Genomic DNA, 121,429 nt, shown 5'->3' with positions numbered 1-121,429 from the left:
TTGGGTATATTTTGGGCCCTTGCAGTCCCTAGATATTTGAGCTATGCAATTTATCATTACGGCGCATGTGCATTTTATAGATTCGTGTGTAAAGGTGACTAAATAAATTATTATTGATTTTCCGTCCATGTACGTGGGTGTAACAGGTTTGGTCGTAAGTTAATATGTGGGTAGTTTGTCTGGAAAATTCATCAAAGTGTAACCAAAGTTAATATTTATTGATGTTAAGATTTTGTATGAGCGATTATAATTGTACTGTCTTGCATAAATGTTGTTTCCTCCGTTGACGCGATCAGGTTTTGAGGGAAATAATAATTAAGGACACAATTACATCTCTTTGATGAGGAACGACTAAAGAATGAACATATTACGTAATAGAAAGAAAAAAAAGCCTTCCTGAATCTATTGTCAATAAAATTGTTTGTACAATGCGATGAATTTATGTCAGATATTTTAGGTGCATTTATTTATATTGTGTAAATACATAACACAGTTTTAAATATTCCCAGACTAAGGAATGTTCATATCTCATATTAAAACGTAAGTAAGATTTACCGTTATACAAAAAACATTGTGATAAGCCTACTTTCTAAATCCCGCTACATCCCGAGCCTTCCTTCCTTGTACATAATAAATCTTAAGGAGACCACTTCAATGAGCTAGTGGCTTTCAAACTTTTCTAATTGAGACGTAAGCTTATAATAAAAATATCCAATTTTTACATTTAATATTTACACAGGGAATGCTCTGAAGCTTGAATGCTTATTTGAAGTAATATATGCGGCTGAATTCTGTCATCGGATGTCGAGATAGAATGCAAAATTCAATCCTGTCCACGTCGACGCCTGGCGCATTTTAAGATACTATCCTCGCCGCGTACCTCCTTGTGGTACCAGCTGTCAGTACAGGTGTTTCAGAACCAATATGATTTAGGAGCATTTATAAAAAGAGTGTACCATTCCCTGACCGGCAACACACCCGCTAGCCACTAACGTTGCAGTGTTCGTAGGCAGCGGTTATTATTTTATTAAAGGAGACCTGATAGTTTGCCATACAGGAGTCGCATAAAAAGAATTGGTCTTCTGAGTTGAATACAACAGTATATGCTTCCTCATAAGCTAGTGGCAAAAAGAAACTATATTTTTAAGCATTTGAAATCGTTTAGCAATTAAAAAGCTTGTTTGTCACTTAAAAGTCGTTATCAGCTAAAGCGTGAAATAACTGATACATAAGTGAATTCAGAGGCGAACTCTTCTTTGATGGAAATAAATGTCACTGTTTTTGATTATTTTAATAAGGCTTTATATGGAGACTATTGTTCATTATTTAGTATATTTTTAGTGATTGTAATTTAAATTCAAGGATGATATTAATTAATATGATGGTTTGGTGAATAATTTTTCAATTAATTACTATTATTTATTCAATTTTTTTGAGTTTTTAGTTGTTTGCAATTTGATCCTGTGTCGATTTTACTCGAAATAGAGAAAGTTTCGTTCAATAGGTTCTATAAAATAAATATGTTCATTTAACCAACAAGTTTAAGAGGCGCTGTCTGACATTTTAATATGGCCTAATAATCAGAAAGAGTAAAAAACCATAGAGTGGACCGGTGGGCTTTGGCATTACACTAGATTGATGCTGGGCCCCTCCCCCTCCCTTCCTTTGAGTCCCTGATCCCTCAATGATGCCTTTGTTTTAACCATGTTATTTGATTGTAATCATTATATTGTCTTCGTCAAGCGGTAACATACTAATAATACCTTGTAACATTCTTGTACGTATTTGGAAACGAATACCTGTTGGTATTCGTTGTTATTGTAAGATTTTTGTATAGCGAAATTGTTTATGCACGACATCTCGTGGTAGCTGTTGATACTTTGATAACTCGTTATTTTTCAACGTTATTCAGAACCGGAGAAACTACAATTCAATGTGTATTTTTTTAATACATTGTTATTATGTTGTTACATGTCTTATATTTATTGTAGATTGATAAGATTGAGTCGGTATTAGTATTTAAAACTTGTTTAAATGTATAAGTATCATTGAAGTCTTATTCTTGACTTCAAGATGGAGTATTTTATTGATATATATTTTACAATATTCCAACTTACCGTAACTTTTTTTATCATGTTCTTGATGAGGTTTATGTTTTTATTTTGTTTTCGTTTTTATTTGTGGTTGCTTGTTTAATTTTTCCTAAGCCAGCAAGTGCTTATGTTCAAATGTAATTGATATGTATATGTGTAAAGTTTGTGATGTCATATTTTCTTGTATAATTCTATGCTTACACGTGGTTTAAGAACTTATACATAAATGAAAAAGTATATGTTAGAGGTGTATGATAGTATTATATGAATATGATTATGATGAGCTTCCAAGCAAATTCTGCAGATTCTTTGTTCACTAATTAAACGTAGTCATAACTTCTTTCATGTATATAATCATTATATTATTTAAAAATACCTAATAATCTTAACAATAAAGCGTATTCTTAAGTAAACATATAATAAGTGAATTACATTTTAATTCAATGGTAAAGAAGATTGAACGTGGATATTCTGTCAGTGACATGCACATGTCGCAGCCAATTAATCGCAGAGTTTATTGCCAGTTTTTCTCGTTCAGATTTGAGAACTGACAGTAAAAGTAAAATTAGAAGTATTTAGCATTCAATATGTATTTCTTTATTGACGTTCAAAAGTGTTCATTGTGCCACCAACCTAAATGAATAAATGATTTTGACTTTGACTTTGGCTAGCTTAATCAGAAGTTCGATCAACAGCTTAGCCTCTTAACTAAACAGCGCCGTTAACTAGCGGCCTGAGAGATATTGACCCAGTTGATCAAACACCTAATCAAATAACTTGGATCGATGACGTTTTACTACTTCCTTAGCATATTGACTGGTAATTTCAATTTAGTTCCAAATTCTGCCACTCTCAAACTCGAAACGAAATTCTTCAAACTGTCTATATGGCGTCGGTAAACCACAACTTTGATGATGTTTTCCAATGTTTAATGAAAAACAACAAATACAATGTAAGACCGTAGTGACAATAATAATGTGAATTTAGCTGTTACTGAATCAAGCAATTTAATTTTTAAAGAAGTAAGTGTTAAGTCAAATATTTATTTTTTTATTTTTGGCGCATGGTCACTCTGTCGTATGAATGGCCTAGGCTTTAGCCAGCCAGTTTATTAAATGTTTTAACAAACGCTACGGATTAATATCTTTCAGGCCGTGAGTTAAATGGTGCTGTTTATAGTATTGTCTTTTATTAACATAGCTTTTACACATTAAGAATACACTTTTTAAACGGATTGAAGCTATGTAGTATTATTATAAACTTATAATTATTTACATAATTTTAAATTTAACAAAAACCGACGTTTCGCGTGCTTTACAGCGTGCGTGGTCATGGTGACTGAAGGTGTTGAATGTCAAAAGTATCACAGCTGTAGCGAAAGTTGTGATATCTGTATTTATTTCCCCGGAGTTGATATCGACTAACAGATGACGGGTTTTTGCAGAAATGACTCACGGGGTCCTCTATTTTCGCGCATTGTTTTGGCGCTATTTAGTTAAAAGGCTGGTCCGTTAATTAAACTAGTTGACTGCGACACGCACACTGCATTGGATACCTTAATCCACAATCTATCTATACAATTAATAAAATACTAATTGTAACCTCTTGGTTTGTTGAAGGCTATAAAGTAACTAATATGCTATATAATCTCGCAAAGCTGATGATCAGTTAATAGATAATAATAAGCAGAGTTTCTTTAGTGGTTCGAAGTAGTAATATTACCTTATATTTTGTAAATATAAGATACATTTACAGTTAAAATATTGATATAATTTTTGGTTTATTAAATCACTTTCCCGCGGCCATTTCCCTGATCGCATTTTCACTAATTTCACCACAAGCGCCTGCGCCGTTGTCGTAAGTACAGGAAACTCACGCGCACGCAATATCTGACACATTGTTTATTGTTATGTAACATTTTATAATTTCTTGCATACTGTTATGAAGTAACTTATTTCCATATTTTTTCCTGGATTTAATGCGACTTATGTATTGTTATTAAATATCCACTCCATTGCATTAATTAAATGTTCGGTACTGGTCTAAATACTAGTCCTAAGTTCGCCATAGACGTAGCCAACGTGGGTCCAATTGGGGTGTTACGAGATCTATTCAAACTATAACTAAGGATAAATACTATTAACCGTGTAATATCATTTCAACTCACTATAACTGTAGATGCTCAAATAAAATCCTTTTTTAAGAGTTCAATACATTTTCATCTTATTTTACTTTCCCTTCTATAAACTTAGGTATTCATTGTTGTTTAAATATTAAATAAATCTTTATAGTATATTATTAAGACAGATAAACCTTTGTGGCTCGGTGGTTGAACGCTTGGTTGTAAACCAAACTTTAATTTAGTTTTAATTGTGTATAGTGTTCCCCGTTAAACCAATGTAGGTAAACTCAGCTGTCAATGAAAGACACATTAATAAGCTAGTTAGACCAATGAACTTAGCTTTTATGGTAAAAAGATTAAAAGTTATATTTTTATTATATTATTAGGCTTATTCAAGAACATACTTCAGATTCAAATCGCTAACACGTCACCCTGGAGTGGAGTTGAAGGCCTTGCCAAACGAGTACGCTGATGGCAGGTATCGCTTGGGCACTTTATTGCCAAAACTGTTCAAGTTCCTATTATATTTATTTTAAATAATATAACCTAATATAGTTAAGGTATATAAAGTATAGCTATAGCTAGCATAAATTAATATAACAAAAAACAATATAATAACAAATGACTAACCTTAAAATATAATAATAAAATATATTATTAAAAAGGGGACTCTTAAGTTTTTAGGCAAGGTTCCGAACCACTCTCAGCTCTCCCCTTTGAATAGCTAGACTAATTCTTTGTCTGAGGTAGCTGCCAGCTCTTCGGTCTCCTTTGATGTTGACTAACCTTTTTGCTATTTCCTTAAAAAGCCTTATAGCGCCAGGACCAATGGACCAAAGACCTCGACACCGAATGGGAGAAAATCCTATTCAAAGCCTAGTTCGCCTAGCCTAGCCGATGGGAAGGGGCCAGCCTGTCTAAATAGGTTGCATCCCATATCAGAACCCGGCCCATCTTCCTTGGAAACAAACCCACACCGTCTTTTGCCATCGTCCCTGGCAGTAGAATCTCTGGAATAGAGCGTATCGGCTCAAGTAGACTTGGCACGTTGACGGTGGCAAGGGACCAGTGTATGATATCATTCAGTGCGGCATGTCTCGAGAAGCGGCCTGCATTTTCTTGGCATGACAGTCCATGATTTACTAGCTTGTCGACATCACTGCCACAAGGAGATTTATGAGGAGCAAAGTTCCTAGTTAAATTTTCATTGTTTCTATTTTTGTGAAATTTGCGTGATAATAAATATATGAATAAAAGCTGGAGTGGAAAAAGGTGTAAAATAACAAACGTCTCAAATATACGTCTCGAGATATATACACGTCTCGAGTCTTTCCTCCAACTTCGATTTTGTTCCCTTTGAAGTAGAGACTCTTGAGCCGTGGGGTTCAAGTGCATAGGCGCTAATCAAAGATTTAAGTTGGTGCTTAGATAGTACTGGTGTCCCCAGGTGCTTTCCTCTCTTAACGAATCAGTAACGCAACACAGCGAGGAAATGCTGCCAACGTTAAAGGTCACTGCTACAGGGACCAAACTTTTTAATTTTTTTTATTATTTATTTAGGTTAGAAAATTGTAAATACTGTATATTTGAAGGTTATGTTTAGGTTTTAAAAAACGAAATGTTTTAAACAATATTGTTTAATGTAAAACAGAACCTAATGATGTTTTGTAAATCGTTTCCCACACGATGCAAGATAATTGTGTCCAATTTCCGAAACTCTTTATTACCATGAATTGGCTCCACAGACTATATAATAGAAGAGCCTTTGACGTGATAATTTACTAATATCAACCTTTTTTTGATTTTTTTTATATACATGTGTCTTTACTAACACATAATGGAGCATTACGATCTACCCTTACTTAAGCGTAATAAGTTATTTAAATCTTACCTTATTAACTGTATTGAAAATGAGAAAGATTCCAATAACACTGCTAACAGTATTTAAGAGGCGGCGCTCTATTCTTGTGTTCTATTGATATTATTATTTAATATTATCATATTAATGAGATCCTGATTTTGAAAATAAATAACATTTTTTATTGATTTTGAAAAATGTATTCATACACATACACTATGAAAAATATTATAGTTTTTAATAAGATATTTTGGTAACCTTTCTACTATTCAAGCAGAGTGTGTCTTTATCATTACTTCTGAGCCAATTAGACTTTGGGTTTTCCAAGATAAGAGCGTACCAATTGCAAGTAAAAAGGGTTGCATACATAACATTACATATATAACCCTTAAAGATACAATATTCACATTACATTGTCTATAATTTTGTGTTTTAAAAGGAATATTTCAAAGTAATAATTCATTTATTTCCTTTAAAATTTACAATGAATTGTTTGTTTCACTATTAGTAACTCATAAAAATTAGGTTAAGACTGTTAGTTAGTTAATAATTGTTATTACATTTAATCCCATCCCATGTTCCAATGTTCTCTGTTTTTGGTTTGGTGCAGCTACTTTCTGCCGGCTAAAACCAGATCACCATCTTCGTGGTCTTCTCCCGCTTTCCAAAATGGAGTCGTTTATTTTGATGTCATTCGATATTTGTGACCTCATCATGGATTCAACGTGGACTATGTTTGTTGCTATGGTAACGAAGTTGTCATATAAAAGAATGGGAAAATTTAGCGTTGTAAAAGCACTAGTTAGTTAGTTAGTTATGTACAAATTTATAACATAGAATCCATAATCTATAATTTTATCTTTGACTTGTCTATGTTTTTTTTTATCTATGGTACACCATGCTTCAGTGATGTCTCGCGGCAATAAAACTCAACACCGGGGTCATTAACATAGGCTAACAGGCTAAGATGTGTATATGGTTTAGCGACCACGTTGCATATGGGTACAATATCATTCTATTACTCCACTATGTCTTAAATAAAATACTATTTCCTCAGGCAAACTCGATTTTTAAAATTTTCTATAAATTTCTTACAATTTTTCTCGTCCTTTCATGGCGTCAAATTAACTTATTTAGTTAATCGAATTATTTTAATTGTGATTCTGTTATAACCCTTATGTATTACATGAATTTATTTTTAATTGTCACATAGCGCCACTACCAAGAAGTCGCATAATGTTAGTGAGGTCCACTTACGAGAAGAAGCCCCAAGTCGCAAGCATAACTAAGTGATGACAAGAAAAAAACATTTAAATTTTCATACATGGCTGTAGCAAAAAAAATTATCTTTTATTTTTAGGAACCAATTTTGGTTTCGGAAATTATTGCAGTAGAAGAAAGCTGTATTACTACTAATCATATCCATTTATTTCCAGGAGTATTTTATGGCTAATATAATTTTATATAGCCTATACATATTATTACACTCAATCTAAACCCATTACCTGTGTTATCTGAAACGGAACCGAGTGATATATTAGTTTTATTAACATAACATATATCATTTCGAATAACGATATAACGACAATGCTGGAAAGTGGAAGGATAATTAATGATTATAACGTTTAAATTTAAATAACATGTCATTTTAAAATTATAATTAATTACTGATTATAATAATGTTTATCAACTTCTAGCTCGTTTTAATGTATTATTAATATGGTTTGTGGACTCAGTTTCCGCACTTAGACTCTCAATAGATCTGTTGTGCGTAAAGTCCTGGCTAACTAAGCCAGCCTAACTCTTTCCAAAAGCACAGAAGCCTCCTGGGTACTTCGAAGGCTTCATGAAGCGACCTCACAGTTCCGAAGATTTCTGCACGTTGTTACGCTACAGCCTCGCATTCCAGGACTACGTGGGTGACTGATTCCTCTGCGCTAAAACAGCCTCGGCACAGGGGGCTGACAAAAAGATGTTTGTAAGGGGACAATGGCCCGTAACTGTCCCTATCATTGTTTTTAGATTGGTTCTGTTTAAGTTTAGAAGTTGTTTTGTAACTTGCGGGTTGATTGCTGGCAGAGCCATTTTGGTTGGTGTTGGAATTCCGCAAGTCTTTGGCGAACCCAGGTTCGCACCTGCGAGAAGGGCAAGGGAAGGAGCGGATACGGACCAGCAGGCATCATTTCCGAACCTCTCCTCGCAACCTCGTCGGCAGCATCATTGCCAAGAAATCCACTGTGTCCCTTAATCCACTACAGAGTAACTCTGTTTGTCAGGGTTTCAACTCTGTTTTTGAGCCATCGGTATATATGTGCAGCTCATTCAGGGTTGATCTATCACATTCCTCTTTTCTCATTTAGACATGGTATCTTCTATTGAGCATGTGTTGATTTGCGATCCTATCACATGGAGCGGCTGTTAGAGGTTGGTACTCTATCGCCTTGTTGAGAATCGCTGTGTATGGGCTGTAGTGATTTTTGCCCCATAGATCCAATACCATAAGCCTGACGGCAGCCAGTGCCGCCTCCTACTGTATGTTTAGGTCCAGGGGTACAACTTGCAGAGCTATCTCCGAAGCTGCAGTTGGCGTTGTTTTCATGCGACCACTAGCAGTGGTCAATGCAAGCCTTTGGAAGCGTCCAAGTTTCGTTACTGCCGTTTGGAGTTCTGTTCTCGGCCACCAAACCAGGGCTCCGTAAGCTAGCATTGGCTTGATTACGGCAGTGTATAGCCATATGGTAATCTTAGGCGATAAGCCCCATTTGACGCCTAGCATCTTTTTGCATTGATAAAAGGCGATCGTTGCTTTGTTTAGTTTGTATTCCAGGTGTTTATTCCAAAGCAATTTGCTGTCCAGAATCACACCTAAGTATTTGATGTTTTCCTTTAGTTTTAGTTCAGTGTTGAAGAGTTTTGGTAGTCTGTACCGTCCAAGGATTCTTCGATTAGTAAATAGGACCAGTTTTGTTTTTGATGGGTTGACAGATAGCTCGTGCTGACTGCACCATCTCTCAATTACTCTAAAAGCCTTTCTCATGAGGTCACATAAGGTGCTTTCAAAGTTCCTCAATACAAGGATTTCTATGTCATCCGCATACCCCACAGTGTAGAGATTGATAGCGTTGAGTTTTATAATGAGCTCATTTACCACTAGATTCTACAGAAGCGGCGAGAGGACGCCACCTTGTAGGCAACCACTACTGACAACACCTCGTGTAGTGATGTTCACGGTAGACTGTACAGCTCGCTGTTTTAACATATTGTTGATCCATTCTGTAAGGGTCGATGGTACTCCACATGTCTCAAGTCCTCTGGTTGGTTTTGTCAAAAGTGCCTTCGATGTCAATAAATGCACCTAGGGTTGACTGCTTTAGTTTCAGTGAGTTGCCAATGCGAGATACGCTACTCTCGATAACAATGTGTGTGATAACAAGCACGGGCGGTGACAGCAGGTAGGAAATCCTGCAGATATTCTAAGAGAAGTAAAGAACACGTGTGGACGTGGGGTTTTGGTGGGTAGGTAAAGCAGTGAGTCCCACATAACCCTTCACCACATAACCCTTCACCACATGGCAGCCGTACCATGTAAGCGTTTTGAAAGTTACTTATTGTGTTTCCTTAATAATTTCTTAGTGATTTCTTCCTAAAACCTATCATTTAAGTTTCGAAAGTAAACAATTATTTTGTTTGTGTTAAAAATTATGTTTGTTACATAGAATTTTAGAAAGGTTGGGAAAAACTGCACGAAACTGTTATAAAATAGAAATCCCTTATAAATCCGTATTTTATGATCACCAGTCCAAGGAAAATTACATAAGGTATTTGTTTCCGATGTGCACTACCGATGCGCTTACACAACTTCCGACCGGATATGACATGTAACATACGCGTAATATTGGATATATAACTAAGTTAGTATCTTTATTTGCAGTATGTAATTAGTATCAATTGCTTTTATTACGAAAACTATTTCTAAAAGGCAAGTGATTTTTAAATTTAATTTCCTAAATAGGTTTTTTAAAGGGTTTGATTATCGAAACTTACGCAGAAAATTAAACAACAGAAAGTTTCGGGGCTCATAACCTGGGCCATGTGACTGCTACCACTTCCGGGATAACTGCGTGTTGGTAGAAGGAAGAAATCATGGCTTCGCAACGTTAGGATGTGGATAGGTATTGCGGCTGCAGAAGTGTTGCTGCATCTGGCACAGGACAAGATTCGCTTCAAGAGACTAACAGCCACCCTCCTGTATTGGAGAAGCACTAAAAGAAGTTTTTAAATGTGTAATTTTTAAAAATGGAACGGAAAATTTTGTACGTCGCTTGGCTTTCCCTTATGCATTGTATTTTAAAAATGGAATAGATATTTTTCCGTCTATTTCTTGATCATTATTTCTGCAAAGAGTCATTATTTGTGGCTAATACACCTCGTTATATGGATTCAAGATGGTGGCTTTGATTTACCTTATGAACAAGCATTGCACACATTGTATTTCTATAATCAATTTTGTTATAATAAAAAAACACTGTCGTATCTGTGTCTTTATTAATTTAAAGGTTTTGAATATGAATATCGATGATACGTGTTTCGATTTCCTCAGTCGCAGATTGTCTATTACTAATACCACATGATCGCGAATTAGGGCTGCTATGAATTTACAGGGTTAGCTTTTATAGATTTTATGACTCTCTTAGTCGAAATTAAATGCTGGCAGCATTAAGAGGTGCTGCCACAGGGACCAACTTTTATAAAATTTGTTTTGTTTATTTTTAAATATTTCTCTCTCAAGCAAGTTTTTAGTAAGATGATAAATATGATAACATTTATACAGATGACAACGGTTCTCGAGGCTACGGTTGCCTGTTCGAGGTGTGGCGGCGCATCAGTAAATTTTCTTACATCTATTACCGACTTACACCTAGTACCTAGAACTAGAAATAAATGATAATATTGAATATGAAAATTCTAATGCAGCAGTTTTGAGCCCCGGTTGTACACTGGACTTTCAATAAACTTTCTGTATGCTCAATTAACACTCGATCGTACGCAACATATCGACGGCGTAGGTTAATCAAACACTTGTAGTACGATCACCTACTCGCCTATTATAAAAAAATAAATCGCCTTAACCTAAAAGCTTTATACAATTACTTAAAAGCACTTAAAACGTCTAGTACAGTTAATTTGAAATTGTAATTTTTGAGTGCTAGCCCTGCGCGCGCAGCGATAATGCGGATGCTCATACATCGCGTGACCACGAGCATGCGATCATATTTACCGAGTCTCATTCTTTATCACATTAATCATGTTTAGATTCCGTCTAATAAACTCAACGGCGTATGGGTCATTAAGTATCTTGTTAAAATTTTGATTATTTCCTTCAAAGAATGTTGATTAAGCCAATAACTTTTTTTCACTGTCTACTACCTTCTTCTTCTGGTGCCACGTTGCTAATGTAACTTGAAGTGCCTCTTGCGGTAGTGTAAAAAGTTCTTCGTTGGATGTGATGACGATCCACTCCCGTTCGTTTCGCAACCACGACTTCTGCCTTCTGCCAGCCCGTCTTTTGCCCATCACTTTCCGTATATTATTTCGAAGGTAACACCACATCTCAAAAGCTCCAAGGCATATTTGTGTCTTATTTAAGTCCATGCCTCACAGCCGTATAATGCTACTGGCCAGATGTAAAAGAGTCGAACCCACAGTTTGACATAGTCTACACATAGGATCACCTCCAAATCTTAGGTAAAAAAATAAGAATAGCCCTAACCTGGAAATTCGTGATTATTTCGAAATACCAACGTATTTGAGGAAATTTTTGCCGCGCACCACTGGCACCACTCTGTGGAACCAGCTGAAGTATTTCCGATCCAATTTGACTTAGGGTCCTTTCAGAAAAGAGCTTACCAATTCATAAGAACTATGCACTTGCGAGCCTTCTAGTAATGTGAGTGTACATGGGCGTTATCATATAACATCGGGTGAGCCTCCTGCTCGTTTGCCCCCTGATCTAAAAAAGCTATCAAGCAAGCTTTTACGAGTCCACACGGCCGGCGCAATTTAATTTTCAATAGCAATATTGTTCTCGATCTTGTAGTCAATTTCTATATAATTCACACACAGTCACAATCCTGTCGTTGTACAACAAATCATTCAAATCGGGATCCCTATTCTAAGAATTACAGACTATCAAAAAATTAAAATGATTAGTAATAATACCGAGTAGTTTTGGCCTAATGGCTTCATAGTCCGATTCTCATCCCTGAGGTCGTAGGTTCGATAACCGGCACGAATGGACTTTCTATGTGTGCATTTAAAATTCGCTCGAACGGTGAAGGAAAACATAGTGAGGGAACCGGCTGATTTTAGACTCAAAAAAGTGATCGGCGTGTCACGCATACGAGGCTGATCACCACCACCTGCTTGCCTTGACTAATGATCATAAAACAGATTCAGAAATCTGGCCCATACCTAAAAAGATAGTAAGTGATTTATTTGTTTATAAGGTACTGCCGGTTATTCTTTTGGTTACCGAGGCGTCATACGGGATAGCTCTACTATGAGTGTCAATAATAATATAACATAATAAGAATATAGCCCTTACATTCCAAATGTGATCATCAAATCTTTAATATATTTTCACTACAGTATATCACGGAGTTCGGTGCCTTATAAAAGGCCCCCTCTAACCCTTTCCACTGTTCTCTATCCTTTGCGAATCTTCTCCAATTGTAGCCTGATGTTAGTTTGAGTTCGTCCTCCCGTATTTTGCGTTATCGGCCTCTTCGTTTTCCGTCAATATTTTGCTCCACTTTTTATGGTAGCTCCGTACCATAGGACCAGTCCATCTCCATTTCATTTAGTATATCTTAGTGAGAATGTCTGTCACACCTGTTCTAGCTCTTAGTCAGTATTTCTTTGTTTGTCTAATTTTCTTATTTTCAGCATGCTTCCTTCTCGTTGCTCGTTGAATAATATCACATTACCGTGTAGTTAATAAATACTTATCTATATTTATAGATCGATTTTTGTTGATATAATTGATGTTCGAAGTATAGTAACTAAGTGAGTTATTATTTTTAATTATACTTTTGCTAAAAGGTAATTAAAACTTCAGTGATTGGAAATGTAAATTGGTCCCAACTAACAATGAATTGCGAACTAGGTTAATCAAAATTGAAAGGCTAACCTTTGGTTTCACATCCAGAGTTGTAATTATCGCTAATAAAAACCGTACTGGATTCTAACATTGCTTTTGGTTTAATGAATTAATTTTAATTTTAATGCTACGCGTCGAATTGATGACCTCCTCCGTCAGGCTTTTAAAGTCTATTAAAAAACAACTGAACTTTCGAAATTCCATCGCATAACTCTTCCTTTGTTCGCGATTCGGCTATGAAATTCACTTCCAGTCCCTATTCGCTTAGCTCCTTCTCTATCTTCCTTTAAATTTCTTCTGTACAAACATTACCTGTCCACATCTCATCCCTAACTTTCTTTCCAACTACTAACTGACGTGAGACTTATCTTAAATTATCGTGATTTATGTATCGTTTTTACTTGCCATTTTTAATGTTTCATCTTTTTAGTTTAGTTTGTTATTTTTTTGTTGGTCCTGTTTAATTTTTGTCTTAGTAACTGTGTATAACACGTATTTTTGCACTACTTGCCTATCTTATGTAATTTAATTTTTTTTTCTTTACTCACAGTGGTTGCCTGGCAGAGATCGTTCGAAAGCGATAAGGCCGCCAGTTGCCCTCCTTTTAATTTAATTATGTTTATTTTTTTATTTTCTGTAGTGTAAGGAAGTGTTGCTAAATAAATAAACGTATTTTTTTTATATAACGGAGCAAACGGGCAGGAGGCTCACTAGTTGTTATGTTATACCGCCTCCCAAATAATAGAAGGCGCGCACTTTTTAAGGATGGGTGCGCTCTATTCGTGAAGAATCTTAGGTCGAATCAGTTCGAATACGATATTGTGATTGATGAGGAAAGTTTAGATATATCACTTCAAGGTAGTCGCTTATTACACAATCCTCATAGTTGTACTCTGAAAAGCAAATGCAGCGATTTAATAATTAGCAGAATTAAATAGTCTTGCGTTTATACAATCATGGGGAATTATTGACGAGGACGTGTCAAGGTATCTAACGCATAGACGGCGCAAATTGCCTAAGAAATTAATAATTTTATGTCAAAAAAAACAATAGTAAATGCATCATCCATGCATCCCTACAAACCTGGATTTCTATAATTAGTGTTAACACTTGTACGGGACGGATTGTCCTATATACAAAGAAACTAGTGTTAAGTGTTTTGTCTTGAAGTAGATATAAATGTGTCTGCTTTGGGGACAATCTGTTTTATTAATTTAATAAATGTCTATTCAGACATAAATCATAGAATACCATAAAATTTATATAAAAATATAGATGGTATGGTATTTATGGTAGAAGTTAAAAAACTTCTCTTCTCATTTACTCGGTGATGATAAAATAAATTAAAATTCTACATGTAATAATAAAATTTAACACGTGGTTCAGATCTTTTATCGACCACGAATTAGCGCAAGCCTCTTAACCATTTTATTTATTTTTATAGAACAGGAGTCATCTGATGTTAAGTGATAGTGCCGCCCATACATACTCTCAATGCCAGAGGGCTCGCGAGTGCGTTGGCGGCCTGTTTGGTTAAACCAAAACCTTGGCGATTAAAAAAAGTTTATGCCAAGTAGAATCGTATTCAAAGATTTCCAATTCTCAATACTTATTTATTATTCTGAATGATTGATCAATTGAAGTAAACAATTAACACCGTGAAAGGTTTACTTGGATAACTGAGTGTACGTTAATTACGTTAATTAAATTACCTGAAATAAATTCATCTCAATAATTATACCCCAATGGGAAACTAACCAGATGGAAGAGATAGCTATTTGTTTTTCTTTTAATGTAGCAAAGTATTAACCTCATCTCTGAGGTCGTAGGTTTGATCACCGGTTCGTATAGTGAATGAAATCACGGAAAGCGATGACATGTGTCATACAGAAGGCTGATGACCTACTTGTCTATCAAATAAAAAAGATTAAAAAATCTGATGCAATCTGAGAACAAGACCGATTAATGTCCAGACTTCCTCTGCGAGCGGAACGGACCCATTACGGACATCTTTCTATTAAATTTTATTTTACAATAAGCTTATTGCAATACCACAGCCCTCTAATATTAGTTACTGTTTAGCGACTTCGAGGTTAGAATTTCGAGACATATCTTTATATAGAGCAGTGTTGGCCTAGTGGCTTCAGCGTGCGACTCTCATCCCTGAGGTCGTAGGTTCGATCCCCGGCTGTGCACCAATGGGCTTTCTTTCTGTCTATGTACGCATTTAACATTCGCATGTAAGGTAAACATAATGAAGTTATCGGCTTGCCTTAGACCCAAAAAGTCACCACACCCAAAAGGTGTGTCCGGCACTGGAGGCAGTCCACCTACTTGCCTATTGACAAATGATCATGTAACAGACACAGAAACCTGAGGCCCACACACATAAATCTAAAAAGGTCACTATCTTTTTATACATATGAAAATTAATCCCTTCGGTAATAAGAATAATATTTAAAATCAACGTGAATGAAGATTCGTTCAGGCGTGAAAATGAATGTTATAAATGTACATGCGTAACGCAAACAATTACTATACGAGTTTGTACATCAGTGCAGTTTAGTGTGGATCGCATACACAACATCGTTCCACGGGGAGGCAACAATGGATTGGTTGAAATTGGTTGGTATTGTGTTGTGTTGTGAATGTGTTAAGTGATAGTGAGTGTATCATGGATAAACCGTACTCAGAATCAATTTAATCATAACGACAACCTAAATACAAGCTTAAATCAGAGTTGCGTTATTTATGTATATATCCTTTATCTTAAACGCGAATTTCACTATTTTTATAACGAGTGATTGACAAAACATATTCAAACATTTAAGAAAGAAGGTCTTCAATTGATTTACATATTAATTCTGAGTCCGGCAGTATGCTTATTACCGAGGTCTGTCTCAAACGTCCGCTGAAATAACCATGAATTTCGATGATATGAATTTAATAGATACGTTTTGAAAAACCTTAGTTAGGCTTTATAAGGTTAAAACGTAGCTATGATATGTATGAATTGTCCAATGTATGCCCAAAAACTATATGAAAATAATAAATAAATCATTACATAAGTGCTAATACTGCGTAAAATCTCTAAAAACGGTTCAAATAAACCTATGCAAAGGGAAGAATTGTAAAATGCCTTCTCGCTACCAATTCAATATAATATGAATAACAGAATAGATTCGGTATAAAGAGAAAGAGAAATATTTTCTTAGAAGTACTTTGATGAATAATCAGTATAACAGAAAATTAAGTAATAGCTTTTAGACTGAGCGTGCTTTACACAAAGAAAATTATGGTAACTGTTTAATATTAAAAAAAATCGCTTACATTGTTTACGTTAGTTTATTCATAAATGCATAGATTGTCAAGTAGGCGTACTGGCGGTATCCCCTACACTCCATTTGTTCCTCATTTTTTGTAAAGCTCTCTTGAATACGTCCTATGAGTTTATGCAACAGTTTTAAAAGCTTATATATGCAGCATATACAAACCGTCCTTGACAATTGAACGTAACGTTTACAATATATTATTTTTTATATATTTATTTCGAAAACACATAACATTCAATTGGTTTTAATTGGTTTGATTAAATTCGAACCTCAATAAACATAATGACTTTTATCACATATATGTTAAGCATATGTTTTTGATTACGCGATTGTTCTACTGCGCTTAATATTAAATTATGTACAAGTCGAATTCCTATAATAGAAGCTTTAAGAGAACTTGAAAGCTTTAAGACCAACTTTGAGGAACAGGATAATAAGACGTAAAATCAAATAGTAACAGAATATTTATATGTAAAACTTAGACGTATGGTATTGAAAAGAAGCACAACCGATAACCTGTTCGACACAAAGTGTATGGAAACTTGATACATTTGTTTAAATTTGTGATACATAAGTCTACTTAATTGAAATAGGTTTCTATACAAAAATTATTGAGTCTAATTACACTGTTTTAATTAAAATAATCTTCTATTAGGAATACTTTAGTTATATGAATGTGATTTAGTTTTATTAATATGGTGTGTAACTTTGTGTGAATGTGACCTTATTTCGCACTGAAGTCAGTGTAGAGCACAGAACACAGTGAAATTGGCATTCCAGAAACATTAAAGATTTCTCCAATCAGTACTTTAAATTCGTTTGTCTTAGTTTTTCACGTTATGACAACAAACCTAATCCGCTGTTTTTTAATCCCTTCGAGTCATAACGCGACAGTCTTGTTTTTTTAGTGTTTTTAAACATAAATGTTGTATTGTGTATATGTTTATATTGTTTGTAAAACATGTAAAATATTTATAGAGGCAGAACTAGAAACAACTTTAAATTTACATGGAGTGTAATAAAAAACGTAGAATTTAATTTTATTTATACTCGCCTTTTACTATAAGATAGAACAATCATCAACTAAACTAGTTTGATTTTTAAAGTTCTTAGATTTTAATATTTATTTGTCAAATTACATTTCGATAAACTACAAAATTGTTTTTCACAATTTTTCGCAACGGATTAGGCTTTTTTCCAATTCAAGTCTCTGTCACACGTTATGGCAGAGAAACACGTCGTAAAGCTAGACTAGCACTGTATAATTGAAGGGCAAGTGTGCGTAAAAGCTCTATATATCTCTCTATACACTCTGGAGCAACTTATAATTATAATTTTTATTGATACTATCATTTTTGTTACAGTTCACTCTTCTTGTAGCTGTTGCATCTGTATCTATTCAGGCAGATGGACCTAAGTAAGTATTTATAAAATCGGCTTATTATTAACTAATGTATAAATATATGTGCTAGCGATATAGTCTTAAGGAATTATAATGCTGTGCGAACTTTTTTTCAAACGCAATGCGATTATAAATGTCATATATGTATACTATAGAAAGTGCATAAATTATTATAAAACATCTTGTATTATTATTTCAATATCAAATGTAACGGGGTGTATTACGACAGGGAAAGCCGCCTCGGTTCATTGACACTAGACGGAACAACTTACGAATATCACGCATGCGAAGGCAACGACCATTACCTTTTACATATTGTTTGTTCCGCATGTATACATATTATGTAACCGTCCATCACCTTGGTGTATGAAAATATTTTTGGTGTAACATAACACTAATTTTCTTTTGTTACAGAAAAAAAATTCGCATACATCTACCACAGAAAGTGAAGCATATACACCACCACAAAAAAATATACATAACGAACCACCCTGCGTCCTCACAATATGCCCCGGCCTACATGCCGAGCGCTGAGGGTACAGTGGCGGTGCCGACTAGCGCCTTGCCCGGAATCAACCACATCGTTCCACTTAACGGAATGGACCTGTACGAAGAACATCAGGGACGAGGGCCGAGTCTCTCAGCCGCCGCTTCACACCTCCTGCCTCTGTATCACGCTAGAGGCTTCTATGGACCAACACACACTGAAGTCGATGAACAAGAATATGATATATCTGCACCTGACCCAAATGAAAGCTTCGGGCCATCAGGATATTCAGCCCAACCCATTGCGTCAAGTCATCCTTCGAACCGAGTAAAAATTATAAAACTAAATGATCCACCGCGAAAGAAAGTAGTTAAGAAAAATAAACCAAAACGAATTCCTGGACGCCGCAGACCATCACCACATGGAACCCTTGCGGAAGCGGAACATCCCGTATCTACTTTCCACGAACAATTTTATTCCGATGTAGATGGTTCAGGAACCATCAGAAAACTTAAAAAACCACCTCGAGTGGAGAAAATAATCGACGGTGATACTGAACACATTCATATGTACACTGAAGAACATATACATAAATTATTATATGATCAAAACTCTAAATACCAGAATATTATTGGAGTCGATCCTTTAGCAGGTATGACAGGTATTACAAGACCAACTGCGATCCATCCTTTCAAAGCTGGACCGGCAATAATTGCTATTCCAACACATCCATTTGCTGGCTTATCTGCGATAGGTACAATGGCTACACCACATTTTGAATACGCTGCCTACAATCCACGTGAAGTCACGCATGATCACATATTCCATGACCATGGGGAAATACCTTCAGGAGTTGATATTACAAAAGAAGCTTTAAGTTTACCCAAAGGGTCGTACAATGGCCAAGGTATGAGAATAGGAAACATTAATAACATAAAAAATAAAATACCAAAGTTCAAGAAACCGATAAAAGCTCCTTCCTCGGATTTCTCTTACTATGAAGGTATGTATGGAGATAACAGATTAAAGAAAAACTTACGACCATCAGTGCCTTCATCAGCGTTTGGATCAACTGCTGAAGAAAATAACTTTAAGCAACTGTCTGATTACGGAATAAAAAAAGCTAATGCCAAACAAAGGAATTTGATATCATCTTTTTTTGGTAAAGCAGGAACGGATTTTAGAATACAACCATCAAGCATTTCTTCACCGTACAGTGTTTCATCTACAGTTGTACACGACTTTAAGCCCAATAATTTTGGAGGCGTTGCGTCTAAATCAGCAAATCTAAATAAATACAAAGACGCATTAGCTAATTTTAAAGAAAATTATGTGAATAACTTTGAATATGATACATTTGGATCTTCGTCATCAAATCTTTATACATCTGAAGATAAGAACGATAGCGGCAGTCTTACTTTAACGCCGCAAAACGATAGAAAGAAATCAATATCTAAACAGAATATTAAGTTTGGTGGAAAAGATCATGTTGCATATGTTGACCATTTAGGAAACGATCCGGCGATAAATGACGATACACCTACCGCTTTGGACAATCTCGATATATTTGACCAGACTCAATCAACAGATTTAGTCACACCCACAGATGTATCATTCCAATCTCCATCATCAATACAAGATTTTATTTCTATGTTAAGCTCTAAATCTTTAAAAGGAGAGTCTATCACATCACCAGAGGCTTCAAATGATAACTTTCAGTATCTGGAAGCCCCAAAATCTAGCACACCTCTCACAACATCTGTAACAACTTCACCAACCTCTACAAATCATCAAAGTATGGATCAATCAAACAAAATAAATCAAGCAAACAAAAATTCGAAGGAAAATTTTAGTGTAATGTCAGGTAATGATTTTAGAAAAGGATCTCAGAACTTAGCCGACCGTCAGCGCTCATATAGTGATCCCAATAGCCCAACAACGGCAAGAGGGAAACTTAAATACGGTGACAAAATCTAGTGAAATTACTATGGGACTATAAATTATTATTAGCTTTAGAATAGGTATATTGTATAAATTCGTGATCTTAGCCCTTATTATTGTTGCTTTAATCCAAAGTCTATTGTGATAATTTCATGAAACGATACGAGTTAGCTAAGATAACTTATTTATTGAGTAAAATACTCCTTCTGTAAATATTATATTAAAGCATAGCGGAATTCATGCATTTTAAACGAATTCTTAGAAGATGTAAGTAAATTTTTAAATTTAAATTTGGATTTTATTTAACGCCTGCTAAGAAACTTCAAGACAATTAGCGTTTATGGTGTAGTTGCATCTATAAGGCGCATTATAACGTTGTTTTTTTACTGACATTTATATTTTTTTGTACGTGATTACATACCCAAAATATTTACGTTGAGAGAAAGCGCTACAATGGCATGAGGCAAATGATTCGCAAGTCGTGCTACAAGTTCTCTAATTTCGGCGTGGTAGCGGTTGGCGTAAAGACTTAAAAAAATTAATACATTATTAATTTCGTTTAATTAGCAAAGTGATTTCATGACTGTTTTAACTGTCTGCAATAGCATAACCTGTTCACGTACTTCCGGGAGTTAAACTTTATAGATGTATAAGAAGCTTAAAGCCTTCACTTCGACGTTACATAACCGGCTAAGTAAGATCATGGTACTTACATTATGTAACGAGTCGTTGTCTTTAATTGTTACTGTCTTATACAATTCAGGTTGGGTCAAACGGCTGTTTAACTGACTTTCACGGTATATAAATTCCTTATACTATTGGTGAGATACCTATAAAGTATTGTTACATATCCTTAATTCGTCAATTATAGAATAAGGAATATGAGCCTATTAATAACAACGTATGTTTCTAACATTATGTGTATTTCAAAGGGACATTGAACTTTTAGAATCCCCCTGGAGAACCTTGTATCAAGCCGATAGACATATCACTATATGTATAGCGAAACATTTGAGTACTTGAACGTAATTGCACATTGCAAGTGCCCATCTCATTTCCTCACTTTCACATAATTACATAAAACGATGAAGCATCATTACATATTTTTTTTTTCTCACGCAGTGTGCTCCTTTCGTATAGGCAATTATATTAATTAGTTTTTCACGCTGGCTTAACGTACTGAATATTAATCTTCATATTAATATAATTTGCCATCCAATGACCAACAAGTATAACAAATAATTTCGCTTCATGTGTTCTTTGTGATTTTCAAACAATAATTTAACATACATTCGCCAATTGTCATACTTTTATTCGCTTAGCAAAGCACAAAAAACTGTTAGTGTAGAAAATAAAACGAAATTGTTAAAGAAAATATTTTTACTTCAAAACATAAACACAACAATAACTTAATATTAAATTATTTACACTATACTAAATTGTATTTTAATACTGGTTCGACCTCACCGCGTGATGGAGATGTGACTTAGTTGGAATGCGGTGGCGTTTATTTCTTATGATAGGGACCACCACCGTGTCCTGCGCTTATCGCATTTGTGTAGCTGTCCCCAAAACTGCCTGACCCATGACCACCCCCACTCACACTGTAACTATCGCCATGCCCTCCAAGTCCTCCATGACCTCCGCCTACGCTATAGCTGTCGCCACCGTGACTACCAGAGTAACTATCGTGGCCACCAGAATAACTGTCGTGGCTCCCAAAGTCACCAAGTCCTCCAGAGCCGTGGCTGGATAGAGCGAGGGTGTAACTGTCCTGGCTGGCATGACCTCCTGAATGACCACCACTGTGGTCAGCGTGTCCATGTCCGATGTCTAAGCCACCGTGGCCATGATCACCCCCAAATGCCCCGCCGAGCCCGACGCCGCCGCCATAACCAGCTTGGCCGCCAAAACCTCCATGACCATGGCCGGAACCTCCGAATCCTCCATGTCCTCCGATATCATTTCCACCTCCGTATCCACCTATGTCATGACTGCTACCAAATCCACCTCCGTGACCAGCTTCAAAACCACCACTATGGCCTCCAATATCTAATCCTCCTCCATGGCCGCCTAGGTCATGTCCCCCACCAAATCCACCCCCATGCCCTCCAATATCATGGCCTCCTCCAAATCCACCCCCATGCCCTCCAACATCATGGCCACCTCCAAATCCAGCTCCATGCCCTCCGATATCATGGCCACCTCCAAATCCACCCCCATGCCCTCCAACATCATGGCCACCTCCAAATCCAGCTCCATGTCCTCCGATATCATGGCCACCTCCAAATCCACCCCCATGGCCTCCGATATCATAGCCACCACCGAATCCACCCCCATGTCCTCCGATGTCATGGCCACCGCTAAATCCACCCCCATGGCTTCCCGAGTCATGTCCACCCCCAAAACTACCACCATGACCTCCTAGGTCATGTCCACCGCCAAATCCACCTCCATGACCTCCTAAATCATGTCCACCTCCAAATCCACCTCCATGACCACCTATGTCATGTCCACCGCCATGTCCTCCAACATCGTGACCACCTCCGAATCCACCGCCATGACCCCCTCCATGACCACCGAGATCATATCCATGGCCAGCATCACCACCAAATCCACCGCCGAAACCACCACCAAATCCCCCATGATCGTGCTCCCCTTTTAGGTGGTCAGCAAAGCCTCCGTGTAGATGTTCGGCAAATCCACCGCCACCACCGTACCCTCCATGGCCATGGTCATCGTGATGCTCCGTTGAATGATGATCATCGGGTATGTGTACCCTGATATGGACGCTGCGAAAAAAAAAAAAATTAAAATGGCTTCAAAACAAGTAAAGTGACAAACACATTTCAATTATTTGACATAAACGTATAGCTTCCTATCTTTCCTTGACAAAACTCGTTTGATGTATAGTTTCGGAACGTGATTTCTTAACCATGAATGCCAATTATCATAAAAATGCATCAAGTATCAATTTAAAGAAAAACCCTGAGAAATTAAAACAATAGAACGAAGCAAGGCCAGACGTAGAACCCAGTGAAATCGTAATGAGTATTTACAATAGAATTTCACTACGAGACTCGTGTGAACCGCAAAAGAAATTCAAATTACACTGACTAGAGACATTTGCGGTTAAACGAATGCAATTGATATACTAACTGACATTGAACTTATTCGCTGCCACAACACAAAAACACAACAACGAAAGTATTTTATAGAAACGTTATCATTTCGCGTTATAATGATGGATACTTAGGAATATGCCAACCCTAGGTGAAAATAAACTAAAGCTTTCTACTGTCTAATCGATGAATGTAGAAACTAAACGACCTGAGGCACAATGTAAAGTGTTGTAGAACCTTAAAGAAGACCTGTAGAATGCTTAAAGTTTTAATATTTATTGTAAATATAAACTAAGCAGTCGTATCGTAGTGTTCATATAGTAATTTATTATAGTATTTCTTTAAAGGTTTCGCTATCGAAACCCTTAAATCTATATTCAGAGGTGGTTTAAACTAATTTAAAGCTTAATGTAAAGAGGCAATACTCACTGTTCATGTCCTCCAAATGTCGCCGCGGTGAGGCCAATAGACGCCAGCAAAAAGGCGAACTAGAAAAAAAAAGTAAGATTGTATACAGCATTTTATAAACCATTCGGTTAGCTATCGATTAGACAAATTTAAATTATTGCAAATTACGGTGACTGTTAAATTAGATTCAAGAGTAGTCGTTTCATGAGTCCTCCTTATATGCAAAGCAGTATTAAAGCACTACACTAATGTTACAATTAAACATTCTATAGGTATTCGTTGTTTGTCCATTCTAATAAAAATAAATCTTTAATCAAGAGTTCTACAATACATATATTTCATCTATGTTTCTGGGCTTAAGCTATTAAACGAAAAGGAAAGCCGTCAGTTAGTCTTATAAGATAGTTGCCGGAATTATGTAAGTGCATTAAAGATTACAATCTAAAACAACATAACAACTATAAACGATTTCTTGACATACATATAACATAACACTCACTTTAAATGTTACTTTTGAATTAAAATTACGCTGATATTAAAGTTATTGACCCATATTTTAATTAACATTCACGGGGATTAAGTCTTCAATCTAATTATCCGCTAATATACACCTTACTTACGGTGCCTGTCAGCTACGGAATTTAATGTACAATAATATTTAACCTATTGTCGGACGTAATTATATTTTATTTAATTTAAAAATAGATTAATTATTAGTATTTTTCTCGCTTGACATCGACATTGAACATCGACCCCAATTAAGGGGTCGTGAAACCTACACAATACAACTTGTTAGTTTTCTTAACGTAAGATATTGCGTGGAGAATTAGATATCTCTATTATTTATTGCCAAGGGGAATGTCAAAGCTTAAGGCTATGTTACTGTTATAAACTTGACTTGGGATACCCCAAATTTGCCATGGACTTGGGGCTATCGATAAATCAAATAATTATTTTAACACTGCCAATTTTTATAACGAATATTTATAACGTGTTCTTTGATGACTCATTAAGAAATTTGAACACTATAATATATTTCACCATACGATGTCATGTTCTACTAGTAGAAGACGCCTTAGTTGAGACACTAATAGGTGACACTACTGTTGTATATGACATATTTTTCTTTAACAAATTACGCAATACTTCCGGTTAGGTCATCAATTTAACAATTAAAATGCAATTTATAATTTCGTTTTTAAACTAAAAAACAGTACAATATATGACATATTTAGATTAATTTAATTAATTACCAAAGCATGCTTTTATTGTAATAAAATTATATAATAACTAAAGAATTATCACCGCGACCAAAAAGCCCCGTATTTAAATCTATATAAAGCTTAAAGCTCAACACATTTCCACAATCACGTGCACTTTCACTGATCCAGTACTCACGGCGTAGTAGGAAGCCATGATGAGAGGTTCCTCGCCTGGTGAGATGCACTTTGTAAACAGCAACCGAGCTGAGCGCCTTTTATATTACAGTGAATGTACACCCCTCTCGATAAAATAAATCTGTTTGGTTTATAGGAAACGCTTAGAAAATCTTCAAAGGACTTTGCTCTAATTGTAGTCTTTAAATCATCAGACCGCGCTACCTGTATGTATAAGACGGTAATTTTTCTTATACAAACAGGTATTATTCTTTGGTATTTAATAGTTTTCAAGTATGAGGCAGTCATATAATGACAAAACAATATTTTCACGTTTGTGTTTGTTCAAAAATTGAAATTGAACAGTGTTGGCCCAGTGGCTGGAGCGTATCCCTCTCAGCCCCGGTTGTGCGTTCGAATCACAGCTGCTCACCATTTGACTATTCTTTATATGTAGACAATGAATAATTGGTCGTAGTTACAATTAAAAAATCATGTTTGCTTTAAAAAAACACAAAACAGATACAGAAATCCTTGACAAATAATGACCTTGGTGGCATTGTTTCTTTGTTTAAAACATAATGTCGTCTCTCGCCTACCTATAGGTTTTTCTAAAAACACACAACTTTACCAAACAAAAAACTTTACCAAACTCTTAGCCTTTCATCTATTGACAATGATAAACATTGACCACGTACATATACCAGCCACCATGTATATACTATAATTCTTTTAACCTGTGCCATTTCTAGTACGGTCAATTTCATTAATATTTACCTCCTGTATGTCAAAAATACAAAAATTTAAAATAGACTAGACTAGATCAAGTATATAACAAAATTACAGAAATAATTAGACAATAGTATAAGGTGTAATATGAAGTCAAAGTCGCTCATAAAAACAATTATTTTGTTAGTGATGGCTTAAAGATCCACATAAACGGAAATACTCATCAAAGAAACATTAGAAGGCAGAGTGTATACGTTTGTAAATAATCAGTTAAATGAAACAGACAGAAAAACTTTGTCCAGTTTATGTTACCATTACACTATTGTAAAATTATTTTTTTCTGATTTTGTATACAAAAATAAAATATGTTATAACTCAACAAATATGGCCTTGTTTTAAAGAACACGGTATAGTGACCATGTCATATTAACCGTCACACTGCTTCTCTTTACGTGGTGCGCGGCTACAAGCGCCTCATAACATCACCATTTATCAAAATAAAACAAATTACCTTCTAAGTAGCATTGAACTTAATCTCCAATACGATACGAAGTCGCTTCTTGAATTATTGATTTAGGAGAAATAATTTTATTTTAAGTCGTATATATTTAAAACGTTGCTATCTACCGTCAGTGCATATAGTATATCAGTCGTGAGTTAGGCTTAAGTTTGACATATGGAAGTCATACTTTATACCTTTATTACGATGGCTATTAAGATTCATTATGGTATTACTATTGTCACGAACCCCCGATGTAATAGCTCAAATATCACTTTTCAATATTCATATGTATATTGTGACGCCAGCCTTAATATAGCAAGAACATTTCCTACATTGAAGATCCATTATATTATATAACATTGGCCTTTCAATAAGTGCTAAGTTTCACAATGACAAGATTATTTTGTGCAGTAAATCCAAAGAGATTTGTTTGCCGTATTCCTAATTAGTAATCAAAAGTAGAGTGCCAGAATGAAAATGAACGAATTGTTTTCACTAGGGATTAATTTTAAGTCTTTGGTTTGGTATGCCTTTCCCATTGGCAATTCTTGGTTTCTCTTTTATAAAATTATGAAAGTACTATTCTAAGGGATTTAATTGTATTTGTTTCACTTATATAAATATAGATATATAAAGCCAAAATGTAACCAGAGTTTGTCTGGGTTTGTTTGAGTAAGACATGTTTAAAAAAAATCACACTGCTTGTCGATCGTTGCTAGTTTTTGACGTCTTTGACCATTCCATAAAGTATTAAGCTAAAACTAAAATTTCGTAATAATTTAAATATAGATGAAATTTTACTAAAACTAAGATTTTTTTTTTAATACTATCACACGACACACACATTCTCTAACTTTAATTGCGCATTACGTAAATGTACATTATTAAAAATAATTCACAAATTGAAAATGTTAAAATTGGAGAAATTTATATAATTAAATAACCACTTAGTACTTATGTAATGCGTGAACATTTCAAATCTTAAAAATATTTTTGTAGTTTTTAATGTATCTATAGTTTGTATAGGAATAACTGAAGTGTAAGCGATAGCTGTACATATTATCAATCCGAAATATGCAAATAGTGTTAAAGGCTGATAGCGTACAGTAAGTAAACTGCCCACTGATGTATTTCCGAACCAATTCGACTTAGGGTCCCTAGAAAAAACCGTACCACTTTTTAAAAGGCCGACACGCCCTCGCTATCCCTCTGGCATTTAGAGTGACCATGGGCGGCGGTATCATTTAACATCAGGTGTGCCTCCTGCCTGTTTGCCCCTGTCCTATAAAAAAACAGAAGAGGAAAAGGGAGAAAAAACGTGTGCGTGTTCACACGTAAGAAGTGAAACTTCTTTTGACCTTATTTTTCGAAAAATGATCTACTATATGCAACTTTACAGTAATTGATTAAATAAAGTTAAATTTGATATAGTTTAATTAAAAGCTTTTATTATCATAGACATGAATACAAATAATACAATTATTTCATTTTACATTATTACTACTATGATTTTTACAGAATTTCATTAATTGTAATAGAATTATTACTATCATAGTTATCATTATTATATATTTTTGTTATTAATGGCTTCGAATCTGTGACGCGTAACCGAAAAATGTGACGGTAAATCTTTTTCCAACACCGACAAAGAAGTTTCACTTAAAAAATTCTCATAGTAAATTTAAAAATGATGCATGTACAAATTCTAATCAATATGTTCGGTATTTTTAAGATGGGTTATTCATATTTAAATTCTGTTAGTAATTATATATTCTGCTGATAGGTCTCTATATAATTACTAAGAGAAACTTACACGGTGTCAGTGATATAACAATTGTTAAAAGGCCGGCGACACAGTCTCCTGGCAGTATGAGACACATGACACATCAGATGAACCTTCCGTTAGCCCCTGCTCTATACACAATATATGTACGCCTTTAAAGCCGATATTTAGGTTGCGAAATAAAAACATAATAATTATAAGATTACGTCGGAACCCACATTCTCTTTATTTATTTTGATAGTATCTTTCCGGTTTTACGCAATCAAGTCCGAGGCTTTGATCTTTCATATTTCTTCATATAAATGATAACCAAATTGTATTTCAGCGACATTTAGTCACTTAGATTGGAGGAAAAATGCTATTAAATAGTTGTAAATTACATTGTTTGGTAGATTTCCGCAAATGCAATTCAAAATTTTCCACTCACCGGCGATCTGTGCGTTAAACAAGGTGTGTAACAGGAACCGACACTGGGCAAGTTTCTAAAGCCCACATAACCTGCCTATTCTATATAATTCAATGTTACATAATGCTCAGTTAACAATAATTAAATAGGAACTGCAGGGAACCAAAATGTAAATGAATGACTTTCGGGTTAAAATGGCTTTGAAAATGAGATTTTTAAAAATAATAATTCCGAAAGAGGCTTCGGCTGTAAAAGAAATACTAAGCTATGGATCTCCAATTATTAGATATGATGACGTTGAAAACCGTTTGGGTTTAATTAAAGAAATTGATGTGCCAAACGTCATCGGAAATTTTAAAGTTGAGAGGTTATGTATTACTGTAATTTTTATTTTTGTTATTTTGCATCTGAACGTTTGTATATGTTATATATTAATCAGAACTGTGTTCTGTTAATTGGAAACATGGTTCTTATAATACAAATTTTGTAATTAATTACATAACTAAATATATAATTTAATAATGGAATAAGTTCATTGATTTAAAAATAATTATATCCTAAAATACATTATACCTGCTTTGAAAAAAATCTCAATATTCAAATATCGAACTACACCATCAAGTGTGAGCTTAAAATATAGCTAAGCATTCCTGTAGTCAACAAGGAAGCAGACCACAATGAAACATGCAGTGCTCAGCAGTCATTTGTTTTGCATATTGCACTTACTTTGCAATCAGATATTTAAGGTGCTCAACTCCATTTTTCTAAAATAAATTGTATATTTATAAGTTTTTACATAATAGTGTGTTTTGAACGCCCCTTTAACGACAATCCAATTAAGGGGTTTTTAACTGGAAAGGGAAGGAGAAATCTGAACTTCTGAGGTTCACCAAATCTTATAAATTGCGCGTTACGAAATAAATCATAAAGGCTGACCGCCTTGTAATAAGTGCAATAAGTGAAGAGTAATAATTGCAAATATGTACTTGTTACATCATCTGACAGCACCGTAAGATGTGCTATCAACTGAAATGGTAAGAATCAAGTATAATTTACGTTAAATTCGCGATTAATGTCTCGGAAATATCTTCTCTTTTAAACTGGTTTGGCCCGCAGCGATTCATTCATTGTGTTAAAATGCACGCGACATTACCTATACAATAATTATTTAAGTCGTACGTTTTACAAAAAGAAAAAGCCCTTCCAATAGATTTAATTTTCATCAGTCAATAAGACTAATGCAGTGTGCTTCAGCGTGTGACTCTCATCCCTGAGGTCGAAGGTGCGAACTGGCTTTCCACCAATGAACTTTCTGTCTATGTGCCCATTAAACACTCGCTCTAGCGGAAGCGGAATACATCGTAAGCAAACCGGAATGCCTTCGATCAAAAAAGTCGTTGGCGTATGTCAGGAGGCTGATAACCTTCTTGTCCATTAGAAAAAATAAATGAATACGAAACTATAGAAATTGTAGGGCTACTAATTTTTTAATAAGTCTAAGGGCATCATCTATTTTAACATTTGCATGCTTTGTTTCACCCGAATCACCTCGATGGCTGGAACAGTCCACTTCGCTAAACATTTCCTTCTGCGAAAGAGCGAGTTGTGGAATCGACTCCCAGTGGAGGTCTGCGAAGTTCGACCTCCAAATATTTATAAAAAGAGCGTAAGTGCGAGAGTGTTTTACGCCATAATAAACACATTTTATTTTTTTGTTCTGATGATGGAAGTCCAAGTACGTCGCAGATAAATATTTTAAAAAAAATATTAACTATGTAATTATATAAAGCTGATCACAGCTAACATCAAAACTTACCGCAATACAATGCGTCTATAGCCGATAAAAAAGAAAAATAACTGATATTGTCAATCTACATTGATAATGGTAGTGACAGGAAACAGCTGTAAATTATAACATTAAAATGATACACGTTTTTTTAAATTGGAAATATTAAATGAACTATTTGATCTCCGACAAGTGCTCGAAGCACACTAACGTGCCAAATCTATTCGCTGAAATTATCCTTAGAATATTACTCTTAATGGGAGTCATCGCTACTCACACAAGTTGTCAACGTCAGCCAATTTGTATAACTCCAGAGGAGCTTATAAGCGACTACAAAAAACCGCGCCGGGATTCCATAGTGCCACCATGGGTAATGTTATCTATAATAATATATCTACCGCTGGTCATATTATTCCTGCCAATCGTGCTGATAAGGAACTACGTTGAAAGTATACAGGCTCTCCTCGCGTGGACACTTGCAGTCATAATAAATGCATTCATCACTGAGATTCTAAAAATTATCATAAGCCGTCCTAGACCGGACTTTTTCTACCGCTGTTATCCGAATGGCATAGTCGCAGAATGCACTGGTGGTATGAAGGATATAGTCGACGGCAGGAAATCGTTTCCGAGCGGGCACAGCAGCTTTTCCTTCTGTTCGCTCGGTTTCCTAAGTATATGGCTATACGGGAGGTTTTTCGGTCGCTATTCAGGAAATTTCCAAAGTGCAATGTTTTGTTTAATGCCTGTATTTTTGGCTAGTTTTATAGGCTACAGTCGTTGTTGTGACAATCACCATCATTGGGAGGATGTGCTCGCCGGCGCAGTTATTGGTTTACTAACCGCATTCCAATGTTATAAATACTATTGTGTACCTGCTGGTGGAGTTAGGATGGAGCAAAGGAATGAATGATCGACCCGAGTCAAGGATGTAACTCAACGAAGATCAACAAATCAAAGATATCGTATTCGATAATGTAATTGTCTAAGTTTGAAAAATGAAACTTCTAATATTTTATCATGATCAATTTTATATATTTTCAGTATACCTTTTATTTCCCTATTTCATTTTTTAACTTATTCTAAATCCCATTGAGATAAAAACTTTTTCTATACCTTAAAGACAAAACATTCAGTGTTCTTAACAAATTGAACGCGTCGTGATTAAATGGCGTCTGGATACAATAGAACTGCTAGAATAAGTAAATTATAGATGGGATTTCACACTTGCAAATTATGAAGTATGAAATAATCGGTAATTATAGTGAGTACAATAGGATAGGTGACCAGCCATTCAGACGTTAGAATGGACTGTCACTAAAATTGTTATGATTCTCCCAAGATACGCAAAGAAGAGAAGAGAAGGAAGCAAATGTATTATAGTATGAATTAAAAAGAAGCAATTGGGAAGTATTGTATGCCACCAAAGCTAAGACGGCTTGTATAAAAAATCATGGTTACCAGTACAGCGGAGTCCGTAATGGATCCGTTCCGCTCGCAGTGGAAGGCGGACAGTATAGTTATGATAATTTAAGCAAAATTTTTATAATCATACATTTTGTGAGCATCGAAATTAATATCATTAACACAACAAATAAACATAACAAATAAAAAACATTGTTGTTTGTAAGACAATTTATTTTTTACAACAAATAAGTTTTGTTAATCTTCAACAATTATCCTTATTTTCATATCTGAAAAAGCATATTAACGGTTTCATAACTAAATGCATTAAAACACTTGGAAGACAGTGGAGGAACTCTATATATAAATAAAGGCGTACAAGCTTTGCCAGTCCCGGAAACAGGGGTTTGGTAAACAAGAGGCTGATAGGTAATATGACCGCATTGCCCGTTCGAGCGTTCATACGCAATATTTGTTTTGTCGGGACTCAAATCCAGAACTGACCGGCCATAGTTGAGGCGAAATTGTATTTCATCATGGTTTATACAGGCAAAATATTTTAAGTCTATAAATTCATACAAAAAATTATGTAAATATCTTTATATGTAAATAGTGTAAATATATAAAAAAACGTGTAAATTTTTACATTATACGTATAACACCAATAGATTCACTATAGCACCAGTGGAATAGATAGATATGGTTGCAAGAGTAACGTAGGAACGCAAGAGTACCGCAAAAAGCGATACATGTGAAATAAAACTGTACTCATCCAACATATTTGTCTATGCCACGATTGAACCCAGAACGTATTCCTAATAAGTACGTACATTAAAAGGTCCGCTGTCGTTAAATGAATGAAAAAAATCTGGATTCACTTAGCAAATAACATAACGGTATACCAAAAATATTGGGCTCATGAATCTTGTGGATATTTATTACGGACCCATTACGGACTCCGCTACAATCGATGATTTTCATACATGCCGTCTCCGCTTTGGAAGCACACGTATGAAAGTCATCGTTACGAGTGTAGTCCGTAATGAATCCGTTGCGCTCGCACTTGCAGGCGGACATTAAGTTTAGAGTAATTCGATTTTATTACCAATTTTTTTTCATTTTACGACAGTGGTTTTGCTTAACGTTAAAAATATCAAAAATATTTTTATTTTATTTATACGCATTATAAAGGCACAATTAATGTTAGTGGCTAGAAATGATGCAACGAAAAATTTATGTCGAATATTTTTTATAGTAAGTTAACATGCCGGTTATAACCATCACAACTCCGCCCTGTTGGACAGGGCAGCGTGTACACGCGGTTTTCACTGCTTAGGGCTGTTATTGCATTTGCGAGTCGTTACAAAAGTGTGAAAACTATTGAATACTTCATTCAATAGAGCAATATTTCCGGGTATAAATGAAAATTCGTGGCTTTGCCAAAGCCACTATTTTAAATTGGAATGTAACAGTTACGGAACATATATAAATGCTAAGAATTCCATTGCGTCAATAATTACGTGAATAATGACGAAGTAAAATGTATCAAAGCTAGTAAAGTGTGACTTTGAATCTCTAAGTGCTAGTCCAGACAAAATATATGATAAAGTAATTTTAGAAATGAACTGACTATATATATATATATGTGAAATCCAGTAATATATATATCGCACCTCGATTTCGAAACCGTTATTAAAGAAAAAGACTAAATTTGACAGGAGAAAGAATTTACGATTTTTTATTATTAATTATCACTTTATAGTAAGTAACTTATCAAGAGATATTTTGGCCTATTTTTATGGTAAGCATAAAATCTAATATTTTCTATGATTAAATTTTCATAGGAACTTTAATATTTACAGTAACACTATTGAAATCATTCATTTTTAATTATGTTAAGTTTAAAAACAATGTTAATACATTCGAAATAAAATTCTAGCTATTATTATTATTTTGAAGATAGTTTCTGCACCAATTAAATAAAAAAAAATTTAATATTAAATTCAACCCAAAAAGTTTTTCCCCTAGCATTATTATCGTATATTAATATGTCAAAATCTGCCCTAGCTAGACAAATAGTTTCGCTTTTTTTATAAACTTTCAAGTCAATTCCGTAAATGCTAGATGACAACTCGTGTAGCAATAGTTATATTTTAAACTTCAGTTTAGTTACGTTAAATTTCGCTTCATCTACTATCTACCATATACCAAAATGACATTGATAACTATATTTAGTAAAAATTTCGTTTAGTAACGGTTTCGAAATAAATGTGTTGTCAAAAACCGATTTTTTATTGGCCCCTTATTGTGACTAATCTAATAAATTTTCATATAAAAAATTTAACACAAGTTTAAAAATCTTAGTCATACACAAATATCACATACAGATTTAACACATTTTTGATAAAGTCGCTCAAAAAGTTTTCAGTTTATATAATTCCCAACAAGTTGTCTTGACTACGTTTAGTCAAGGAGAATTAGATTCAGAACTGTCAGGTATTTTAAACAGTTTATGGACAAATTAGTTTTATTATTTACAAAAAAAACTTGTTGAGAATGAATACCAACTGGTATATTTGTCTGGACTAGTATTTCTATGTTCATATAAAAACTAGACTAGCAAATTGTCATGAGGTGTCTAAGTAAATTCCTCGCAATACCCAATAATTATAAGTTGAAAATTAAATAAATTGTAAATACATGTATTAATCCGTTAAAAAACTTCATTCAATTGTTATTTTTCATTTTTTTTTAAATATTGAGTCTTACGAACAATTATATAATTATTATATTTGACACGATAACAATTCTGACATTGTTATCTTACACATTTCTAGCTGATATACTATAATTAAACATATATTCAGCTATAATAAAAATTAATGAAATAATTATGAAAATTTAATGATATTATAAAAAATTAATGATATTATAAAAAAATAATGATATTATAAAAATTTAATGATATAAGTAAATTTCATGATTTTGCTACCCATATATATATACGGATCACAGTTCATCTTTCACCTGCAAGCTCTTACAGAAGTTATACATATCATCTTGAGATCTATCTCCATCGTAAACTGACACTTCAGATGACTTGGCATACATTTTTAATGTTGGCAACGATTTAATGCCCCCAAAATCTGTAGCCTTCGGATTATCAGTCACGTCAATGGCCACTAGTTTTATTTTCGCATTCTCGCTTTTAAGTTTCGTTGCTAAGCGGCTAAACGACGGCTTGATCTCGTTACAGTGGCCGCACCCTGAAATTGTTATTACAATTAATAACTATTACAGTATATATAGCAGGAAGACTTATGAGACTGAAACAATGTTACCTATAAACAATTTTTTACTAAATTTGAGTTAATTTAGTAGACACGGAGTGCCTTAGAGCTAAGTATGGCTTTCATACGTAATTCTCGATTTTGAATATTAACGATAAAAAAAATTAGGCTTTTAATTATATATATAATTAAATACAGTTCCCATCACTGAAAGATTGTCCAATCCAATCCACTGTTTCGTTCTATCATTTATGGTCATTTTAAAAACATAACATCTCTTTTAGAAGTGTTTCTAAAATAGTTTTGTCGATACTTGGAGATATACACTAAAGTTGCGGAGAGTTTATTGCCAGTTCTTCTCTTCCGTTCTACGCCCTTGCTTTGAGAACTGTCAGTAAATGTAAGAAGCATTTAATGTATATTTATTTTTTTAGACGTTCATAAGTGTACATTGTGTTAGCTATATGAATGAATGATTTTTGAATTTGACCATATAGATAAAACTTACACTGAGCATGAAACATAACAAAACTGGGAACAGAGTCAGATAGGATCTCTTCGAAATTTGCATCACTCGCTTGCACCACATTTATTCCGAACCCGGTCACTGTATGACTCTTCCTGCCCTCCTCTTGCCTCTGACCATCTATCTGTGTATGTATGTGCTTTACGAAATCTTCACTCTGAAAAAAATAAATCACCACTGAAAAAGCATAGTGCAATTTAACTATACTAGAAATTCGTGCTGAATTATTTCACGACCGAGCGTTTTTCAAAGCAATTTTTGCTGCACACCACCGTTATGTGGATCCCACTGCTCACTGAAGTATTTCCGAACTAATTCGACTTAGGGCCCTTTAAGAAAAGAGCGTACCAATTCTTAAAAGGCCGGCAAAGCAGTTGCGAGCCCTCCGGCATTGAGTGTCCATGGGCGGCGGTATCACTTAACATAAGGTGAGCCTCCTGCTCGTTTACTCTCTGTTATAAAAAAAAAACAAAAAAATAATAAACAGAGACATTTGGACACATACGAAACGTGGAAGCCTTAATAGGTGACCAGACTAATTTATCCAATTCAAACAGTATTACAACTACTACAACTAAAATACGTACAAGACAAATAATAATCTCCCATATTAATGTTAGGGCCAAATAGACGACTAGTTTTCGATACCTTGTGGGTAAAAACTTAATGTAAAAAAATGCGTACGTACAATGTACACATGCCTTATTTAATTATTACTAATGTCAAAGCCCCAATAGACGATCATGTACCAGTATATAATCACTCCATGTATTTGTACATCTATATTCACACTTTATATGTTCAATAATAATATAAATTAATAAAATTCTACACGAATACATCAACCAATACATATTTTTTCTCGATCTCCCTCTCAATCTTTCTCACTATAGCTCTCTTCCACCACCCACTCCACGGCACTGTGCGTGATGCGACGTTCGCTCTATCTCACTCTCTCTCTCGTTCTTTTTCACGTCTCCCTACTCTCGCTCCATGGCTATTTGCTTCATGCTACGTTCACCCTTTCTCACTCTCTCTCAATCGGTCTCAATCGCTCCCTCCCTTTTCATCAACAATTTCAACATTCATGACACTAATATTAATATTATTGGGTTTCATCCGTAAAAAATTTATCCTCATGCGTACGTATTTCGGAAGGTCAAGATTATTCAGGTGGTGGACAAAATGACATTACTAAATGCCGTGAGACTGATCAATAATTATCGTGTTTCACATGTCCTTTTTAGTTTAGTTTTGTATATATAATTATTTGTATTATGTATTTTGTACTTCTCGCTTAGTTTATCTCATTTATATTTTTTTCGTTTAATTTTGTCAATTTTATGTTAATACAACGAAGTGTTACTAAATAAATAAATATTATGTATATTTCGTGATTTTAAGAGCTATTGCTTCTTGTATGTTGTGGGTATTGCGTATCGATATCTATTCAATGTGTTGATTTGTACTCATTTGTCTCTATCACAGTACAACTTATGAGTAGGAATTTCTAGAATCTCTTCTGGGATATTATTTCAGAGTGATTAAGATTACACTTAATTTCAAGTTTCCCGTGTATTCTAGTAATAAAGTTATATATTATAAGTATAACCCGACCATAACGATGTTTATAATTAAACAGAGAAAAGATCAGGAAGAAAGCGAGAACTTCAGGCTCCGGGTGGGGGGACATGGGGGACTCTTTAATATAAATAAAAACCATACCTTTCTCCCGCCACTATAATCTTCAACTCGCTCGTAATGATTGAAGTATTTAAATGTGGGATATCCCTTAACTTTGTAATTAGCACAAATGTCTTCCTCAACCACACAGTCAACGGCCCCAAAGAGAACCATCAGGTCATCCGCGAATGTGTCAGCGGCCTTTACGAACTCCGGTTTAGTCGATTTGCAGTGACCGCACCCTGGAAAACAATATTTTATACATTTCCTAAATAGCTTCCGAATTATATAAATTTCCTAGGATTTGTGTATACATCATTGTATAATTCCTAGATTTCATACATTTCCGGTAACATTTTATATATATTAATAACATATTAATAAACATAATCTAAGCTAACCTAGTAACAAAAATCAATATTTTTGGTTACTGTAATATAGCAACTACCAAAGATTGTGAAACAGGAAATAAAAAGGTTTATTATTATTATGTAAAATGTTTATATACTTACATGGAGCATAGAACATAACTATCGCGTGTGCCGCCTTCTTAAGCGAGCGTTTAAAGTTGTTTGATGAGAGGTGACGCACTGATGTCTCTTCTTCAGACCATGGCGTTTCTGGTGGTGTGGGGACTGGTTCTTGGGGGTTCTAAATATTTAAACAAACAAATATTTATATTTGAGAACTTTTTTACTAAAAACTTTCACATTTTATCCACTATTAAAAGGCCGGCAACGTGTCCATGTGCGACAGTCTCAACATCGAAACACCTACATGCTATCTGCTAGTTAAATTTCTATAACAATTATCTTTGACATTATAATGGATTGGTAGGTTGTCTAACTATCAAACACACATAACAAGGACTACATGGGCCCATTAAAAAATTAAAAAGCTATTTTTTTTTTTCAAAAAAATTTAAATAATTGGCATAAAGTTAAAACTATTGGCATAATATTTAAAAATACTGAATAAACATCATACCTTCATAAATTCAACAATTTTATCATCAGTGCGGAAGTTCACGTCATACTTGTATTCGCCGTTGTTAAAATACTTCATCGACGGATATCCCTTGACATTGAATCTTGACCCCAAACTCTGCTCTGACGTCACATCAACAACTGCGATCATACCAGCAATCTGGAATTTTTATAAGTATCAGTACTTCAGTCTGGAACCCAAAAGAAGATTTGGGTTCCAGACTGAAGTACCGGAGACACTAAGAAATGAAAAAAGATACATATATTCACAAACAAACTAAAAAAACTTCTTATACGTAAATGTTATTATAGCGTTAATGAGTACCTAGAAGATAAAAATATAGCTTAATTTCATGATTATTAATCCCTAAATATACAAAATTCAATAAATAAAAAAATGTTATTCTATGTAATTGGTACTAGCCGGGAGTGTGAAGTTTTATGTGCTATTTTTTATTGTGTTGCTATTAGCTATGTTATATAGGTTTCGTAATGCCTTCTTTTGCTGTGCCCTAACAGGGTCCATAATATTGTACCTAGCTTTAAGCCTCATAAACATCTTTTGTAAACGTTATGGAATGCAAATAAATACATGAATACAATACATGAAAAGATAAGACTCAAACCGGCCTGGAAATTGACGAACGAAAATTGAAGCTGGAAAGACCTGGAGGTGAGAAAAACGAAAGACAAATGGACTTGACGTGCTGTTCAGCAAACAATCATATCGTTTACTTTCTCACATCCCGGTAATAGGCTCCCTTGCCGGGGGGTAGAGATAAGCTGCAGAGACCTGGACAAAATTAAAAGCTGTAAACTAGCCAGTGTATTTTGTGATGTCGTCAGCTCTACTTCGTAGTCTCATAATGCATCATGCGGCGATGAGCCGACTTTTTTACTGAAGAACACTACAATAAGCAAATTGATAAAGTCTATGCTCACAGTGTGTCTAAAGACGCTGCTCAAGTGGTCGGAAAGGTACTACGTGGCCATCATTCTGCGTTTATGATGGTTTGGTGGGGCGTGTCTTATCAAGGAGTCACAAAACTAAATTTTTATGAAGAAGGAGTGAAAAACTTCAGCCAAAGTGTATCAAGATACAGTCTTGGATCATGTTGTGAAACGTCTCAGCAATATTTATTTTTTTTAAATGTACCGTGGACTTTCCCGCAGGAAACTGCACCTGGCACGGACTACCTTGAAACCAAAGTGCCGGACTTTATAAGTGGTGAAGACTGGCCCTCATCTAGCCTCAACCCTTTAGACTTCAAATTATGGTCTAGGTCTAGGACATGGCCTGCTCTAAGCGACACGGCGACATTGGGTCTCTTAAAAAATCTTTGGAGCGAGCAGTGACGAAATTTCCCTTTATTAAGGCCTGTATAAAAGCCAAAGGTCATTTCGAATAGAATATTTTTAATTTTCTGGTGAGACTTTAAACATATGTAGGTATACATTTTAATAATTACTTAATGAAGTAATGCCTTTTAATTTGTAACAGTACTTATGCCTGGACTAGGTATAATACAAGGCAAGGTTTAAAATCAGCAGAACTTACGAGATTATAATGGATTAAACCAGTGTTTCATTTGAGGGCAATTTGCTTGTTAAAGGAGGTCTATTCGAAAATTTATTATTTTTTTCATTATATTTTAATTTAAGTTTCTTAAGAGAGCATTTCGTAATCAAATGAATCAAACATAATATAATAATATATAGGGGGGGGGGGGGGGGTAATCCTAAGAATTTGCCAAGCTGTGGCATGGTACAAAATAGGTTGGGAAACACAGTTCAAATTCAGTTCAGGAAAATCCGGAGCTGGATATATTCGAGAGTGGAACCAACACCAACCTTGTAACATATATACGCTATAGCATTATGTATGACGTGGTAAACTTCAATAAATATATAAGACAACAAATATCACCGTGTTAAAATACCCGTTCTTAAAAATTAAATAAATGTTTTCACTCATACATATAAATACTTAAAACACTCACCTGTTGCGTCCTCATACTTTCTTCAGCTTTAATGAGATTCGGCTTCAAGTGCTTGCAATGACCACACCAAGGTGCGTAGAACACTACCAATGCGCTGTTGACATGTTTCAATGTCGAATCAAAGCTTTCCGCTGAAATATAATTTTAAACTCCAGCCTCACAGTAACCATACATCTATATTTATTTATAAATTATATATAATGTTTTTTGTGATTAAACATTAACCGCCTAATTAAAAAAAACTCTTATTAACAAGCACGGCTCTACCCAGTTTTGTCTTTTTATAACAGCGTAAACACAATTTGACAGTCTCTAGTATCTAGTAAGAGTATTTTACTTTGTCTAGAACATTGCGTTTCATGTTTTTACATTAATTATTAAACGCAATTCGCATTCGCTTTTTCTACGTAATTTTAATTCAATAATGTAACTATGGATTATAATACTATAATTGCATCAGAGTCATGAAAGAATAAAACTGAAAGAATTTGAGTCAGTCGAAGCCCCTGCCCCCCGAAGTCCACTTTATACGGATGACATTCCACTTGAGTTTTTAAGTTAACAATAATCCTTATATTCCACATACTTTTGTTTTCTCATCTCATTATTTTTAAATATGTGTGTGCCCTTTTCTGGCAAAGGCCTCCCCCAAATCCCATTCCTGTCTAAACTTGGCCACTTTCTGCCATGTACCTGGTTTCCTTAATTTTTGTCTATCCATTTTCTCAATTTTCTTCCTCTTTTATTTTAGCCGTTCTGTTCCTCTTCAACCATTTGCACTTAAGTTTATTTATTTATCTTGTAACATCGGCTACCTTATCTAATTATACTATATTTTGTATTGGATATTGACTCTAGGTATGCGCTAATATCATAAAAAATATTAATAAATTATTCCCGTGAACATAGGTTTCTAAGTTGTATGGCAAGGTTGACTAAACATGTGTCTATATACGATATATATTTACCAATGTACCCAACACGGCTATAGCAAATCTTTTTTACACAACTACAAGCTAGTAAGTATTAGTTAAAAGTTGAATTAAAAAAAATACCTAAATAATACCGTATTCGCTTTAGCATCGTTTAAAAAATAGCAATCTGAAGCCAGCAAGAATAATTGACATGACAGATGTTGGAATTATGAAAAATAATAAATGAGGTCTTATGAATAAAAAAAGAATACGACACAGCTTAGATTAGTATAGATTGATTCCATTAAATACTTTTTAGTACGTATATCGAATGAATAAAAAAAATTAAGTGTCTTATTTGCGAGCGTATTTGAGCTAAACTTTTTATTGTAATGAATCCGTATTTTTAAAAAAATAACCCGAACCGTCATGGACTGCGGCCGGTTATGTGAACCTATCCTATATACGAGTTTTAAGCTGATATATATATATATATATATATACATATTTCTTTTAAATCACACATCTTAATTTAAATGTGCCGAACCAGATCTTAAACTATTCGACAATTATACATTATGATAATGTAAATTTAAAAAAACGTGCTTATATTACCTGTCAAGTGTAGTAGTTCGGTATCCAAGTCCCAGGATTTTGGTGTTTCCTTCTTCATCTCCTGTACACTACTCGGGTCTCGAATGAACATCACTATCGCATCGCGCTTGTTATCCCCATTGTACACCGTACGATAACTGCCTTTTCTGTAAATTTTTCAATAGCCATATTCTAATTCATATTACAATCTTGTCTTTGTCAAACACGTCAAACTTCGTACAGAAGAAATAGTTTCACAGCTCTTGAAACTAGATTAAAGTTTGATTAACTTGGACTTTGGCAAAAGGTTACTATTAGTGACCTTAGGTCTCTAATGGAAGATCTGAAAGGCGTCACGTGAGAATGTCATCAATCCTATTCGCACTGCGAACATGGCTCACTACCGAACAATATTTATAGAAATCAGAATCGCCATGTAATTATTTAAAGAAAAAAGAAACAAACAAAAACAAATGAAAGAAATAAATAACTTTATTGTGTATAATAAAGTTATTTATTTAGTTATTTGTTTAGTAGATACAGTTAGCTAAAATAAAGTGCACACGACACTGGGATTCCCTGTGTTGTGAGTAGCCCGTCTCTTCCTATTGGCATGTAAACTGTATTTTACTTTAGGATTTCTACATAAAACAAATTTATAATTGATGACAAGATATTGTTTGAGATTTTTAGTAAATGTTAGTAAAAAGAATGTCTTCTACATTTGCCACACAATACAGGATATAAATTTGAAAAGCACACCTTCATATACAAACTAAAATGGTCACAACACATGTTAAATAACAAATAAAAGAAAATAAACAAAAAAATAAGTTTGGTAACACTACACATAAATACATTTACAGCTGTTCTAGAATAAATATTCCGAAAGTTAGATTGCACAGAATAAGGCTTAAATAAAAATAGCGAGAAACTGACTCATCTGAGATTCGCGGACGACATAGTTATCTTTGCCAATACGTCAGAAAAATTACAACAAATGCTCTTAGAACTAAATACAGCTGGTAAAGAAGATGGACTCTTAATGATCATAAAAAAAACATGACCAATGGTAGGGATTACAAAGTAATAAAAATAGATGAGAACACAATAGATTATGTATCAGAATATCTATATTTAGGCCAACTTATATCCAACCATCATTTAACAAAGATTGTTCACTCAAAGAAGTTATGAAAAAAATTAAGCGTAACCCAGAGAGCCTTGGAAAGAAGTATTATAATGAAAAGAATAATTGACAAAATAAGTAATAAGAATTTAAGAGATAAAACAGAGTGTGCTGATGTTACATATAAAACTGAAATGTAAATGGGCTGGACATACCATAAGAGGAGCAGATAAATGGAGCAAAAGTATAACACTATGGCAACCAAGAGTCCATAAATAAAACAGAGGTAGGCAATTTAAAAGGTGGGCCAATGAAATCATGGAAATGGCTGGAAAAACTAAGACCTGGACGAGATTGGTATACAATAAGGATAATTGGGGGTCAGTACTTTAAGAAAAACAATAATTACATATATTATGTATTTCTGATATAAGGCTATGAATAAATTAATTAATTAATTAACTATTTGGATTGTTTCTATATAGAATATCAATTTAGAACGTATCCGGGCAGTAGGAGGGGTTCATGACCCCCCTCTGGACCAGCTTTATCTAAAGCCACCAGTTGCACACAACATTGTACTATTTGTACATTGTATTGTATAAGTACAAATCAAACCAAAATTATAAATAATGCAATACTTACACAAAGTATAGCAGAGTGGGAAATCCTGTAATGTTGTATTCATAACGAAGTTTTGAATTCTGAGGTTTTGATACATCGATTGCTGCCAGCATTGCTTCTCCCTGTGAATAAATATGAATGTATTTCTGAACTAATTTTACAAAATTGTATGTTCATCATCAAACATTTATGTTTTGTTTGTAATGATACTCAAATACTACTGGATTAATTACATTCTTGCAGCATTAGAATAAAGTATTCCTGAGTGACAAAGTCTATAAAAAATATTTTATTTTTATTTTTATAAGAAGCCGAGAGAGAGAGTCTTTCTTATATTTTAGTCAGAAAAGCTACTTATAAAATTATTGTGCATTGTATATTTGAATTATTAAATAATAATAACAAAATTGAACATGAAAAAACATAAAAAAGTGGGGAGTGTGCCTCTTTAAACTCTGAGGTGCCTTAAACAAACTTGTTTGTACAACTAAACACAAGGAAATCAGCATGACTTGATTAAACAATTGATAACATGCGTGAGGCACTGAAGAAGATAATAATCTACTTGTCTATAAAAAAACGAAACATTCACATATTATATAATATTTGACAATGTCAAGATCAATCTTCAGCTTCAATCTGTTTAAAAAGTGTTTTCTTAATGTGTAAAAGCCATGTCAACAAAAGACAATACTAATGTTGGATTGGATTGGATAATTGGATTATTATTATGAAAGACCGCCAACTAAATCTTTTGACTATATATTAAACAACCATTTTACCTTTAAGTCTAAAGCTGCCATGGAGTATTCAGGTTTCAATGTTTTACAATACCCACACCAAGGAGCATAAAACATAATTATTGACTTCATTGAGGTTGCTGCACACTTTTTGAGAAAGCTAGATAGAGCCTGAAATAGAAATATATATTATAAAGTTATTCATTCATTGGTTTCTCTGTTACAAGTTACAATCACATAAAAAAGTATTAGCATCAACCCACAAATGTATAAAAATAGGCATAGTATATGTGTATGTGAAAGAAAGGCAAAGAAAAACTACTCTACCAAATCAACTCAAATAATAAATCATATAGGTAACTATTGAAGGTTTTAAATTCCAGTTCCCAAATCAATGGTGTAGAGCAGGCTAGAAGAGCTAGCAAGAAACTCTCTGCTACTCTTGTTCATTACAATAATTTTGGTTTACAGATGGTAAATAGAAGTAATGAAAATTAGACTGAAAGAAAAGCAACCATTACACCATAACCTCATTACCTCATTTTGTGCTTCATAGTGTAAAAAACAAGTATTGTGATAGTAACAATCAGTATTTCATTTCAGTATCCTTTAAATAAAGAAACTGATAACCATCAAATGAGAATTTAGGATCAAATTCACTTTTTGGTAATACAAACACTATTCCATTCCATGTTTCCAAAAAAAGCTTTTTTAGTAAATTTAAGTTTAATTACTTATAATGGTATGTTAATAAACTAGTAGTTTGTGCTTACCATAGAATTAGCTAAATGATAAATATGATTAGCTGAAGGATCTTCGTCCCATGGTGCATCTCCAGTAGGTTCCAATAAAAAATTTACTATAGAATTCACTGTTTCTGCTCTCTCATAATCCTTATTGAATTCCCCATCTTTAAAGTGCTTTATAAAGTAAGGACTGCTTTTATCAATCTTCAACTTTTTGCAAAGCTTTTTTCCTTCACTGTTAACATATTTAATTATTTGTCACTTTTATATGTAGGGTTGGTTTATGGGTACCAAATGGTGAATATAATTTAATTTGATAAATTTGTTGTATGTTCATATTTTCTACACATTACAAGAAGTTTTTTATTTATTTATGATAATTTAGTGAAAGTTTAACAATACATTATTGGTCCATGTGTTTAACTTACCTTCCAGCACAATTAATTGACACCAATGTAGCCTGCCCTTTCATTTTATCTGCTACTTCTCGGAATGTCTTTAAAATAGGCATAGCCTCTTTTTGAATATTTATGTATAAAACTAAAACATTCGTTTTTGTTTTCATTAATTTTTTGAACTCTTTAAGGTCTTCTACTTGAGTTATTGATGTTTGTTTCTTTACTTGAGTTGAATTATGTATGCATATTAACAATATTAATAGCTGAAATCGTAAATTAAGAAATTACTCATCAAACTAATTAGAATGACCAGTGAAAAGATAGTTTTTGTCAAGTTATTTTCCATTAAGGCTATTGCGGGTTATTACCGCTATTTTGAATTATCTGCCTATACGAAAGTAATGACAACGTGGGAGCATCATATTTAATTTAAAGTCCTTTCCGCAGCCTTTCACATTATTTTTTTGTATTTTTTCTATAGCAAGAACTTCAACAACATTAGAACATAGGAACTTCATGCTTTGTAAACATATCGCAGTAACTTACAGCCTACTACTTAATAGTTAATGTATCTATGAGATTCAACTACTTAAATTTTAAAACTTACCAAACACTCGGCAAAAGCTAAACGGCGCATTTTTTGTATATGTATTAACACAGCTGAACCTAAGTTTATTCTTTATAAGGTTCGTTTACAAAAAGTTCAATCTTATTTTAAAGCAAAAACGTAAAACTGTTATAACTAATTCAAATATACCTAGAAAAATACCGAATAATCGCGATTCGCGACTACTAACTTGAAAGTTGAAACTTCACCGGTCACCGTCACGTCCACAGACTTCACCACTAACCAAACACCTTGCGCAACCATAGATCTACCAATTCTTAAAAGGCCGATAGGTAACGCACTTGCAAGCCATCTGCAATGTGAGTGTCTATGGGCGGTAGTATCACTTAACGTCAGGTAAGCCTCCTGTTCGCTTGCCCCATGTTAAATAAAAAAATTAGACATTTAATTCAGCAGTTTTCCAGTTTGGGTTAGAACCCCAAGGAAAGCTGCCTGGAAAACACTTTTCAACAAATGTTGATGGTTGATACTTCTAACTTTTCAACTTTAGTAATACCATAATATCGTACGAGTTGATACTTTACATTTGTGAAAGTCAGATCATTTGGTCACATTGTAATCACAAGACGTAATAAAATCAATGTATCACTGTTTGTCATAATTTTGTCTCAATTATGGTAAATTACTTGTGTTATTGTAGGTAACACGATAATATAAAGAAACAATGATCTGTCATTAACGAAATAATAAAAATCTTAAACTGTATAATATACTGATAAAAGAGATCTTATGATTTTAGCGCAATTACATATTTTTTTATAGACAAGAATAAGAAAAGAAAAGAAGAATGAACACCATATTGTTAAATTACTTAACGAAGTATTCGGATTTACTGACTACTTAGATTAGACATAAGACGACAAATCTTAAGTTAAACAGCTTCTATTTATAGTATTGTCTTTTGTTAATATAGCTTTTACGCATTGAAAGAAAACACTTTTTTACCGGATTGAAGCTATGTATTATTATAAACTTATAATTATTTTACATAATAGTTTTTATTTAACTTTTAGTTTAAAGGTGATTTGGCTAACTCAAAAGCAATACTATATAAAATAACTAAATAAAAGTTTTTTTTGTGTATTAAATATAAAAAAATGGGCTAAATTGAGATGATTGGTAACTCTAACATTTAAAAAATTTATATATATATATATATCATCTTTCAGAACATTCCACGAATGATGACATAAATGAATATGCCAATTGTCAATATACAGTCCAGACTCCACACCTCAACTCACTAGCTAATAGCACTTTTCACTTTTGCCTTTCGTTACTAGTAAAATCAGTATTTTTTAAATAATAAATATCTTTGTAATAAGTATAAATCTATAAATAGTTATAAATTTTCGAAAAACCGGTTGGAAGTGGGTGTTAACCAATTTTATTGGCAATTCTTCATTAATACGGGAAGAAAACCTAAATTAAAAGATGCCACCTGTAAGTTAATATTTTAAATTTTAATTAATTTTAATGATTGCATAACAAATATTATTATGTTGTTTGGTATTAATTATATATTTTATACGGGATTTACCATTATCGTATATCTAATGTATAGCGCTTATAACATTCATTTGCGCATCGCTTATATTGCACAGTTTTCCGGAAATGCTATATTGATTTTCAGCTAAGCGTTGCTATGGTAATATACTACACATTTGATGCATGACCTTTCACCTTTGTTTTTTTTGTTTTCAGCCACCAAAAAAGGCTCCTACAAAAGGCGCCAAGCAGATATTGGTGGAAAATGAAGCTACAATCAGCTTCTATAGGAACATGGCAGGAGCTTCTGGGTTATTCTATAACTCTGTTATGTTTGGAATTTATCATGATGAAGTCCGATCCTGGTTAATGGTAATAAATTGGTGTTAAAAATTAATAAATATTTATTTAACAATGAGTTCAATGAAATTGGATATTGTTGTTTTATAAAAAAGAAACTGATACATGTGAACGATAATATTCATGTCATAACTACCTAATTATTTTGTGTAAAATACCCATAAACATCATTATTATTGCATTTGCATTGTCATGCATGTTGATTTTCATTATTGTTATAGCTATAATAAAGGAAAAAAATAATAATTGATAAGTCAAAAAAGGACATTTATTTTAATAACATTTATATTCTTCATTACAGTTTATGAATGTATTTGTGTTGGTTATTTACCTTGGGAGCTACCAATTGATGAGATACATAAGTCGGCCAACATATTCTGAACTTGGACATCTTATAGACCCAGGCCTGGATCTTAACATGGAAGGTGGAATGGGCGAGTAAGTATCATTTCCTTTTTTCTTTTATGTTGAGAGTTGTTTTCTCTTTTGTTACTGCAAAAATGTTGAAAATATAAAGTGCACTTGTATGTACCAAGTCCAGATACTTGTGGTCTATAACATGTCATGCCTTTGGGGTAAGTCAAAATGGGATTAGCCACAGTACTCGCATGGCGGAAACAATTCAATTTGCTAGGTTTTTGAGTCCACAAGTGCAACAGTTTTTTGGAAGGGTTACTAAAGCAACAATAACTTCTTTTAGGCATATCAAAGATATCGTGATTCTAACGGCAATAGCACACATCACAGCAGTGATGTCCAATTACTTCTGGCTCCTATTGTTTCTCATACCTGCTCGTGCATTTTGGCTTATATGGAAGAATTTGTTAGCCCCATGGTTTTTCCAAGAGGCACCTGAAGACACCGAGCAAGATGAAAAGAAAAGGAAAAAAATTGAGCGCAGGATGAGGCGCCATCAGTAAAAAAACCTCTATTCTCAAAATAACTTATGTCGTAGATTGAAATATTTTGATTATCTGCATCTATGTTTGTTAATTGCTCTAGAATATGGTTTGAAATCATTATTGTAATTTACTTGGTCAATACCAATGGTTAGTGTGTTACGATCTATTGTTCTAAATTATAGGTCAATTAAGGTGAACTTAAAATTTTGCAAAAAATTAAAACTAATATCACTTTTAAATCATAAAAAGTAGCGAAGGATAAAAAACACATTACTTATCTTTAAAGTCCAACTTACATGGGAAAATAGGCCATGTATGTTTTATAAATTTAATAAGTTAGACTTTCCTAAGGTGCTAAATATGTTGGTTAAATTTTGCATAGCATCAAAAAATTTGGCAGTTTTGGGTCTAGGTCAAGTAAATTAAGTATAGTTTAAGGGTTCCAGTTTTATATTTTCAAACCCTTTTTATATTTTTACTCTTGGTGTTGTTATATTTCTTACTCTCAGCTGTTTTTACTAGGTGTTCTTAAACATTATATGAATGTGATAGATGTACTATGGTGTAATAAATATCATTATAATTTTTTATTTGCAGATTTATTAAGAAAAGTGGTATTATTATTTAGTTTGTTATTATTTAAGTTTTATAAAGTTAACAACTAAAAAGGTTGGTATTATAGATAAATGTTTTTAAATCTCTGGATGTATTTTGTGTAATATAATAATCAACATATTGGATGTTTATGAAAGCATAATGTATATCAATTATATTAAATAAACTCTGACAGTCAATATTTTTTTTTCCACTGGCTCAGGTTCTCTAAAACTTCCAATAAAGATACAGATCCTGTGGTTTTTATATACAATATCGAAAAAATTCTTAACATTCAATATAAAATTTCTTAACAGTATTAACTGTAAATATTAATTTATATATTTTTATAAAAAAAAGTAGGGTGCGTGCACACCCAGCACCCGAAGGGTCCTCTGGGTTTGGAACCGGTCTAATTTAAAAATCATAAAACTTTGTTTAAATACGGAAATCCATGGTTACTAGTATAAATTTATTAGCCGCGTAGACAACGTCCGCTACTTGGATGGTTTGCTTGATCCCGACCTTTCATTTGCGGAGCAAGTTCTGACGGTTAGGGATGATACATTTAGGATATGAGGGTTTGTCCTGCGAAATTTTGTTGGTCCTTCGGATACTGTTACTAGGGTGCTATAGTCATCAATAGTAAGGTCAATTCTTGAAACCAGCTGAGTCATATGGTCCCCTTATGAAAGTTATTATAGGAATATGATTGCGAAAGGGTGCAGAAGTTCCTTAAATTTTTTTATAAAAGAAGGTACAATTTTTACTCCTACTAAGTTCTTGATGGGTGTTTTAGGGTACAATTCATAAGAATTTCGTAGGGATTTAGCTGTAATCAAATTTGGTTTAAGCGTGATTAAGAACGAAACGGAAAGCGCATACTTGCTGGGAGTGATCATAAGACTGTACGTTCCGGACGATTATTACCGCTGCAATAACCTTTTGCTGTGCGTTCGGCTCGCACTGTCCAGCGTCAACAAGCTCCCATTCCTTGGTTACTCTCGTTGCTTTATGGGTTTCTCAATTTGTGAACCGTATGGGGGAAATATACTGTGATTTAAAAATATACCTGAAAAAGATTAAAGGATAGCAGGAGGTTTACAGTCAATTGTGTAAATAGCTTAATTGCATTTGCATTTGTTATTTTCAGTTAGAATTTGGCTATGTATAAATAAATAAATGTCTAAACAACAAGGATTTTAGCGATACCTTCAGAAATAGCACAAGGAAAATACATCACAAACAAATAAACTTAGCAAACTCCGGCATCTGTTCTGAAATTTTCATGAACTGCTACCTCTAATTGGCTTTCTAACTCTGCCTCAACTTAACCGTTGCAACTTAAAAAGTTATCTTACATCTATATTATTAACAATGTAAGCATTGTGAATTATACAATGGGTATAAGTATTGAAATTAAATGTATAAGTACATTTACCGAATTGTAAATGTCGAAGTCATACAATTTATGAGTGTAGGTAACATGGTTTTGCATAAGTAAAAATAAGTAAATTACCGCATATCGTTTCGTTGCTTAATGGATCCTCATTTAGTGACCTATAAACTGAAACGTTTTGGTATGAATAAGCAATGCAGTTGTTGTCGATAGAAACGCAATATGGTACACATCAGTAATTATTAATTACTAATTATAGACTGGTTCGGTCACACGAGTTTAGACTCGCACTCGTTACAATTTATTCGTATTGATTTAACCACAACAATTATGCGATCGTAATTAAAATACTACTTATTAGATTTTTGAAAATTGATTGCTTCTAATTCCTAGCATCGCAAAAAACATGCCTTGGAAACTAATATGTATTTATCGTAATGGAAGTATTTTTTAAAATAAAATAATGCAGGTTGATAGTTAAAAAAAATATCCTATTTCACTGAATTACCTTACAATTAAATTCCAGCTTAATACGATTATCCCAAGTATTACACCCGTAATACACCATATAATATGTAATTTAATGTTTTTTCCTCACAGTGGTTGCCTGAAAAAGATCGCTCGAAAGCTATAAGGTCGCAATTTACTTTTATTCAATTATTTAAATTGAACTGTATTTCAATATTACTGAGACAAAGTGTAAATAAATAAAATTAAAAGAAAATACAATCTTTCTGCAAATTCGTTAATAAACGTACATGCGAACGTAAATGTACGAGACATTTCCCACGTTTCTTTGTTAATTCTGGCCGATGCATTGCTAGCCCCCCAAAATTAAACATAGTGGGTGGGCCATAGTTTGCGGTGACAAGATTGAAATACCTCACAGCGTTAATCGATGTACATTCATGACCCTGATGGTATAGTGTATGTAGTATGGGTACGCCATTGTAATATCATAATTGATATCAATTTATCGGTCGAAATGGAAATTATGTTTAATCAATTGTAGTCTGCTTCTGGTGGGTCCATATATCCATAGGTATATCGACACACTGGATGTAGAATGTTCTATACCTGAGCCGCTTTAGTAGAATTATTGCTTTGGTATGTTATGTGTGGTGTATATATTATAAATATAGAGACAAAATAAGTAAATTTTAAGTTAATATTACAGGATGTGGTATCCACACGTCCAGACTGTCTGTGAAACAACTATTCCTTTTTCAATAAACAAGTTCTTTTTAATGATTAATTAATGCCCTGAAACTTAAAACGAAGCTTATAAAACGTTATAAAAGTCACAAGTCTAAAATCATTTATTCATACAGGTAACACAATGTACACTTATGAACGTAAAAAAAAAGAAATATACATTAAATACTTCTAATTTTACATTTACCAGTTCTCAAATCAAGGGCGTAGAACGGAGAAGAACTGGCAAGAAACTCTCCGCCGCTCTTTTTAATCGCCAAGTTTTTATTGTGTTACAGAACGTTTGTAAGGAGCTGCAACCATTACACCATGTTTCACATGACATCTTAAGTAATTAATAATAATAAAATAAATTAAAGACAAAGATCTGTCCTCTATCATCAGTAGGAATGGTGAAATAGGAGCACGCACATACATTCTCGTGGGAACACACAAATACATAGGCGAAATAACTAACGTCACCACATACACGGATTCAAGTCCGACCAGTCACCAGTAGTACCCATAGTTCACGGGTATGATACATCCAGTCATCTGGCTACTCGCCATATTTTAGGGAGAGGACAAGCCGACGTATGGACGCGCAAATCTCGCATTTGCCTCCGAATGTATAGGATATTGCCCAATAGATATCAATATTAAAAATAACTTATTGTATGGACAAACAATGTCGTAAAAATATAACGTAGACCTAGTTTAGAATTGTGAATATCATAGTATATTTTATAAATCAACTTGTATTTTCAAACTCGAAACTATTTCCTCCTGCAGATGTGCTCTAGCGATTCGTGCAATCTATAATTTAAAATGTAGGGAATCTCTGAGAGATTTTTCATGGAAATTAATATATTTATGAAAATATTATGTATGTATACAAAAATAGTGAGTTTACTGGAATAGAATATACGCATAATACTCGGAACAAACGCAGGCTGCAATTTCCGTGTACTAGAATATCTAAAGTGAGTCATATTTTTTTGGGAAAAGGGATACTTTTCCTTAATAAAATCCCTTTTTATTATCCCATTTAATAAATTTAAGATATGTGTTAAAGAAAAGCTGTGTAAAGTGTAAAAAGGCTTACTACAAAGTTAACAATTATCTAGTTGATAAAAGGGCCTGGGACTAGTGCTAGACAGGCTGCTTCTAATTAATTTGCAATATTTGTTTTAAAAGAGTACCGAGAGTTTTTTACGCCGGCTTTTTCTCTTGGCCTACACTCGCTGTCTTCTTTGCCGATGAGTACGAATGTTTACCGATTCAAGTGAATGAAAATATCTTATATTCCATGATAAATATATTTTATTTTACTTTATATATAGTTATAAATCCAACGAATTATCGTTCAAACATGCTCTGAACCCGGATCTTTATTATAGCAATTTGGTGTTGATATACCACATACCAATCATTAAACGAATTAGCGCCTAGAGTTGACGATTATTCGTTACCCGTACATTTGTTTAGTCTGTGTACTCCATTGGTTCAATTGGTGGCTAGGATGTTATAGAATATACGTACAATGACATTATATTTTTTAATTAGACAGTCGTCATTGTTATAAAAAAAATATGAAATTTACAAAATGTCTATAAATTTAAATCCCTTGTAAGACCCATATGAAGCCATAGCGATTAATTTGATGTTTAAAAACCGACCCAACGGTGGTTTATTATCAATTCAATTCAATTACTAGTTGACTGTCCGACTTGACAAGCCTTTTGAGCAGTCCCTTTTTAGGAAAATGGAGATCTGACTCTCCCCTGCTGCCTTTGTACGAGAGGCTACTATTTAGGGGTCTTATAAATATCTATAAAACAAATAAAAGAAAAACGCTTTAATGTATAAAGCAAGCAAGCTCTTATGACAGGGACAGGGTCTCGCTTTATCACAAATGTTTAATTAAAACTGTGACAAAGTAGCTTTTGTTAATTTAATTAATTTTGCATAAAAATGATACCGGCCACTACCGAAGAGAAAATATGTTTTTTCTACGTTCTAAACTCACCTGTACCGGAATTCTATCCGTCAAGTATCAAGCAGGGATACTTTAATCATGCGTTCTTTGAAATTATTAAATAATAATTTGAAAAAAGGTCAACCAAAGAAATGGAGCGAGATTTGTTAGAAATGTAATCAGAACAGAATATTATTTATTGTGTGGATATTGCGAAAGTATATTTTCTCGTTTGACTCCAGCAACTGAAGCCCAGTAAGAAATATTGTTTAAAAATTGTATTCGTTTAAAATTCGAGTTGTGAAGTAGTGTTGTTTAAAATATATAAAGGGTTAAACAATTAAATTATTTTGATAAATAATTTACATCTTAATAGAATGAATGAAACAATGTATTCCACATTGTTTATAAGTATCACGTAAAGAGTCTAGTACATACTCACGCTTGCCCTAAGCCTATGAGGTATTAATTATAACGAACGCTTTATGCTCAAATAGTTATTCCAAATTTAGCATCCTTATATTCTGTACATATACCTCCTTCAACCCTTTTAATGCGTGCTCCATGTCCATACTTGCAATTTCTTTCCGTCGTGAGTCCTCCACTCTAGTTACAAAGATTACAGTATAGATACCCATTCATAAATAGAATATGTTATTTTCCTTATATTTATCGTCTTATTTCCGTACTACTAAGTAATAAATAATACAGCACTGTATTAATATATATAATACAGACTCTATAATATAAATAATACAGACTCGCGCGTTCATATATTTGTATAAATATTTGACATACGTTTTTATGCTCGTCAATACTTTGTCAAACGAGAGCCATCTTCAGTTGTTATTCTATAAAACAACTGGGGCTACCGACAATGTCCTAGTATTATCTATGCAGAGTAGACGGGCAATAATAAACGGTTCAATTATAAGTCTTTTCTAGAACTTTGATTTTATCTCTTTGAAATAGAGACGGGGGCGAGGGGTTCATAGGCGCTAAATAAAGGTGACCCCAGAGCTGGTTCTTCACTAAACGAATAAGTACAACGAGGAAATACTTCCAGCAGTAAAGGTATTTTTTAATTTGTTATATTAAATCACAAACATTTGTTACAATTTTTGACGTGACAACGTCTTATAATTCGATGAAACCGGCTGCACGCACGAAAAAACATGACTCATGCGGCATTACCTCGCTCTGAGATGTTCCATTTAAGGCTTGAAGTGTAAGCGAGAGCGCGGAACGAGCGACAAAGAGGCACAATTGGCCTCCGCGTTCGACAGCGTTCGACATCGGTCTCTCAAGTGAGCGATGAAAAAAAAATTATATAATTGTATTTATGAGTACAAATAAATGTAACTTGATCAATTCAATTGTGATTTCCATTTACCTACTTCTCTATATCCATACAAAATATATATCAAACAAATAAAATTAAAATTTTCTTTTGAAAAAGCAACCATTTCGTCAGTATTTTCTTATGACGTACTCACGTTCAACTATCGTCAGTAAACCGACTTTACAGACAACCGATTTTCTTACTGTAATTATTATTATATAATAATTAGGTTAAGAATATTGTAAATACTGTATATTTGTGTGTTACAAATAAATTTTGTTGTATCTCTGGGAATACGTATCCTTTTACATGACTCAGATTGTGTAACGAAACCTGACGGGCGCTTGAAACTCGTCTAGGATGAGAGTACGTAAGCCTTTTCAATTACTCTCTAAGTGCAAATGTAGCGGAGCTTACGTTCGTACGCCTTCATATACTAGTAAGGCTAGGTAATTTTCATATAGCAATATTGAGCGTTTGCACCACTTACTTTAGAGTTTGCGACCACTTGACATCGTCATCAGATTTCCGGCTACATCGTTGCTACGTTGAGAAGTGCTTGAGGTTGTATCGCCCCAATGCCGAAATCATTCTCTTTACCGAATGAGACTTGCGCGTCGACGTCAGCCATCCTGAGGGAAACGGAAACTGCTTCTAGATGCTTCGATTAGTCTTTTAGCCAATTCCGATGATCGATCAGACCTGACCAGGTATAGCGCGCCTGCATTCCCCTATTGGTAGCGGTGACGCATCGGGGGTGCGAGAGCGCATTTTTGCGGCTCCATCCCTCCAGTGGGCTATATAAGGTCTATATCGAAATTGGGTGTCAAAAAATCATCGGAAAAGATTTTTAGTGTAAAGGGATATTTTCTTTGTTTGGTTGAGTCCAGGCTATTTCCTAAAAGCCTATCTGAAATCATAAGTCTACGTCTGCCAGACTGGTACATGCCAGGGTAAAATATATTTTTATTCAAATATTAGGTCCTTACATATGAAATTGGCGAATTTCGTACTGGCCACTTTAATCACGATGTTCTCCTCTTTGGTAAGGAATTCAAAATTTAAATTTGTACAGCTATTTACTCATGTATTTGTGCTGCGATGACCGTCATTCATTTGTTTTTTTCTGTTTGCGTCACTCATTTTATAAAATGGAAAACTTAAAGTAACGCATTATTTACGTGTACGAGTTCCGCCGTGGCACTAGTGCTGCGGAAACGACTCGAAGGGTGAATGATGTGTATGGCGGTCATGTTGCAAAAGAAAACACAGTTCGTTTTTGGTTCCAACGTTTTCGTTCTGGAAATTTCGACCTGCAGAACAAGCCCCGTGGACGGCCTGAGACCCAAGTTGATAATGAAGTATTGAAGGCTATTGTGGAAGCGGATCCATCGCAAACCACGTCCGAGTTGGCTGCAGGCTGCGGTGTTAGTGATAAAACTGTTTTAATTCACTTGAAGCAAATTGGGAAGATTAAAAAGCTTGAAAGGTGGGTACCTCACGAATTGACTGAAGCAAACTGGCAAACGCGCGTCGACTGCTGCGTTACATTACTGAACCGGCATAATAATGAAGGTATTTTAAACTGAATCATTACCTGTGATGAAGAATGGATTCTTTACGATCATCGGAATCACTCAGCGCAATGGTTTGGTGGACTAGTGCCGGTATTGTTCATTGCAGTTTTCTCAAATCTGGCCAGACTATTACTGCTGATGTCTAATGTCAGCAATTGCAAACCATGATGGAAAAACTAGCGGCTAAACAACCTAGGCTGGTCAATCGCTCCACGCCACTGCTACCAAATTAGAAGAGCTTCAATTGGAATGTCTAACACATCCTCCGTACTCCCCGGACCTTACTCCAACAGATTACCATTTTTTTTCGAAATTTGGACAACTTCTTGCAAGGGAAAAAATTTAACTCTGATGGGGCAGTCCAAATCGCCTTCACAGATTTTATTGATTCCCGTCCGACCGGTTTTTTTAGTAAAGGGATTGATGAACTACCTATGAGATGGCAAAAGTGCATAGAAAACAATGGTTCATACTTTGATTAATTAAATATATTATATTTAAAAATATTCGACTTTTGTTCCTCCCATACAAAACGCCAATTTCATATGTAAGGACCTAATATATTACTCAGACCAACTGGATGATTGATTTGTCAAATTCAAATTGCGGCTACGCTACAATACAAATATGATAAAACTCGCCACCATACAGAAACCGAACAATAATATTATTTTTTATCTATAAAACACAATAGTAAGTTTGAAGTTATAAACAAAGTGTCATATAAGAGAATTTATAAGTCGAGCTATCTAAGTCAATGCGCTAAGTCGGTTTATCAAACGATTTACAGTATACCTGTCAGTCGTGTGCACTAGGGGCAGTTGAATTGATAGTGTCGAACACATACGTCAAGCTGCCATCTTCATATCCATGCTTCATTGTTTGTGTTATCTTGCATTATTGATAAGCATTTGGCTTCTAAACTAAGCGGGTAAGCCGTTAAGTACAAAATTCAGACTGTTAGGGGTTTAGGGTGGATGTAGGATTGTACGATGTAAATCTCGCATTTCAAGTACTGAAACAAAAGATTATATTGCCTTAAATTCGAAGGAATAGGTTTTTAAAGTCAAATATAAATCAATATTGTTGTATTCATACTGGCTCTTATGAACTAACGGAAAGATTTATCGTTGGGACATTGCTAAGTAATACTCCTGAATGTGAAAAACGGATTTGACATACAGGAATCATAATTAGCGCAAGTGAAAAAACCCCACTAATCGATCTAAATACGAAGTATGTAATGAAATTCCTGTTTTCTTACGAAGTCAAAACTGTATACCTAAGTATAATAAAATATTAAAATTTTAATGAAATGGAATATTGGATTTTCATTATGCATTAAAGTTTTTAAACCACCGGTGCACCTGTAACGACACCTGCATAGTTATGACGTCATACCCTGAAACACGCTCACGAAGTTATTCTGATCGTTGATATATAATAACATCTACACCTTAAAGGGAGTCTTCAGGGTTTAGACTGGTAGATTCTCTCTTTAGATGGAAAGTGCAGAACCTTGCCTGATTTATGTTCGACTCAAGCGTGAGCGTGGAGACGAGAAGATGCCTCCCTATAAAGAACAATAATATATCTGTATCCTGGGCACCTGCCCATGTCCCATTTAGGCGTGGATTTACGCTATATGTAGGTGTCCAAAAAGTACTCTTTGTTTTCATATACTAAAATGCCCATTAATAAATAAAAGTAGTATTATCACAATTTTTTATAGAACGGAAAACATATATGTTTTAGTTTCTAAAAATTTAATATTGGTTACGGAATTTTAATGTTTCAAATGGTATTGCTATAATTAAAACTGAAAACTAATTAGTTTTAGTCAACTTTCTGCGACTCAAATTGATTTTACACGAATACTCCTTCGAGTTAATGTTAATAATATAGCTGGCGTAACCGTAAATGGAATAAATACATTATTTAGGTGAGCTGAAAAATTTTTAGGCTGACAAATAGATGACGCTACTAGTATTAAATAAATATTATATTTTGTTAGCCATAACCTTCAGGCACGTGTATATATTTGACAACTGCCGTACTATTAGTTTGTAAGATATTATTTTGAGTGAAGAAACTTTTGTTTGTTTAAAAAAAAATGGAATTTCGTGTTTATAAATCACTGCTTTTCAGCGAAAAAATTCTATTGAAGCCAAGGCTTGGATTGGTAAACATTATTCGGACTCGAAGCAGGAGACAGCAGAGGAGCAGGACCAGGAGAAGTAGTTTGCTAAGTATAAACGAGACGTAATGAGCACCGAGGACGATGCACGGAGTGGACAAAGAGGCAGACCAATAAAACATCTAAAAACCTCATAAAATAATTTTGGATAACCAAAAAGTGAAGCGACCTGAGAATCCTGATATGCTCCAGATCTGAGTGACCGCCACCGATGTTTTCAGATCTCAAGACAATGCTCGCTGGACATACATTGTGCACTGATGAAGAGGTAATTGTCGATATTGTAGTCTTTGTTAAGACTAAGCTCTCAAAGGCAAATAATCACATCAAATTCTGTCGAAAGTGACGCCGCTTCGAGTCCCACAAAAAGCAAAATCTATAAAGTATGATTCTTTAATCATGTATCATTGATGGTGAAAAATGATTCAAGCTTTTTACTCGCTTGCAGGCCTATCTATTTATAAGGAGAGAAACGCGGTCTCGCGGTCTCTCTGGCTGTGCGTGTCCATGGGCGGCGGTTTGACTTAACATCAGTTGAGTCTCCAGCCCGCTTTTCCCTAGTTTAATTAAAAAATCAACGTAAGCTCTGATAAGTATATTATATATTCCATACAATGAATATGTTACTAGACATAAATACAATTCTTTAAAATATTACGTCCGTTATATTACGTCGCATAGTCCACGTCCCAACCAGTATTAAGTAAAATAAAATAAAAACACGTATTCGAATATTATTTCTGAAAGCTTTTAAATGAATACTGTAAAGTATATTTTAAGTAATCCGATAAAAATAATTCATCGGAAATTTTACGAAATTCTCGAAATAGTTCTTTGAATAAAATAAAATTGTATGTATGGTATTAAATGTTATTATTGTTACAACTGTGTGATCCTCGGTGTGACCATCTCGTAAAATAAACCGATTAATTGGGAGTTCACTCAACGTTATTAAATAAGTATGTGATAATTTTGCTGGAATTGTTTTTCATTATTTTACGTGATTTTTGTTATCTTAATTATAATTTTATTCGTTACATTTATTTATCAATTTGTTGCGTTTATTCCGTTTAAAATTATATTAATACGTGTAAGATTAACTTTTTTGTTTAAAAATAGATTAACAAATTTTATTTCTTAAATAAATTATATATATGTATGTGAATGTGGATAGGTGATAATTTATGACTATAAATTATTTATAGGAAAATTGGACATTGATGTTAAGTGAATCTATTGGTAATCATAATGCAAGGAAACCCTATCAAGAATAGGAGGTTTTCCGAAGACGTATTTGTTTGTAAATATGTTGTTACATATATTTTACGCTGGATATTATTACATTACAATAAATAAGTACCGCAATACAGCGAGAAAATGCTGCCAGCATTAAAGGCACACTGTCACAGGGACCAAACTTTTTAAATATTCTTTAATTTTTTATTTGTCAAGTTTCAATTTTTAGTTATATATATTAACATTACTATAAAGGTTAAGAGTTTTAGCTAGTTAGAAGAATATTTTAAGCATTTGTCCATCTTATCGTGATAACACATTGCTGCAATGAAAACAGTGAAATTTAACTTTAGTTCAAAAAACGGTACGTTAAAGGGTTTAACATTGATAAGAAATTAATAAAAACTTATATTTTTGCTTCATTTTTTTATATCGTTGTCGTAATTTTACGCGAACTGAAATCAATGCATGTGGTAACCCTACGGTCAGTCCGTGGAAGTCGCGGCTAAAGCTCACTCGCAGCATCATTCGCTTGCAACGGTTCGGACGCGGCGGTCTCCTCTTGCCTCACTATGAGGCCTCCAACTATCCTCAAGTACCTACTCCTGTTCAACATATTCCTATTATCCCTTTCGGAATGCCCGCAACGCTGCCAATGTGACCGAAACGCGGTACGGTGCCTGCACCAGGGTCTACAAGCGATTCCTAAGACACCGCAAGAAGCTCATACTTTGTAAGTAAACTTTTGAAAAGTTGCTTGGCGCGTTTTAAATTTAGAATTGCGAATTCAAATGCATTGCGAAAACCAGTATTACTACTGGATCGGTTTAACGATTAAAGTTTGGCGTTCATGTCGTTTCGAGATTTACATAAGTTATGTAAACATTAGCTCTTGCTCGCCTTGGTGTTGTTGATTGAAAAAAAATATTTGAATGACCAGGTATTATATTTAAAATGTTTGTTCAACTTATTTGCGGACAAACAGTCGTAAAGTGTTCTTAAAATTTAAATACTTCAATATAAGTAGTTCTTACAAGTTTTTTTTAAATAGAGAACAAACAATTCAATTTTTTTTAAATTAATTTGGTTCCAAAATTGTGAAATGTATAGGTTTATTTAAATTAATTTTACAACTTTTATTTTATCAAAAAACGCGAATAGTTTCACGATTCTAGCAAAATATCATTCGTTGTAATTAAAAAAACCAGAAGGACGAGGATATTGAACGCGCACTTTATTTTTGTGTAGTTCAGTTCGATTTTCAAAAAATATTTTCGTAACCCGTAATTTCGTAATAAAATAATTACCGTTCATAGTAATTCTCAAAGACATGATTTATTAATACATTTAAGAAATATTGATATTTAAAGCTGTTTAATACATTTGGAAGTACATAGGGTAATTTTTTAAAATATTATATTCAATAACTTCTAAAACTTTATCTTCACACGATTGCTATATTCTAAAATATACATTGCTCGAATCTAAGTTACTTCGAAACGTCGAGTTATATTACAATATTTTATTGTGGAATTAAAAATACGGGGAGGTTCTATTAAGAAAATAACATCTAAATAATAGTCCTATATATATACCTTAATAAAGTATCAAGCGACAAATTTTCAATAACGTTAGTTCAATTGCTATTATATATATATAAACTTATTTAATTTTGGTGACAATATTGTATAATTTCGTTCTATTTCTAACTTCTCTGTAAACTCTTAGTTCTTGCACAGGTTGCCTAAAAGCTTTGCTTATAGACAATAAAGCTCGTTGCAACTGAGCTTTTAGATTGAAAAATAATAATGAAATCAGTGGCGCTTCAACCTTATAGGTTTATGTATCTATATCATGATCATTTGTCTATAATCAGTAGGTGATTAGCCTCCTGTGCCTGACACACGACGTCGACTGTTTGGGTCTAAGGCCGGTTTTAAACATGGAATGTTAAAAGTGTACATAGATACGACCTCAGGGAAGAGGTCACTAGGCCAACGCTACTCTAACCTCTAAGCTGTGACATGAATCGAATTATATATATTATATATATATATATTAAATGAAAATGCAGAGAAATATATCTTCGTCATAATTTTACAATTACGAGCATTCTTCAAATTTGAGTGATTCGATATAGCTTCCTTCTATAATGAAACAACAGTATGACTGGAGAATATTTGCGCCAAGGACACCGGCATGTCAAAGTCAAAAACTTACGACGGGTGGTACCACTGATGACCTACTATAAAAATAGTTCTTATTTAGAGAGAGACAGAAAATATTAAGCATGCGTGATAAGAAATATAAAAAAAAATTGTCCAATTTATCTATTGAATTTTTTTTGTTATAAAAGTAAAGTCCTTCAATAAAAGAGTGTACCAATTGTTAAAACGCCGTCAGGGCAGTTGCGAGCCTTATGGCAGTGTGAGTGTCCATGGGCGGTGGTATCACTTAACAACAGGTGAACCTCCTGTAACATAAAAATAAAGATAGACCAATAGTAAAAGGATCCGAATTTAATACCTAATAGTAGATGGTTTTCTGTTGAAATACGACATCAGATGTCGGAAAAAGAGTAAAGAATAGCAAAAGTACATCTTTTGTTCGTTTTTGTAGCGAGCTTTTAGCTTAATGCTAAAGTCAAACTTAATTTAGTACTCATAAATAAGCCATCTTTCTGTTTATTCGAAGGACTGGGTTTCTGTATCCGGTTCATTGAATTCCCTTATACATATACAATTTATTTGACAAATAGAAAAATTCAGTCGTTTATTGTGCGTTTGCAATTTACACTCAACAATTCCAAATTCCATAGAAGCTTTAGTATTTATTTTAATATTTACAGAGATACATATTATCCTTACAGACTATGCCAATACGGTAATGTCCATATATAATTAAGTATGTAATACTAAACACATACTCAATATCGCTACATTTAATTCACACTGCGAACATATAAATACATATGTCGATATGTAGAATGCAGCTTTCAGTAAGTGCATCGTCTTTGTTAACGGCGGTCTGTGTAGCGGACTGGTTCTGGCCTTTGCCAAACAACTTGGTTTTCGCCGTAGCACATATCCCATAGGTACAAAGAAACCTTGTTCTTTAAGTACATTCGTTCTGCACACCACCCCCCGCAAGACTTTCAGTTTATAGTACGCCAACTGTAAGTCTCGTCTGGTTTTCAATTTCTTGTACATTAAAGGACTTAGCTTGATTTATTCTTAAATGAATTTTAGACGCCCCATTCAATTTTTAACACGCCATCAGCTAATCGGTCTGTATGGACTGACTTCGTAATAGGCACACTACTAATGAATTAAATGGTTTGTTTAGTATCTACTCGCTCACCGTACGCAACAAAAAAACGATTAAAAGACTTGTTCATGAACACACATTACACAGAGTTGGAGAAGCAACTGAGACCTAACACGTAGAATTTAAATAACATAACACACACTTACATGCAAACACAAAATCATTTGAATGAGTGATTTTATCACGCATATTATAAACGGGCAAAAAAAAAGGATGTGAAAAAAAATGTTTGAGAAATCTTACACATAATGTATTCATTTGGTGTTATTGAAATTAAAATAAATATCGTATATTATTAAGATTATAAGAATCTTTCCATTTTTATGATTTTAAAGCAAAAACCACTCTTACTCTTTTCAGTCAAACTTTTATAACGACTAATTAATATTAGCTGTCCCCACGAACTTTATTTCGCTTTAATATGATTTTTTACTCGGCTACCATTTTAGTAGCTACATAATATATTAAACATTTTATATGACACCCCTTAGAGACTGTTCGCTTTTCCCAATAAGTGCTAAATAAAAACTAAAGTTTTCTTATTTTCTCTCCCTAAAAACCTTCCTCGGTTCAAGGAATAAATATAAAATTTTACTCGAACCGCTCAAACCGTCTCCGAGTTTCATTATATTGAAACTCTTCTAAACAGAGGAAAGTTGCGCTTGATATTTATAACAGCCAATTATTTCCTTCCATTGTAATATCTATTTCAGGAATCTAGAAGCATTACAATACTTAGTATTCACCGCTCGATCCTTCGAGGAGTGTCTATGGGTATTACGAATAATAGTATTCGAGGCTATTAGTGATTGTATTGTGTGCAGTTTAAAATCTTCAGAATATGCAATTATTATATAATAGATTTATTTAAATAAGCTATATTTCTTTTATCCGCTTATGATTTTTTTTACTTTTGTGAGAGCCTAGCCGTGTGTTCACAATAGGCCCCGAGCGCATTTTTGTTATTGAAAATAAATATTTCGTCTGATTTTTGCTTTGAACTGGTGTTTGTTCGAGATTTTCGAATTTCTATTCATACAACGTGCATGATATACGATGTATCGTAAATAGTGTTCAAAATCCTTTTAAATCGACTTCAAAAAAGGAGGTTGTTAGTGATCCATATGTTAGGTTTGTTATGAATAAATTGTATTATTTTAATTTTGTATCATAAATTAGTAAATACTTCATAAACTTATAAACATAAATTTCTCGGAAATTAAAAATCATGTCAAAATTACTTTAATTAAAATTATGTACTTTTCAAGTCAGGAACACTTATCAGAGCTTTCGAGTTATAGTTTTAGAATTATATCCAAGCATTAATGGAAAAGAAAATATGTATCTTTATGACTGATAAATATCAACAACAGGTAATTAAAATCGATAAAAAATTCTAAATATAAACGTTTATTTTATATAATATTCTATGATCATGACAACATAGGTTAGTTTTATTGTATGCAAAATTAATTCGAGGATTGTAGAGATATTAGAGTACGTTTAATTGAGAGGCGCAGACGGATCGGTAACGAGTTTATATTGAATAATATTTGTTAAGGTGAAATGACTATAATTTAACAATGTTCCTATGGAAAAAGTCTTAAGACGAGATTTAACTTCACCTAAGCAAGTGCTAGTGAGCAGTGTTGGCCGAGTGGCTTCAGCGTGCAACTCTCATCCCTGAGGTTGTAGGTTCGATTCCCGGCTGTGCACACGTGGACTTTCTTTCTATGTGCGCATTTAACATTCGCTCGAACGGTGAAGGAAAACATCGTGAGGAAATCGGCTTGCCTTAGACCCAAAAAGTCGACTGCGTGCGTCAGTCACAGAAAGCTCACCACCAAGGATCAAGGATCACCTTCATGCCTATGAGATTAAAAATGATCAAACAGATACAGAAATCTGAGGCCCAGACCTAAAAAGGTTGTAGTGCCATTGATTTTTTAAGCATACGATTAAGTGCATACAATACAATACAAAAATGGACGCCGTATATGTATCTTTTATGATATATGTTTCATTTTACCTCAACGATAAAGACTAAGCTATCGAAAGCTATCTATTTAACGGAACCGTGGGGACTGCAAAAGAGTCAGCGTACTCGAGTTAGTTGGAAAAGACACTAAATTTTTAGTTTGGGGTCTTGATTGCTGAAGCAAAAATACAGGTCAATTTGACCGAGACAGAGAGTGAAGCTGAAACCGTCAATACATACTAAACATACACGAGAGTCATACACAATAAGTTTTTAGAAAAGGTACCCTTTTAAAATTCTGAAGTTTACCCAAAGAAAAACATATTGGCTGAACACACCTTAAATACAACTGGTAAACTTAAGTGAAAAATGGTGTTGCTGTCTTCAAATTTTTAACATCTAATTTAACCTATATTGTATTAATTACTCTGGTCTATCGCAGGCCTAAAAAACACAATTACCAATAAGCACCACATTAACATTTACCTTCGAAAATATTTCAGTAATTTCTTTGATCAAAGCGTGAAAAGCTCGCGAATATTTGCAACATTTAAAACAGATTATTTACGCTTGCAACATATTGTCTAATACAATTTAAAACTCGAGCGTGCATACCTTTAGTTTAAAAGTTCATTTCAACTATTTATTGTTCTAAACTGTTTCAGATTTTTGCTTTTTGTTAACAATTTATATTTGTTTGTCACGGTGACAAGCTTTATAAGCTCTTCTAACTACGCCGTGTGTCATAAACTTTTCTCAATATTACTCTTTTTCTAGTTCTCGTTGGAATTAAGCTTTGTATTTTATTTGTTAAAAGCAAGCAGATAATGAAATAGCGATGCATGGACAAAACTCAGAGTTTCCCTACGTATAACATTATTTGTAATGGGCGTTGGATAATTTAAATATGTATGTACTTCCATCGCAAATCTAACTTTAATGTGTGTATTTATTTGATAAGATAATATTATTGTGATATAAGTACTTTATTGAAAGAACTATAGGAAAATTAAGTTGCATTAAAGTTATTATTCTTGGTATATGCAGTTCGTTAGAGAATTCCTGTGTTTAGCCAATTATCGAGTCCTTGGAAAGGGGTATCAAATATACAAAGTTGCTGTTAGGAACTTAGCTGTGAAAGCAGTGATTTATTACAGTTTATTTTATATTCTGAAGGTGTCAAAGTTCTAACGCAGACAATTTTTCACTACCATAATAAAAAATATTTTTGAAATTATATATTATTGGTACATAATTTCGTTTAATAATTAAATACGATAAAGGTCACGTTAATTAATTACAGCCACGCATTAAAATTTAGAGTGTTTATTTAAATGCGGAGTTTATTCGAATTTACTCTACATTGCTTTGTGTGGTCTGCATTCACATGCCACAAACATTGGTATAAAATTTACCTTTTTGCTGAAACGTGGCTGGTTATGTGGTCTAGTTAACGTTATTTAGATTTCATATAGATATTTGAAAAAGCTGGAGGAGGAACTTCTTAAGAGGTTCCGATCAATGGTGCTGAAGGCAGTTAGGATATCTAGTAACAAGAAGAAATATAACTGATATTCCGAGTATTCAACATTTGTAAAAAAATTAAATAAACGGCCTTTATTATTAATATAAATGAAATTAAAAACAGTTCAGTCTCAAATGTTTTGAATTGGCTTTAAAGCGTATATTCCCACCAGCACTTTAAATTTGCTGACATATATGCGAACCGAACATTACCACGACTTTAGCTGGACTCGTAAGTCACAGTAAGCCAGTTCAACCAGCGAAAATAAAAAAAAGTTCCCTAGTGTTGTCTAATCTCGCGGCATCGCCACTCGCGAACACCTCGCCACAAAACGCTATAATTGTTATTGTCCTACTTATAAAATTATAAGAGAGGCATAAGTATATTTATAACTAAGTGTACGTACACAATATGTCAAAGCTGTTCATGAAATTCGCAGAATATCTTAGAAACGTGCTTGCTTGACACATTGCTATTCGATTTGCATTTCCATTTGTGGAGCGAGGATTGTAAAGTCTATTTCTCTATTTTAAATAAAATGCAGAGTGCAAAATAGGGGTTTTTAAATGGCGCTATTGTTTGTGTAACAAACGTAGGTTAAAAGTTGATATAACTTGAGTGGATTTTTAAAAGCTGACAGATGTGTATCGTTATTTATTCATCTCGTTATTTAAGCTTGATATACAATTTAACGTAATAAACCAATGTAACGTAGCAAAATATAGCAATGGAAACTTGGTGGTACAAACTTACAACTAAATGAAAAGGTGTAGAATTCTAAGATTAATTGCTGATCAAAATAAACAGCTCGTCCAGCTCTTGAACAAGCCGAAAACACCGTTTTCGCTCTAAAATCATTGCAATTATAAATATAAAATTTTGATACGCTGTAAAATGTCACACACTTGAACAATAGAACTCATGAGTTATTTATATAAAAATAACACAGATTTTACCTTTTTGTGATTTACAAATTGTGTTTATTTGTATTAAATTTTACATGGGTTTAAACTGTCATCTCTATGTTGTTCAATAATATATACAAGCAATTATTCTAATAGACCTAATCATCATACCTGAAAATTTCGTGTACTACTGATTACATTTTCGTTTAAGAAGATAGTATTAAGAAAAACCGTGGTGCTACATTGTCTTGATAGGTTTATACATATGCAGCGTCAGGCCCCGACATTGTAAAGATAACAAACACAAAGTTTACTCCCAATCACTTGATTTATTCCAATTCTAAATTCAGTCTCTTAATTCAATACGATTTTAATAAATAAATTCAACAGGTAAAGATTTCAAATGCTACTCAGTAGTTACGTAACGTGTGCACCGGGCAATGGTCGATGAACGACTCTCTGAGTTGTTTTTTTTTTGAAGAAGGAATCTCGCTGTTGGCCTTAAGGGCCTTTACAGCTCAGCTCGGGATGTTTTGGCGACCGTAGCTCGGCCAGAATGGCGTTTTATCCCGCGGCTAGCGCAAGGGCGTCTCCTGTGAGACTCGAACCTCGGCTTGGGCCGTCGCGGGGCGGTCAATCGCCTGAAGGGCAGGACGGAAGCTCACTGGAGTGAGCGAAGTGCGAAGTAAAGGTCCTCGCCTTCCCCGGTGAAGGCGGTTTTTTACCCTAATCTGTGATTGGCTATTTTTATTATTTTTGGCCGAGCGGGCGGCTTTTAATTTATCGTTTGCTACGGTAATTGGATCATCCGGATCCGTTAGTATGTGTCGGGGCCTCCTACGAGCCTTTTTTGTCGGGAAGTGGTCTCTGAGTTGTGCGCGCGCGCTGCTTTATATAGGTTCTGTAGTGGGAATCGAGTGACACATCGTACGATCGTTCGACTAATCGCCCGTTGTTGTTGAGTTGCACGTTGTTTTACAAAACATTGATAGTGGCGCCGTCATATATTTATTATATTTTTTCTTAATATCAAGGACAGCTTTCTGTTCCATTCCATTCAACGTATAAGCATTCCATTCAACGTATAAGCAAATGTTAAGGCCGATTAAACGTGGGATAAGCGAATGATCAATCTACCCCCACTGTATCAAATAAAAAGACGTAGAGCAATATTTCGCTGTTTTTGCCACGTTCACAAAGATTATATGGAATATTCTACGAACGCTTTAGTGTAAACGGTACTAGAGCATGCGAACAGCTGCTTAAAGCGTTCTTGCGTGTTCGGACGTGCTCGCTCCCCGGAGCGGTCTTTTCAAAGTATACTTGTGTTCGATATCATCGATTCATATATGGATTGGTCTCAATAAAATGCTTATTTATGGTACAACCTTATGGAAGTTTGAAGTACCAGATGTCTGTGGTATTTACACATTATAATCCTTCGCTGCATTAACTTTGTCACCCACGTCACGTCATGTCTGCCTTCTTTTCTTTTGAGTTTTTAAGACAGAATAATAAATGCAGCACTTTCAATTATAACATTGCTGCCTTTATGACCAACATAAAGAAGCATTACTAACCACAGAATTGACACGACTGAGCAATGAGCATTCGTTCAGATTATCTAAATGTCTATTGTGCAACAATTCTAGTTCTTGGTTCTCATTCTTGATTGCTGATATTTTGGTGTTTACGCTAAGAACGATCTTTCGTTAACACTTAAAGATAAAAAATGCTCTTGTTCCAGCGCTAGCTCTACGTTCGTTTGGTTTAAACGCTCCTTTAGATGCGGACATAGAAAAGTTAATTGGTGCAGACGTTATTAAAATCTCAGAGTTGAGCACTTACACGTATTTATGCAGCTGAACCATGAACCAAACCATGGAAATGTATCTCCCTTGATTTAATCATTAAGGGGCCGTTCAAGTAATACATAAGCAGATTTAGTGCAATTTATCCCCCCCTCCTCCTCCTTTGTCAGAAAAAGTAATCAAATCTCTCAAAAATAATAGTAGGAATCCTTGAAAATACATTTAGTTTTCAAACATAAACACTGTGTGGGTGATATGCGTAATAAAGTCAATAATTACTGTTGACATAATCACCAAATAAGAAAATCATAGACTTTTGAGGAATTGTTAACGTAATCGTCTAGATTTCTGCTTCTGTTTGCGATGTCATCTAAAGCATCAGTTACCTTGTAGATGTCTCGTTTCTGACTACCACTCGTGAAAGACTACAGATGATGTCCACTCAATTAGAACACGTCCGTCTTTCGTTTTACATTCTCACTTCCCTTATATTATTTATTTGAAAGGCACACTAAAATATATAACAGATGATATAGAGAAAATCTTACAATAAACCCAGTACATTCATACATCAATGTACATGACTTATACAGAGACAAATTACAAAATTATGAAAACACAGTATAACATAAAATAAATTACTATTATTTTATGCCAGAATAATAGCTTGTCTTCGCTCGCAAACATGAAGACTCGCATCTCGTCAAAGCCCCGTCCATATCAGATAATTTAATAATCCACCAGTATTGACGCTTTTAATATATGAAACATGTTCCTTTAACGATATTAGGTTGCCAAAGCAACCTCGCGTCAAAGTACTTTAAGTCCCATAGAGCGAATATATTTAATGCAATAATATCATTGTGAATCCGTTACGTCAAAAGTCTCAATAACGCTTTGATGCTTAAATTTACAGAGAATAATCCTGTATATGCATTATAAATGTACCACAAAGACATCTGACAAAATTATGCTGTTAGCAAAGAAAAATATTCTTTGAAATGAAAATCTGTAAAGACTTGCTTCATAATAATAATGCATTAAAATATGCTATTCGCATTTTGCTGAATAATTTAGTCTCATTATAATCCATTTGCCAATTACAATATGCAACACAGAAGTGGCAATAGGCGGGGCATATAGCAACATAAAAGACCAGGGGGAAGAAGGAAAAGATGGCGCCCCAAAAAAAGGTGGATAGAAGAAAATTATAGAAGCGGTAACGGGCGAATGGAGAATGAAAGCCAAGGATAGAGTCAGCTGGAAAAAGCTGGACGACGCCTTTACCCGCGAAGGAGTTCCGATCGACAGTACTGAATTTAGCTAAGATATAGGATATATAGGATAACTGGATAAACGAAATAATGTATAAAATCTAAGCTGTATATTATCTATTTTGTCATGATTGGAAATTAAACGGGCTTTATTATTATTTAATTACATATGGAGGTAAGATTTAGGTAGTATGGCTGGCTCTATAGTGAACATAAAAGAATCGTTTCAAAATCGAGTGATTAAAAACTTAAATAATTATATTAAGCAAGCGTTTTAACGTAGCTCATTAAGTGCCGCTAGAACTATTAAAGTACGTCGTTAAATTAAAGTAAGGAAATATAATATATAATAACTAAAGGAAAATACTAAAGTTCAAGATGCCAGAACTTTTAGAAGCTACTATTGGAGTTATGCCTAGTGTTTGCCTAGTGGCATTTAACGCTTGAATGGTGAAGGAAAACATCGCGAATCGGCTTGCTTAGAAACAAGTATGAGGCCCAGAACTAAAAAGGTTGTAGAGCCAATGGTTTTTTTATATTTATTTGCTCAAATATGTATATCTTCATTACCCAAATCGTTCAAGCATTTCACGACTTTCCGAAACAAATGAACAGCAATTAATGTATATTATTTTCGAAACAATTCGACCTAGGGTCTCTCAAGAAAAGAGCGTACCAATTCTTAAATGGCTGGCAACGCACTGCCTTTGGCTTTGAGAGTGTCCATGGGCGTATTACTTAATATCAGGTGAGCCTCCTGCCATTTACCTCCTGATCTATTTAAATAACATATATCTATATCAATAACATGTCTTATCATAGTTGCACCGTCTCAATTTTTCCACACTATAAGCGACCGACGTCTGCAACATTGTGCGGTAAACTTTCATTCATCTGAAATATACTCAAAGAAAGCTCATTCAAATTGCTCTTCCATACAAAAGCCAATTTCGTTCAAAACATGTGACATTTTCATAATCAAGTAAGCTAGTATGGACTCGCCTCGAATCGCCTTTGATTCCAGATTATTGGAAATTTCTAGACCAGCTAGAAAATGCTTTGAAAATTCTAAAGAATTAATTAACCTTACGAGTCGAATGAAAAAACGTTCGGAATTCAAAAAGAATTGTTTTCCAAACCAGTTAGATAGCTCTTTATTTGTCTTTAATTTATTATTTAATTATTTATAATTAGTAAAGTTTTTATTTTTGATTATAAAAAAAAACTTATGTGTATATGCTTCGGCTTCGGTGCTAAACGTTTTATTATTAGTATGGTTTTGTGTGTATACATTTATTAATTGTTTCTGCAAATAGAAAAATATCATGAGAAAACATGTTTAAGACACAAAAAACCGTTCCATTTAATTATGATTGGTTACCACTGTCACACTTTACGGCAGTGTGGGGCACACGCCCCACAAGGGAGCAATTTGATTGTTAAGGGGGTTATTCCAAAATGTATTAAAATTATTTCCGCTTACATTGTTTTTTGAAAATTTATTTACTGTGTTTCGTTAACAAAATCTAGTGATTTCTTCCTAAAACCTATCATTTATTTCATTTATTATTTATAGTGAACAATTTTTTAATAGTAAAATTTATGTATGTTACGTAGGAGCGTAAGAATTTTTGAAAGACTAAGGTGTGCCTTGGCTCTAAAAACTTTGGGAAAAACTGCATTAAAGTAAAAAAGGAGCCATACATACACAAATCTCGAAATATCAGAAAAGATCAGAAAAATTAAATTTACTCCCATAAAGTATCAATAACCCCTACAATTTGTCAGACACCGGAATAATCCCAAAACATTTACATGAAGCTATCAAATCGATAGAACTCACGAACGTCCATTTTTAGCATCCTTCAAGAAGCGGTAATTCGGCAATAATATCGCGCAAATTTCTACACGATAAAAAAAACATCACTTGGCTTAGGCTCGATCGAATCGAATCGAGACTATTCACCAATCACAATCGATTGAACTGCGCGAATGATTTTTGTATATATTCTCACTCCCACGATACTGAAACACTTCTTCATGATGAGTTAAAATTATAATTCCTGAAATAAAATGCTAATTGTACATTTTATTATAATATATAGTTTTCATTATATGACTCCGGAAGATTTTAATGCAATATTATTTGTATTTATAGCCGATTGTGTATATTTAAATTTTGACTCCCATAGAACAATGGTATCCCTTGTATAGAAGCGCAATATGAATACAAAAATCTTCGCATTAATATTTGTTAATGTGGTATAGGAATAGTTGAACTGTGGTCATCAGAACATTAGGGCTGCCCTTTTTTAATACATTTATACCATGGACTACAATCAGTCATGCATACAATCAGGCATACAATCATGGAATCAAACAGGAGTACAATCTTTAGGACTCACATCTTAAAATCTGTTTTGTGACGATGTTTGGCTCTAAAACATATCTCACGATGTGAAGTTAAGAACAATCCATTGGTGCATAGAAGTGATTCGAACGCACGACCACAGTACACGTATCCAGTATCAGTTTAGCTTATTTTTTGTTCCTGTTTAATTTCTTCTTTATAACATTATGTAATATGTATTTTTGCACTTCTTGCCTACCTTATGTAGTCTAGTAGTTGCCTGGAAGAGATCGCTTGAAAGCGATAGGCCGCCAGTTGCCCTCCTTTTCATTTAATTATGTTCAATTTTTATATTGTAATGTAACGAAGTGTTAATAAATAAATAAATACACGTTCAAACCACTAGGCTGACATTGTAAGTATACTTTATTCAACAAAGACGTAAACGACAAATGCGACTTCAATACAAGAAGTTCCTTTGGGAATTGTGTACCGCCGTATCGCGGGCTACTCGATTCCATATTACATAAATGTATAATCGTTTGAACTTGTGTTACTTGCTAGAAGAAAATAATATAAATGTTGCTTAGTTCGTAGGTTGGCTTGATAATAATGAAAAAAATCTGCAAAATTATTTTTTTAATAACATCCGAAAATTAAGCAATATTAAATAAATATATATTGATATTTATTTCCAACACACAAATATACTGTATTTATAATAGTTTTAACCATAGTAATGACATTAATTAATAATTTATAAAAAGAAAATTGAAACAAATTTTAAAAGACATGGAATGGAATGGAACAAAACCATATTCGGGGCCTAGAGGAGAGTTCCATGTAGATGGGAACGGACCAGCGTGTCTGACCAGGTTGCATCCTATAGCACCCGGCCCATCTTCCATGAAATCAAACTCATGCCGTCCGGTATCTTGCCATCGTCTCTTGCAATACCAGCCAAGTAGACTTTTCACTTTGACGTTTGTTTTGGACGTGCCAACCCTAGATTTACCACATTATCAGTGTGGCTATTGACTGACAATGAAACTCAGTCATTAAAATGTATGGTTGTTATTTATATTCAGAACTGATACAGCCATAAAACGCATATGGTATGGGGCTTAATATTAGAAATGATATTTGAATTTATAATGATCTACTATGTGCAAAATAATATGTTACACGCGTTGTAAATATATATAGTAAGTACCCAAATCTTGCCTTATTTAATCCAGGAGGGTAAAGATAGGTTCTTAAGACCAAATAATTGCAAGGGACCGATAAAAGATGGACCGTCGAAGCCACCCGCTTTGGCGACCTCAAGAAAAATATACGTGGAAGCTAAGAACAGATTCAAATGGAAAGTTCAGGAGAAGGCCTTTACCAGAGAAGTCCATCCGGGAGAACACGAAGAAACGGAAATAATAATGACTAACGTCGATTAAAAGTTAAATAAGAAGTATTTAATGAAGAGCGATTCGAATCGTCGACGACCAATCACTTTCCGTGCGGCTTGATCTCTTGGCGTTGCGTAGAGATGTTGGCTCTCTCTCTGTATCTTCTACCGCATTTACCATGGGGAGTGTTCAGAAGAGTTGTTCGGTCTAATACCCACAGCTGAGTTTCATTATCGGACGTCTAGGCAAAATACAAAATACCATCCGTATCACCTCGACGTCCGTCGTTCCACAACTGAGCGTTTCCTATTCTTGAAAAACCGGCAAAGCACTTGCGAGCCTAAACTGTATGAAATTCAAAAAATCAAAATACAAAATCATTTATTCATTTAGGTAACACTTGTACACTTATGTACGTCAAAATAAGAAATGTATATGAAATGCTTCTAATATTACATTTACTGCCAGTTTTCAAATCAAGGACGTAGAACATAGAGAAGAACTGGACAAAGAACGCTCCGGCACAATTTTTAATCGTCAAGTTTGTTGTTTTACACAAAGTTTATTAGCAGCCATTAGACCATGTTCCACATGACATCTTAAGGTTTTAATTTAATAATAATATTTATTATAATAATAATTATAAAGTGGTTTTATTATTATTATTAAGACCTAATAATAAGGCACACATTTGCTTAACAGGTAGATGATATGTAATTAATATTAAACTAAAGAATGTTGAATTTTAAGTTCATAAAAAAATATTGTAGATACGTATTAATTATAGGGAATTATTCTGCTTCCTGATGTTAAGTGATTGTTATTTTATTACTATGAGATTTGAGTCAATATATCATGTTGTTGTTTCAGTTAGTTGTAGTACATTATCCTTTGAAACTAAAAACTTGCCGATTTAAAGTGGCGAAGTTCTTCCTGTTCTTCTCGCTCGCTCCACGCGCCGCTGGTTACTGTTGGCTATGGTTTGTACAAACAACTACTGTGTTAATAGTTCTCTGACTGTTCACTTTAATGATGATTGGAACAATTTGGTCCTCATGAGCAACATATGCTGTGAATAGCTTCAGTAGAGCTTTTGGAAAGCACTACCCAGAGTTCGTAATTAGTTTGAGTGGATGAGCATCGACCTCAAGCCATTGAGATAGTATACCTGAACGGTTTATACGCAAACATACATGTTGACGTATTATGTTACGGCCTGTGACATAAAGGGAATAAGGGACACAATGACGTCTGTTTCATTGATTATATCTTTAAGTATTAAATTTAATTATTACCTAAAACAGTAGTGGCAATGGATTGGGCATATGCACAGATAAGATATGGGCTTTAAAGACAACTATGGAAAGGACCAAGGGGACGAGAAGAAGAGGGCACGTAATAAAAGGCGGATATAGAAGCGAATGGAAAAGCTGGAGGAGGCCCTTACCCGTGAAGGGGTTTCAATCAATGGAAGGAATCAATGGAAAGGTGTTAGACTATTAAGTAACAAGAGAAAAAAATGTATATAACAAATCTAAACGTTTATTAGTAATCATTACAATCAAATAAACAATTTTGGTATCGCAATACAGCGAGGAAATGCTACCAGCGCTAAAGGTAGTCTGCCGCTATGACCAAAGTTTTTATTTTCTTTTTATTAATTTATTTTAAATCTAAACTGTATATACAACATTTGTAATGTAAACGGACTTTAATGTTATTTTTTTTCCATAATAACAGCCTCCATTAGACGAACAATGATTATTTTAGGATATTTAGAATCCTTTAAACACATAAATATATGCAAAATTCTAATAATGTATATCGTCAATCATTGTAGATACAATATAGTAAATCTCCAATGATCGTGGTCCTGTGTTTGAGGTAATATAATAAGTACAGTAATTATGAGGTCGTAAGAAAGATAAATTCTTAAGGTAGAGGTGAGAAAAAGCAGCAACCCAAAACATGAACACTTAAAAATTTATATAAAATGTCTGCATTTTATCGCCACGTTTTCATGAACGCGCTTAGAAGTGATAGTTTCCGTAAAAAAAATGCAGTTTAGAAAAGATTTTAATATCATTATAGCGCTTAGCTATTTTATTTTTTCATTATGTATATGTAGATTTTTTTGTATTTATCAAATATATATTTGATTCGAGAAATGTATTAACATAGTGCTAATATTCTGCCAAAAGCCACAGGCATTACCTTATAATTAATTACAATAGCTCAGAGTTGACTGCTTTAATTGCTTCTGGTCGTGATTATTCGACAAAAGCTAATTGTTATAGTCAAGTTAATGAATAGATTAGTTTCGTAATTAATAGTGGCATTGTCCGATTTCAACAGAAGCTTCCATGTTTGATTTGAATATATTGCCAACAATAATCAGTACGCGGACCGACTACACAATGCATTTACATATATGATATTGAAAATGTATTAATGCAAAAGTTACAAGCAGCAATGGATAATATTAAATATGCAAATTTTCTATCGATGTTAAGCATTTGTAAACCCACTTATATTAGACTCGAACCGCTTGGACTTAAAATAAAATAGGTTCGTCAATCTATCAATGAGCTGTTAGCAAACTTATCTTATACTGTCTCTATATTTCATATTTTTCCTTCGTTATATTTTATAAGCAAGCAGGTGATAAACTGGCTGACTATGTAATTGTAATTGACAATATGACAATATGGAATTGTAATTTGATAATGAACACGAAAAAATTGTAAAATGGCGCAATATCGAAAGAAGTTTTTAAAATAATTCACTTCCGTTCCAAATTTAAAATTATTAGAAAGTGGAAAAAGAGAAAAGTTTTTATGTAACATTATTTATGGACAGATTACTTACTCTAGTCTTTTATCTATCCGTTATTTATATACATATAATATATTAGTAGAGATACATTTTATTAGGGGTTAAAATAAATTGACGCCCAGTTTTTTGTCTATTTCAATTAGTTTCTCTATTTTAGCGCAATTAAATAAAATTATTTACAGCTGTTTTTCCACTTTACTGCACTCAAATATCTATGAATAGATAGGTCGACTAGCTATTGGTCAAAGAAACGACATTTGGTGTCGTTTGTCCCAGGGCAGAGCCAGGGCACCAGCTGAATCCTGGACTGGACAGCCTGGCACTAAAGAATGCCGCCGGCAGCAGGCCCGCGACCCGATCACGATCACTGGCATCCCACTGGCTGTCGTTGGTCCTAAGCAAGATACGATCTGTAGGACTGTTATGATAGCAAAGCAGCGAGATGATTGTGACTAACAATGCCTGGCAGATGCAAATGTCTGTGACCCAAAATATATGTAGTTTACCTTCACCTAATTTCATATTCAAGCGGTTAAACAGGTTTAAATCAATGCCTGCCTTCATGAGGCCCTTAAAGTATTAAGAATCGTTTAGGGCTGCCATTTAATATTTTTCTTACAATCGCTTTAACTTTTGGCTTCACATACCCGATACTAGCTAGTATGAGGCGTATATACTATGAAATACCCTATGCCAAATCGAGGTAAATACAGGATACAGGCATTTATTTCACTTTAATTTCGTAGGATTTTTATTTTATTTTATCACGTTCCGCGCAAATTGTAGTAGTTGAGGCGTCTGTGGCGTATAATTTCTATAATTTGCATTTCAGTCATTTAAAGCTTATCCAACGCTTTAATTCTTAATTATAAAGCGAGAAATTCTCGGAGAACTTTTCATACGTCTGGTACTATGGGATTTTTCTGAACTTATTTTTACTATTGTGACTTTAGGATTAAACCTGGCATATGGGAGTCATAGTTCGGGCTCTCTCATATTCTCGTTTCCGAATCTCATTTGTAGTCAAGTAAGTGTAAGTTTGATTGTAAGTATAAATTAGTGTTGCATGTAATTTTCAAGGTATTAATAGAGAAACGTGAATGTCTTAGTGTAACAACTGAACAAATAGAAAACTAATTTTTTTTTTGTTACATACATAAAATGAAGATACAAATTATAAAATATTTTGGATGCTTCTGAATAAACGATAAACTCCACAACTATCGGACGGGTAATTGTATAATATATATATATATATATATATATATATATATATATATATATAACATACTATTTTGTAAACTGCGACTAAAATATAACGATCACTTTTGTCAATCTAATAGTCAAGTAGATGATCAACTTCTGTGTCTGACACACACAGTCGTCTTTTTGGGTCTACGGCAAGCCGGTTTCCTCACGATGTTTTCCTTCACCGTTCGAGCGAATGTTAAATTCGTACAGACAGAAAGTTCATCGGGAATGAACCAACGGCCTCAGGAGAGTCGCACGCTGAAGCACTAGGCCAACATTGTTCTTTTTACCGATAGAAAGCCACGTTATTTGTAAAATAAAAATACTTTTCGTGGTAGTCGGATTCGTTAAGTTGAAGTTGAAATTAAGTTGAAGAAAAAACGGTCGAACGCTAACAGATCGAGTTTTTGATAGAAGTCGCAGAGCTTGATAATGCCTACAAAAAAGTCGTCGAACTTTGAAATTACACAAAAAACCAGTTCTCCCCCGCGTTTATGTGTTCGGGATAAACTCAAAAACAGCACTAATAGTCTAAGTCTAAGTTTTCTCTAATATGTAGACAAAGTCAATGTCAAAAATCATTTATTCATATAGGTAACACAATGTACACTTATGAACGTCTAAAAAAAGAAATATACATGCTTCTAATTTTACATTTACTGCCAGTTCTCAAATCAAGGGCGTAGAACTGAAGAGAAGAACTGGCAATAAACTCTCCGCCACTATTTTTAATCGCAACGTTTTTTGTTTTACACAACGTCTGTAAGGAGCTGCAACCATTACATCATGTGCCACATGACATCTTAAGTAATAAATAATAATAAAATAAATTAAAAACAAAGATTTGTGTCAGATTGTCAAAGATGCTCTATCAGCAGGAGGCATAGTGAAATAGGAATTTCACCATGTGTCGCGTGAGAACAACACGCAAATACATAGTCGAAATAACTAACATCACCACATACACGAATTCAAGTACGACCACTCACCCACCACAAGTAGCTCCCGTTCACGAGTATCACGCATGGCCATCGGCCGTCGGCCCCCTCGCCATATACGAATGGACGCCGCCACAAATGTGAATTTGGCTTCATAAGAAAATAATAACAAATTTACGAAGAAGATTGTGTTGATGTTTCCGGGTTCCCAAAGATTTCCCGAAGTCGAGTCGGATTGTATGAAATAATATTAATTATATTCATCTAACTATTATTGGGTATATTATAGCGCTACGCTTTGATCTCTATTCCTTATAGCAGACTCACAGAAATGTTGTCTACTGTATTATAAAGTAAGTCTTGAAATTCAAGATTTCATTGGAAATTCAACAAATAAACGTAAAGCTATTATACGGGAAGTTCATAGCTTTAATATCAGTTGTAATCTCCACTTTGACAGAAAGCAGCTGTCGCCTCAAATATGGAATTGCGGTGAATATAGCATTGTCTTAAAGTATGCTTTTAACGGATATTTGAATATTCTAGGAAATGCATTCGTTATTATATGAAGATCATCATACAAAACTATTGGCGCTACAACCTTTTAGGTCTGGGTCTCAGATTTCTGTATCTGATACGTGATCATTTGTTTTTTATGGGCAGCCTTCGGTGCTTGACACATGTCGAAGTATTCCTTCACTGTACACAGAAGTCTCTAACAGGATGCATAGCCCGGGTTCAGAAATAAGGCCTCAGTGGTGAGAGTCGCAACCTCAACGCGCTAGGCACCTGGCCTTTATTTATCAATTGTAGGAATGTTTGGAAAATAATTGGTGAGTTTTTTTTAATGCCCACTGCATACTTGGGGCCAAGGTACTAGACCGTACTGATCATTCTTCATTCTGACAGTAGATGGACTAACCAACTATCGTGTCTGTGAAGTGAGCAGAGCACTCACCAGCAGAGCATAAAAAAATAGGGTTTTAGTAGCATACACAATAGTTATATTATACCTGATAGTTTTTAGAAAGAGTTTTGGACGTTTAATTCTAGATTTTTTTTAAATCATAAAATGTTCTACTATCAGCCTACCGTACAATTAATTATTTTACGAACTAGCGAACTGTGGAATCGACTCCCGGAGGGGGTCCTGTGAGATACAACTTCCAATTGTTTAAAAGAACATACTCCTCCGTCAAAGGCAACGCTACCACTAAAATGGACGTCCATGACTACCTCTTTTGGGCGTACCGTTTGCCGTTTTCGTTAGTCTTCCTATCCTAATGGATAGGAATCTTCTTATCTTAATAAACTCCGTGTATATTAAGCCAGAGTGTGGATCCATATGTTCTTCGATTGGGCATTACAAGCGTTGCCTCAAGCTTAGTTGGTAGTGACGATTCCAAACTACTAAATGATTTACGTGAAATGGGTTTTAAGATCAATTTTTCCTTTTCACATGACAATAAAGTGTTTTTACGCTGTGATTAAACAGAAATATAACTATGTTTTTATATAACAGGGGGAAAACGGGCAGGAGGCGCACCTGATGTTAAGTGATCCACCCATGTACACTGCCAGAAGCACTGTGTTGCCGGCCTTTTAATTTATGCTACTCATTTACTCACACATGTGTCAAATTCTCACAAGATTTAGTCCAACTTATTCTGCCCACGCACGGTTTCTAAACATAAGACTCCATTTAATATCAGTTCAACGAAACTATAAAAGCCTACACAAATTTTACGAGTTTAGAAATAGTTCGATTTAGTTATAATTCCATTATTTTCTTGAAATAACCGCGACCCAAAAGTACAAATGTTCAAATTGGAACAGTAGAGACTATTTCTTTACTATTTTCTTTGAAGATATGTAATATGTGCTTTGGTTGGTACAAAGATGTTTTTATTATTATGTTTTATCCATTCTGCATAAATTGAAAAGACAGCGGAGGAGTGGAACTTCTTGCCCCATTCAATCTTTCCTTAAGGAACATTGGTTCATTCAAGCCGCGCCTATAGGCACCTCCTAGATAGGAGTCCGATAAGCCGTATCTTATTTAACTTTAGGTGCTTTTGTGGCCGAACTGGAAAGACCCCGTTCTACCATATATATATTGATTTGATGTGTGCATGCTATGTGAAGAAAAGATGATGTAGGTACGTAAATAGAAATATGGCCAGATTAATTTTATTAAACAGATTGTTGGTTTCGCTACAATTCATTTTATGTTATTGACCTACTAGGGAATATCTACTAAACGCTATGAACTGCATACACAAACGGTCTGTCGGTAAACTATTATAACTGATTTAAAATCTCTCTGTAAAAATCTACTTACGAGAACTGTTCACTTTTCAATCCACATATAAACATTATTTACATAACATTTTGTGTGCTTTTTGTACGTAATAATAATACTTTTTATTATAATTTTCATGTGAAATAAATAAAATGTATTTTTATTTTATACATGAGTATATTAATCACACATGAAATAATAAGTATTAGGTACTTAATAACAACGTCATCGGCTGTTACGACTTTTTTTTTACGACTAAATATGAGTAGTATCTTCGATGTTGTTATAATAGATTTTTACTGTATTTGTAATTAGCGTAACGGAACATTATTTGCTGCGAATTTATCTATATGCAATATTCCGCTAGATTTTTACAAGATTTACTTTAAGATATTCTATATTTTATTTTGTTTCAGAGATGTTCGCTTTAACAACATCTACGACCTCGCACCAGGAGTGTTCAGCCACCTCCACCGGCTCCGCTCCTTGCTTCTCAATGACAACCGACTCACCGCCATACGATCTGGGGCCTTTCATGGGCTCCGACGGGTGAAGTACCTGTATTTGTACCGGAACCGAATCAACCATATAGACTCCGATGTCTTTCAAGGAATGATTCATCTGGAACAGCTGTATGTATTTATTCTGTAATTATGCAAATTATCATTTCCTGATTTCGTATGTAAAAAAGTAAATCAGTGGCGCTACAACCTTTGTAGTTCAGGCATCAGCAGATTTCTGTTGATTGGTTTCTGTTTCATAGAAATTTGTCAATCTAATAGGCAAGTAGGCGATCAGCCTCCTGTGCCTGACACACGTCAATAACTTTTTGGGTCTAAGGCAGGCCGGTGTCCTCACGATATTTTGAAAGAAATATTCCGGGGTTCGAACCTACGACCCCAGGGTAGAGCGCACGCTGAAGCCACTAGGCCAGCACTGACCTTCCACTGTTTTAATACTGTTGTTATATTGGGTGTACTTGTATTAATCTATATATCAGACGCGTGTGACAAAATTGAATGCAAATAGCTATGGACCAATAACTAGAATTCCAACTCCAGCTCATTGAGCGTAAAAGCATTGTTTTCAACCATCGTCCTTAAGCTTTATAGTTCATCGCAACGCCCAGATCACGTAATTATGTGTTCAAAGTCCTAATAATAAACCGATTCGTTGTATTTAGTATTACAAAACAATGTCGTCGCAATCAACATATGCGTCATTTTTAGCGCTAAGTGACGACTTGAGAAAAGGAAACAACAAAACAACAATTAAAGATAATTTCTAAACTTCTACACTCACAAATTTAATAGGATAAAATCTAAATAATAATGAACCAATCTATGAGTGTTACGTTTTAAAAAATAAATTAAAATTCCACCATTTGTGCTATTCGGGTTAGTCATAAGGATCAAATCTCTCTGGGAAGTATAGAATAAAGTATAAATGTTAAACTAATTCAAACAATCCAAAACATATTCACGTTAGTAATTTATACGCTTATATTACTCCGAGTTCTCAAATCAATGCCGTAGAACGGAAGAACAGGCAAGAAACCGGCACTCCTTTTAATCCCCAAATATTTAATTTTACAAAACATTTGTAAAGATCTCTTACCAATAGTCCTTGTCCCAGATTATATGGAATGAATCATAATAAACATTACGTGTCTACATCTGTTTAGATCATATTCATTGTATGTGGTCAGTCTCTGTATCAGTATCTTAATGTGTAAATAAATCTCAATATATTATAAAATATATATTTTATAATCTTAAAACAAAGTCGGAGTTTTCGAATACGTATAACTTAAGAACGGCTGTTCCGATTTGATGTTTTTGATTTGTTGTGTTTGTCTGTGTCCCCAATAGCATTAAAGACTAGGATTACTTATCGAGTATTGAAATTGTCAAACATTTAACCCCATCGATAAATCCTCAAATCAATGAACGTGAACATGACGTATTTCTTGAGAATATTATTTATTTCTAACATAACATATAATACAGTATGTATATATATATTCTTAATGTGTTAATTTAAAAAAAATATTTTGTTTTGTTTTCATCGTAGTACTTTCATAAAATCATAAATTAAGTTCAGCTAATCTCTCTCTAACACGACATTCATTGACTGTTGGGCGGTACAAAGTTTGCTGGGTCAGCCAGTATATATTAAAATTTACTGAATGCATACATAAATAAAGTATATAGCCGAGCGACAAGCTCGAATAGATCAAGATTATCTCTACTGTACAGAATTACCAAGTATGTGTACGTATTGTCATTCGCTTTTATATAAAAGACGCAGCAAGGATATGAATGGAAATTGAAATGAATACCGCTCCTTATAAAACGCTTGTGTATACTCTTTGAAATATATTTCAAGTCAAGTCTTAATATAAAGGTCGATATTGATACTGAAACTACACACTGCATGTGCATCCACGTGTCCTTAATATTAATTTTATAATATATTACTTATATTTATTTCCCAATCATATACCGTATTGAGAATATTATTAACCTAAACTATTTTAAAACTATCTTAACTAATTTAAAAAGTCACGGTATTTTACCTTTAACACAGGCATTTTCTCGATGCCTTGCGATACTTATTCGAACCTGCCAAAATAACCACCAGGTTTTGTGCTTATCCGAGGGAGGCGAGACCAGAGAATTCAATACTATTGTCATAAGACAAAATAATTCAGTAAAGTAAATAAATAAAGTAGAGATGGTAAAAAGAAATTAGGTAACGACTGTTTTAAGCAGAGCGTGGACCGTTTACACTTCCGATTGTACCAATAAAAATCGTAACTCAAATTAAACCCGTCTTCGTATAAAACTATAAATATATTTTATTTGGCCATTTACTAAAAGTAAAAGGTTGTTTTTAGAATTGGAGTTTATTTATTACAGAAATATATTTTCTCTCTATAATATTTTATTTCTTTTCACACAGATATTTACACGTCAACGAAATTCATCTGGTTGAACCCGAGACGTTTTCTAACCTGCCTCGCTTGGAACGATTGTAAGTGATATATATAATAGTGGATTTAAATTATATTTTATTTTGCTTAACATTTTTGTTGTATTATAAAACTCGCAAGTAGCAAAATATTTTTGTGTCCACCATACTCGCATAATATTATATACAATGCCTGATGTTTTTATAAAGTTAAGTATCGTGAATACATAAGACTATTCGGTTAGTAAAAGTAGCGCTGTATTTTCTATATTTCTTAGTAAATTTTTATATTTTTATTGTTTGTAGATATTTGCATAACAATAATCTGAAAACGATTCCACCCGGCTCTTTCCGAGGACTGCCGAAACTTCAAAAACTAAGACTCGACAGCAATGCCCTAATTTGTGACTGCTCCATGCTCTGGTTTGTTCAAATGCTTTCTGAACATAGCGACATGAGCATTGCTGCCACTTGCTACGGACCAGGAGGAGTCACCGGTTCATCGTTGGCTACCATGAAAGCAAGCGATTTTAACTGCAGTACGTTTGAACAATGATAAATATAACTCTTGTTTTAAGGAGTTTCAAAGTATTAAAAACTTAATTCCTTTGCAGAGCGACCCGAATTTAAGAAAGAGCCAGAAGACGTTATTGTTAATTTTGGCAGAGACGCTATGTTCGTCTGTTCAGCTTCAGGGGATCCAGCGCCAGAAATTGTTTGGTTCCGTGATTCTGCTTTACTACCTCTTGAAAGCTCAAGATATGAATTAATGGATAATGGAACACTGATGGTGCACGAGGCTGATGAAACTGACATAGGCATATTTGAATGTATCGCTAGAAATCCAGCCGGTGAAGTGCACTCCAAACCTGCAAAAATGTTACTACATATGGATGAAAATCCTAAAGGTACTTTCAGCGTCGTACAGCGTGATGTGTTGTAAATCTTAGGCTGTACATATTGTTATACTATAATCGGTTCTGTTTCAGATTATCCTTTATTCACGATTTTACCGCGGAAACAACTAGCAAGGCTTAATCAGCAATTGGTAACCTTTGATTGTGTCGCTAAAGGAAATCCTAATCCACATATATCATGGACATTTAATGGCGAAAGAATTCTCCTCTCTGATCGAGTATCATTGAAACACAATGGATCAATGGTCATTGAAAAAATTCAGAATTCAGACGCTGGAACATACACATGTGAAGCTGAAAATATCCATGGCAAAATATCATCATCAGTATCACTAGAAGTTATGGGTTAGTACATCCACCGGGAGTTAGTAAAATAATGAATAATTTCCTTCTATAAATAACTCATAAGATTTTTTTTTGCAGCTCCACCCTCTTTTATAGTGGTTCCAAAGGATGAACAAGTGGCTATAGGCGATAGAGTAGAATTTACTTGTACTGCTCGCGGCGTACCAAAACCAGTTATAACATGGTTTAGGAATACAATGGTACTACCCCCAAAAGATAACATCGTTCTGTCTGATGAAAACCAAAATTTGACGATTACTGAAGTTACAGAAGATGATGATGGTCTCTATCATTGTCGAGCTGAAAATTCAGAAGGTCTTACTGAAATTTCTGCCATTTTAAAAATAGATGATTATCAAGTCACAGCCCCTAAAATTATATTACGACCCGATGACGTAGAAGCATTTAAGGAATCAACTATTCAGTTACCATGTGAATACGAAAGTGAGCCGTTGGTGACTGTGGAGTGGCGGAAAAATGGTAACCGCATAATCAATGATGATAGAATCGTAGTTTCTCTGATTGGAAGCTTAATAATAAACAATCTTACATTATCCGACACCGGTAGCTATGAATGTTCAGTTTATAATGATTATGGACGTGATACAGCTTCTGCATTTATAACAGTGAAAGATCATATTTTACCCGGCGATGAATACGTTAATATTGCTTTAACTGAAGCTACCAGAGATGTTGACCAAGCTATTGCCCGAACAATTGAACAAATGTTTACAAATAGGAGTGGTACAAGCGTCCACGACCTGTATCGAGTAGCTCGTTTCCCTAATGCACCTGCAAGAGAAGTTGCGAGAGCTGCTGAAATTTATGAAAGGACATTAGATAAAGTGCGTGATTACATACAAAGCGGATTACACATAACCACAGTGGAACCTTTTAATTATGAAAGCATTTTATCACCAAAGCACTTAGACGTTATATCTCGACTGTCAGGATGTGTGGCCCATAGAACACCCGAAGATTGTTCCGATATGTGTTTTCATAATAAATATCGTACAATTGATGGTACTTGTAACAACTTTGATAATCCAACTTGGGGTGCGTCACTAACACCGTTTAGAAGAATTTTGTATCCTATATATGAAAATGGATTTAGCCATCCAGTTGGATGGAACAAAGAATTAAAATACAATGGATTTAGTTTGCCAAGTGCCAGATTAATATCAACAAGTGTTATAAGTACAAAAAATATTACGGAAGATGATAATTACACACATATGCTTATGCAATGGGGACAATGGTTAGACCACGATATAGACCATGCTTTACCATCCGTAAGTGATCAAACTTGGGATGGAATTGACTGTAAAAAAACATGCGATTACGCCGCACCGTGTTTTCCTATTGACGTCCCTCCTAATGACCCTCGTGTCAAAAATAGGCGTTGTATTGACTTTGTTAGAACTAGTTCCGTATGTGGATCTGGTATGACATCTGTTTTATTTGGGAGACTAGAAGCACGAGAGCAAATTAACCAATTAACATCTTATATCGACGCATCTCAAGTTTATGGATTTGAAAAACCAGTTGCTGAAGACTTAAGGGACTTAACCACAGATAACGGTACATTACGAGTAGGTGCAAAGTTTCCTGGAAAGAAACCTCTATTACCAACGACTGGTATTAATGCCATGGACTGTAGGCTTAACTTAGAAGAAAGCACTCGAGCATGTTTTGTAGCAGGAGATATCCGAGCCAATGAACAAATCGGACTCGCTGCAATGCACACAATTTTCATGCGAGAACACAACCGACTTGCAACTAAACTTAAAGCTGTAAATCCATTTTGGGATGGAGATAAAGTTTATCACGAGGCACGCAAAATTGTTGGCGCTGAAGTACAATTTATAACTTACTATCACTGGTTACCCTTAATCCTTGGGCCGAAAGGTTACGCTTTGTTGGGAAAGTACAAGGAATACAATTCTCAAACTAACCCTTCAATTTCCAATGTATTTGCCACGGCAGCTTTAAGATTCGGTCATTCGCTTATCAACCCAGTTCTTCACCGTTACGATGAACATTTTGAAACTATACCTCAAGGTCACTTGCTTTTACGTAATGCATTTTTCGCACCATGGCGTTTAGTTGACGAAGGTGGAGTAGATCCATTGATAAGGGGCATGTTTATGACCCCAGTGAAATTGAAGACTCCTACCCAAAATTTAAATTCTGAACTTACTGAGAAACTGTTCCATACCGCACACGCTGTCGCGCTTGACTTAGCTGCTATGAACATTCAAAGAAGTCGTGATCATGCTATTCCACCCTATGCAAAGTGGCGAAGTTTTTGTAATATGACCGAAGTAAATGATTTTGATGACTTAGCTGGTGAAATATCTGACAAGTCGGTAAGGGACAAACTTAAAGAACTATATGGGTCTGTTTACAATATCGATGTATGGGTGGGAGGTATTTTAGAAGATACAACTAACGGTGCAAAGATTGGTCCGCTCTTCCAATGTATACTAATTGAACAATTTAAAAGGCTGCGCGATGGTGACCGACTATGGTTTGAAAACCCATCAATGTTTAAACGAGAACAACTTAGAGAGATTAAAAAAGTTAGCTTAGCTCGCATCTTATGTGATAACGGTGACAACATTGACACGATTGGTGAAAACGTATTCGTGCTCCCTGATATACAAGATGGCCTGATATCTTGTGAGGATTTACCCTCTATTGACTTACGATACTGGATGGATTGTGAATCTTGTAACGACGACTATGAAGAAGAGAAAAAACGAGCCAGAAGAGATGTTAATTCAGACACCGGCCACAACTCTTTTATTGAAAATAATAATCGTTTAGAAATCCTAGAAGATTCTCACAGCGAATTATTCAAAATTATTGATGTTTTGCAACAGAAGATTGAGCTTCTAGAAGAAACTTGTCAAAAACATTAAATGTTTGCATTTACCATAAAGTCAATTACAGTAGTACATGTCAGATTACGTTAATATAAATGTCTATTATATGGTTCGTTGTCAAAAACAGAGTTCTTTATGTAATTGTAAAAATAATAAGTGTAATTTCTCATGGAGAACTTGAATGTTGTAATAAAAAAAAACAAAAAAAAAATACAAAAAAATTAGACGTTAGTATATTCAGGGATCATTATATTACTCTATATGTGGTTTAAAAATCAGGTTAAGTGATTGTTTTAGATCTATGTGCACTAAAATCTTTAAAAAAAAATAAAAAAAAAATAAAACAAAAAAATATATAAAAATGTGTACACCTCGATGTTGTAGATCGTAGCAACCCTTAATAATTTTTATCCCATGTGGTCCAAATATTCATGAATTTATTTAAAATAGCTATTTCTCGACTTTACAAAAGTTGTATTATTTACGGTTGACTCGTCTTAAGTATTAATTGCAGGGTTTTCTAATTACAATTAATCCATCCTAAATGTATGTGCTAGACTATTGTATAATACTTATTTACAATGTGTACTGATGGTGTCTATTTATTACTCTTCTACATGTATATCTATTCTAGGGTCTAATTCGAGACTAAGGGTAAATTATGACTACCACATGTCAAAAACTTTTTGACATACGAGACTTGCAACTCTGTATCTTATAATAGAGTAAGTTTGCTTTTTTTATTTCACATGTGCAATCACTATTTACCCTACATGTAGCGCTTTTGAATTTACATTGCAATTAAACGTTCATTTCTGTAAATATGTTTTGTTTTTATTTGCATGAAGGTTGTGCTTTTTATATATACATAAGAACAAGAATAATTATCAGGTTCCGTCCTTATGCAAAATTTGTAGGTAATCGGTAAGTATCCTATTACTATTAGACCTACTTAACCGTACAGTTTAATTTGCTTAATTTTTAGCTGTTAAATATTATAATCACATATATTTTTTAACGATTTGACTAGTCGCATTTTAGTAATTTTCTAAATCATTACTGGAAAACAATTTAGAAACTTCTTCATATGTGATAATTGTTAAAATCGAATAGGTACAACTAAAATGTATATATTTTTTTAAAGACACTTAATACTGTACATTGCACTGTTGTATGAACAAGCGGGCTTACATACGGCCGCATCTCATTTAACATCATATGAGATTGTGGCCAAACGTCTGTCCAGTGCCAAGTAGTAGTATAGACACCGGCAAACATCTTGAACAGGGCTTTCGGCGGACGATGGTGCGTGGTAACGTGTCGATCGCGTGATTGGTAAATCAGTTGACGTTTGTGTCCCGCGCTGTGTGCGATGCGTAAACTTTCCCCCACTCCCTTGTTTAATGCTCAAAAAGTTTGCCGGTATCTGTAGTAGTAGTACCTGTGCAAGCGCATTCTTAGAAACTACCTACGACTGGCTTTTGGCAATGTTGTAGGGTTTTCCTACTGTGTGACAAACAGACAATATTATTGTGTTTTACGTAAATACATTTTACTGATTTTGAAGGCTTTTTATAAAATTCAAATGTAAGAACTATGCTTTTTGTTTAAAGACAACGATTGAATTTTCTTACTGTCTTTAAATCTTGTATGTAAAACAATTGTATGTGTATTTAAAATATAAATAAACTTAGCATTTGTTAGGATATCTGTGTAGTTTATTGATGTGTAGGTACATTGCATGAACATGGCGTCGAATTAAGTGTACATAGTCAACATGGTATCGTGTATATTATTTTTCAATATTAATGTAAATTATGAACTTCAGTCGCAATCTTCATTTCTGAATTTCGTGTTATTGGCGCCGCACAACTTCCTCCACTCCCCCGTATCTTCAGCAAGCCTCTGCGCCCGAGTCGTGGTACGACCTACTGGATCGGGCCAGTGAGTAGGGAGTCGGCCTCGAGGTCTGGTGCCCTCCACTCTACCAGTCACGATAAGGTTTTTAAGGCTTTCTGGACAACTTTGTGTTACATGTCCAAAAAATCGGAGGATGTGTTGGTAAAAAAGTGTCGAAAGACGATTTTTTACTTGTAACACTAAGAAACAAACGTGTCCATACTAAAGCGTGGTATGCACACATTTGTTTCCCGAGCAGTCCAGGAAATCCTAAGCATCCGCCACCAACAGCACATTTTCAGAGTATCTATTTTTCTCCTTTCAGATGTCCGTATTTTCCAGGATTCAGAGCTATATACCTTTTCTTCGAACAAAATTTCTTTGTTATTAAGGAAATGTTCCGGTCTTTCAATAAACACAACAGTTTTTTGTCCTTAGTCATCTGGGTTCTTCTTCGGATTTAGTTTTCACTTCTACCTTTTCCGCTTAACAGAGAAAGTAACTCGCCTACTATTTTTAGATCCTTCAGTGCACTAGTGCGTGTGAGTTTAACTGAACTATCGATTATCATCACTTTAGTTTTAGATTTATTTATGTGTAGTCCAAACTTCTTACTTTCTGTCTGCACTCTCTGAATTAGTTCTCCTAAGTCATGTTCATTTGATGCCAAGAGGGTGGTGTCGTCGGCATACCTAAGATTGCTGATTTTTATTCCACCAATGGATACTCCATTCTCCCATCAAACTAGGATTCTTCGCATTATATATTCCCCATATATACTAAACAATTATGGGGATAATATGCAGCCTTGCCACAGTTCCCTTTCGAGCTTAAATAGATTGGAAATCACATGCTTGATCCTCACATCCTATGCGTGGGTGAGGTACAGATCCTATATACGGGAACGTTCCACAGGTGATCTCACTGTACGCAGTAAATTCACATTGGACATTATATAATCAAGCATTTCAGATGTTTTGAATTCTAAACAAGAGCTAAAGATACGATTTAGACAAATTATTAATTAACTTCAATAGCTTGCAATCTGATAGGTTTTATTCTAGTAGGTTTTGTTCTAGTAGGTTTTATTCTAGTAGGTTTTGTTCTAGTAGGTTTTATTCTAGTATAGTTTATTCATAGCAGAGCTTCAGTTTAGTGTAGAGTTTAGTGTAATGCTGTAAGCATTTCCATCAGAAAATTATGACCGCAATTTATAAAACAGGGGTCAATTTTACAAACGGCGGTCGGATTGTTTTTAGTCTTGATTTTATGACTTGATTATTGTTTTGATGTAATTTGTGACAAGAAATATATCACGTCATTATTATTTAGTCTTCATTGTAAGTAACTTATAATAGATAACTATCTAAGAACGACATGAGAGGTAAAATCGTTAACCCAGAATACAAAGTGAGAATATAAAACTTAAAACAGGAAGTTGGCCCGTTTCACATCTTAGTGATTCGTCTAGAGCACTGCTCCCAACTTATTTCTGCTATGCCCCACCTAGCCTTTCTATGATTCTAATGCCCCCAACACATAATTGAATTTATCACTTAATAAAGTTAAATAATAGGTTTTAGGAAGTTACTATGAAATTTTTAACCGTGAGAATAATTACATTTTCAAAACATATTATGAAAAACCGAAATTCAAATTCCAAATAATTTAAATGAACTTTCGAATAGCTTCCTTAACAATCAGATTAACCACGTGGCCCCACTTTGGGAAACGCTGTTCTAGAGAATATCCCAGCGATATTTACTTGACGTTCCATTTATGATAGCTTGTCACTGTCTATTGTCATTTATGTCGACAACGACTATATACATGAATATATTCGTAATACTACACTAACTAGATTTAAAAAAAAATTATGTACATCAAAGTTTGTCATCAAGGCAAGCAAGGCATTTTGACAAAAAAAAATCAACAGGTCTGACCCAACTTAAATTTTTTAAACAGTATGCCCCAAACAATATTGTACCAATCTAAAAACAAGCGTTTACATAAATTTATTAAACCTCTCGACCTCTCAATTTGAAATACATAACATATTTTAAGACCATCTGGAGGCTTAGTCAAAATGCCTTAACAATATTATGAAGAAAGTCAAAAACTAAATTTGTATGAAAAGGATAGTTCGTGTTGACAAATTTTCATACAAATTTAGTTTTCGACTTCCTTAACTGATAAGGCATCTCGACTAAGCCCCGTAATGATACCGAATACAACTTAAAAGAAATGCCACGATTATTTCTCAAGGCGCAAAGAAAGTAAACTATGAATACTTTTCAGTTGATTAAATGGAATTTTATTTTTCACAACACGGTCCGTAAACGGTCCGGTACGTAACGGTTTGGTCTTAATTTTACAGCCAACGTATTTTTTTTACCATAGACAAATTAAGGTTTATCTTATTATCTACTGTAATTATGTAACAAACTGTTTTTTAAAGGCGAAGCTTTATACGAAGTAAGCATGAGAATACGATCTACCAGAGAAGGAAGTTCAGAGAGACAAATGTATAGCCAAGATTATTTTATTATTACGTACATCTTTACTTGTGCAGTAGATTTATTACAATTATCTTTTATCCACGTGCCACAGATATAAGATATAAGTGGCGACTTTTTTGAAATATTGGAAATAAACATAGTTTAGTCCAGAATAGTGTACGTGGTTACCCACGTACACTATTCTGGACTGAAAATGTTTAGAACGGGCCAGTTAGAAACATTGCTAATCAAACTTTTTTTAATTTCAATTTTAGAAGTCTTCGGTAACCTAATCTGCATGCATCTGCAATATTGCATTCATTTGGCATTTGTTTTTGTGAATTAGCGGCAAATCTAAAATTCTTGTTATACGTGAAAATGAACCAAACGTGAGAAAAATTTCGGTCAATGATTTATTAATGCCCGCCTTCCACTGCGAGCGGAACGGACCCATTACGGATTCCGCTACAATCGTAACGATGATTTTCATACATGCCGTCTCCGCTTTGGTGGAAGAAGGAGAAGAATCATCGTTACGAGTATAGCGGAGTCCGTAATGGGTCCGTTCCGCTCGCACTTGAAGGCGGGCATAAATAAGACTTTCGTTGTGGGCTTACTCAACAACTAAGCTATGATAGGCTGTGATTAGCATTTCTTAATGAAGCCCAATCTCGTGTCACTACTTGCAACGGTTTACGGAGGTTAAGTGTGGGCGTAGCAATCTCAATAATGATAAGAGAGTAATCTATCAGCAGATACGGGAAAGCCTAGGCATTGTTATGAGTCAAGTTCGAAAAATATTACACAAACATTTAGGCGTCAGGAAGCTTTGTACCAGATGGATTCCCCATACTTTAACCAGAACGACGACCAGAAACACCTTCGCATAGACTGATGTCGCCAAACCCGAAACCAAAAGAAAATTAGCTCAATGGGTGTTTTCTTTCGAGGATCGGCCAACTAAAGTAAAGGAAGAACTCGAGGAAAAAAGATGATTACCCCATTCATTGGTCGGAAAGGTCATTTCGCGACAGTTGTGCTAGATGATGGAAGGACAGTTAATGCAGACTGGTATGTCAACTGTTAAATTTTTGACTATGGCAGGTGTCGAAATAATGAGACATCCGCCATACAGTCCTGACCTGGCGCCCTGCTACTTTCATTTATTCACAAGAACTAAAAATAAAATTCGAGGTATTGGCTTTACGAGCCCTGAAGATGCGGTGAAAACGTACGAAATGCCATAGAAGAGACACCTAAGGAAGAAGGAGCCCAATGCTTTTCTCAGTGGTTCCATCGAATGCGACGATGTATAAAAAGAAACGGAGATTACTTCGAAAAACAAAAGTATTGGCAACTTTCTACATTAACCCGTTTTTAATTTTCTAAACATTTTCAGTGTTACCTAAGTATCATTCTGTTGAATTTAATTCAATATTTTTGAAATCTGTCCAAAAGATTTTAAGTTTATTAACAGACTCAGAACTTTCATATTTATCATTTTAGTTTAAACTACTCAAGGCTTAGAACAATTGTATAACAATAACTAATTGTCTCTGAACTTCAGTAGATCGTGGTTCGACCGTGATTGACCAGTTGAAGCTGAAAGAGTTAAGATTGTAAAATAAATTGGAGAGAGATTAGAGATAGCAACGTAAACATCTATATACAAGGGCGGTCCGATAAGTACCACGGAATTTTTTACAGTAGCAAGAATCAGAGAAATTTCATAACAATGAAAAGTGCTCACCGCCCGATAGCACCACTATTGCTCTTGCGACAGTGGTGCTATCGGGCGGTGAGCACTTTTCATTGTTATGAAATTTCTCTGATTCTTGCTACTGTAAAAAATTCCGTTGAATTGGACGCTACGTTTTATTTTGACCGCGTGTGGACGCGAGCGTGTCCGCGGATTAAAAAAAATAGAAAAAGTGGAATATCAGTCGATTCGATGCTTATTTTAGAAGGAAAATCGCGCTGCGAAATCAAAGAGTGCGTGGATGTTGTGTACGGTGACTCTTGTCCTTCGATAGAGACCGTGAAAATTTTAAAACGAGTTTCAACGCGGTAGCACATCGGTTTCTGATGAGCGACGTCCATGTGCCCGGAAAACGGCTACCACGGAGGATAACGTGATAGGTGAAAGCTGTCAGCGCGATGGGTGCCGCCTTAGCTCACTCCGGACACCAAACGAAACCATGAGGCTATTTCAGAGCAGTGACGACGTTTGAGCGCAATCTGAAGGAGTTTCGTGTCTGTCGATGAAACGTGGATACATTGGTACACACCAGAGATCAAGGAACAGTCAAAACAGTGGACTTCACCCGGCGAACGTGCTCCAAATAAGACGAAGACTGTCCCATGGGCCGGAAAGGTGATGACCACCGTTTTTGTGACTCAGTTATCGCCGCCACGGTGGCCTCCAGAAGACGTATTTTTCAGACGGGTTAAAGAAGTTAGAACATCACCGGGTCGTGTGTAATAAACTCGAATGAGATTATGTTGAAAAACATATAGCCACATTTCCAAAAAAAAAATTTTTTTGTAGGCTACTTATCGGACCACTTGGTATGTGAGTTTTGTATTGGGCCTTATTTGTCACGTAGGCATTTTTTTTAAATTACCTTAGGTACCTTTTAAATTTTAAAACAAAAAACTTGGTGTTAAAAACAGTAAGAGTTTAAGAATAAATGTCTATCGTCCTCTCAATATGAAATTCGTAACATATTTCGATAACATCTGTAATGATACCCAATACAGCTTATAACACTTGTCTAGCCACAAGCGTTTCACGCAAGGTGGGAAATGCTACGATTATTTCGCAAGGCGCATAGAAAGTGTCGTTTGTAAACAATGAATACTTTACAGTAGATTAAATTGTATTTTTCTCAACACAGTAAAATGTAATAGATGTTCTTAGTGTTACACCTAACGTAAAAAAGTAGTAACCATAGAATTATTATTGTTTTTTCTATTGTCTACTGTTATCATACTTGCATAAGTTTGCGATAAAATGTTTTAAATAGCGAATGCATTGTAAGAATACGATTTACCAGAAAAGAAAGTTCAGGGTGACGATCATATAGGCAAGTTTATTTTATTAATACGTACATCTTTATTTGTGTAGTAGATCTATTACAATACTCATTTATTATATGTGCCATAGATTTACATTAAATTATAAAAACTGTCCAGAAGTTTTTAAGTTTACTAACAGAAACAGATCTTTCTTCTTTATAATGAATAACTATACAATACTAATAAATATAACAAGAACTAATTATCTCTGAACTTCGGTGGGTTGTGGCCAGATGATGCTGTAAGGTTTAAGATAGAAAAATAAATTGAAGAGACAGATTAGACATAGTAAACATCTATTATATGTGACGTCCATTTTTGGCCTTATGTTAGTAGCTTTGTGTAGGTATAATTTGGAAAAGGAACGACTAAGAACTTAAAAGTTATAAAATAATTGTGAAATGGGCTGTGGAAAGTATTTTAATCAATGATTATGATTGTATAATTATTTCGTAGTACATGGAACAAGAGGCAGAGGTTTTCGTTTTTATCTATGGTTACTGGTCGGCCATTATTTTTAATTGTCAAGCATCTTGTATCTAGCTAATTTTTCCCACAATTTGAATGCAGCTGATATTAATTTAGAATTGTATCGACGAATTGTATATTTTATTACTACTCATATTTAATTCAATAGTCCTTGTCCTTTGTTTTTATGCAAATGTTATAATATGTTTATAAACTACTAAATTTGTATTCGGTATCATATTTGATATTTCACATCAATTTGGTTAGGAAATTGTGGACTTGATTTATTACTGCGTGTTGAGTTTATCTAAAACTCTTATGTTTTACTTATATTTTTAATAACCGGATAACATTGTATTAATATAAAAATAAACAGGGTTTGGGTTTTTAGACCACTTAGTGTACCTATTCATAATGATATATTGTGTGGAACGAACTTAGGTTAATAAAGTTAGTCGGTGGCCGAATTTTCCATGTTCCATACTTTTTAATTAATTTTATCACTGAAGTGAAACTTCTTTATGGGAGTTGGAAAAAAATTACTGTCACATTTTTCGGATACGCGTCACATTTTCCCGTTACGTTATATTTTTCTTGTCCCTACCACGGTTAATTCGAAGAGATTCGAAGCCATTAATAACAAAAATATATAATAACAATAACAATGATAGGAATAATTCTATTACAATTAATGAAATTTTGTAATAATCTAAATTAAAGTTGTATATAGTAGACCATTTTTTCGAAAAATAAGCTTATAAAGAAGTTTCACTTCTTACGTGTGTACACGCACACATTTTTCGAATGTATAAATTTACCTGCAGCTCTACCATGAGCTAAAGTAAAGTAAGTAAAATTAAGGTGTTAAAGTAAGAATGTCAACAGTTTACAGCGCCTAGTGGTAAGGCGCAATATATTTAATATAATATTTAGATAAAATCTCATGGTAGTGATGCGGCAATGATAGCTCGCAACAGCTACGCACTTTTCACTTGCCAATTTCGTATTTACTACGCCTATGAAAATTTAACCAGAAATTGCTATCAAAAAATTAAATTTCGTTCGTTCACATTTCATTTTAAACCGATGTTAGGTTAATAACCCTTTGTGAATTGCATTAGTGAGTTGTCAATATATGATATTTCTCGAAAACGTTTTGCTGTAAATGTCTAAAAATTTCGACATACCGTTAAAATTATTGAACTAAAAGCTCTACTTTTAGAATCATTTTGGTAGAAGAATTTTGTTGGCGAATGCTATTACCTATTTTTAATAGTTCTGTTTGAATTAAAAAATTGTATTAAAACCCTTTTGATGTGAAATACAACAATAAAAAAAAAGAGTTGTTTTCTTTCATCACCTCAATGTATTTAGAAAAGATTCATCTTCATTCCACATTCAATCGAAATCGATTCAGTCCTGTGGTGCGAATTGTAATAGACATTTTGTGGAGCTTTTGTGACTATGTCATAACGTTAAGTATCTGAATCTGTTCATTTCCGCATTATCTATATTAATTAAAATGAATCGCAACATATGTGGCTAAGTCCAGACTTCAAAGATGGCTGGACCAATTTGAATTTTTTCCTTGAACTCTGAGGAAGGCTTTTATGGAGAGAGAAATAAAACAGTTTTATTCTGGAAAAACTAACTTCTATAGAGTAGCATAGCAAAATGGTCCATATGTGATGTGCCTACTAAAGGTAGGCTAAAAAATCATATTAAGGCGAAACAAAATTGGCAGAGGCAGCTTGACAATTCTATATTCTTATCTTCTTTTTGACATTCATAAGTGTACATTGTGTTACCTAAATCAATAAATTATTTTTGACTTTGAGTGTACTTCTGCCTTTTTAGTATTTAAAGATTTCTTTGAAGCAACATTGAAATATGCACCACTTAATAAATACTTATATAATTACAAATGATAGACCATTTTCACAGGACAATTTTATGATTATACTTCACATTCTATAAATGATATGGAAAAGGAAAAATCCAAGTGTCATACACAAAATATCTATTTATAAATATATCTTAGTCATAGTTTTGAGTATTACCACACTGAAAAGATTGAACAAGACAGCTAGATAAAAATAAAGCTAACAATTGATTGAACTCATAAAATATTACTTAGTTTTGTTACATATAAGTGACATGGAGTGACAAGGACAAAGCCGTTATAGCTAATTCAGATTTAAAATGTATACATGATAACAACACAACTTCATTTTATAAGTTATACTATTCTACTATATCACATTTAGGTAAAATAACTAAATTATTATCTTTTAAACACCAATATATTTTGTATGACGCCCTATGGCCAATAGTTGATTTTTTGTTTTATTCCTTACTTCAACTTCCAGAAACGCTATCTTTTTCCCTAATTTTTTTGTGATAGCCTCCACTTCCACATGTTCACCTTCTCTTGCAGCATTTAAATAACTGAAATAAAAACAGAAGAGATTAAATTACAGTAAGCCACCAACAAATTATTCAATTATTTGTCTGTATTGAGTATAACCATGAAATGTTCTTGAGAATATGTGTAGAAACTATAAAAGCAACTTTTTTAAAAGCATGTAATTATTATACAAGATTGAAATTTTTATCCCATTGTTACATATAGCATTTATAACTAAATTACCTTATACTTAAATCAATAGACACTCCTCGTGTTTCAACTGTTTCATTAGCTGTTAAAGCATATGTAGATATGGCATCAACTAAATGTGCTATAAATCCTCCATGAAGAGTTCCTCTCTGATTTAGATGTTCAGGCCCTACTTGAAATTCAGTAAGTAATTTTCCATTTGTACAACATACAACTTTGACCTGATTAGATGAAACATTTTACATTTACTTTTATCCTATATAAAATATGAGTGATTTTTCTTATAGAATTATTAAGCTTTCACTTATTTTTTTCATAAATTTTCAGTTGATGAATATGAATACAGAAACTAAGTGGATAAGGACAACTGTTAATATGGGAAGCATATTGAGGGGGGAGCATGAGGGGGCTCATTGTTAATATTATCCTAAATAGGTCATTAAAAGTTACATGTATAATTAAGATACTTTTTTTAGTCACCACGCTAGGAATGGCAGATTATATGTATATACAATTTAGTCAAATATTTGTTTGCTTTAACCAACAATGGCTTGTGCGCTCGGGAGATGCTAGAATTACTTAATATATTTAATACTTAGTAGAAGTAGAGGAAATAAAGTTAGATAAATATTTTTATTAATACCTTACGTAAGTTTTGATCAAAACATCTCGTTGTTGCCATGGTTTTTGTAAATAATTCTGCCACTTTTGCTGCCTTATTACTAGTCATTATTATACATGAAACTCAAATCGAACGGATTTAAGAATTAAAGATAATAAATAAAGAATATAAAACAATTTTTAATTACAATTAAAAAAACAGAAAAAACGTATTTGTTTTAATGCCATGACTGTTCGCGGTGACAAATGATAATTCACATCTTTTGACCAGATATGCGGACATAACAGTGACAACTGACCAAACAAAAAATATTTTTTTGCCTGCATTTTATTAACCAAAAATGTAAATTATTTTTGATTCTACACTATTCTTATATCAAGCTTTTATACATCACATAATAATAATACTTTTGCAATTGTTTTAATATACCGTTATTTAAAAAAAGTAACAAATAAGACAAACTTGTAACTAATGCTACCAAAATATAAGCAAGACGGATGAATGGCTACACTCATGACAATAGACATAGTTGAAAATATTCGCTATCGGCAGTACTTAACAGCTAATGCAATGCAAATTTAAATGACAATAAATAATATTATTTATATTATAAATTACATGACTAACGCTGGTTTCCCAAATAAGGATAGTCAGACCCCAAACCTCGCCTTGCTACTGTTCTAACATACTCCTCCTCATTCTTATAATATTCACTATAGGTACACGCTCGTCGGATGCTTTGAGTTATGCTTTTTCAATTACAATCTGAATTAGAAACGTACAAGGTATACCACGTTCAAATCGACATTCGCTTGTTTGATTAGAATTTAACATTCATAATTAAAGTCTACAGATTTTTATAAAGCGGTGACAGTGTGGCTACTTCATGGTAGGTAAAAATATAAACTGTTGTCTTTACAAAATAGTGCATCTTACTCTAAAACTAAATTCAGCCGGTTTGGGCCCAATACGGCTTACCGCTTTTTTGAGAGAATAAAAGTTTATTTAAAAAAAGATTCAATAATAAGACGCAGAACATTTAAACATTCTCACTGCAAACGAACACACATATTTAAAATTGGGGTAGGCTGTTTATGGCATGTTTATGTAATAATAATGTAATTATGTAAGCTATTACCTGAATAGGTGAAAATTTTGCATTATTCTGATATACACTTTCCTATTTCGTAACACACAATTAAAACTGTATACATTTGTTTGTTACAAAATATTAAGACTGCAAAAATATTATAATCCATTTACATATCCATTAACATTGTAGGTTATTAACCTGACAGGTTAAACTCTGCACTCGTACAGTCACATTTTCCTTACGTAATTCGGCTATAAATAATTGAAAAGGATTAACAGATTATTTTTTAAAGTTTAAAAAACAATAACAACGCTTTTTTAAATCACAAATTTTTTTTTAAGAAGGTTCTTGTTTTAAAAAAAACCAAGCAATTTTTATTCTTCTCATATATTTGGGTCTCAGATTTCATGATCAATCTAATAGGTTAAGAAAACACTTCTTAAACGGATTGAAGCTATGTATTATTATTATAAACTTATAATTATTTACATAACTTTAAATTTAATTTTTGTTCCGACGTTTCGCGTGCTTTACAGCGTCAGCGTTCCACAGTGACTGAAGACAATTAACAAGAAAAACAAGAAATAATTTTCAATCCGTTTAAAAAGTGTTTTCTTAATGTGAAAAAGCTATGTTAACAAAAGACAATACAATCTATTAGGTATTAAGAAGGATATCGGCCTCCTGTGCCTTCGATTTTTTGGGTCTAAGGCAAGCCCCAGTTTCCTCACGTTTTCCTTCGGGCGAATATTAAATATAGAAAGAAAGTCCATTGGTGCACAGCTGGGGATCGAACCTACGACCTCAGGGATGAGAGCCGCAAGCTGAAGCCAGCTAGGGCAACCTCTCAAACATCACCCATGTTAAAATGAGGACAATCAAATACTTACGAATTACTATATACTATATGTTATATATGTTAAGGATATACACGTGTGAAAATGACCCGAGAACTTAAGATGGTGCAGCGCTAACCAGATCCATGCAACTTCCTCATAATCAAGGAGCCCGCAATATCGTAGTACACTCTCGAAAGACTCTTGGTATTGAATAAGTCGGAAATTTTGATCCAGAATTTTTCTTTTCTTTTACCATAATAATTACCCCTATTAGGGTAAAATTTAAGTTAAAGCTTAGCGCAAATTGTGTCAAATTCAATACGTTTTTAAGATACGGGAGATAACTTAACTTGACTTAATATCTGGATGGGCAGAGGGCGTCCACATTAAGTCTCTCTCCCGACCTCCAAGTCTTTCCGGCTGTCTCTGCCTCATCTGCGACTGCATCACCAGGTTTGCTTGGGAAGGCCACGCTTTCCTTGCGGGTTCCAATCAAGCTCGGGGATATGATTGGTATTTCTTATGTGAGATACTTAGTGCTAATATCTTTTAGCAATGCATATTTTTTTACAGAATAGTGGGCAAACGGGCATCTGATGTTAAGTGATACTGCCGCCAATGAACACTCTTACGAGGAATCGCGCGTGCGGCGCCGGCCTTTTAAGATAAAAGAAGGCTGGTGCTGCCATCCTCTAAAATAAAGGGATGGCTCCTAATATGCATGCGCACTGTCCGAATAGCCAATGGAACAAGCTGACACAAGTTTACATGCGTCTTAAAATTTATCATCTAATTGTAAATCTAAACCAAACTATAATTGATCATACACAAAAAGTTCTTCAAAATCGCTCCAGCCGTTTTCGAGGACAGGCACAAGATTTATATATAATGCGGGTAATTCGTATTTAATCATGGAATTTATCATAAACAATATAATTTAATGTTAAATGTTCGGTGCGTCAAAAGCATAACATGGGCACTATAGCATTAAGTGGTTCCAACTGCCTAAATTCGTCTGTGGCTACAATTATGATTTGCTCTATTAAGCACTCTCAATTTCCAATCATCGATAATACAATTTCTCTGATGAACCGGTTCAGACTAAATATCGCTTATGTCCTCATTGTACTCTTATGCAATGAACGCAACGGCTGTAAGTAGGTAGATTCTAATCTATAACAGGATATAGAAAAATGAGAAACATAACTAATTTTATTGTAGAGAAATGCATAACGCATAACCTCTCTCCAGCGGGACGATATTTTGGTGAAGGGTGAAGGGCTGCCAGCAATCGCCCGAGGCAGGATGCGGTAACAGCGACTTGACCACATCCCGCCAGGCGAACAGCCTTTTAAGTCACAGCCCCCAATTAATGAGGGATGGACCTTGGTACAGCAAGTAGTATAGATACCGGCGAGCATCTTCAACAAATGTCCTTCGCAGAAGCGATTTTTAGGTATCACTGGGAGGGGGGGCAGCGGGCGGTGGGAAAGTGACGTGTCGATTGCGTGATTGGTAAATGAGTTGACATTTGTGTCCCGCGCTGTGTACGATGCGCAAACTTTCCCTTGTTTATTGCTCAAGAAGTTTGCCGGTATCTGTAACTGAGTCTTTATTCCTCCTCTCTCTCTAACCCGAAGCGCTAGCTTTTTCCTCACTCTACTCAGTGTTTAGTGTGCGTTAGACATTTGAGTTAGCATAAAAACTATCACCGTTTTTGAAAGTAGTTGTAAAATTATGAATGAAGCAAAAGATGAACCTCGGAACATTATAGAATTAAATAGTTCAACTTAGATTAGTTATCACTCCTGTCGGGCCCTAGACGCATATTTTTTTTCTTTGTTAGTAAACTGTACTGTTAAGCGCGGTTGTGTTTATGTTTGGAATAAAGTCTAATATTTTCAAACGTAAATCATAATAACCATATTATTTTGCCTGTCATTAGATAATTTTACTACCGCATAAATGACTAATTAGATTGTTGCAATATCGGAATCTTATTCTTAGTTGTATTCTTCATTGCTGAATGCCGAGGAACGTGGCTGCTGCCCTGCTCGTGTCGTGTGCAAGGATAATATCAAATTACATAGAATTTACATAACAATGCAAGTCGCATTCGCGTATTGCTTCCATTTGCATGTTTGTGATGCACAGTAGAAGAATAGAGTTGATGAACTAGTTCAATACGCCTAGTTCGTGCTTCAAATAGTAATTTCTCTAATTCATTTATTAACAATGAAATCTAATTATTATGCAGCCCAATGTGGGCGCGTGATTGAACCCTGCAGTCGTAGTGAAAAATATGACTAAAATGTAATACGTTGGGGAAAATTTTCTTCGCATTTTTTAAGAAAATTCACAATAATTTTTAATATAGTTTATTTACATTTAACTAAAGTATGTGGGTACCATTTTGTTCGCTAACTTTTTGCCATCTTGTAGGTAGGGACCCTACATTCCCATTTCTAGAGACATTTGGGGCTTCTGATCAAAATACCGTGACAATTGGTTTTGGCAGTCCTCTCGTGATGTTAACTGACACTGCGTAAAGAATTCTGAAGAGAGCGAAACAGGTAGAAATCTGAAGGTGCAAGGTCAGGACTATATGGCGGATGCTTGAACACCTCCCAGCCAAGTGTCTTAATTTTTACTAAGTAGCTAAGTGAGGCCGTTATCATAATGAAAAACCAAACCCCTTCTGTTGATTAATTCCGCTTTATTTCAAATTCTTGCTTTAATCTCATCAGTTGTTCGCAGTAGAGTTCATAATTGATGGTCCTGCCTGGTGGTAACAGCTCATAACGAATAATGCCCTTCCAATCCCATCACACACACACCATCAACTTGTTGTTAATCCGGGTTCGCCACAGTCTGTGAAGCCTGACTGGCATTTGACCACGACCTTTTTCGCACGTTCTTGTCGTACCTGATCGACTTTTTATCGCCAGTTAACAGCTTCTTCAAAAACCGCTCGGTTTCATTACTTCGTAATAAAGAATCACAAAGGAGTACACGGTTCATTAGGTTTCTTTGAGTGAGCTCCTGAGAAACCCAAATATCGAGCTTTTTTGTGTACCCAGTTTTTCAGCTACGTCGTAACTACTGATATGCCTATGTTGCTCCACTTTTTCATTAATGGCATCCATTTCATCCCTTATAGGGGGACCAGAGCGACGTGCATCTTTGACATAAAAATTTCCGGATTGAAAACGCTTAAACCAAATTTGTGCTACTCACACAGACACTGCACGAGTTTCATAAACCAATGCGATTTTTTTTTGCGATGTTTTTCTTAAATAATAAATCACACATTTTCCTAATTTTAATTTAGAATTATCTTCTTTAAAATTTAAAATTTTAATGATACCAAAACCAGCCAGATACAAATAGTATAGCCAAAGAGATTTTATTACAAGTTCATACATACCTACTATAATGCGAAAAAACCTTTTCGATAACCTAATATTCAATGGTCTCAAATCAAGAACGGACGAGAAGAGAAACTAAGACGGTAATCACCTATGTTGCATGACGCCTGAGGATCGTTTGAATCTATTCAAAATCGTTTTTCCTATCCAAGTGTAAGCACTGACTAATCACGTACATGACTATAAGAAAATAAAATTCAGAGGAATGTCATATTGTACTAGCCTTCCTTATTATAAAGCAAAACCATTTAGGGTAACATTGCGACGTATTTTAAGCTGTAAACACAATTTTCTTGTCCGAACGCGAATGGTATAGAACGTAATAATTACATATATAATATAGTTAAGGAATTCGTTTCTTAACCGCAGTTATCTAGGGCATCCAGGATAAACCTATTGAATTATGCGGTGAACGGAATGAATAACCAGCCGAAATATGCAGCGTATATAATCTAGCGTTCCACAAGACTTGTCGATGACATAAGGGTTAGAACATACTTAGCGCTTAATAACACCAGTATAGGGTAGGATTTTAAACTTTTGCGTTAGTTTCGAAATGTCACCTAACAAGGAACTTAAACAATTTGTTATTAATTATTCGAGGCATTTAAGGCACTGTTGCATAACGTTCAAAGAAGGAGCCGATTAAACGAATACGGCGCAATAGAATCGAAAGTTGAGTGTCATCACATGACATCATACAGGACACGTACGCAATTTGTATAATACAATGACACACTTTCGTTGACTTAGGCCAAGAACAACGAAATTAGATCGTACAATTGACGACGTAATTATATAAATGAATCAAGGACACGTTTATAATAGCTATATATATACAAACGTTTAACAAGGATAGGTCCAGGAATGAACCACACCGCACAAGGTTTCAGTGTATCTAAAAGTTAATATTGAATAACCTTTGTTACTAAATGAAAAGGATTTAAGTCTTCAAAATACAGAATATTTACAATTTAACGAGTTTAGTTAATCACAAAACCTTGGTGTTTACGGTCTTAGTCAGGTTTCAGTGTATCTCCAAGTTAATATTGTTAAAATAGCTTTTGATACTAAATGTGTTATATATGAAATCGATTTAAGTCTTTAAAGTAGGAAGTTTGGAATTCAACCTGGAATTCGTCAAAAGATATATTCAATACAGTATTGTCTTATATTAACATAGCTTTTACACATTGAAAGAAAACTATTATATAAAACTATTATGTAAAATAATTATAAATTATAAACTTATAATTATTTTACATAATTTTAAATTTTTTACGACGTTTTGCGTGCTTTACAGCGTGCGTTTCGAAAAATTAAAACTATGTAAAATTCTTTTAAAATATAATAATAGTACATAGCTTCAATCCAGTTAAAAAGTGTTTTCTTTCAATATTTTCAATATCATAATATCACGTTAGATCATTCAATTGTTTTACTATGTGGTGGTCTAGTGCAGATTCGAGTTCCACTCTCGCTGTACTTGCTTTTAATCACTCAACAAACTTGAAACTTGAATCTTGAACTAAAGTTGGCGATATTATGCCAATTTGGTTTTTTATAATGTAATTTAAAACGTTTTCGCTAAAGTATCTATCTGTCAAATTGTGTTAACGCTGTAATGAACCGATCGATACTTTAGTTATTATGCCATTGGGCAATATAATATTTATGAACAAGGGTGCAAATCGATAGGCATCATCCTTGAAACCTTAATACGCAATGCAGGTATAATGCTGAAACGGTGACAAGTATTTTCACTTGGATGTCCGGATACTAATTGACCCACGCGAAATATGCCGTAACACGTTATGCAAGAGTTGGAGACCATTTACCACAGTACAAATACATGCATTGTTACTAATTTATTTTATAAACACGCTGAAATTTATCTGCGGTTGCACCATAGGATTTTCTTTCGTGACATTATTTAACTAACAAAATAGCGTTATTTCAAATGTATGCCACGGGTTTTGTTACATGCTTAAAGTCGCTTAAAGAATATTTTATTTACAAAAAAACACAAATGAAAAAGAAATGAAAGGTATTTCTCTGTAAAAACAAGATAAAGAATTACATTTTGAAAAAAATCAATAAATACTATTAGAACTAACAAATATTAAAATTTTTGTCAGTTTACTTAACGGACAATTAAAAAAATCAGTTAAATTTAATTTGTTAAGTATTACAATACTGTAATACAGATATTTTTTTATTGATAAAAGATTTGCAACGCTCGACACACTGATACATTTGTGACAAGCAATTATAGGCAAACATAACATACACGAAGAGATAATAAAAAGAAATTAAACAAAAAAATTAAATTACAAAAACTAATTGAATTTAATTAAAAACGTGTACTGAGTGGAAAATTAATAAACTGCATTAATTTGTATATTCCATTAATTATGCATCCATCCCCAGGGATGGCCGTAGGTTTGAACACCGTGTAATATACCTTACTATAAGCGCATTTAACACTCGTACAGGAAACATAATAGACCCTAAAATCGATGGTCAGGCACAAAAGGCCTATCCACTTGGTTCTTAAAATAATAACGGCGTATATGATGATATGAATAATTGTCTAAATTTCTGTTCTATTAATTTGTTCCCTTTTCGTTTTATATCATTTAAAAAAGTATATATTTTAATTTTGTGACATTTATATTTTTACGATTACACTTACACAGATCAGAGACCTGTGTACGCTATGGTTTTACAAAAAGCTAGCAAAATTATTATTTATTGATAAACAATATAAATTAAACTTAAAAAAGTACAAATCAAGGTAAAGTTAGGATTTATATATTTTGTGTTTCTTTCTACTCTATTCCGATGTATAAATTATAGTCAATGAAGAATAATCGTTTCCGCGATACAAACAAGTGTCTAACGCTTACAATTTTCATTGATACAGGTTCTAAACCTGCCTCAAAGTTCCTATTCTAGCTTCCTCGTCACATACATGGCCCTTACTATGTTATGTAAGTAGGTGTGCCACCCTGCAACAATGTTATTGAGATTATAGGATTTTGATGTAACCATATTCCTATAAGCGTATCAACGTTAATAAAATATAATTTGGAATAATAAACGGCTCAAATATAAGTCTTTACTCCAACTTCGAGTTTGTTCTCTTTGGAGTAGAGACTCTTGGGCCGGGTTCAAATGCACAGGCAATTCAAGTAAAAATTGAGGTTGCGTCTGGAAGATAGTACCTCAGAGCTGGTCCTTTCCTCGCTCAACGTATAAGTATCGCAATACAGCAAGGAAATGATACCAGCGTTAATGGTAACACTGACAAACTTGTAAAATTTGTTTTAAATTTATTTTTAATAATTTGTATTATTACTATGTAGTTTAAGAAAATTACTAATACAATATAGATTGTTATGATAACTAATATTCATTAAGCCTTCCCTTGTTACAACTTCTTCAAATGTTCCCGTTGGATGTATCTAATATATAAACCTTGTGGAAAGCAAGAAACGGCTAAAAGAAACTTTAAAGTTTTGTGGGAGTTAAGCCGGTCTTAATTATTTGCTTCTGCGCAATGTGTTGAAAAAACAAGTCTCATTATTGCAGTACCTTACTATTAAAAACCTAATATCTCTTCTAACATTACAAATTAGTTACCTAATCAATATAACATTTTGGTGTTATATCAAGTATGTTAGAAACTATAGCCTCAATCTATCTATAACTATCAACCCGTTGGATATCATACATGAAATCATGAGTACTAACCGAACCGAGTACTAAAAGTAATTGCTGGCACGTTAACACTTTCATAATTTCAAATTAAAATTATTCAAGATCTCAAATGACGCTCTTGTTCAACAAACCTTGTTTAGGCAAATAAAGTCTCTTTTTAGGAAAGGGAAGATTTGACATTCTCCTGCTTCTCTTTTCGGACACAGATCTGCCTGATAGACTATTAGGTGTCATATGAATAATTACGCTATTGGATATAATACACAGAAAAATAAAAGAAATATACAACAATGGTCCACAGACAATTGTGGATAAACAACATCAACTAATAACATTCATAATAAATACCACACGAATAATAAATAAAAATATTATTTATTTATTTTTGTTGAATCGTGAAACAAAAATGAAACCTCAATTAGCACCTGTTTGCAAGGAATCGCCCCAAAGGGCTTTTTTATAGACGAGAGACGGGCAAAGAGAAATATGGGCACCACTATGTTAGACAAGGGATGGGAGGGAAGGGAGACTGTGAGGCGAGTAGCGGCAGCTGAAAAAATCTTTCAAGCATGAATTTCTCAATTTTTTTTAATGTAATGCCATTTAAGCCATCCTTGCTACAATTTAATATAAATTATACTTTTCCATACTCTACATAGGTACTTCCATCACGGCTTGCTCTTGCTTGGATTGGAGTTACAGCTGTATCTTCTTTCATTTGTAAGACAGTCGATCTAATAGAACATAAATACCAGTCCTATATTATGCATGTTGTATATGAAATCCTTTCCCAACTAATTGCACCAATTAGCCGTTGCCGGCTTGATGAAGTAATTTGAGCTAGAAAATGCAGTTGTATCTGATCTGGTCATCACGTTAATAATAATTGAGATTGCAGAATTAAATATCATAATTGTGAGTTCAAAACCCAATATCCTAATTGGATATTGAAAATGATCCGAGCCCAGACCTTTTTGTGCTACGAAGTTCTGGAAACTGAAATAAAACAGGTCTGTTTTATCGCATTGTTGAAATGCACGAATATATTTTCAAGTTTTCAACAACGAAAATGAATTCACATTTGATACAATTACTGTTTATCGAATTCGCTACCTTTCCTGGCTGTTTAATTGAAATATTTTCGTGTAATAAAAATTATTATCGATACGATTCGTAGCTCTTTTAATTGAGGAGTATGTAAAGAAATATTTATTTATTTTTGAATGAAAAAATAGTGTCTATTTGTAGAAATAACTTTACGTATTTAGTTATTGGTTTAACTTCGATATAACTAGAATTCAAAACAAACACACTCTTATCTTTAAGAAATACAATACATATTCTTGTAATCTTTCGTGTCACTTAAGAGAATGGCTCAATTGGCAATTATAAAATTAATTCAACAACAGTCGAAACATTCAGTATTACATAGAATAATATTCTCTATTTGAATAATCTTTGAATTTTAAGGAGTTAGCAAAATTATATCGTCAACAATCATATTGTTATCATACCTACCATTTTATTCACCAATATTAAATACATTTTACATTCATTGGCATCCATCCGCCCCATACCGGGGCCCCTATAGTTGAATTAGCGTCCTCCAGAGGTTAGTAATTGAATTGTATATCACTTACGGAATATTCCTGAAACTTAACTATATCTTCCGTACAAACAATGTGTTACGAGAAGTATCCCTATATAAAATACAAAACAAATTGCGATTCATCAAATGAAAGAGGTCAAAATCAATCTATCGTTCATATTTATAGTTAAAACCGCTTTAGCAATAGAATTCAGACTCTGCGAATCTTTAGCGTAGGAGCTTAGAACAACATACCTAGGTCTTGTCTTCCATAGACAAGCGCCGGGTCCTACCATCTTGGATTAAGTGTCAGAATATTACTGACTCCGTAATGTAAAATACAGTACACTGAGCTAAATCAGATAACTGTATAATATGCGTTGCCGTATATATAATAAGCCTCGATCCCTGATTTAATAAGCTCTAACAATAGCATAAACACCAGAACGGTTTGAATTGAATGTTCCAAATAATTGAGATGTTTAATTAATCCGATCAAACGTTGACTCGTGGACATTTAATATGTTTTTCATTAGATGTCGTTATATTTTTCATTGCGGCTTCGATTGAAACTTGCTATTTTAGCTCGGCTTATTAGGCGAGCTTAAATCTCCTGAGAAGTATCAGATTATCCTTCCACAGGACCGTCTTTTGGGAGCCTCGAGCCTCCACTTTATTATTTTTATTAAATCGAGTTACATTTAGAACATGCTCTTTAAATTTCATTTTAATTTATTAGAGGCCTTGTCTTTATAGTGTGGGCGAATATTTATTATGTTAATATTCTTATTATATGATATTATTACAATTGATATGAAATTTGCATGCGTATTTTTATATGTCTGATTATTATTGATGATTTTTATAATTAATCGATCTGAATGTTCCACTTTCTTTACAAATAAACTATTTATAATTATTTAATCGATTTGAATGTTACAAATAAACGATTTATAATTATTTAGAACTTAGCAGGTAAAAGATTCATTTCATAGGCATATAAAAACATAATTTTCTACTTTAAATACAAATACAATATCATAAGATCACTCTTTTTCTCACGAAAATTCATATTTTTCCGTGTCCCAGCCGTTATATTGACTTAAATAACAAAATATATTCATTGTAATCCTTTGCGATTATAACATGACCTAAACGGAACTGGTTATTTTCGGTAGTGGGCTGATCAATTTTAAAGCAAGCATTGTTAAGTGTCTATCTCATACCTAATCCACTGTTCTGCTGGTAATTTGCTTAACATTAAGCAAAATATTACTAGAATTTTTACATTTACGTAAACATTTATATATATAAAATGTTCGTATATTTTAATAAACTTCAATTAATAATATATATTCGCTCATACGGTTACTGTCCATCATACCGCTCTTAGTTGACATAAAGAGTGAACGACTAAAAAAATTATTAGTATGTTTTATGCACAGAAAATAAACATAATAAAGGGACCAATCTGTCGCGAATATTCAGCCGAGACTTAGCTTGAGTTTACGTAGCTTTTTATTATAGGCCAAATATATACTAAAATATTATAAAACTATTATACATTTTACATTTAAAAGTGTTTTTATACAATTTTTATGGTATACGTTAATTTTCTCTTAGTACGTTTTCAAATCACAAATTATGACCGTGTGTCAAAATCGGCCATCAAAATTGCCAGATTCAGAATAATTATTGTTTATTAAAATTACCTTAAGTGAAAGGTCGTGTACGTCGGGCCCAGAAATATTGTCTAAAAGAAAAAATGCTTAAATAATAACATCTTTGGCTAAGACTGCATCTAAGTTTTGTAGCACGAGTTCATTTCTATACAATAGGTTTTCTCACTAACAACATTTTAGAACCGATTCTTATCTTTTTAAGATACAATAATGATGTAAGCGATACGTTTCCGTGGATTATCAATATTTGTTGCGTGAGCCATTGTTTCATATCCCTGCACAGAGTTTATTAAATATTACGACCTACATGTGGAATTATAACCATGCCCGTAACCATTCTATTGGGGTATGGTGCAGCATCGCAGTGGATACATTTTCACCATTCTAGATTTGGCACACAGAATGCAAAATCGGGATTTCAACAGATACTCTTATAATGGTCCCTAAATTATATTTCCTTAGGGAATAAGTCATAACACTTAACAATCTATTAAATAACTCATATCAATTTTAACGTTTGATATTATATTTAGTTATCCTTTAAAGTGAAACTTCGTTATCGGCGTCGGAAAAAAAAATACCGTCACATTTTTCGGTTACGCGCCATCTTTTTCTTGTCCCTACCACGGTTGATTCGAAGAGATTCGAAGCCATTAATATATAATAACGATAACAATGATAGTAATAATTCTATTACAATGAATGAAATTCTGTAATAATCTTAGAAGTACAAGGTAAAATTAAATAATTGTATTATTTGTATTAATGTCTATGATAATAAAAGCCTTTTGTTAAACTTTATCTAATTTAACTTTATTTAACCTATTTCTGTAAAGTTGCACATATAAAGATGTTTTTTCGAAAAATAAGGTCATAAAGAAGTTTCACTTCTTACGTGTGTACACTAGTTACACGCACACATTTTATTTTTATTTATAAGGCACACTAACAATATACACACAGACACAGATAATATTACATTTATAAAGACATAGAATATGACAAAATAAAAAGAAACAAATGGTAAAAAACATTATATAATTAAAACACACATGTTTAACGGTAAAAGGGTGCAGCATCCTACACTAGAAGATCTGGAGACTATCGGAAAAGGATTAGCCTCCTACAATCTCAAAGCATGGTTCATAACAGATATATTTAAAGATGGGATGGAACGAATGTTAGTTCCGAAAAGTAAAGTTTAGAATATTTTCAGACGCGTCTATTTTGCAGAATACTACTGGTAAAGGAATTTATAATAATTCAATATAATTATCACGTAAAAATAACGTTAAGTCTTAGAAAACCTAACATTCTGAACGCCTTATTAAGTAGGCCGTTTACAAGTAGTTACAATAGTTGTAAAAATATATTTTAATAAAGTATATTTTGTAATAACAAATTTAATATATTTGTCGCAAATAAAGCGCTTCTGCCAAACAGCCTGCAGTTATTTCATGTATTGAAATCAATTTCCAAATACTCATCCGAATGCTCATTTTATGCACACGATTTTGAAAATATCAATTCCCGATTTGTCGTGTAGTAATCGTATGCAAATGGTTAGATCATATAGATACATATATACATTATTAAGTAAAGACGAAGACGCTATAATATGATAATATGTCTATAATTCTAAACTAAAACTCAAAATATAATTGTTATTAAAAAGAAAATTTAAAACAAAATCATACCTATACATAAATTTCTTTACACACACACCAATGACCATTCATAAGACTTTTTATTAATTACCTGTGTGATTGTATATTTAATACTGTTATAAAAAACGTAAAATACTTCCAAAAAAAACCTAACCTAATACAGATTAGGTTAAAGTCTAACTAGTCCTAAACCAATATCACTTTCTTGTGATCCAATGTTACTAAGTAATTGTATAAAGATGATATTTTGTTAACATTGACAAAGGTCTTTAAACATTAAAGAGAAAATGATGGCTTTGTTAAAATGCCTTCGTAATTAAGGCTAAATATCTATTGTAAGTAAAGTTCTTGATCATTGGTTTTTTCTAACAAGCTAGTAGGTGAGACGTGCCTGACACGTTGCCTCTTTGGGTCTAAGGCATGTCGTTTTACCGAGTTCAATGCCACATAGACATAAAGCTCATTGGTGCACAGCCGGGGATCGAACCTACGACTATATCATGGTCGGAGTAAGAAAAGGTCATAGATGGCGAAACCATGGTCTTGGGCACTATACAAGAATAAGGAACATTGGAACGACTATTGAGAAACTGAATTGGAAGTCCACTGGGTAAGTTATAAAGGTAACATTGACATTGTTTTGAAAATGAAACGGCTTAATGTAGAAAGTTGCCAAAACTTTTATTGTTTTTATAAGTAATGTCCATTCCACTCTACACATCGTTGCATTCGATGGAAACACTGAGAAAAGCAGTGGGCCCATTCTTCCTTAGGGGTATTCTATGGCATTTTCGTACGATTTCACCGGATCTTCAGGGCTGGTAAAGCCTAAGAAAACCTCGAATTTTATCTTGAGTTCTTGGGAATAAATGAAAGTCGTAGGGCACCAGATCAGGACTGTAAGGTGATGACTCACTATTTCGACACCTGCCGTAGTCAAATATTCAACAGTCCAGTTTGCGGAGTGCGCTGAAGCATTGTCGTGGTGAAGGAGGATCCTGCTTCGAGAGCACTCCTGTCGGGAAATGACCTTTTCGACCAAAGAATGAGGCAATCATATTTTTTCCTTGACTTCTTCCTTTCTTTACCTTAGTTGGCCGATCCTCGAAAGGAAACACCCACTGAGCTGATTGACTTTTGGTTTCGGTTTCAGGTTCGTAGCTATATATCCAGATTTAATCACCTGTGACGATGTCAAATACAGCATTTGAGTCACCGCCGTTGAACTTATCTAACATTTGGCGACACCAGTCCATGCGAAGGTGTTTCTGGTCGTCGGTTAAAGTATGGGGAATCCATCTGGTACAAAGCTTCCTGACGCCTAAATGTTCGTGTTATATTTTTTGAACTTGCCATACATTGCTCATACAAATGCCTAGGCTTCCCCGTATCTGCTGATAGGTCACTCTCTTACCTTTCTCTATCATGCGTCGCACAGCACTGATGTTATCTTCAGTAGCCGGTGTTTAAGGACGTCCCTCACGCGGATCATCATTGTGATTGTTACGTCCACGCTTAAACTCGTTAAACCAATTGTAAATAGTGGCACGAGATGGGCTTCATTAAGAAATGCTAATTGCAGCCTATCATAGCTTTGTTGTTGATTAAGCCCACAACGAAAGCCATAATAAATCATTGACCGAAAAATTTCTCGCGTTAGCTTCATTTTCACGTGTAACAGGAGTGTTAGATTTGCCGCCGATTCACAAAAACAAATGACAAATGAATGCAATATATTACATTAGGTTACCAAAGAGTTCTAAAATTGAAATTCAAAAAAGTTTTCATTAGCAATGTTTTTAACTGGCCAGTTCTAAACATTTTTAGTGTTACCCACGTAAGAGGTAGTAAGGAGAAATGGTCCAGTAACCGACATAAACGATGGGACATCAGAGACAAACTGATAGGAAAATTGGGGTCGCAATTAAAGCGAATGAAGCAATATTTTGCCACTTGGCAAGTGGATTAGTGGCTGGTGCTAGATATCACTAGAATATTACCTAACATTGTACGAATAAATAATAATTATTATCATTAACTGTAAATATAGATTTCAACTAGAATCGTAAGACATCGAAAATCGTATTATTTAAATGCTTACAAGTATTGACATTTAAACTACGTATTTATAATCACCCACGTTCAAAGGGTTTTATTAAACCGTTTCCAATATGTTCAGTTCAAAGTAATATTAAATGACATTTCAGGAAGCCAATTTATTGAAATAAAATGATTGTAAATTTGGTACATGAATTTAAACGCAACATTTGAAATTGCGTCGCAATAATATATTTCATATTTGCCAGATTAACATATTTATTATTATTTTTATATTTATTCCTATGAGACTAACGATTTATTTGTAATTATAAATTCAAGAAAAACACATCACTTAATTTTTTTTAACGAGCAAAACAGCCTTCGTCACGTCTAAAAAGTGCAGTCATCACGAACACAATAACACAACATTATTCTGAAATAATGTTTTTGAACAGTATTAACTTGGCTTTGGACAACTCTCAACTATGAGTTTAAATCCTGGATAATATTTTGATCAAAAAGGCATGTCTTAATAAAAAATAAAATATTATTTATTGTGCTTATTAAAAGCTTATAACAAATATTACTAAATATAATGTTCTTTTTATGCCATTAAACAAATCTTTAAATAATAATTATCTGGATTGGTAACAATAAAATGATTTTATATCAAAGAAAGGAATTTTCTAAGTTTGACGACATATATCACCTACTTGTATATTACCAACCCTCGATTTTTATCATTTATGTTATGTCACATATGCTATATCTAATATATATAATAGATATTTATTCCGCCTTCGTGGTCGTGCTGATAAGTACTGCATCGTCAAGAGTATAATTCCCAGCGAAACAATAACTGTTTTAGGTTGTACAAGCGCTTATAAATAACCAATTGAGTTCACAATTCTGACAAAAAAAATGTAAAGTTAAAATCCATTCAGTTTTCAACAAAATTGTACTACACAGTTATTGTTTAACTACTTTATTGTAATGAAGATGTCTCACGCTGATATATAAAGCTATTGTGTATGCATAAGTACTAATAGAATTATAGTTCCAAACTATTCCATAGATTTTCGTTCTAGTGGGCGTACTATGTATAAATAAATGAGCTTCCAGTACCATATAGCCTTCAATATCGAAAGCAAACCTATTAGTTGTAGCACAATATATGAAAATAGCCTACCAGCGGTCTTTTTTTATAAGAACTGAACAGACTTTTGGCCAAATTCCCACCTGATGTTAATGTGTCCAGGAGATGCATATTTAACCGACGCTTAAGTGAAGGCATATTAAACTCTGGAGGGTCTGTCAACAAATGAAGGGATGAAAATCCAGCGTGCTTCTAGATGAGCGTTGTTTGTTCCTTTGTATCCGTGACTCAGACAAATCATTCTCGTCTCCAGTCCAAACTTCGAAAAAGAAATCTATTTATTTTATATTTTAGAAATGATTTTCAAATTGTTTTTCGTGGATAATAAATATAACTGTAAAAGATTTACGGTGCGTAATGCTGTGCTTATCCTTAAAAAAATGGGAAAGTAAACAGTTGAAATTAAATTAAAATTGTATAAAAAAAGGAAAAATACATATTAACATTGTTATATAATGAACTATTAAGTTTATTATTGAAGAGCTGGGATATTCTTTTTAGTGGTATTTTTTAATTATAAGGCTTATAAAATCTTACACATTAAATGCATTTTAATTCAGTAAGTTTTCGTTGCAAGAATATACACCTTTCTTCTTTTTAATATCGGTACAAGTAGCTTATCGCTATCCAGTTCAGCTGCTGATTTAAAAGAGTGACAAAGAGTATCTTGTTCGTTCTACGCCCTTTGAGAACTGGAATTTAAATTGAGAACTATTTTTGTTACTGACGTTCATAATTGATTTTCATACGTAGATAACACTTGTAGAGTACATTTATTCAACCAATATATTTTTATTATTATAAACTTTATAACACAATAGAAAACATACGTCCCAATTAAAACGCCCACAAGAGAAAATCGTTTGCTAAAAATAATGAATCCAATCAAATTTATTCAAGGAGATTATATTTATAAATACACTACCAAGAAACACCTTTAAACTTTGTCCCGTAGCACTAATTGGCTTACCTTCGTTAGGAATTATACAATAACACGTCTCGAACGGAAGGATTTTGGCCCACGCTTCCTTAGAACCTGTGAAAGTCTGCCCCTCTACCAAGGGTGGGCTTCATAAAAGCGATAGCTAGCATTCAATCGCTTGAGAAGTCTCATAGTCGGCAAGACAGTCCCCCGCACCATGCAAGGGAACTTGCGCCTAGTGGTCAGTTATATTTTATTTTAAAGTGCCATTTTGGATTTTGTGTTGTGTTTAATTAATTGTTTCAGTTTGTTTATAGCATTCTCTCCTTGTGTCTCAATTTCGATTTTATTTTTTACACACATTTATTTTTTGGGAAAATGTGTTAAAAATTTAAAGTGTGCAATCGTCCATTTATAAATTACACTTTGTATCAATAAACTTCATCGTGTCAATTATCAAACATATTTGTCGAACCCACAAACATTTTGTGTACATCGCGTGATTGCACATTAATTCGATTGTAATTCTATGTAGACTATTAAAAATTTTGTACAAAATTTTCGTTGCTTTGTTAAATCAAATTTCGATTCAAATATTGGCTCGTTATATTACTTGCCTATTAGCAAATATAAAGTTTGATATTTGCAAACAATAGTTATGAAAATATACAACTATATAAATATTTATATCGTTATATATAACCTCGAAGCTACCTTTTTTCAAATTGTTTACCTTACATTTAACATATGTTGACATTTTTAAATTGGTTTAGTTATACTAGATGGCTTCTTACAAAAATAACGACAAATTTAAGTATGTTAGATTATATAAACTTATTTAAAGCACGCGATACATATTTAAAAAATAATCTTTGATACATATGAATATTACGTTTTCAAATCTCTTAAATTTAACAACTTGTTTAGACAGAATACTAATGTAATATTAAAAAAATATATTTTCGATCTCACTATCCGTAGCGCTGGTATCGCAAACTTAGAAAAATACACTAAAGCTCTTAAGAGATATAAAAAGCTATCTTAAGACCACAATGCTTGAAAATTACATAACAATCCAAAAGCTTTATAGGTTACGTAATTGAATTTGATTTGACAAGATAATGGCTTGTCTATTAGGATATTTTAATTCCAATTAGGAGGATTAGACTCATTTAGTCAGCGCAAGGAGGCAATTAATCGTAGGGAACTTTGTTTCGCGCTCCACGTCTAAAGACATAGCTGCCCATTAAATTATTTCCGATGCAATCCAACTTAGGATTGAAGACTAAAGCGTATCAATTCTTTGTTAAAATTATAGATGAAAATAAGGAGGAAGAGTCATATTCACATAAATTATGCCAAGACTCTTCACAAACGCGTTTATTATGAAAATTGCTTAACATAGTGAAAGTTGACAAGTCTTCAGATAAGGTTTGATTCACGTTTTAGAATACGGGGCTTACTGACAGGCGTAACTTGCATAATCACTTTGCGGAAATATTTTATTTTTGACCACTGTTTTCCAACGAGACATATGATTATTATGTGTGTTAGGAATAGATTTGTTTTTAACACATACGGATAGATTTATAACGTGATTGAACGAGTAAAAATAATACGTGACGCTAGTTAGTTAGTAACGGTATTGTAAACAATACTACAGATGTTAAAGAAATACTTACGCGATTGGATTTCACTTATAATATAAGAGCATTTTCGTTTTGAATTCTACAACGATTTAATACCACAAAATCTCATTTAAATCGATTATTATGAAAACGACCAATCTAAAACCGTATTGCATTCAAATATTATCTGTCAATAACATATTGATGGTCATCCCAATTATCAGTAACTACAATTTGTAAATTATAACAAACTAAAATGGTTTTACCAAATTTACATGGTTATATCCGTGGTGGAAATGCATGGGCGTAACTTAATTAAGAACTGAAAAGAAATGGGCGCTTGGATCGCTTTGTGAGCTTATTAGCAATATTGAGCAGTTTTCCCTGATCGTGTTGCACCGAAACTTGATTCAGGATCAGGTACAGTAGGGTAGGGTAGCGCCACTAGTTTCTTTTCTGGTAGTCCCCGCGGGCGATTTCGGGATTAACTTGAGATATTGAGGCCCTAAAGTAGGTACGTAAGGTAGTCGGTCAGTTTGCAAAAAAATGCTTCTTAGGAAACCTCAAGCGTGTTAAGGTATTAAGTTAGACATAAAGCAACATTTATTAACAGTATTATATTGCAAATAAACCATAAGTGTAACTTGAGCAATGATACTCAAAATGACTTACAATAAATTTAAGTAAAACTCCAATACAGTTCAGTACAGTTCGTATAACTTTCGAGTAAAAATAGAGCAAAACCTAAATATCATACAATTTGCAAATGATTATTATATATATCTATAATTTCTAGTGCTTTACAGCGGTCCAGTGTCTGATTCTGTAACTTCCGATCTAACAGTGGTGGTTTAAACTTAGCAAACTACTTCGCAATAGTAGATTTCCTGATGCAAAGTCCGAATAACGTTCATGTATTCATGTATTTATTTGCATTCCATAACGTTACAAAAGATGTTTATGAGGCTTAAAGCTAGGTACAATATTATGGACCCTGTTAGGGCACAGCAAAAGAAGGCATTACGAA

General features: G+C 33.9%; 6 protein-coding genes and 1 long non-coding RNA gene across 7 annotated transcripts; 4 read left to right on the top strand and 3 right to left on the bottom strand.

Annotated features, from left to right (window-relative positions):
• Positions 1-387: 387 nt before the first annotated feature.
• Positions 388-1,969, top strand: LOC123718696. The gene is made up of 2 exons (XR_006755053.1): positions 388-540; positions 740-1,969. It is a non-coding gene; the product is annotated as an uncharacterized LOC123718696 (long non-coding RNA).
• Positions 1,970-15,839: 13,870 nt separating this feature from the next.
• Positions 15,840-20,350, top strand: LOC123718844. Its single transcript, XM_045675762.1, has 4 exons — positions 15,840-15,857; positions 17,929-17,981; positions 18,381-20,248; positions 20,331-20,350. The coding sequence occupies exons 1-4, from the start codon at positions 15,840-15,842 to the stop codon at positions 20,348-20,350; spliced, it is 1,959 nt and encodes a 652-aa protein (XP_045531718.1).
• Positions 20,351-21,901: 1,551 nt separating this feature from the next.
• Positions 21,902-25,340, bottom strand: LOC123718843 (glycine-rich cell wall structural protein-like). The gene is made up of 3 exons (XM_045675761.1): positions 25,323-25,340; positions 23,946-24,004; positions 21,902-23,186 (listed from the first exon to the last, which is right to left on the bottom strand). Exons 1-3 carry the CDS (start codon positions 25,338-25,340, stop codon positions 21,902-21,904), a joined length of 1,362 nt encoding a protein of 453 aa, XP_045531717.1.
• A 9,524-nt stretch (positions 25,341-34,864) lies between these two features.
• LOC123718922 (protein disulfide-isomerase A5) lies at positions 34,865-46,343 on the bottom strand. The gene is made up of 12 exons (XM_045675920.1): positions 46,148-46,343; positions 45,571-45,803; positions 45,170-45,377; positions 44,439-44,567; positions 43,678-43,778; positions 41,925-42,070; positions 40,396-40,526; positions 38,397-38,555; positions 37,922-38,060; positions 37,452-37,651; positions 35,709-35,883; positions 34,865-35,176 (listed from the first exon to the last, which is right to left on the bottom strand). Exons 1-12 carry the CDS (start codon positions 46,175-46,177, stop codon positions 34,920-34,922), a joined length of 1,908 nt encoding a protein of 635 aa, XP_045531876.1. The 5' UTR covers positions 46,178-46,343; the 3' UTR covers positions 34,865-34,919.
• A 1,043-nt stretch (positions 46,344-47,386) lies between these two features.
• LOC123718945 (transmembrane protein 208) lies at positions 47,387-49,693 on the top strand. The gene is made up of 4 exons (XM_045675955.1): positions 47,387-47,611; positions 47,873-48,028; positions 48,318-48,454; positions 48,717-49,693. Exons 1-4 carry the CDS (start codon positions 47,603-47,605, stop codon positions 48,934-48,936), a joined length of 522 nt encoding a protein of 173 aa, XP_045531911.1. The 5' UTR covers positions 47,387-47,602; the 3' UTR covers positions 48,937-49,693.
• Positions 49,694-60,943: 11,250 nt separating this feature from the next.
• Positions 60,944-90,276, top strand: LOC123718472 (peroxidasin). The gene is made up of 7 exons (XM_045674989.1): positions 60,944-61,168; positions 82,748-82,963; positions 85,296-85,367; positions 85,611-85,843; positions 85,919-86,212; positions 86,294-86,566; positions 86,645-90,276. The coding sequence occupies exons 1-7, from the start codon at positions 61,008-61,010 to the stop codon at positions 89,488-89,490; spliced, it is 4,095 nt and encodes a 1,364-aa protein (XP_045530945.1). The 5' UTR covers positions 60,944-61,007; the 3' UTR covers positions 89,491-90,276.
• An 8,533-nt stretch (positions 90,277-98,809) lies between these two features.
• LOC123718530 (acyl-coenzyme A thioesterase 13-like) lies at positions 98,810-100,876 on the bottom strand. Its single transcript, XM_045675131.1, has 3 exons — positions 100,658-100,876; positions 100,048-100,235; positions 98,810-99,845 (listed from the first exon to the last, which is right to left on the bottom strand). Exons 1-3 carry the CDS (start codon positions 100,742-100,744, stop codon positions 99,689-99,691), a joined length of 432 nt encoding a protein of 143 aa, XP_045531087.1. The 5' UTR covers positions 100,745-100,876; the 3' UTR covers positions 98,810-99,688.
• Positions 100,877-121,429: the final 20,553 nt, after the last annotated feature.

The sequence above is a fragment of the Pieris brassicae genome, chromosome Z, assembly GCF_905147105.1.
Source record: "Pieris brassicae chromosome Z, ilPieBrab1.1, whole genome shotgun sequence".
NCBI lineage: Eukaryota > Metazoa > Arthropoda > Insecta > Lepidoptera > Pieridae > Pieris > Pieris brassicae.
This window is presented reverse-complemented; position numbering and strand designations above follow the sequence as displayed.

Excerpts from the sequence above, each read along its gene's own strand:
- LOC123718922 (XM_045675920.1), bottom strand. The coding sequence starts at position 46,177 with ATGCGCCGTTTAGCTTTTGCCGAGTGTTTG. Across the intron at positions 44,568-45,169 it reads ATCATTTAGCTAATTCTATG|GCTCTATCTAGCTTTCTCAA; the intron begins GTAAGCACAAAC and ends TTTCTATTTCAG. Across the intron at positions 37,652-37,921 it reads AGTTATGTTCTATGCTCCAT|GGTGCGGTCACTGCAAATCG; the intron begins GTAAGTATATAA and ends ATTGTTTTCCAG.
- LOC123718843 (XM_045675761.1), bottom strand. Across the intron at positions 23,187-23,945 it reads ACATTTGGAGGACATGAACA|CGTCCATATCAGGGTACACA; the intron begins GTGAGTATTGCC and ends TTTTTTTCGCAG.
- LOC123718530 (XM_045675131.1), bottom strand. The coding sequence starts at position 100,744 with ATGACTAGTAATAAGGCAGCAAAAGTGGCAGAATTATTTACAAAAACC. Across the intron at positions 100,236-100,657 it reads TTGATCAAAACTTACGTAAG|GTCAAAGTTGTATGTTGTAC; the intron begins GTATTAATAAAA and ends TCATCTAATCAG. Across the intron at positions 99,846-100,047 it reads TCTATTGATTTAAGTATAAG|TTATTTAAATGCTGCAAGAG; the intron begins GTAATTTAGTTA and ends TTTTTATTTCAG.
- LOC123718945 (XM_045675955.1), top strand. Across the intron at positions 48,029-48,317 it reads AAGTCCGATCCTGGTTAATG|TTTATGAATGTATTTGTGTT; the intron begins GTAATAAATTGG and ends TCTTCATTACAG. Across the intron at positions 48,455-48,716 it reads ATGGAAGGTGGAATGGGCGA|GCATATCAAAGATATCGTGA; the intron begins GTAAGTATCATT and ends AACTTCTTTTAG.
- LOC123718472 (XM_045674989.1), top strand. The coding sequence starts at position 61,008 with ATGAGGCCTCCAACTATCCTCAAGTACCTACTCCTGTTCAACATATTC. Across the intron at positions 85,844-85,918 it reads AGCAAGCGATTTTAACTGCA|AGCGACCCGAATTTAAGAAA; the intron begins GTACGTTTGAAC and ends ATTCCTTTGCAG. Across the intron at positions 86,567-86,644 it reads AGTATCACTAGAAGTTATGG|CTCCACCCTCTTTTATAGTG; the intron begins GTTAGTACATCC and ends TTTTTTTTGCAG.
- LOC123718844 (XM_045675762.1), top strand. Across the intron at positions 17,982-18,380 it reads ATTCAGGCAGATGGACCTAA|AAAAAAAATTCGCATACATC; the intron begins GTAAGTATTTAT and ends CTTTTGTTACAG. Across the intron at positions 20,249-20,330 it reads AACCTCTACAAATCATCAAA|AAAAGGATCTCAGAACTTAG; the intron begins GTATGGATCAAT and ends TAATGATTTTAG.